The sequence below is a fragment of the Marmota flaviventris genome, chromosome 2, assembly GCF_047511675.1.
Source record: "Marmota flaviventris isolate mMarFla1 chromosome 2, mMarFla1.hap1, whole genome shotgun sequence".
Classification (NCBI taxonomy): Eukaryota; Metazoa; Chordata; class Mammalia; order Rodentia; family Sciuridae; genus Marmota; species Marmota flaviventris.
The window spans coordinates 32,001,475-32,124,696 of NC_092499.1; the positions used below are offsets into that span (position 1 = coordinate 32,001,475).

Sequence of the window (123,222 nt, forward strand, 5' to 3'; positions counted from 1 at the left end):
CCTCTGCTCACTTTCAAAAGCCCCTTTAGGATGAAGAAAACTAGCGCTGCCCAGTGGGGCCCCTATCCACCCATGGTAAACAATGGGAGCGTCTTCCCTTCCAGCCTTTTCGCTCTGAATGAACTCTCAGCGTTACCTTTTAGGACCCACCTTCCCTCCTCTCACACCCAATGAGGCCGGAGCCTCTTCCTGCCGGTGTTGAACTCTCCCAGGATATGGACAGGTGCCGTGGACCAATGGTCGGAGCGGCGGCGGGCCAATGGGAGAGAGCGCTGGGTCAACCTGGGGTTTGAGAATAGGAGAGCCCGCAGAGGGGGGCGGTGCGACAAAGGCGCAGGGGGTGGAGGGACCTGCGAGGCGGCTGGCGAGGCTGCCCCAACCAGGGGGAGAGGAACCTGTGGACTAGCCGCCGCCGCCAATGGGAGAGCGAGCTGGTACGGGGGCGGGCCCGGGGCTGACGGCACCGCCCCCCGGGTCCGCAGGGTTGGGGCGGAGCCAGACCCGCGTCAGGTGGTCCCGGGCGTGCGGGCGGCGCGGGGGGCGGGGCGCGGCGCGGGGCGGAGAGGGGAGCGGCAGCCGGCGGGCGGCGGCGGGCACCGGCAGCGCTAGCAGGTACCGGCGGCTGAGGTGGTGAGGCCGCCCCCGGGGGCGAGCGGGCAGGCGGGGAGTCCGGCCCGCCGCGCCCCTATGCTGCGGTGAGCGTTCGTGCTTGGCGCACTTGTCTCCCCGCAGCACCAGCCCGGGCCAGCCAGCTCTCCCCGCCCCGCCACCTCGGGCCCTACCTGCGGCCGCCGTCGGGGGAGGGGGGTCCCCCCAGCTCTGCGGAGCCGCATGAACAATAGGCGGCGGCGGCTCCTGCGGGCGGCGACAGCCCCGCACCCTATGGATCGGCCGCTCCATGGAGCCCTCCAGAGCGCTTCTCGGCTGCCTGGCGAGCGCCGCCGATGCCGCCCCGCCTGGGGAGAATGGAACTGGGGCCGGGGCCGAGGAGGAGGAGGAAGAAGAGGAGGAGGCGGCGGCGGCGGCGGCCCCCGGGGAGCTGGGCTCCGAAGCACCGTTGCCCTACTGGACGGCCGTGTTCGAGTACGAGGCGGCGGGAGAGGACGAGCTGACCCTGCGGCTGGGCGACGTGGTGGAGGTGCTGTCCAAGGACTCCCAGGTGTCCGGCGACGAGGGCTGGTGGACCGGGCAGCTGAACCAGCGGGTGGGCATCTTCCCCAGCAACTACGTGACTCCGCGCAGCGCCTTCTCCAGCCGCTGCCAGCCTGGAGGCGAGGACCCCAGTTGCTACCCGCCCATTCAGTGTAAGATGAAGGCGGGGCTGGGGATCCGGCGGGGAGGTGGAAGGATGAAGCCCTGGGTGGTGGAGGAGGAAGGGGAACCCTTTAGGAGGTTTTTAGGAGTGGGGAACCTGGATAGATAATGATTGACCGGGGTATGGGTGGATGCGCGCGCTCTGGGGCTTGGGGTCTTTAGTTGATGCGGTGGATAAGCTAAAGAAGCCCCAGGCTTTGCCCGGAACTCAGGGGATTGGACTTCTTAACCTTCATCTGACTACCTTAGCAGCAGCTTCTGTTTTCCACATCCTGAAACCCCAGCATGAAAGTCTCTCCATTTCCCGATCCCTTCCTCTTCCAACTTGCCCTCCAAATCTGCAAAGATTTCAGGCAAGCTGATGGTTACTGTCTTAACCTTAGTTTCCAAGTCAGGGACCTTGCCGACCTCTTCTATGGGCTGTCCCCGCCTCTTAAAGGTATTTGCTTTGAGAGAGATGGAGGTGTCTCCCGAAGGGCTGGGCTGGCTCACAAGACCCGGAAGCGTGTGTGAACTCAGGGCCAAGTGCCTCCGAAATGTCGTGTTGATTTCTGGGATCCTAATCCTGTATCTCAGAAGTTGTACCTTTAGGAGTCTCACTGAGTATTGTGCTAAGAAACAGGGGAGGGCAAGTGATGGGTGGAGAAATGATTAGAAGGAGAAAAGTATGTCGTTCCCCTTGAAAAGTTAAGGAGCACAGGTACAGTGGCTAAGTCCCAGTCACTCTTTAGACAATACATTTTCTGTTTTCTTCTCACCCTAGATCCTTGCCTATATTTGGAATTGGCTAAATCTCAAGGGGTCCATACCCAGGGTTCCCTCCCAGGGCCTTTCTCCCAGTGTCCTGGTTTTCATCAATTTCCCAGGAGCCCCCCTGTTCCACACCCTGTAATGAAATTTCCTTTGTTTTTTTTTTTTTCCAAAGGAGTTAAATTGCTATTAAAATCCCTTAATCAATTATACTTTGTCATTTTAGAAGGAAGGTAAATACCTCCTAGTGCAGTTTACACTGTTTTGTATTTGAGAATTTACATAATTTCCTCCCTGTTACAAAATATTGCTAATATATATTGATTACTGCTTATTCCATATTTTATATACTTAGCATCGTAGTTGACTTAAAAAATCATTACCAAGGGCTAAATTTGAGTAGTCTTAAATTTTCATTCATAAGTTTTATCTTCTTGTCCTGTAACTTATTTTAATCTGAACACTTGTGTTACTTTGTCTTAAGATGTGTTTTAAATACTAGCACTTAATGTCAAAAACATAACCTCTTTCCTTGTTTTTCTGTTTTTCTTTTGGTGGTTTGACTGTTAAAGTAATATTCAAATTTTCACTTCTTGTTCTTTCTTTTTCCCTCTCATTCAATTTAAAACTTCATCTTGATCTTTATAATGGCTGTAAGTGGCAAATTACTTTAATTTTTTTCTGGGTGCTACATCTTCTTGGCTCTGGTATTGGTAAGATGAGGGCCATGCAAAGGTCCTGGCATAGTGTTTTGAAATAGCGTTGAAGATGAATGTGGCCATATGTTGGAAGACATACAAATAGTCTGGCATGTTAGAAAACAGTGTAATGTTAAATGTAAGTCAAATTTTGTGAGTTAAAAATTCTATGATTTTAATTTTAGGGACAGCCAATGTCAGAGTAGAAGAGTTCTGTGAAGGTCATGAGCAGGAACTCAGTTTCTTCAGTGTCTTGTCCTCACGGCTGTCCACACTTAGGAGTGAATGTGTCTTAGAGAGCCAGACATGTCAACAGTGTTCTTACCTACAGGAGCTCTTTTCCTGAAAGGTGGCCTGACCTTATCTTTTTTTGTAGCAAAAGTTACCTTGGATAGAATGGATTCCTAAATATAGAACCCAAATGATGGGAAAGAAGGCATCTTTCTCTTATGCTTATTGAAAGAATTGACTTCAAGAACATGGTGTTTGAAAGTCCCAGTAAGTGCTCTTATTTGGCCTCATTTGGATCTCTTATCTTGACTGAAATTAATTCTTGATAATTCAGAAATCTTAATTCCAGTCAAAAACTGATTATTGAGTATCTAAGGAATGATAGATACTATGTCAAATGCCAGGGAATAAAGAAATGATAAGATATGAGGTGCTTATAATTTACATGAGGGAAATTGGTGGTGTAAATGTAAAATGTCAGTGTGGTACTTTGATAAGGAGATGTACATCTCTTATCTGCATGCCCTGTCCACCAGTTCAGTTGGGGTCACTCAGAAAATAAAGGTGAATGACAAACCTTGTCTCCAAAGACTCAGAATAAAATTGAGCCACTGACAACTCTTCTTCAGAGTTGCCCTTTTAAACTTCCCTGGGGCATGTATTTTAGCATTACATTCTGGTTCATAAATGGAACACAGGAAGTCAAGCAGTAAAGTGTTCATGATTAGCTTCATAGTATTGTTTCTCAAAATGAGAACTTTGTTTCAAACTTTATTCAGAACTAAAGAGAAAATTACTAAATCTTGCATCAAAGAAAAAATATGATAGTGATAATATAAACCATCTTTCATTTACATAGTGCTTTTATCCCCTCCAATGTAGGTCTTAGAGTTTAGCTCTGAATGGATGACAAATGTAAATAACCTGGGAACACATTCTTCTCTATTTTAGTAAGTGATTTAAAAATGTACAGTTCCAAATGTATCATTCTGGGAAATATAATCCTAAGTATTTTTTTTTAAAGTTTCTCTTAGGAGAGTATGTCTGCTTTCAAGTAGGGCATACATTAAGGTCAGCATTGATTTACATTATGAATATACGCTTCTTTTTCCTACATCCTCTAGAAATAGAAGGATATATTTTCAGGTGTTCATACGATTTTTAAATGAACAGGATAGATACCACTCACTTGCCTCAAACCCACCAGAATGTGCCTATACATTGTTTCTAAACATGCAATTGAGAGGGAATAACATCTTGACACCAAAAATGAAATAGGTTTTGTTCCTGGTATTCCTTCTGAGGAAGGATATTCCTGGAAATATCCTTCCTCAGAAACTGAAAAATGTGCTGAATGCAAGTTGACCTGATTCTTGTTTAAAACCAGGTCTTGACTGGAACAGAAGCGGGGAAGAGCCTCACGTACTCACTGCTGCAACTGAAGGTCCAGTTCCTTAACTCCCATCCAGGGGGACTTCTTAGCAGGGAAGCAGGAAAGAAAAAAACAACCCCATTTCCCATCTTCTGTCTTTTATGTTTGAAAGCTGAACTTCTGTTCTATACTTTTCTTGAAGGCTGGTCATAAAGGTTCCTTAACTAAATTAAAAAAAAAAAAAAAAAGCCTGAGATTTTATGTTCTACCCTAAGAGGTTTCCTGCCTTCTGTGAGATGCTGTTGGAGGAGCTGTCCTTTCAGCACCCTTGTCCTGAATCACATCTTGTATAGCCACACGCATTTAAATAAATATTGAACACCTACTTTGTGTTGACAGTATGTTTCAGACCAGAGGAAAGAAGGAAGACTATATAAAAAAAAATACAACAGTTCCTTCAGGAGAATTCAAAGGCTCCGTTGAGGAAATAAGATAATAAATACTAAGTTGAATACTAAGTTGGAGATGCACATAGCTTTATCAGTGTGAATGCTGGTATGGGGGAAAAAAAAGAATGATTCCCTCTTTGACCAGAGACTCTTATATATTTCTCCAAGAGGAGGAAGAGGATGATGATGATGATGATGATGATGATAATGATAATGATGATTGGCACTACCGATTGAACTCAGGGGCATTAAATCACTGAGCCACATCCCCAGCCATATTTTGTATTATATTTAGAGACAGGGTCTCACCAAGTTGCTTAGCACTTCACTGTTACTGAGACTGGTTTTGAACTCACAATCCTACTGCCTCAGCCTCTTGATCTGCTGAGATTATAGGCATGTGCCACAATGCCCAGCTCCAAGAGGATTCTTAATCTCTCATTAACATAGGCATGTTTTTTCATTCATATAAATGACGTCAGGCAAAAATTAGTAATCAGTCAAGATTCATTTTCAGGACTCAGAAATACTCATTTTAAATAAGATAGGGATTTAGCATAAAAAATTAGGTGCTCACGGAATTGTTGGAAGGGCTGGGAGAAGAGGCTTTTGGCTGGACCTCTGGGAAGAACTTCCAGAACATTGCAGAACTGGCCTACCAGGAGACCTGCCACTTCTCTCATTGGGAAGGTTACAGAATCTGGAGCTGCCATGGAAGATGTTGACTTCAAGAACACTGTGCCGTATCTGCAACCAAGAGATTAGGCATCCATTTGGCTATGAAACATTCCTTCCTCCATCCACAGAGCTAGTGATTGAATACTCACACTCGATTGCAGAAAGCCATACTTGCCAGAAGGAGCAGTGAGAAGATGGTCTCCACCTCACTTCTGCCTTGCAAACCCTGTGCATCCAGTTGGTGAATTTAATTTGCACCCAGAACTTTAGCTATAAGGGAGCCTGGGAAATGTAGTTTTTAAAGTTTCTGGCATATGCATGCTAGAAGGATTTTGGAATGGCTGCTAGGGTCTAGATTTAGTGTCTTCCATACCATTTATTTTTCAGGGAAACTTCCAGATGAAGTTGAAACATTTTTGTGTGTGTGGTGCTGGGGACTGTACCCAAGGCCTTGTGCATGCGGGGCCCGTGTTCTACCACTGAGCTCTATCCCAGCACCAAGACAATAACATTTGGCATTTTGGGGGTCAAGATGCTCTCTACCTTCTGTATACCTAAAGGCAGTTACATCTAACATTTCCTAAGCATTTCCTTTGTGCAGACTGTCAATTGTATTGCAAAACACAAATGAATATCAGCTCCAGATAGGATGGAAGTACTATAATTAAGCAAGAACAGATTTTTGAACACCACCAGCATCTGAATGGAGAGCGGGGGTGTCGTGGGGCTGGCCAAGTAAGGAAGGGAACAGCCAGCAGTGGGCAGTTCCTCCATTGGTCTTGCCAAAAGTTCAGAAATATATGTTTGTTTTCTTAGTTTTTTAGTAAAGTGTGATGATTCTCTGTGTTTGTTTCAGATGGCCCAATTTACTTTTACAGATCAGAATTTGGTTTATTTTCTACTGAGATAGATTAAAATATATATATATACACATTAGTTGTTGGTCGACCTTTATTTTATTTATTTACATGCGGTGCTGAGAATCAAACCCAGTGTCTCACTCATGCCAGGTGAATGCGCTACAGCTTAGCCACAGCTGCAGCCCCTGAGGTAGATTTTTGTTGGTGTTATTTTCATTTTATTTCAGTGATCTCTTGGTCACCTACTAAATGTTTGGCACGGTGAATACAGTAGTGAAAAAGGCTAACAGAATATTTGCCCTTTTGAATTTCATGATCTAGCAGGAAAATAGTCATCGGACAAGTATTTAAGTAATTTATGACCTTGATGATTCTTGCAAAGTGGAGATTGTTATCAAAAGTCCAATGGGGGAGGGCTTGACTTCATTGGTCTGGGGGCTAAAAGTTCTTCTATGAAATTGACATTTGAAACTGGAGGAATGAATTTAAATCAGCCAGGTAAAGACAAAAGAGATGGAGGGGACAGAGAACAGGGTTTATGAGAGAAACAGAAAATAACATTTTGCTCATAACAGCACTTAACACCATAACTAGCCCAAGATTTATAATCACTGGTAGCTATTATTATCTACCCATGAAAACCTTTACAAACAGAGCAAAAGGTATAATCAAGTACCTTAGGTTCAGACTCTGGATTTGGGAAGGAGAATGAGTGTTTGGGTGATACTGGAAGCACTGGGGATTGAGCTGGGGGCAGGTGTCTCTGGAGTAAGATGTCTCCTGTGAGGCTCCTTTCCCATACATGTCAATCATCAGGTCCTGGTAGAACCAAATTCTGCCAGTCTCCCAGGTGGACTCAGTCCTCCCATCCTCACTGCTGCTGAGAGTCAGCACGCTTGAGTCCCCCACAGTGGCTTTCTCAGTGGCCCTTTGCCTTTCAAGTTATACTGTACATGGCTGCCCGAGTTGCCATCCTTCCTAAATCACAGGTCAAACAGCCCTACCCTTCTGAAAACGACATGACTCCTGTTGTTTACAGTGTGACATTCAAGCCCTGCAGATTGGCCTGAAAGCATTTCACTACCTGGTTATCCCCCAAAAGTCTTCGAGCCTCGTCTCCTATCCCAGTGCATATGATCCAGGCACACTGGACTCCCTTGGGTTCCTAATATATCATGTACTCTCATGTCCCATGTACTTGCTCATGTTCTTCCCCCTGTCTGATTGTCCTTCACCCTGTTCTCCTTCATCACCTGATGAGATGCCTTCCATGTCAAGTGTTATCTTCCTTGAGACTTCTTCTTCATTCACCTTCTTACTCTCCTGTCCTGTTATGAGAGTCAGTGTGATCAGATTTCTACAAACACTTTTTCTCAAGCTGTGGTAAGGCTGTAGTATGTCTGCCCTGGCCCTGGGTTGTGTGCCTCTCACCACCAAGTACACAGTGAATAGGTCCCAGCTAAGGATCCCTGATGTTCCCTTTAGTTATCGTGGTTGGTCTTAGAGGAGGCTCCCTGGTTTTCCATGTAGAATTTATTCTATGAATATTTATTGAATGTCCACTATGTGCTGCTGGTCACTAAGAATAGTGCAAATGAAAAAAAGAGGTTGATCCCAGTTCTTGCTCTTCTGGAGTTTACTTTATAACGAATGGGGAGACAGAAGAGCCCAGGGAAAGCACAAACTTGTTACTTTCACCCATTGAGGTAAATGAATGGCAAATGTGTTGAGGATGTTCTTGACATCTTTCTTTCTTCCTTTTCAGTGTTAGAGATTGATTTTGCGGAGCTAACCCTGGAAGAGATTATTGGCATTGGGGGCTTTGGGAAGGTCTATCGTGCTTTCTGGATAGGCGATGAGGTAGCCGTGAAAGCAGCTCGCCACGACCCCGATGAGGACATCAGCCAGACCATAGAGAACGTTCGCCAAGAGGCCAAGCTCTTCGCCATGCTGAAGCACCCCAACATCATTGCTCTTAGGGGTGTGTGTCTGAAGGAACCCAACCTCTGCTTAGTCATGGAGTTTGCTCGCGGAGGGCCTTTGAATAGAGTGTTATCTGGGAAAAGGATCCCCCCGGACATCCTGGTGAACTGGGCTGTGCAGATCGCCAGAGGGATGAACTACCTACATGATGAGGCAATCGTCCCCATCATCCACCGCGACCTTAAGTCCAGCAACAGTGAGTAGTAGGAAGAGCTGGGCTGGAGGGTTAATGGCACCTTCACTCTGAGGCCGTGGCCTCAGTAGGAGTGGATTCCCCGTGGAACCTTGCCTGAAATATTCCATTCTTGAGTGGGAGGGGATGCGGGAGTGGAATGAGTGCCAGGGAAAACTGGTGGGATAAGTTTGAACTCCAATTAGCAGGCAAGGTTGGCAATATGTAATTCTGATACGTGCTGCAAGAACACATTTATTTTTCCCACTTGAGGGAAGTTGTGTAGGTAATCAAAGACGGATTTCCCTCTTTGTGGAACAGCAAGTAAAAGCAGACCTGTGCCACCTGCTTGAATTTCTGCCTAAACACCTCAACTTAAGGTACCCACCAGAGAAGAGACCATCAGAAGAAGGGGCAAATTTTTTAAATGGTGAGCTGATTGAGATGACAGTGCCAGTTTGGAGAACATGACCTGGCTGGTAGTGTTACAGACCTCCGGGTAGCCCAGAGATGGCATTAATCCCAAAACTACCTGGTATTTAATAGCAGGGAACTGAGAAGTAACTGTTTATTAAACACCCAGTATCCATAAACTGGATTGTAAAGCAAGTGTTAGGTATAATTAAATAGCAAGTTGGTAGTGATTTCCGTAGTTCACCAGGGCTGAATCAGAGGACCTAGGAATACGCTTTATTTGTGGGGTGGTTTGTGTTGTCTCCTGCCTAACCTGATTGTAGACAGCATACAGTTGCTTAAAGGAATATGCTTAAGATCACTTTGAGCATCCTGTCCCAGAGAGCTGGGCATTTGAGTTGAAGGACTTTGGGGGTGACATGGGCCCCAGGGACTTCACTCTCTCTGTGTTCTTCTGTTTTAAGCCCAGAAATCCTTCAGACCTTGTTTTGTTCCAAGTTGTTCCAGATGTGGTTATTTTTCTGTTAATGTTCTTGCTAATCAGTTTACTTTAAAAATTGCATTGTTGTAGAAAACTTAGAAAGTACACATAAACAAATAGAAGAGAGAGCTAATTCAGTATTTTCCTTTAGCAAGATCAATTCTTACATTTAACATATTCTTCCAGACGTTTTAAAATCATATAGGGTTCATATATATATACATGTGTGTGTATATATATATATATATATATATATATATACACACATATATCTGTATATATATATATATTAAACACATATATGTGTGTGTATATACACACACACACACACACACACAGATATACTTTCCAATTTACTTTAAAATAGCCTTTGTTACTTTTATCTTTTCTACCTGTGTACTCTTCACCCCCTTAATATAGAATCTTCCTTCTTGCAAGAGTATGGAATGTTAGATATTCATTTTAGGTATGATATGTGTAGAAGTTTTTAGTTACATAAAATAAAATCTGTTTTCTCTTTTTCCCTTAACCATTATTTTATCTCTTTATCATGTTCTGAACCTTCTTCCCCAATTCTGTTCTTTAAATGTACTAAATAAATTCAAACTTTTGGTGACCTCTTTCAGAGTTCTTCTACCTAGAGATTGCTTTGGATGATGGGATAAGAAGCAGCAGATGTGTTGGTAGAAAATGTGTTATAGAAGCTGAATTTTCTTTATTATTATCATTTTTTTATATATCCTTATCATGCTAGGAGAATTAGGAAAAGTGCTTTAATGTTGCATAATTGAACCTGTTTAGAAAGCTGGGCTAGGATAACCAAACTGTAAAAGTTTATCAGTTTCTTGATGAAGTTTTAATTGAGCCTAATTTCAAGCTAGCCTTACTTTTATAAGGTTTGTGTTTTGGACTCTAGGCTCTTGGAAAGGAAAGGCTGCCCTGCCAAAGTGCTGCTGTTGGTAGGAGAGGGCAGGAGACTTAAATGTCACTCTCTTTTCCAGAAGACAGTGCTTTGATCCTTTCTTTGTCCTTAAGTGTGTTTCGGGATTGCCATGGGAGGACCCTCCAGGTGGCCTGTTGTGGAGAGAGAGGATTTCTACATAGGGTAGTATTTTGAAGGATCTTGTCAACACATGGCCAGAAGTGAGTCTGGTACAGTGTACCTTATGGTTGGTGCTGATGTTTTACCAGCTGTAAATCTCACATGTGAGTTGGAGTAGCCCCTTGACATTAGTCTGTGGGTGGATATTTGTCTAGGATTCTATATATCCAATGGGTACCTCGTTGACCCTCATTATTATTTCACTGCAATGTGAGCATGATTTGGAAATGATTTTAAAAATGCTATGCCATTCCTTGCCCATCGCCTTCAATTTGGGAATCATAACTTTGTGTTTTGTAGACCTAGGGACACTGTCCTGTTTCCCTTAGTTTTTATTAAGTATTCTGGAGAGTTGGATTTTGGTCACTGCCATGTAAGGGTAGAATACTAAGAATTGTATGTTAGCTGACTTTGAACTGATAGAGAAAAAGAGTATGAATATATGGGGACCATCTTTGTGGGAAAAAGAAGGTAGTCAGTGATAATATACAGCTGTTATAACTCTTAGTAAAAAGTAACGTGTTTAAATGTTTTATTGGGGCTGGGGTTGTGGCTGAGTGGTAGAGCACTTGCCTGGCACGTGTAAGGCACTGGGTTCGATCCTCAGCACCACATAAAAATAAGTAAATAAAATAAAGGAATAAAAAATGTTTTATTATCCTGATCACCTACTTGAAACAGTCATTTTCCATTTACCAGCAGTGAAATGTCTATGGCACACAGTATTCTTTGTGTATATATAATGCACATTAAGTTTAGGTCTGACTGTATATAACCTAAGAAACAAAACAAAATAACAATGACTAAAATGAGGTATAGGTCTGGGGACATAGCCCACGGGTAGAGACCTTGCCTAGCATGTGCAGAGCCCTGAGTTTGAGTCCTAGTGCTGCAATAAATAAACAAAAAAATAAAATAAGGTATACATTTATCTTTGAAAAGAAGCCTGAGGATTTTAGGGTAGCTCCATAGGGTTATCAGGGCCCCAGGTTCCTATTTTTTATTCTATCATCCCAGTATGTGACTTTCATCCTCACTTTAGCCTCCAGGTCCAAGAGGCTACTGGAGGACCAGATATCTGATCCAAGTACAGGCCTGAAGGAGGTGGAAAAGCAGAAGTGCAGACTGAGGTGCTCCTAGTTACTGGGTCAGCTCCCATTAATTTCTCAGAGATCTAGTACAACATGATCACATAAATGTGACTAGCAGCAAAGGAGGCTGGAAATAGAGGCTTTTATGCTGGGTGGCATTGAGTCCCACTAATAATCAAGGTATGATACCAAGGACAAACACATCTGGAGGGGAGGGAGCCAGCGGTGTTGTCATGGAATCTTTTTGTTTATTTTGTGGTACTGGGGATTGAACCAAGGGTGCTCTGTCACTGAGCTATATCTCCAGTCCTTTTTTTTTTAATATTTATTTTTTAGTTATAGTTGGACACAATACCTTTATTTTACCTATCCATTTTTTTATGTGGTGCTGAGGATCGAACCCAGGGCCTCCTGCGTGCAAGGCGAGCGCTCTACCGCTGAGCCACAACCCCAGCTCCCCCATTCTTTTTTAGTTTGAGACAGAGTCTTGCTAAGTTGTCCAGGCTGGCCTTGTACTTATGATCCTCCTGCCGCAGCCTCCCAACCAGCTGGGACTATAGGCTTGTGCCATCAGGCCTGGCTTTGCCATGGAATCTTTTTTTAAAAAATTTTTTAGTTGTAGCTGGACACAATACATTTATTTTACTTATTTATTTTTATGTGGTGCTGAGGATTGAACCCAGGTCTCTCACATGCAAGGCGATCGCTCTACCACTGAGCCACAACCCTAGCCCTGCCTTGGAATCTTAATGCAGGATATGTATTGGGAAAAACAGTTTACTCAGATATTTAGCATCATACAACCAAACAAATTTAGCTGGGCGCTGGGACATATGGCTCAGACTCCTGGTTTAACTAATGCCTTACACTGCTTTACCACATCAGATCATTAACTTAAACATCGCATCTTAAAACTACTTGTAAAAGGCCACTGGCTATAAAAATGGATTTATGGCTCCCTGCTCCATCAAATCTGGGGAAAACCAGTTATTTGGTTGTTAGTAAAGACATTAGTGAAGGATATCTTTTAGTGGGAAGATTGTCTTTTTTGGGATAGGTTTGTGGATTTTAGGATTTTGTATAGCAGGTGATTTGGCATGAAGGCACTTGGCAGAATAGCAGTTTAATAGTTCTCTTAAAAGTTAAATTAGGCTGGGTGTGGTGGTGCACACCTGTAATTCCATCAGCTCTGGAGGCTGAGAAAGGAGGATCCCAAGTTCCAGGTCAGCCTCAGCAACTTAGTGAGGCCCTAAGCAACTTAAGTGAGACCCTGTTTCAAAATAAAAAGCACTGGAGATGTGGCTCAGTAGTTAAGTACCCCTGGGTTCAATTCCTGGTGCAAAAAAAAAAAAAAAAAAAAAGTTAAATTGGTGGGACTGGGGGTGTGGTTCACTGGTAGAGTGCTTGCCTAGCTTGCATAAGACTGTGGGTTTCATCCCCAGTAATGCCAAAGGGAATATAAATAAATAAATAAATAAAATGAAAAAAGAGAAAAAAATCTAAAAACTTCCCAAAGGAAAGGTAGTATTATTAACTTTTATTTTTATTATCAAGTAACTGATAGGTATTCCAGAGAATTGTATTTGGCCCCTGTCATGTAAGGGTGTAACACTAGGAATTATATGTTAGTAGACTTTGAACTGATAAAGAAAAAAATATGAATACGTGGGTACTGTCATGGGGGAAAAGTAATTGGTGATAAACCTCCAGCTGTTATAAAGTCTTAGTAAAAAGCCTCTCCTTCTGGGGCTGGGGTTGTGGCTCAGCCACAGTGCGAGGCCCTGGGTTCAATCCTCAGCACCACATAAAAATAAATAAATAAAATAAAGGTATTGTGTTCATCTACAACTAAAAAAAAAAAAAAAAAGAAAACACAGGAAATCATAAAGTAAATAAATAAAATAAAGGTATTGTGTTCATCTACAACTAAAAAAAAAAAAGAAAACACAGGAAATCATAAAAGTAAAAATGGTGTTTTTCTGTGCATTTACATGTATTTATTTTCACTGCTCACATATCCCAATAAACATATTGCTTGTAGCATGCTCTTCTCCACTGATCGTGTCTTGTCAGCGTATGTTCCTAATCGCTACACCATGGCCTGCACAGGGCTCTTAGACAGCTGCGGTATTTCAGCTGTGTTATTTGTCTGGCCCGGTAGTGCTTTAGTTTCAGATAATTAGGAATAATGTTGTTCTGCTCACAAGGCCACAGCCTCCAAGTTTTGTTAATTTTTGATCTCCTGCCTATACCTTCCTTACCTTTCCAGTAACTCATTCTTAATTTATAGCTGAAAAGAGCACAGGTGGTGGAGACCTGTATTTGATTTGGGACTAGCATCACCTGCCTTCCTCTTCTCAGATGTCAGCCTGAAGTTGTTGTGAGGTCTTTGCTGCCTTCTCTTCCTCCTCCTCTAGGGGTGCTTTCCCCTTAAGCCAAGCCTGTCTCCTCTTTGTCCCCAACACACCTGGTGGGTCCAGGCCCTAAGGCTCACAGCAGCCCTTGCTGTGGGAACAGCCCTGCTTGCAGGAGTGCCCTCACCTCATCTCTCTGCCTACCCAAACCCTATCCAGATTTCTGTGCTTAATCAAACCTGGCTGCACCTCCTCCTGAGAGCCCATTACAGATCTTGCTGTAGCCTCTGCTCAGTAGCTGTTTGCTAAATGCACATTACCTGATGGTATGTGAAAGAATATTTGAGCAACAAGGGACTAGAGCCGCTAGTCAGCAGCTATAAGGCTGCGATATTTGGTGACAACCATGGGGGAGTGCATGTTCTCCCCTGTGGTATTTACAGAATAGCCACATAGTCACCATGCTGCACTCCTTGGCCTCCTCTTTTTCTTGTCCATGATTTTAGGAGCATCCCTTAGGTTTCCAAATAGATTTTGTGTCTTTTGCTCCTAACATGGTTCCAGGTGCCCTCAGTGAATGTATGTGTAGAATACATAGAATAAATGAATGAATAAATGAGTGAATGGGACATCACTTCAACTGGTTTACTATAGGATTTCAAAATGTAAAAACTCACTTTTTCCCATCTAAAGATGCTATTCATACCTTACTTGTGTGGAATTTGCTTTTCATCCTCATTATACTCCCCAGGCCCTTGATCCTTCGTGAATGTCTTGAGTCTGTCAGTCTGTTTTGGATGCCCACGTGTGGCGTTTAACAGTGCATTTCTTACCAACCTTGAAGGCCTCTGCTTCCTTCTGTCTCCACACTGTTCCCAAATGCCAGCCCTGGGAATGGCAGGGAGACATCACCACCAGCCGATATTTTCACAGCAGCCAGATGGCAACTGCCAGGAGTTGTGGGATCAGGCCACCACACTGTGCACCAGACTCTCTGCCAGTCTGCTCTGCCCAACTCAGAGCTTCTTTTGTTCCTAGCTTGGGAATTGCCCCTCATGGTCTTCAGAGTACTTTTCACATTTTTGTTGAGTTGATTGATTGGCTGCGCCTCTTGTAACTGGAGGCCCATGTAGCACCCCTTTGACCCCTAGTTTGTGCCTCCTGGGCTTTGTGCCCATATCCAGCCTTCCCTTGGAGTTCACAAGGTCAGAAAGCTGGAGATACCTTTTCTTGCAACACAAGGGTGAGAGAGCTTCCATCTTCCTCTTGGCCCCACCTGGCTGGTTCTATTGCTTTAAGCCTGGAGCATACCTGGGCTGGACATTGGCCAAAGCTCCCTCCTGGGTTTCTGGGTAGGATTTCTCATGGCTGGGAGTTTGCTGGCTGCCAGGCCCTGGTACTCTATGACCTGCTGGATCCTGCTCTCTAGTGTTTTCTTCCTGCACGTGTGTCAGAGTGCATTCCTGCCTCAGATAAAGCAGCTAAGGCACGGGTGTGCTGGCCAGGGGCAAAGTGGCATCAGACTTGCTAGAAAAAGGTGGAAGAGCAGCCATCAGAACAGTTTTCCCCATAGGTGAAAAAAAATAAGAAACAACAAAACATTCCCAGAGTATATCTGAAAGGCAATGAAGTGTCAGCTAGAGAAACCAGTTTTCCCATCTTGTTGGGAGGTGGATGATGACTTTTTCTGTGCCTCCTGAAAGCATCCTCAAATGATACACTTCCGCTGTACTTGACTCAGCTCCTTCTGACTCTCTTCCCCCATTATTCTCCTCATGGGGTATTGTGTCTCACGACAAACACTCAGGGTCACTCCAGGTGAACGGAGCTGCATGAAAAATCACACAGAGACAGAGAAATACCTTTTTCTTTGGGTGCTGTGATTTCTCCTCTGACCTTAGGGGTCTGTGGATAGAGAGGGGGCTGGGGAGGAAGCCATTCAAATGAGGCAGGGGGTCAGGCTTCAGGGGGCTGAGTCTAGCTTCCTGATGTCTGCTGTCAGCAGGTTGACTAACATCTAGGAAGGCCACACCCAAAGGCAGAACAAGAGAAGTGGACACATAAAGGGAGTTTCTATGGAACATTCTATCCCAAACAGGGCAAAGGGGTAGGATTATAAAGGAATAGGTGAGTGTAGCCCAACCCCAGGGGTATGCCTGCTCCTAGGACCACGCCTTGTTAGCCTTGTTATCTGAGGAGGGAAAAGACCCAGTCACGAGTCTCGAGTCATGGCACTACCGTGCCAGACTCCAGTGATCTTTCAGATCCTCATGGTGCATCAGGACTTAAAGGTACTTGTATTTGGAGTGGCTCCCCACAGTGGGGGTTCTTTGCAAGTTCCTTCTTATAGAGAGTTGGAAGATGATGGATGTGTTTTGAGGATTTTTCTGGGCAAAAGTGATCAAAGAATTGGAATTATTTTTTGGTTGCAGGAGACTGTACCTAAGGTTAGCTGTTAGCCACCAGTCATTGCCCAGAACATTGTGTTCAGTTGATGGGAAACATTTTCTGTGAATAAAGAGCCAATGTAAATACATACGTGAATAAAGCCACAATGAAGCAAGCAGTCAGCCAGGTGAGTGTGACTCTGCAGAAGAAACCAGTGAGGCCACAGGTCCTACTTACAAGCCTGTCACCTTAGCTCTTCAGTGTGGCCTGGGAAACTCAATTTCCTCTTGGGCCCCCCTGGCCTGCTCCTTTCTTTCTGTATTTACACTTCTGTCCCCAATGGCTTCCTTTTGTGTGGAGTCTGACTGAGCACGTGGTGTTAGAAATATAACCCTCAGCAAAACTAGACACAGGACCTGCCCTTAAGGAGCTCCCTGTGAGGTCAGGGAAAAGGATCAAAACACAGTGAAACAAAAATGTCAAGTCAGGACTGATCAGAACCATGAAGGGGAGATGTTGGTGCCACAAGAATGACCGATAAAGGGACGCACCGCAACGGGGACTGCGGAAGGGCTGCCTGAGCACACTTAGTTTCAGATGTGATCTGAAGTGGGGAAGCTGGGTGTCGGTGAGACACAATGGGAAGGGAGAGTGGGGCAAGGAGTTTCTAGGCAGAGATCCTCTAAATGGCATCCTCGGTGTTCCCTCTGGATTCTTCCGCCTCAGCCTTTTCCTGTGGTTGGTGGAGCTGAGGAACCATTGAGGAGGGTTCATGAGGGAAATTGAACTTTTTGTGGGACCTTTGCCTTTATCTCTCCAGGGCTGCTCTAGAGCCCTGCCTACCTTTCCATCCTATTTGGTCCCCTCAGGGGCTTCTCTGAAGTTTACAAAGTGGGGCAGGAAGTGACTTGGGACCCTGGGCATGTTTTAGGCACTGATAGAGCTTGTGATGATGTCAGAGCAGAAGCTTGTGTCATGTGAAGGACACTGGGAAGGATTTCTGGACTATGATTACGCCTCAGAGAGTTGTCCAGTTTAGCACAAGGAGACTTTGAAAGGTACGCAGGCTTCCTGGGGATTGAACCCATGGCCTCATGCATGCCAGGCAAGTGCTCTATCATGGAGCCACATCCCCAGCCCTCCAGACAAATCTTTAGTCTTCCTTTCCTCTGTTTCCTCTGACTGAGCTACTGTTGCTTTGAGAGTTAAACACATTGTTATGTCTTTCCTTGCCAGGTCCCTCTACAAGCAAATGTGGCAGTAGCTAATAGTGATCACCCCTTGCAGGCTGTGGCCCTGTCATAGCTCAAGGTCAAGATTTGTACTTAAGGATTCCTAAGCAGACAAAAAAAGAGCCTGCTTTCTCTCCTTTCCTCCACGTCTCTTGGAAAAATTTCCTTAACCTGGTGCTTCACCTCTTTCTAAGGAGGTAGTTCAGAATTGCTTTTGGTTAGGACACAAAACCATGATATCAGTGGTCTGGCGGAGCCAAGAGAAGAATGTAGCTTCTTCCTAGGGTGCATGGGTCATCACATGGAGTCCCCTTCAGTACTCTGGGAACCTCTTGTACAGCCATACTTTGTTCCTTTTTGAAAGAAAGGATTGTTAACACAGAGCCTGTGCACACCATGACACCATGGAATCCAAGTAAAATGTGGGCTGGTTCATTTTAGAGGGAGAGGGCCAGAACTTTTATTAATCTACATCTCAAAGAAGGTTATGAATCAAGATTGTTTGTTATAAGAGAATTTAAATTGGGTGTCTGTGTAAGAGGTGGACTGGAGTGGTGGGAGGAACGTGGGCCTAAGTGCTGTCTTTGACACCATCTGGCTGGGTGGCCTTGGTTGCATCTTGTAATCTCTCTGAACCTCAGAGTCTTCATCTGTAAAGTGAGAGATTTGGAGGAGCTGGTGTTTATTCCTTCTGGGACTTAAAGTTTGAATGTCAGTGTGTTTGGGATCTGGTAGTGACAAAATAGTTTGTCTGCATCTGTGTGTCAGGCTTCAGTGTGCCCAGGTTCCCCTATTCCAGGCTGCCCCTTTCAGGGGCTGAACCTCTGAAAGGGACTCTTTGCCTAGTGATTTAGTGGAGAAATAGTTGACAAGAACCTGCAGGTGCTTCCCATCCCCCATTGCTGCCCAGGCTGTGACAGATGGCCTTGCTGAGGGAAGATGCTCCGGTCACATGAATCATGACAAAGATTCACAACAGACCAAGGACATCCTTCATCCTGGAAGCAAGGCCCAGTTAGTTGAATGCTACTTCTGTCCTTGGAGCTAAGCAAAGGGCATCCGGGTATCTTAGAGCTTTGTTGCTTCTTTGACTTACACTTGCCTCTTGCCCGCTTTTCTGAATAAACACAGAGCTTTTTCAGATGAGGTTCAAGACCATGCAGGTGGTTTTGATTGTGCTCCTCTATATCCCACTCACTAATAAAATTGTAGGAAGGCCTGGTATCCTGTGCAGGGTACATACAGAGATGTAGAAATTAGCCATATTAAAACCTATGCATTTCATGTTCCTTTCCCTGACCTCCCCAGGGTTTTTGCTCCTCCTAAGAAAGTTGAAGGTTTTGGTTTGAGAAATAAGTAGTTTTCTCCTTAGGCTTGGTTTTGGGAACCATTATGGTCTCATGGAAAGGACACTGGCTCAGGAGTTTGACAGCTTTGGATTTAACCTACTTTCTTCTTGGGCATCTGACACTGGGCATGTGCTCAGCCTCTCAGAGCTTCAGGAATCTTATCTGTAAAATGTGGACAACACAGAAAAGAGCAGTGTTATTTTAAGATGATGTGAAATGGTGTCAGCCAAGCGTTGCTCAGGCACTGTGTTCAGTAGTAGATGGTTGCTGGGCTTTCCCCCCTCTTTTTAAGGAGTACGAGAAACTTTGTCCTATTCTTTGTTAATTTAGGTGTATGTAGGATATGGTTGGATTTCACTTTTTTAAAGTGCGTGGGGGATTTGGGGGAACCTTCTCCTAAGCCAGCCTGGCATATTTTTACCCCCTCCTACTAAAACAGGCATGTTTATTTTAGCTGAAGCCACTGAAAGGGCTCAGTCCCCCACTAGCTTTTTCTAACTGCAGCAAGAGTCTCTTGTGCAAGAGGCCTGTGCCTCTCACTCCCTGGGGACCCCGCCTTCAAGTGCCTGGGCCCATGGAAAATGCTGCCTTGCCCTGTTAGGGCCTTTGGCCTGATTGAATTGGACAGCTGGCCAGTTTATGGCTCTGCTGGACTCTTAGTTGATAATTGAAATGCGTTTGCCCCAGGAGGAAGGCAGGACATTTCTCTCCCTCCCTTCCCTGGTGCAGCAATCTGCTGCTGAGGCCAAAGGGAATGTCTGTCTCTTTCATATTCCTGCCTGGCTTCCCCACAACAGCTCTGCATTCATGTTGCGCAGGCTCTTTTAAGACTCCGGAATATTCAGGGTGGGCTCAAGAGCTCTTATTTTGAGCTTTGTGGTCTTGGTTTGGAAGGTAGTGGAGAGTTAGCCCTATTTGCACTCTCCCAAGTCTCTTGTGCCCAGCACTTAGTAGGTCCTCCTGAAATGTTGGTATGATTTTGATCACTGTGGATTCCAGCACTGTGTCTTTTCCCATGCCATCCCCCTTCTCCCCACAGACATTTTCCAGACACTGCAGAGCCCACATTTAGGCTACGGACCCCTGTTTCCATTGGAGATGACCCACAGAGCCTGGGTATGCGTACTGCCTGGCTGTGATTTGCTAGCTGGGAACCTTGAACAGATAACATGTTCTCTGTGCTTGAGTATTTGCAAATGTAAAATGGGACTAATTAGAATACCACTTATCTCATAGAAATGAGGATTAAATAAAACAATCTAGGTGAAGCTCTTAGCAGTGCTTGACACTTAGTAGGTGCTCAGTATATTGACCATCATGAGTTGACTTCTGGCTGCTACCTTTGCTCTCAGTATTTAGATCTCAATTTGTGCTGTGCTTTTGGTTCCCTTTATCTTTTGTTTGCATGTCCTTAATGTTTTAATCATATTCTCTTCAATTACACTGTAGATTTTAACAATTAAAAATGTAATACACTTACATGGGTAAAAGTAGTACAGAAATGAAAGACAGAGAAAAGTCTCCTTCCCACCCTAAGTTTCTTTCTTAGAAGTAAATGTGGTTGAATTTTTTTCTCCTTCAATAACTTTTTTTTTAATGAAAAATAAGAAACTCAATAGGACTCTTCTAATATTTTGTTATTTTCTTTTTTTAAAAATTTTTATTTGTAGAATTTTTGACATCAAAAGTTTTATTATTTTTCTTCCTTTTATCTTCCCTTACTCCCTGACCTCCCCCGACCCACATCGTACATAATATAGGACTTTGTGTAACATAGTCTGTTTGTCAGCAGTTCCACTGTTACTAAGAAATCTTGCCCTTACTTTGTCCCTAGTTCCTTTCTGGATGGACTCAAAGTCTTCTTTTGAACAAGTTGCATTTATTTGCTTTAAGCCTTTGCTCTTATTTATCCATTTCATAAACTTTTCAGGAGCCTGGGACACTAGAGGAAAGTGTTCCTTAGAACAGCTTATGTGATTGGAAGCCTGTTTGCCTCTGGAATTTCCCAGCTGTGAAAGCTCTGACTGTCCCTCCTCCCTTAGAGCAGATCTGGGGGCACTGGAGCAGCAGGCCCTGCAATGAATGATCTTATAAGTTAGCCTTTTCTCTGCAAATCCTTTAGGACTGTATGCAAGCAAATGTGCATGATAAAGCAGTGTAATAGGAAACTGTCATTGAAAAAAAAAAAGTCCCAGATTCCATTGTGTGAACATAACTGTTTTTCGTCCTTACATTTGGCTCTCCTGTTCTTGTAGACATAAGTTATCTCCTCCTTCTATTCAAGTCACAGTGTATATGATGTCTGGACACTTACAGCATTTGGTTTCTGCATTCCATTAACCTTTAAGAATCTAAGAGGAAGGAGAAAAGGAGCATGGTTAGGAAAGATAGTAGTCGCCTTTAGTCTCCAGCCATTCTTAACTTTGTGTTGTGCTTTGAGAGTTTACGGAACCTTATAGCTGTAATCAGGAGAAGTTGCATGACTTGCCGAAGGCCCTGCTGATGGGAAACTTGTCTCATGAGGATGTTCTTTCTTTCAGCACCTGCATCCCGCTACTCTGCCCAGTGCTCCAACTGAGTCTGAAGTATTGCAAAACATAGTGGGATAAGGATCTGTACCCCACCTGAGGAATCAGGACTATTTGCTCATAAGCCCTGGGGTTAAAGTTTGGGTGTGAAGTCTGCGTGTCTTTCTTGATTACTAACATGAACTTCATCATTTTCTTTTTTGTGCTATGTAGAAGGAAAACATGTTCATTCTCTTCCAGATGGTATCGTTTTTAGGAAGAGGGGAAAAAAAAAACAGTAAAAACAATTTATTTCTCAAGCACTGGACTCCTGGCTACCTGTGCTTAGGGACAGGAATTCTGGAGTGGATCAATAATAATGTGCACACTGTTGTCACAGTTGTGTGATTTGTTTTCTCTCTCCCTGCCATAGGAGACCTACCCTTTCTAATTACTTGGGTTAAGTTAATAACAAAATTGGTTTGCCCCTCCCAAATGCATGGCAGCTGGTGACAAGGAAAGACATTCTGTCAAACCTAATAATTAGTGGTGGAAAATCAATTAAGGATGTAAGTTTTCCCCATGTAAGTTTCTCTCAGATAATTTTGTTAGAATAATGTGACTTTATCTTAATTTTTCCTTAGCTAATTGTTCATAGGGCAGTAATAAATGGGCCTCATCCTTCCACCCATATTCCTAGAGATGGAGATGAAGAATAATCATGTTTTATATTGGATGTTTCAGAATTTTCTTTTAAACAGCAACCGAGGTTCTCAGGCAAAGGTAGTGGCATCCCCATTTTACAGTAGAGGAAACTGAGACTTAGAGATCTTTAATGCTTTGCCTAAGAATAGAGCTAAAGAACGATGGCTCCTAAACTTGCATCCTGGGCCTTTTAGTACTTATGTGGTGCTCTTTGTACTTTGGACACACACCATAGTAGGAAATGCTTCTCTAGCACATTGTTCTGCAGGGCGGACCCTGAACTCACCAAAATCTGGGTGTGATGGGGCTAGACCTGACTTTCAACCTGATTTTGGTGTCTTTGTGGGGTATGTCATTCCCACATCTGGAATCGCAGATGGGGGATCCCTCACTGCTCCACCCAGGGGCTCTGTCACCTAAAATATACAGGACCTGGGAGCTAGTGTCTCATTTCCCCTTTCCCAGGCCCTCTCCAAAAGCACAATTCGAACCTCAGCTTTACTTCTTGTTAGTGTTTGTCCTAAACCAAAATCATCATGCTTATACAGCTGTCCAGAAGTTGGGCTCTAATAAAGGTTTCTACTTCATTGCGCTCTTGATTTTACTTGTGTTTGTGTTGTGGTTTTGTTTTTGTTCAAACAAAGGAAATGCATACAGATTTCACATAAATTCGCAGATGATTATTTATAGAACTTTACATTTTTTAACAAAAGAGTGATGTTAACGTTGAACAAGGGTTTGGACACATTTGCTAATGGCAGAGTCCTCTGTGGTTATTCAGATGCCACAACTTTCAGCTCTGCGTCACCTTGGAGGTGAGCAGGCCCTCCTGGGTAATTGCCTTTGCTGCTGAGTGTATTGCCAGATGGACCATGTCTGCCTAGCGTGACAGTGTCATTTCCATGGAGGGCAGCTAGGCATGCTGTGTGGTGCCCACTTAGATTTTTAGATTAATAGCATGAAAGATGCGTTTGACTTTACCATTAATTCCTGTTTGAATTGATGACTGGTGGAACAGCACCCCAGCTATCAAAGAGAAACCTGTTGGCTATTTCTTTCTGCCCCACAATGAAAATCTTGACCATGCTGCTACTGGAACTTTTGTGGTGGATGGAAAGGGAGGGGGCAATGACTGAATCTTGCAGATTCAGTCCAGGAGAAACACTCTTTTTAAAAGGAATTTTGAGCATGAAGTTTATGAACTCCTTTGTGTAAGGGCAGTGAGTAGGATTTAAAAGGGGAATTTGAAGAAGTGTTGTTGTAGACCCTATGATTCCCCCTGATTGCTGAAGAAAAATAAGAGACTAATTTTAATTTACTTTATGATGTTGTCGTCCCCCTTCCTCCTGATTGGACACAGTTTTGCCCTGGGATTCTGACATGTGAGCCTTTGATTTTATGTGCATGATGTTAGGTTGCAGAGGCCAGGAATCTGGCCAATTTTAGGTTCTTATTAAGCTTCTTGGTGCTTTATTTGATAGTCAGTATATTGGAGGAGACCCTGGGAACAAGAAGAATAAGAATGTCACTGCTCAGGAAGGAGGTATTTAAAGACCTTTCCTCACCTGGGGGTTTGCTGGGAGCTGGGAATAAGGCATTTGAGCATTTTCCCAGCAGTTTCTAGGTATGCCTGTTAGGCCTGCCTTCCCAGGTAGCAGGGAGGGAAAGGAACAGACTGGCTCTCCCCTGGAAACAGAGGTGTACCACCATGAAAACTGTGGTTTTTAAGTTTGCCCAACCATGGTGAGATCCTTAACTCTCATGGGGAAGAGAGTTTGTGGAGTAACCTTTGAAACAGGTTGGGAAGGTACAACCTTGTCCTCCTCCCTAGTGGGCATGGAGGCAGGAGAGAGGAAATGAGGCCTCCATGGCATAGACTGAAAGAGTGAGTCAGAACAGAGCTAGTCTTAGCCTGAGGAGGTGCCCTAGGTTGGTCCCTCCCTGCTTTTAGACGGAGAGGTTCAGGGTGACTCATAGGAAACTTTAATCCGTGTTTCATAGCTTTCCAGTGCCATTAAGGAGTTGTGGTTTGGAATGGCTGCTCCCAGCATTTTGAGCCTTTATGGTCTGGGTTTCCTTGCCTGCAAGGTGCTGGGATAGAGTTGGTACCTGTGGCAGGGGGTGTTGCTTCCTCTTCTGCCCTAAGAGTCTTTCTCTTCTCTGATACCCTGTGTGAGGTGCAGGTCGGAGAGTCTGCAGTGTTCGGGTTGTGTGTGGGTTATGACTCTCAACCAGTTTACACGCCTAGCAGGTCTTCATGACAACAGGATGTAGCCACTGTTGTACAGATGCTGTAGGAAATGTGATACATCAATCATCTATGTAATATAGACGTCGTTTCTACTGCATTCTTTCTGTTATCAGGAGCCATATTATGTAAACACACACCGACCTGGAAAGTATGGCACAATATGGAATAACAGACCAGGGACAGGCAATTTGGGGTTCTGGAGAAGGGAAGGATTACTGGAAGGACTGGATGTAGGAGTCAGGCCTTAAAATATGGGTAGGATTCAGGAGGTCCTGGTAGTTGGGCATTTGGGGCCATAGCTGTGACTTTCTAGGGAAGGGGCCTGCTCCAGTTCAGTCAAGTGTTTGTTGGTGTTATGCCCCATCACCTGGCTTCTTTTGGAAATTCCCAGGCATGGAATATCGAACAGAAGCACCATGCCTCAGGTGGGCAAGTCTTTGATGTAGAAACAGCTCCTCTATCTATGTGGTCAAAGAGCGAACCATGGTATAGTGCTATTGGCTCCGTATCACTGCTTTGGGCAAAATCCTCGACCTCTGAGCCCATTTTCTCTTCTGTGAGATGAAGACTGCTGGGTTTCTGTTCTCGCGACTAAAAGGCTCAGGGGTCACTCTAGTTAAACTGGCCTAACTGGGCTGCACAAAATAACCATGCAAGAGACACAAATACCTTTTTCTTTGGGGTCGCTGTGACGGTTCCTCTGACCTTAAGGATCTGCAGAAAGAGAGAGAGTGAGAGCTCGTGCTGACCCCTTTTATTGAGGAGAAGCTATTCAAATGAGGCAAGGGGTCAGGTTTCAGGGGGCTGAGTATCTTCATGATGTCCGCTGTCAGCAGGTTGACTGACACCTGGGTAGGCCACACCCAAGGGCACAGTAAGAGAAGGGGACACACACAAGGCACTTCCATGGAAGATTCTATCCTAAACAGGGCAAGGGGTTATATTACAAAGGAACAGGTGAGCATAGCTTCACCCATGGGGCTGTAGCAAGATATACCCATGCACGAGACAGCAACCCTTGCACCCAAGAAGGGTGGGGAAAGCTCTGCCACATTTCTGTGACTTAGCACCCAACTGGGGAGTGTGACTCAGTCACGTGTAAGGTTGGTCTCCCACAGAAGACAATCTTCCTGTTAACTCAGAGCATTATAATGAAGATTAAATGAAGTTATGCATATAATAAAGTTTTGCATTAAGCCCTTAGCATGAAGCTGGTGTGAACACTTGGTGAAAGGTGACTTCTCCTTTATTAAAAATTCTATTTCAAAGAGCAGCTGCTTCTCTGGTAGCAGCAGACATGACTAGATTCACAAATTTGTCACCTACTGTTTCCATTACTCTTGCTTCAGAATAAACCAATCCGAATGAGAACCTTTTTTATGATGCTCATGGAGACTGTGGGTCAAAATTTGGAAGGGGCTCAGAAGGGATGGCTTGTCCTGGTTTCTCAACATCTGGGTCTCAGTTGGGAAGAGGTGAAGGCTCAGAGTAATGCCAATAGATGGAGTTAGGAATTATCTGAAGGTCATTTACCCACATGTCCAATGTCTGGACTGGGAGATCTTGAAGGTTAGCACAGTGGCACCACCCACCTGCAGTCCTTCCATGGACTGGCTATCTCAGAGCTTTGGCCTTGTGTGGTGGCTCGAGGCTCCAAGCACTAGTGTTCCAAGGAACAAACAGAAGCTGCACCATCTTTTTAGCTTCCATTGGCTAAAAGCTCATAGCATGGAAGGCGTCTCATATGAATCTGAAAGTATATTCTTCCACTCCCATCAACGGAACTGGAGGCAGAGCTTGGGGATACAAGATCCTAGGGAACTGTGCAAGAGCCACACCCCATGTCCACCACCAGAAGAACTGATTTCTGTGGACAGAACCATCAAGGGTCTAATGTGCCTCCTCTTTTTAGATTATTTTTGTCTGGCACATACTGGGTGTGTTCCTTTTAGTTAATGTGGGCTGGGAAGGTGGGAGAACTCTAGGCAGGGAGAACTCTTTAGTAAGGACAGTAGCTGCACCAAATCTCTGCCTCTGGCTGTTTCCTGCTGGTGACATTTGTGTCTGGCCGGGCTCAGGGCTCAAGTTCCAGCTGTGTTATCTGAGCTTAATTTGCACAAGATGGCAACAACTGTAGGTGTCCAGGTGGACGTCTTTTGAAGTAGTCATATTTTAGGATGTTAGAGCAGGATGTCCTGCAAACACATGCTGGGAGATTCAGTCAGGGAAATGGCACCTATTTTTCTGTTTTAAACACAAGAAGCTTTTACTCAGCAGAGCAGCATGGGAGCTGTGGGAAGGGGGCACAGTATCCAAAAGGAGATGAGAGTGAAGTTCCCATGGGAAGCTGGGGCTGGCTAAAGGAGTCATTCTTCAAGGCAGATGAATAGAGGCCTATAAATATGTTAGTTCCCCATCATGTCTTCTTCCATCCTCCAGCCCGATAAGGCTGCAGACATCCACACCTCACTGCTGCTGAATCATGTGGCACACAGAGGCGTGGGCGCATTGTGAAGACGGTTAGTGCTCTGATTTGTTTCTCGTGTTCTGGTCCACACGTATACATCTGGTTTTACCCTCACTCTCCGAGGCACATATTTATGGCCACCCAGAATTGGGAGTGGCCTGGAACCCTGGACACTCTTGGGTTTGAACGGAGGCCCTAGTGTCCCAGTCCCGTTAAGTACCCAGCATTCCTGGGCACTGTGTCTTGGAAAGCTCTTCTGTCCATGTGTCCTCTCTTGTGTCATTCTTAGCCTGTGCCATTCCCTGAGTTGCCTGCGGGTCCTTGACTGACATTGTCAATACAGTGCGCTGATGATCTGGGGGCTCGCCAGTTGTCTTAGATGACTGCAGGAGGAAAACAGTGTCTGGTCTTAGCCTGCGGAACCATGGAACTGTATCCGGTCCACTCAGTACTGGCAGTAATGTGGGAGTTGGTGGTAGCAACCGAAGGTGAGAGAACTGTGCTCCTAGGTGGTTGTGGAGGCTGGAAGGATGGGAAGTTTTAATGCCTGTTGGAAGAGATATTAGCTCAGAGATAGGGAAGTGGGACCACTAAAAGTCCTTCTGTTCAATAAATGCTAGTACCTTCTATGCATCAGGTACCCAATTATAGTGAATAGGTGAGGTGATGCCAGAGAGATTTCCTAGGACTCAGTGGTCACTCTCTCTCTCTCCCTGTGTGTGAAATTAATTACTGTCAGATTCTCCCATGACCCCCCAACCCCATACCGTAGTGACATGTCTTTCATCGTCTTCTGGACAATTGTGTTAGGTTACTTACAGTGTCCTTGCTGCCAGCATTGTGGTTGTTTTGCTGAAACACAAACAATCACACCACTTTCCTGCTTAAAACTGCTTGGGAAAAGTCCAAGGGTAGATTCCAAGCCCCTTGGTGCCACCTGCAGTCTCTAGTCCTGTCCCAGCCCTTCAGCTCCATCTTCTTTCTTTCCTCTTCATATAGATTCTATTTCAGCTACAACAGACTGTTTCCTAGATTTATCAGTCCCTCCCTCTTTGGCCTGCCATCATGTTGTTTCCTCTACAGAGAGTGGTCTTCTCCTGATTATCCTCCGTGGGTCAAACCCTGTCCTTCCTTGAAGGGCAGGGAGCGGCTGTGTGTTCTGACTGTCTTCTGAGGCACTCCTTTCCTCCGTACATCTGTTACTTCCATAGCAGGTGTTCAGACAAGATGGGCAGATGGGATAGAATAAGGTCATTGTGAGGAGCACAGAAGCCAAAGCCCGGGGTCCCTGCTTGACCACTTGCTGGCTGTGAAACCTTGGGGAATAGCTCAGCCTCAGCCTTTGCACCTGTCAATAAAGGTTAAAGCTACGAGTCCTGTGAGGTTTTTAAATGAGGTAGTGTGCAAAAATGCTTAGCACGGCGCTTGACGTGTAGTAAGTGCCCAGTAAGTGCTCGCAGTGGTGATGGCAGTGGTTGCAGGTATAGTTGAGGGCCAGTGTGAATGGGAAGTCCCATCCTATTTTCCTTTGTGGAATCATCTGTAAGTCTCTCTTTCTCTCCCTGCTGCCTCTGCAGGTGAAAACGCTGACATCTTCCAATAACTAAAGCAGTTGACATCTTTTACTTGCCACAATCTGTAGATTCTCAGGCATGAGTGTTGTCTGGGAGGAGTCTTGATTTCTTGGAGTAGCAACATAGATTCTCTCTTGGTTAAAATTCTGATCTGGGATGTGGGTAGTATTTTAGAGGCTTTATCTAACCCCACATTCTTTTCTACCAGGGTGCTGGGGCCTCTTTCCCCAGAGCTGAGTGGAGGCTACAGTCAGTCAGGGCGGGGCCTCGATGTCCTGATAATATATTTCTGAGGGTAAAGCCCAGTGTCTCAAAGGTTGACCTGCTGGGCATGGGGTTGCCTGGTCAGTGTATGAGCCTTGTGCTTCAGGGGTCCACCCTGACCACTCCAAGAGCATCAGACTAGTCGAATAGGGGAACCCTGGACTTGATGGAGAAAGGAGAGTCTCCTTTTATAAAAGAACTTTTCCTCTGTTTGGGGGTGAGAAGAATGGTTGTCCTTTCCTGGGGAGAACAAGCAGCGAATAATGTTTTCCCCAGGGTTGATGGAAGCCACCTGTGCACAATGGAGCCAAAGACTGGAGGTTTGGGAGTTGACACATGTTGCCTTTCTGGTGTGTGAGTCTCAGCCTTTCTTACCAGCTCTAGAGGCCCTTTCTGTGGATGGATCACTGGGTAAGGCACACGTTTTAGAAAAGAAAAAAGATACATGGGTGCTGATTTGGTATGGGTGGAAGCAGAGAGTCTCAGTGAAGGGAGTTGTGAGATAGGCCCTAGGCCAAGTCACAGGACCCTAGTGATGGGTAGGATGTGAAAGGTGGGTTGGTCCAGGCATTTCACAGTTCTTAGAGCTCAGTGTCTTAAAGGGTTGATGGGAGAGCATTCTGGAAATTAAAAATAGAGATTCTGGACCGAGAATGCTTGTTCTGCCCCCATCAGCTGCTGCTAGAACCAAATACTGTGAATACCTATCTTGAGGGTGGAGCTCCAACGGAGAGGGCAGAGCTTTGGGATCCTAGGGAGTCCTCTACATTATTAGCTCTCATCTTCACACTTTTGAGCACTTAAGTTTCTACCTCTCAGCCCTCCTGCTGACCTTACTGGTGGTTTAGCTGGATATGACAGGTAAAGCATGTGGATCAAAGATCATGGGTGGTATTTGCAAGGTCCAGCCTGTACACAATCTGAAGCAAAACTCAGAATTTCTAAAGAGGATTCAGACCTGGTGTAAAAGGGTTATTTGTCCTGTCCATCAGAACCCTTGCTCCAACCCTCACACTAATGCACTGTCTCAGCCACTTATGCCCATGGAGACCCTGCTGCCAGGAAGCTTTTACCAACACAACTTGCCAGAGCTGTCCTGTTTGATCCTGAATATCTGTGAGTCTCCCAAAGATTTAGTCTTAACTTCCAAAGCTTGTCATTTAACTATAAAAGGTTGGTTCCCTTCCCTAGAAGGATTTATAACAGCACTCTAGTACTAGTTTATATCAGCCAGAGACACCCAGGGTTCCAGGGGAAAGGGCTGCGGAGGTAGATTGGGTTTGACAACTAGCTTTGGTAGCTTCTCTGCCAGTTCTCCTCTGTTACAAACACAGATTTCCTTTCTTGGCCCTGCCAGTGAGAAGAATCTATCGACTAGTCTGTGCTCTATAGAAAACCACTTTGGGCTGGGTGCAGTGAGGCACGCCTGTAATCCCAGCGGATCAGGGAGCCGAGACAGGAGGATTGTGAGTTCAAAGCCAGGCTAAGCAACTTACCGAGGCCCTAAGCAACTTAGTGAGATCCTCTCTCTAGATAAAATATATAAAGAGCCAGGGACGTGGCTCAGTGGTTCTGTGTCCCCTGGGTTCAATCGCTGATACCAAAAACAAAAGAAAACCACTCTGGATAAAAAGAAAGGAAGAAAACCACTCTTAGTGCTGCCTCTGTGTCCAGCCGTGGTGTGGGCACTGGTCTATTCAGGACATAGGATTAGGGGAGGTTCCTGCCCAGCTAATTTACAATCTGAGACTTGCCCAAGACAAACAAAAAGAAGATGTATTTCCTACACTGTGGTGGGGAAGAGACCAGTTTTGTAGAGAAGCAGAGGGGATTGTGGAGATGTAACTACTCGTGGAAGGGCAGCGTGGACTAAGGGAAGGAGAGTGGGCTTAGGAGCCAGAGGAGGGGTCCAGGGTGTCCAGTCCGGGCTTTTCCTCTTCCTGGATGTGGAGGAGTTACTGAACCTTCAAGCCCCAACTTTCTCACCTGTGAAATGGGGATACTGCCTGGCTTGTAGGATTGCCAGGGGGAGTGAGTGAGGCAGCACATGTGTGCAAAGTTTCTAATGTGGTGCCTGGCATGTAGAAGGGATGCGAGAAATAGTAGCCACTGCCATTATTACTAAAGGAGTGAATTCTCGATCTTCACAAACATGCATGTTTCAAATGTAGATGATTTCAACAGTACAGATGAATAAAAACAGAAAAAAACTTGTTACTTATAATCTCATTATCCAGAGATCACCACCTGTTAGCATGTTGGTATATAGCTTTCAGGTGATTTTTTTTCATCTGATAGAATATCCTAAAAACAAACAACAAAGACATGAGATTAAACTATGTATTTTTGAATACTACTGTTTTCTTATAGTTTTGTCACATACATTGTTAAAACTGGCTATTATATATTTTTGATATAATTTTCTTTGAAGTAAGCTACACATAATATAGTTTTAAAAGCCAAATATATTACAAGGTTTATAATAAATGAAGACGGGCCCCTGCTCTGTCCCTTCTTACTCTCCGACTTCCTCCTGCTGGTTAGGCATCTTCCTGAGGGGAGGTACTGGTTTAATTTCTCTTTGAACAGCCAGTGCTTCACGCAGCGCCTGGTACATATGGGCTTCTTGTACACGTGGGCTCTTTTTTTGAACAGTTTAAGTCAATACTTACTTATTATAGAATGTGATTTAATACTTTAAAAATATGCTGCTGAAACATATGTTTCAATTTGGTTCATTTTATAGCAGCTCAGGGAGGCTGTCCAAACCTTTGGCTATATTGACTGAGATCTTATTGCCTGGCTATATTGTACTGAGATCTTATTGCCTGGTTTAGATTTGCAATTTTAGTACATCTATTTCTCTTTTGCCTTAAAGAGGTTTCGTAGTGTTAGAATTGAACCTTGTATTAATTAGATGAGGTTTGCTAGGAGAAACAGACACCTAAAGTAATAATGACTGAAATAAGAAAGAAGTCTGTTTCTCTTGTATGTAAAAATCTGGTGGGAGGTCACCTGTAGTTGACACGACGTGTCCATTCCATGACATACTCCCCCCTGTGCACAACTCTGCCAACTCTTGGGCTTGGTCCTATCCCACGGTCCAAGGTGGTAGCTAAACCTCAGGCCATCACCTTAGTATTTCAGGCAGCACAGTGTACAAAGGGAGGAAGAAGACCAAGAGCCAAAGGGCCTGAGTGGTATCTTTTAAGATGGGTTGCAGAGAGCAGCCACATGCCACTCCTTAGTTGCCTGGCTACATCTTGGAATAAGGAAACTGGGAAGAGTCATTACTGTTTGGCCGAATGCCTATCTTTTTTTTTTTTTTTTTTAACACTTTTAATTGTAGATAGACACAATACCTTTATTTTATTTATTTATTTTTATGTGGTGCTGAGGATGGAACCCAGTGCCTCATGCATGTTAGGCAAGCGCTCTACCACTGAGCTACCACACCAGCCCCCGAATGACCGTCTTGAAGTCGTGGATGCTGTTACTGTGAGAGGAGGGGAGAAAGACCATTGTGACTAGCAGTCTGGGTCACAGATTTCAGGCTCTTTTCCTGTGGATAATCCCTTGTCAGTTCTTCCTCGATGTGCCGCTGGGGCTGCAGGCCATTCTGCTGTGTTTTCAATTTGTTCTTTCTCACAAACACTGATGACTTGGACCTTCTACTTTAACCCTTACTTGGAGATTTCTTCCCTGTTCACTCCTCTGGAATTGGAGGCCTTGGGATACCTTCTTGGATGTGAGAAGACAGGAGACAAGTAGAGCCCTTCCCCAGGAGTAAAAATCTGCTGCCTTCTGCCTAATGTGCTTCTGGTCGCAACATTGAGATCAGAGGTCCCCCTGGAGGGACTACTATGCGAGTGTGTAGTACTTTCGTTTTTCAAATGTGCCCGGGTGTTACTGTGTTGATAAAACTCAAATTCAGTTGCAAGTCTTCTCTTGAGGCTGTGTGATATGGCATGTTGATCTTTGCCCAACTGTGAGTTCATTCAGACCTAGATTCTATCTGGCCTCTGCCTGTTAAACCTGTGGACCAACCAGTCTGAATTTCAGTCTCCACATTTGAAACTGGGTACAGTAATAGTACCTACCTTCCAGAGTTGTTGAGAGCTTTGAATAAGATCATGGATGTAAATCACTTAGCCCAGGACCTGACACTCAAGCCTCCATAAACAATGGTTGTGGGTATTTTTTTTTCCTTTTCTCAGCCAATATATAATGTAAAAGAACAACTAGGGTCATAGTTACTTTTTTGTTGTTGTTGTTTTTTAGCTGAAAGGATATATTTTAAAAGGTTCAAAATCATTCATCTAGCTTCTTATAGAGAGCTCTTTTGATATAAAGCCCTTGAACAGGTGTTTGGGGACCTGTGCCTGAACTGATCTAATCAGACATGCTTTGTGATGGCTTGCATTCATACATTCAAGACAAATGTTTATTGAGCATCTATTATTGCCTCCTCAGGTTACAGATGTAGATAGTCCGTGACAGTTTAACTTTATTCTGGCTCGGGCACAGGAAAAGGTCACCGAATTGAATGCTTTCTGCCTTTGCCAGGAGCGCTAGCTTTGCACACATCCATTTGCTTTGGTTCGTCTTCTATACTAAGAGCAGATGGGTTCTAAATCCGCCCCCAAGGACCCAGTTTTCTTCACCTTTCCAGAATTCTTCTGAGGGACTTTTGCCTGCCTTTGCCTGAAAGCTTGTGGGAAAGCACAGCTTTGCTGGTTGTGCCAGTGAAACACGGTGCAGCTCTGCTGACACCACGGAACCCAGCTGGGGCCTCAGCTGCTGTTGGCATCTCCCAGTCTCCAGGCGACACCACACCTCTGCTGAGGCCCGGAGTCTGAGAGTCTAGGTGGTGAATCATTTGCCTTAGTAAGCAAGTCTGGCCTCTCTTGGCCTTGCCCGGAGGGATGGTGTGGGCAGAGGGCCAGGGCCAGGAGAGGCTGGGGGATGCCTGCCATGCTCTCGTGCCTGGTAGTGGCCCATGAGTCAGGCTGTCTCACGTGGCTCTTGCTGAGTCAGCTCCCAGGGGCCTGCTCTGTGCAGCAGTTGCCCTGTTGGCACTGGGGCTGCGGCTGGGAATGGGGTTGGAGATCATCTTCCTTCCTTCACTGGAGACAGCCTGCTGCTGCCGCCGGAAGCAAACCTCTCAAGTGCTGACTCAGGCGCCTGCAGGCTTCCGTGACTGGGGAATGGGGCTTTTTTCTGGGGTAGAGTCACCTTGCCTAACTCTTCTTTGCCTTTGGGTTTAGTTATTCCTCAGCTCAGAAGAGAGGTGGAGCTGAGCTGGCCCCAGGGAAAGACTGGCAGTGTTTTCAGGGAATTACAGATTGTGAGCTCCTCAGTAGGGAGACCACGTAGATGGGGAAGTGGACCCCAGGCATCCCGGCCCACAACTGTTGGTGTTCTCTTGCTGCCTTGTTACAACTCAGAGGTGGTTCTTGTTAAGACAGGAGAAGAAGCTGTACCTTCCTCTGTTACACTCTCCCAGGACAAATTCTGTCTCTCAGGAAAGATGGAAGAACCACACTCGAGAAGGTGGAAGCCTTTGCAGATTCTTTGGATGCAGATGGTTCCAGTTTCTTTCTTTCTCCTCCAAGAAAGCTCGAAAAACTGAGGCAGGTTCCACATCAGGGTGGCAAATCGAACATGCACAGATGGTGCATCTGCCTTTGCCGTCTCCTGAAATGACAGCAGACTCTCAGATACACCTGAGACGAGGCAACAGCAACTGAGGTTTAGAAGCTGGAAAACAGATGGAAGGTTCTAACAGATGTAGGGCCTTCAAGAAAGGGACTTTTAAGCTGATGGCTGGGAAACAAAAAACCAATCAATTTATACCACAGAAACCTAAGAAGTCTAGGCACCATCTGGAATTGGGGGAAAGAGGGCGCTAAAATCCAAAAGACTGGGTAGAGATCATATGCAGTATAGTTGGGTCCCACAGATCTCTTCCTCCTCTGCTCCATGTGATTGCCTGACTGCCAGTTCCTTCTGGAAGAGGTAAAACAAGATTTCTACACTGCAGACACCAAGCTCAGTAGACAATAAGGCAACTATATTTAAAAAATAGAGAGAAGAAATAACTGTTCATACACTGAAGCCTTTGTGCTGGGGACTACCCCACCCCCCTCATGGCCTGATTTCTACTCATATTTATAATATTTGTAAATATTTCAATCCATGCCTTTAAAATGTTAAGGATTCTTTTTTAAACAGAATAACAGTTATGATACTCCATCATGAACAGACTACCAAGGATGACCATACCTCTAAGCAAAAGTATATTAGAGACCAAAACACAAATTGAAAAAAAAAAAAAAAACAAAACAAAACAGCTGAAACAAACTATACTGGGAGAAAATGAACAAAGAAATAAAAAAGAGCTATTAGTAATACACGTAGGCAAAGGAAAAGACATTATTCCGGTATTGCAAAAACAGATGTTACTTAGCTACATTGGTACTTCCCACTTTAAAAAAAAGTAGAGAATTAAAAAGGAGCTCTCTTGGAAATGATGAAACCATGATAGGGAAATTAAAAAATGCAGTAGAAGAGTTAGGGGACCCCAAGAGTTTGGATCTTTCATGTCCCCTGATGTGTTAGGCAATGCAGGAATGTTTAGAAGTGAAATGATGACATGATGAGGGTTGTGACCTCATCTCTGGATTAATCCATTTGATGGGTTGATAATTTGAATGGGCTACTAGGTGATAACTGCAAGGCAGGCTGGGTGAGGCTGGAGGAAGTAGGTCACTGGGGGCATGCCCTTGGCAGTTGTATTTTGGGCCAAGGCATTCTCTCTCTCCCATTCTTTCTCTCTGCTTCCCAACTGCCAGGAGCTGAGCAGCTTGCCTCTGCCACATCCATCAGCCTCACCTTATGCCCAGAATAAAGGAGTTGGCTGATTATGGACTAAACCTCTGAAACTGTGAGCCCAAAATAAACTTTTCCTCCTGTACCTGGTTCTTGCTGGGTATTTTGGTCACAGCAATGAAAAGCCGACTAACACAGAGTGGTATTTCTCAGAATAAAGAGCAAAAGGAAAAAAAGAGAGAGAGAGGAGAAAAGATAATTTGTCCATGTGGAGACGCTCCTCTGTAATCCCAGCAGTTAAGAGGATCGAGAGTTCAAGGCCGGCCTCTGCAACTTAGCCAGACCCTGTCTCAACAAACAAACAAGCAAAAAACACCCCGAAAGGTGTGGGGAGTGTAGCTCAGTGTTAAAGCACCTCTGGGTTCAATTCCCAGTGTCCAAAAATAAAAAGGTAATTGAAGAACTAGTCTAGAAAACAAGGCACATCCCTTTGACATTTTAAAACACTGGGGACCAAGAGAAGAAACTGAAAAATTCCACAGAGAAAAAGACATGTCACAGAGGATCAGAAGGGAAAATGGCTCTAGGGCATCTTAGCAGTGTTGGAAGCAAGAAAATAATGCAGTTATAAATGAAAATCTCCAGTCATCTTTATTCCAGACATGGAAGATAGACACTTTCTCTCTCTCTCACACACACACACACACACACACACACACACACACGTTCAACTTCTACACATGGAGAATGTACTCTGAGAGAAGAAACCGAGGGGAGGTGCTGGGGAATGGCTGTGCCCCAGGCAGGAGGATGAGCAGTTCAGACCCCAACAGCATGACTCAGGCTGTCCTCACCACCTCACCCCCTGTGGGTGTGCCATCGACTTACTGAGGACTGACTTCCTGGTCAGGTTGCTGTCTGCCCTTGGCTGTCTGGCCCCTGGGCTGAGGACAGGCCTTCCTTGCCGCACTCACTAGATGGACACTCATTTTACCTTTACAGAGTGTTTTCTTTGCCCAACCCTGAGAACTAGAGGTAGACCAGAGTGAATTTAGAAACAAAATACTCGAGGAGCCACTGCCCCAGCCATATTCCTGATGGAGGTCCAGCATCTCTTCCTATGGCCAGGCACCCACACCGTGGCTACCTTGTTTCCCAGAACTCATTCATGATCTTGCCTAGGGACTTTCCCGGGGCTCTTATAAATTCTCTGGAACCATAACTGGACACCTGGTTAGCCTGCTTATTGCCTTCCGTGAGGCTCCGTCTGAGAAACTAATGTGACTCCATTTTTAAAAATAAATAAATAACAGCAGCTTCTACCTCAAGGCCTGTCCTAAGGAAGGGGGCGTGACCCTTGTCCTTGGAAAAACCCCCAGAGCACTCCTAAGCACATACCCACCCTGCTGAGTTGTTTGTAAATAACAGGAGAGGTCTGCAGTGCCAGGTGTCCCTGACTCAGTTAGGCTAGGTGAGGACCCATGGCAACCCCCCTAGCAACCTCCAATCAGCATGAGACAGGGAAAATACCTTGGATGCCAGATGACCCCCAAGTAGTTTATGGTGGTTGATAACATGTTGGGAAACCATGTAGTTTAGCACACACACCCCTCGTGGCCTAAACCAATCAGTTCAAATGAATCCTCCTCTTATATTAACCAATTACCCTTACCCAACTTGTTCCCGTCAGTGAATGTGCTAATCAGTGTTAAGAGTTGTTGTTTGATTTTCCCGCGGTATGGAATGATTTGCTGTGTGATGTTGTGACACATAAAGTATCCCCCAAAAACCTATAAAATCTCACTGAACAAAGGACTGGGACTCACTCCCTGGGACCGCTGCATCGGGAATGGTTGTGAGTCCAGGCTCCAGCTTGCAATAAAGACTTGTGTGATTGCATCGGATTTGGCTCCTGGAGGTCTATTGGGGTCCCACGAATCTGGCATAACACGTCTAGCCAAGGCAGTATTTTCACTCATATGTTGAACTGTGGGTGGAATTGTATCTCCCTGCCACCTTGCAGAAAGTATGCTGAGGTCCTAACCAGTGAAGTTTGGAAATAGTCATCGTGGATGTAGTGAAGATGAAGTCATTTTGGGCCAGGGTGGGCCCTAATCCAGTGACTGTATCCTTATGAGAAGACGCAGACAAACAGAGCATGCTATGAGGACACACAGAGAGACACAGAGGGAAGAGCACATTATGAGTCTGGGGGCAGAGATGAGTTATGCTGCCCTGAACCAAGGAGCACTAAGGACAGATGCTGGAAGAGGCATGGTGGAATTCTCCCCCACAGCCTTTGGAGGGCGCATGGTCCTGCTGACTTCCGGCCTCCAGAACTGTGAGTGAATGAATTTCTTTTTTTGTAAGCCACCCAGTTGGTGTTAATTTGTTATGGTGGCTCTAGGAAACAAGTGCACGCAGTTCCATTTTTGCTTGCCACTCTTTTTGTCAACAGTAAACCTTATCTTACTTAAGGATGTATACTTAGGTGGTAAAATCATAAAGAGAAACAAAGGGATGAATCCCAGAGGTTGGCATCGTGGAGCCAGGGTGTAGCTCTGTGGTAGAGCATGTGCTTAGCATGACCAAGGGCCTGCGTTCCATCCCCAGCACATACAAAAAAAAGAATGAATGAAGAAAGAAAAAAAAATTAACATTGTGGGGCTGCTGGATGGCATTACATGGGCTTTTAATCTTATTTTTAAAAACCATATACACATTTTACGCACTCTTCTCTATGTACAATATTTTAGTACATTTAACAGATTAAGAAAGAAAAGACCCAAACAATACAATTGTCAAAACAGATTAGTTGCTTAGTCTAGGAGAGAGGGGGCCAAACAAATCATGTCAACCTAATGAAAGCCTGGGGACGGGGGCCTTGGTGCCAGGATGAGCATTTAGCAAATCAGGGCCCCCTGTGCTAATGGAGATGAATAATAAATAAGAAATCTCAAATTGATAAATCATCTGCCAAAGCTAAGTTTACCATTAAGACCTAATAGGACCACGTCCTCAGCTATGTCAAGTTTTGAGAGCCAGGCCTTTAGCCCAGTGGTATTAGATCAAGCTCACAAAGCCCTTGTGGACACTTTAACCCTCCACCCTGCATTTCTTCCTCTGTCCTCCTAGCAGGGGATGGCCTTGAGTCCATTTAGGCGGTCTGCATTAAATTATGTTGCTCCCATAGAAAGTCACTCCGCTGCCTGTGTCTGTGGAGGATGGGTGTTGTTTTGGTGCTGGTTTGACTCTTCGAGTCTTCCCTTTCTAACAGAGAAAGCAGGCTCCGATCTTGGACCAGTAAGTAGTAAGGTCTACAGAAACTCAACATTTATTTATTTACATCATGTTAGAAGAATACTTGGCTTTCCCATTATCAATAGTAACCTAAAATTTCTTTTCTAAGTAATTTTTTTAAAAGTCAGTTTCTAAAGAAAAATTTTAAGTAAAAGGCACTAAGGGGTGTTCTGATCTGAAAACAAGAACAATGTTCTTGGATTATTGAACTTTGGAAAAACCATGATGATCTATCGTACTAGTAGTTGAGTATTGGTTCTTACTGGCGCGCTCTTGTCTTGACATGATATTCAGTTTTGTCACACGACTTTCCTCAGAGAAGGTGGAAGGCCCTTGAGGGCAGAATCTCCAGCTCATCCTTCTTTGTGGAACCCCCCCCACCCCACCCCACCTTGCGCCAGTGGGATGTGTTAGTCACTGGTGAACCCCAGCTGGGGGTACTACTCATTCTCTCGTCCCCGAGACCCATGGCTCCCCCTAATGCCTGGCAGCAAAAGGATGAGGAAGTCCATAGTCTCAGAAGATGTGCAGGTATTCCTTCAGTCCAGTCAGTGGCCAGTAAGGGGAGCGGTCTTCCAGAAACCTGGGTCCTGTGCATGGTTCTGGGTGGGGCTGTGGCTTGGGTTCCAGATGAGAGGGAATGAGCTGCTTACTACCTCCAAGTCAGATCCCGTCATATTCTAGAGCCGAGAATGAGACACACTTAGGTGCAGCGGCTGGGAATGGTTAGAGGAGTGTGTATGGTGTTCAGCTGTGTGGTGTTGGTTTCTGCTGAAGGAAGAATCGAGGAAAAGGGAGAGCAGAGAAGACTTATCAGGACCGCGTTAATGTTGGGCAGAAACCGAGGAAGGTGTTTAAAGGACACAGAATGTCTCTGGCCCCTGGATTGCACAGCATAGAGGTGAAGAATGTGGCTCTGAGACCAGAGGGATCTGAATCCAGTTCCCATCCTCATCCCTCACTGACTGGAGACAACTGGATTGACCTTTCTGTGTCTTTTGGCATGGGTCAGGTGGGGAAGGTAATTACACCTGTTTCACAGGTTGACTTAAGGATGAATAAGGACTTTGTAAGTAAACAGCATCATGCGGCTATAGAGTAAGTAACAAGCTAGCATTAATAAAACATTCCATTTATTTATACAGCCAAATTGATTGTATGGTTATTATGTGTCAGGGACTGCCAGGCTTTCCCCATCAAATACTTGATTGCAGAGTCCCATGTATAGTATATTTCTTCGTAATAATACTAGCTAGCATGTTCTAGGTGCCTATTTATGTGGCAGGCACTCTGCTAGCTTCGGTGTTACTGTAATGCATTTAATTTTTATTCCCATTTTCTAGAAGTAGAGTTTATGGATTTGTCCAGAATCACATAGACAGAGTGTCAAGCCTGGGACTTCAGTTATCTACTCTCTTTGCCTGTTTCCTATGACTCTGGCTACTATCAGCCTAGACCTATAGTCCAAAATTGAACTTGGCTTCCTCAAATGGGCTTTTTCCCCTCAACTTCCCAGTTGGACTACTACCATTCTTCTTGCCACCATAAAAGGCTGGAGACTCTTCTCTTCTCCATCAAGCTCCTGTATCTGGTTAATCACCAGGTCTTTAGTTCAAGTGCATCTTTTTCTTTTTCCTTTTTTTAGTTCGCCTGACCCTGGCCAGGCTCCTATTGACTTAGGCCTGGGATCATTCATTGTTCTCAGTATTTTCTCTACTTCCCTGCACATGAGAGGTGAGGGCTGCACAATATACTCTCCTGGATATGGTTTCTAAGACATGAAAGCACAATTATTTGTTATTGTCACAGCTGCTCATCAGTGGTAGAAACTCATAATGGGCTCACTACAGTGTTACTGATGTATAAACTATTGTGACTGTAACCTTTCCCACCTGCCCAGGATAGCATGTTGGAAGAAAACTGTACTCTTTATGTTTTAAAGCTTTCCTCTTCAAATAGTGCTAGGACAGCTGGATAGCCACATGAAGTTGGACCCTTATCTCATATGCTACATAGAAGTTAACAAATAATGGGTCCAGTGTAAAAGCTAAAAGTCTTAGAAGAAAACATAGAGGTAAATCTTAATGACCTTGGGTTTGGCATTGGATTCATAGATATTACACCGAAAAGCATGAGCAACAAAGGAAAATATAGATAAAGTGGACTTCATCTAAATTAAAAACTTTTGTACATCAAAGAAAACTAAAGTAAGTGAAGACAACTTACAGAATGGGGAAAATACTCACAAATAATTTATCAGATAACAGTTTACAATATATAGAGAATTCTTACAAAAAAAAAATCACCTGCTTAAAAAATTGGCTAAAGGATCGAATAGACATTTCTCCAGAGAAGATATGCAAATGCCCAACAAGCACATGAAAAAAGATTCAGCATCATTAGTCCATTAGGAAAATGCAAATCCAGATCACAAAGAGACTCTACTTCATATGCACAAGGATGGTGATGATGATGATGACAGAAATATGTGTTCTGAGCATGGTGAGGGTGTGGAGAAATTGGAACCCTCATATTCTGCTGGTGAAAATGTAAAAATGGTTCAGCTGCTATGGAAAACAGTTTGGTAGTCCCTCAAGAAGTTAGATATAGAATTGCCATGTGACACAGCAATTCTATTTCTAGGTATGAAAATTGAAATAGTCGCATAAACATATCTATACATATTCAACACTGTTCTCAGTAGCCAGAAAGCTGAGATGACTCAAATGTCAACGGATGAATGGATAAACAAATTGTCACATACACACACAAAATGGAACATTATTCAACCATAAAAAGGAGTGTCAAATTCGAGATACAGTGGGGCACACCTGTAATCCCAGCTACTCAGGAAGCTAAGGCAGGAGGATTGTAAGTTTAGTGCCACCTAGAAAGACTCTGTCTCAAAATAAAATAGAGGACTGGGTATGTAGAGTACCCTTGTGTTCAGTCTCTAGGACTGAAAACCAGATGAGAGCTGTACTGATATAAGCTGTAATATGGATAAATCTTGAAAACATTAAGTGAAATAAGCCAGATGTAGCGTATTGTGTCTCACTTACATGAAATATTCAGAAAGGTAAATTGAAGAGACAGCACATTGGTGGTAGCTGGGACTGAGGGGAGGGAAGAACAGGGAATGGGTGTAAGACTTCCTTTTCGGGGTGATAACTTTTTTTTTTAATATACCCTTATTTTATTTATTTTTATATGGTGCTGAGGATTGAACCCAGCGCCTCAAACGTGCTAGGTGAGTACTCTACCCGTGAGCCACAGCCTCAGCTGCATAAAGATGTCTTTTGAAGGTAGATAAGAAGTGATGGATCTACAACATTGTAAAAATACTAAATGCCACTGAATTATTCACTTTAAAATGGCTAATTTTATATTGTTCAAATTTCATCTCAATAAAAAAGTCAACAAAAAACAAAAAGAGGAATGCTTTCACAAATTTATGGGCTTTAATTATTAATAACTGATGCTTTGTAGTTACCGTATTTCAGGACAGTATTGTCTATGACCCTCTGCCAAGATTTCTAGATGGTTTTTGATTACACCCTCTCTATTTTGATAAGGTTAGGACTCCTAAACCATGCATTCCTAAAGCAGATACCTTTAGGGGCCCTGAGCAGTTGAGCAAGTGTTTAAGGTCAGCTGGGTGTCAGGCAGCAGGGGACAGTGGCAATTAGTGGAACCTAGCGTAGCCATCCTGTATAAAGGCATTCTCATTCAGACAGACTGTCCCTGGCTTGTTCTTGGCCCATCATTCTGCCACACTTATTAAGCCAACTCTTAGACTAATATGAAACTTCATCCTCCTCCCGCTGTGCCCTGTCCCAGCCACGTTGGGGGGTGGGGTGGGGGGTGCCAGCCACCAACCCCACTGAGTATGAAAGGGGAAGGGAAGGATTCCCTCTGAATCTTCTGTTTAGGGGTGGCTCAGAGACAGTCAGCAGCTGGTGGCTGCCTCTGGAGAGGGAATGGAGGGTTTCTTTAGTGTCACTTGCCTGCAGTTTGAATGTCTACTTGACCATTATCTCTGCCACAGAAGAGTCTGGAAAGATCTTTTGTTAATAGATGAGATGGAGAAAGATTTTTTTTTTTTTTCCTTTCCTTTTCTTTTTGAAAACCTGCCCAAGCATTTGGAGGCCTGTACTCACTCAAGATGCTGGAAGCCTGGGGTGGGGAGGGGTGCATCCAGGGAGGAGGGGGAGGGTGTGGAGGAAAGAGCCTTTGTCCATTAGGTCTGGGGAGTGGCTGTTTTCTTTTGTGCCTCCAGCTCTATAGCTGCTGGTAATCCCTCTGAGCTGCTGCTTTTCTGAGAAGCACGTAGGACACAGATCTTTGACCCACATTCTTTCAATATATAACAATTAAATGGACCTTGATCTGGGGGACAGGCTGTGACTTGAGGCCCCTGCCTCAAACCCATGCCCTGAACTATCTACCCAAAGGAATCCACATGGATTCCTTCCATATAGATATGGAAGGGTTTGAACTCTCACAGAGTCTGCTAATGCAAATACCTCTTAGGAGGTAAAGGTTCAGCCTTCTGGAGGCTCTGTGGGATAACTGGAGAACCAGCCAAGGGAGTTAGAGCTAGTGGGAAGCCCTTTGGAGTACCCTGGCACACATAGGGCTGAGAACTATTTTGTACTCTCTTTGCTGTTCCTCTAGATAGATCTGGCTGGATGGAGCTAAGTCAGCACTTCTTATTGCTATTCTGTCTGCATCAGGTTCCTTTGCCACCCTTGCCATTTGGGCTTGTGTGGCATGGACGAGGGGGGAGCCTTCCTCTTTTCTCTAAACAGCAGCCTGTTGAGCCCTGAATTCCAGGTGCCCTAGTGTCTGACCCATGAGCAGCAGTGCTTGCATGGAGCCTTTGGAACTTTACCACTTGTGAGGATGGAGGCTTGGCTTCCACATGGCCAAAGAGCTGGCTTGCTGGCTGCCCTCAGCAGAATTCCTTGGTTTACCTTACAGTACTCTAGTCAAGTAGTGTTTTGGGTCTTTTTAGCAAGATTGGCTCCCACAAGGGCACATTTATCACTGGGATTAGCAACAGGAGGGGGAGGCTGCCTCAGCTGCTGCCCTAGGGGAACCAAGATGGAGCTTCCGTGTTCGAGTTTGGCACCTGTTAGGAACCAGAGTATAACTGCTTTGGTGCACTGGTTCCTCCTTCCTGGGGTACGGTCACAAAAGCATCCGGGGTGTGAACTTGTTTGTGCCTGTAACCTTGCCAACTCATCACTCATTCTCTATTGGTGTTTGGGGGAAGTTACTGGATTATGCCAAAATCTCCAGAGCCTAATAGATGTGCTTTCTTAAGAGTAAAGTAATGTGATCACGGATGCTGTCCAGATGCTGTCTGAAACCTTGAAAATCCAATAATGTGCCTCCAACCCCTGTGACCTGTGAGTGGTTATAACCTAGGGGTACCCTGGCAAACAAGTAGCTACTCCTTGGAGGGTCACCTGTGATTCATAGCTCTTCCTTCACAAGATGGGATCAGGCTATAGGTGAAGAGAGCAGTCTCTGGAGTCTGGCTGCCTGGGACTCAGTCCTGGATTATTAATTGGGTGACCTTGGTGATTTGTTTAATAATGCTATAGCACAGTTTCCTCATCTGTGAAATGAAGATGGCAACACTGGTTGAGTATTAAAGGTACTTAGGGGTTGGGGTTCTGGCTCAATGGTAGAGTGCTCGTCTAGCACATTTGTGGCTTATGGGTTTGATCCTCAGCACCACATAAAAATAACGTTATTAAAAAATTATTTTAAAAAAGTACTTGGGTCCAGAAGTGTTTCAGATTTGGGATTTTTCTCAGGTTTGGGAATATTTGTTCCGATTTCACTGGTTGAACACTCCTAAATCATACTTGGCTTAGGGATGCTCAACCTGAAGAAGCTACCTTTTAAGGTAGTTGTGGGACATCACCTCTAATCCTCTACTGCATTTATGTTTGTACCAATAAAACAGGGGGCTCAAAGGTGAATGCAGTGTAGGTGTTTAAGAGATGGTGGCTCCTGCCATCAGGCTCTGGTAGCACCATGAAGAACCTACAGAAGAGGCCAAGAGGACGGCAGGAGGGCTTTGTGTTTAGTGGTTTCCCTGTGATTAATGTAGACTCTGGTTTCTTCTGTCTTCCTTTCCTTGTCTAGTACTGATCCTGCAGAAGGTGGAGAATGGAGACCTGAGCAACAAAATACTGAAGATCACTGATTTTGGCCTGGCTCGGGAATGGCACCGAACCACTAAGATGAGTGCAGCAGGGACTTATGCCTGGATGGCTCCTGAAGTCATTCGTGCCTCTACGTTTTCCAAAGGCAGTGACGTGTGGAGGTAAGGACCTGAGGTGTAGAGGTAGTGTTCCCCAGGACTGTTTTGGCTGTACACATTTCAGGACTTGGAGATCTTAGGTTACCCCAAGTAGGCATCCCAAGTAGGTCTGAGTGACACCCTAAGGGCAATCTGTGTTAATTTCCATGGTGCCAAGAGACAGTTTTGGTAGATGTTTCCATCTAGCAAAAATACCGGGTGCAGTGCTGCATGGCTGTAATCCCAGTGACTTGGGAAGCTAAGGCAGGAGGATCACCAAGTTCAAGGTCAGCTTCAGCAACTCAGTGAGACCCTAAGTAACTTAGTGAGACCCTGTCTCAAAATTAAAAATAAAGGACTAGGGACTCAGTAAAGTGCCCCTGGGTTAAATCCCCAATGCCCCCAAAATAAATGAATGAACAAATAGATAGATCACCTCCTTCTAGGCCCCTTTATGTTGGAAATTGCTTCCTGGAAAGGCCAGTAGGTTGCAGGGGGCACCGTGTTCTCTCATCTCTGACCTGGAGGATGGTAAGGGCACTGTTCACTCTTGGAGATCTTCCCCAGGGTATGCCTAGATTGCTCAACTTCAGTGGCCATTACCGTGGGACTTGGGGAGGGTTTAACCCAATGTCCTCTCTGTAATTTCCCTAGCCAATGAGTATTCTTTGTGCTGTCTCTTTTTTTTTCTTGGTAGCTTAAAATGATCCTTTTTTTTCTGTTATCCAGTTAATCTTTTACTCAAGGCTGTGTCTATTGGACATTGATCTAGAAATTGGAAAAGATGGCCCCTCAGTGTACCCCACAAACTGCAGAGTTACAGACTAGATATGACCAACTATCTCCCAAGTAAGCGTCAGCCCAAGAGGCATAAGGACATGGATCTAAAAGGTCTTGCCCTGATTAAGGAAGGAGGAGCAACTGCAGAGTACATACACATCTCATGGCCAGGGGATAGTAGTATTGCCTTATATTCAAAAGCAAGGACTACGGTTTGTCAGCACCTGTCAGTCTATGAAGTTAGTTCTTCCTGATGTGTTATAAGCATCTGTGTGTGTGTGTATGTGTACGTATTCTTTAAAATGACTGCTTTATTGAGGTATTATTCAATACAATAAAACTCACCCTTTAAAGTATGTAAGTCATTGATTTTTAAAAAAATTTTATTTGTAGTTGTAGATGTACAGAATACCTTTATTTTATTTGTTCACTTATATGTGGTGCTAAGGATTGAACCCAGTGCCCCATGCATGCTAGGCAAGCTTTCTGCCACTTAGCTACAGCCCAAGCCCCTAGTCATTGATTTTTTAAAAAATATATATATATATTTATTGTTTAGTTGTAGTTGGGCACAATATCTTTATTTTATTTATTTATTTTTACGTGGTGCTGAAGATCGAACCCAGGGCCTCAACTCATGCTAGGCAAGTGCTCTACCACTGAGCCACAACCCCAGCCCGTCATTGATTTTTTTTTTTTTTTTTAAAGAGAGAGAGAGAGAGAGAATTTTTTAATATCTATTTTTTAGTTTTCGGCGGACACAACATCCCTGTCTGCATGTGGTGCTGAGGATCGAACCCGGGCCGCACGCTTGCCAGGCGAGCGCGCCACCACTTGAGCCACATCCCCAGCCCCGTCATTGATTTTTAATGTAAAAAAGTTGTGTATTGATCACCACTGTCATTAGTTTCCTAGGGCTATAGAAACAGATTAGTACAAACCAAGTGACTTAAAGCAACAGAAATATATTCTTTTATAGTTCTGGAGGCCAGAGAGGTCTAAAGTCGGTGTCTCAGGATCACACCCTCTAGAGACAGTCCTAATTCCAATGAAGAATCTAGATATTAGAACATCAAGATCTTTTTAGGGTACCGTTCAACTCACTACAACCACTGCCTATTTTCAGAACATGTTTTATCACTCAAGAAAAGAAACCCCATATCTATTATCAGTCATTGCCCAATCTGTCCTCCCCCTGCTTTTCAGCAACCACTAACTTGTCTTCTGTCTATGGCTTTTCCTATTCTGGCTGTTTCACATTCATGGAATCATAGGATATGTGTGCTCTTGTGAGTTACTTCTTACATTTAGCCTAATGTCTTCAAGGTTCATCCATCTCATAGCTTACATCAGAAATGCATTCTTTTTACGGTTTTTATAGTATGTGAACATATAAATAGGCCACATGTGCTTACCCGTTTGTCAGGAGATGGACATTTGTGTTGTGTTCACTTTGGGGCTATTATGAATATGTTGTGGACATTTGTGTACGAGTTTTTTTGGGGAGCATATTCAGGTTTGTGTACATAAATTCAGTTCTCCTGGGCATGTGCAGAGGAATGCAGTTGCCAAGTCATAGGATATTTTTGTTTAACATTTTTTTTGAGCCCAGAAAATTGTTTTCCTCACAGCAGCACCATTTCTCCTTCCCACGACAGTGTGTAAGGGTTCCAGTCTCTCCACATCCTCTCATCTCTTGTTACTGTCTCTTGTTTTGTTTTGGTCTACAGTGGGTCTCTGATTTAGAATTGTCCCAAGGACTTAAGCCTCCTGATCCAATTTGGTTGGTGAATGTGGTGTAAAAACAATTCACCCTTCTTCCTCCCAGCTTGCTCCGCTTCGGTGCTGTAGGATTTCCTTTAAGACACATTTTATTGAACCTATTACATGAACCTTAATCCCTCTCTCCTCAAGCCTACTTATCTAGTGGCTTCAAAAGATTTTCACCTTTATCAGAGGAAAATGTGCGCCCATTGATGTACATATGGCAGTACTTGCTGGGTGCAATGGCCCATATCTGTGATCCCAGTGGCTCAGGACACTGAGGCAGGAGGATCGCAAGTTCAAAGCCAGCCTCAGCAACTAAACGAGGCTCTAGGCAACTTAGTGAGACTCTGTCTCAAAAAAAAAAAAAAAAAAATAGGGCTAGAGATGTGGCTTAGTTGTTAAGTACCCTGGGTTCAATCCTTGGTACATACACATTTATACACACACACACACACAAAACCAAACAAACATATGGCAATACTTATACAGTGTTACTGTGTCACCAGCTATATGTCCTTGTTCCTGTGCTTTGGGCATCCTCTTCCTGTATGTTGTGCTGTGCAGGGAAAGCAGTGTTTAGAGCCAAGGGCCTCATCCTCCCAGGATGTCTTACCTGTCATATGTGGGACAAAGTGGAAGCATTTTCTGAATCATTTTAAGTTTTAAAATTACAATAATAATTTTAAAATTACAATAATAAAACATGCTCCCTGCAGAAACAAATTAGAAAATATAGAAAAACAAAAAAGAAAAGAAAACACCCTAAAACCATTTAGAGAGATAGCCTATATTGGTATTTTGATATGCTCACTATTTTTTAAAAAAAAATTTATTCTTTTTAGTTATACATGACAGTAATGCATTTCGACATATCATATATACATGGAGTATAACTTCCCATTGTTCACGTCTATTTGTGTGCTGAGCCACCCATCCCTTAAAATGGGATCATTCTGTTTTATAAGCTGCTTTTAAAATGCAATATAGCAAGGACATATTACCACATAAATGAATGTTATGATGTCACTAGACATAATAACATATATTTTAGCTTTTTTGCTGCTACGACTAAAAGACCCGACCAGAACAACTATAGAGGAGGAAAGGTTTATTTAGAGGCTCATGGTTTCAGAGGTCTCAATTGATAGAGAGCAGGCTCCAGTCCTCAGGACTTGAGGTGAGGCAGAACATCATGGTGGAAGGGTGTGGCAGAGGGAAGCAGCTCACAGCTGATCAGAAAGCAGAGAATCTACTCGCCAGATACAAATATATTCCCAAAGCCATGCCCCAATTCCCACCTCCTCCAGCCACACCCTACCACTTCAGTTAACACTCAATTAACCCCTATCAGGGGATTAAATCACTAATGGGTTAAGACTCTTACAACCCAATCATTTCTCCTTTGAACCTTATTGCACTGACTCGTGAGCTTTTCGGGGATACCTCACATCCAAACCATAACAGTATACATTGCATACATATGTGTGTTAATAATTTATTGGTTTGAATGAGTTAAAAACCAGAAGAAAAATTATGTGTTACATTATAGATTTGAAATGCTTTCAGATGAATTAGTTCAGTAATCGTTGCCAAAGATTATTAGATAGTCAGTGTGGTTCCTGGACTGTGAGATCAGACAATTACCACGAGCAAGAAATTCCCCAGCCCTCCTCATTCAAGGGAAACGAATGATCTACTTTCACAGCACGGCCCAAGCTGGTAGCCTTAGAGATAACCCAGATTAATAAGAGGAAGTGCTGTCCCTCTGGTTGGGAAGGGTTGTATCCACTCTCATCATTTTCCTCACTTTCAGAAAAATTGAACACCCCTTCTCTGACCGTCTGAAACGGTCCAAGGGATTACTGAACTTCTGGAGGTGGTTAATTATTAATCCAAGAGTGAATTCACAGAGACTTGGGTTCAGCAGTGAGGGGGCTGGTGGCTCTACCTTGAGGAGAGGGACTCAGATTTATCTGAGCTGACCTTTCCAAAGGGTCAGCTTATAAAGGACCTCTTCATTGCTTTCCAGTCCTGGGAGAGCAACAAGGTAGAGTGAGCCTGAGCTCTACTGCACTGACCTCTCCTGCCCACCTACCCTGGTACTCACATCCACCTAACTTGTCTTTCTGCACTTTCTTTCTTGGACTCTATTCCTGCCAAAGAAGTACCAAGTCTTCATTTATTCATTGTAAAAACAAAGAGAACCTTGGCACAAGAAAACTGATGGGTTACATCATCTCCAGAAAGGCTGCCTCTCTGAGTCATGGTGTCCCTCAGCAAGGCTCTCACCAGACTCTGGGGCTCTACCTTATCAGTTCCAGACTCTTCCTCATTTCAGGCCCTTTCCGAGAAGAAATCGCACATATTTACTAGCCATAGATGGTGATTTTGGGGTGGAGAGTGCCTGTTGCTATTACTTATTGCTTGTAACTACTCTGTAAGGTGAATACTGCAGTCTTAAGGAAGACAGATGAGGTGTACAGATGAGGTGACCTTGCTTCCTCAAGGGTATGTGGCTGGTAAGTGGTAGCATGGGCATTTGAGTCAAATGTGTATTATCTTTCTGTGTTAGCGTTGCTCACACTCAAGCAACAGTCCACATGCTTCTCTTAGCTGTAGAGCTCTTTGAGCAGAACAGACAAGCACAGTTAGAGCAGAGCTGCCTTGTCAAAACTGAGAAGGGTAGGATCCCAGGATCCTCCCTCTTCTGGGTGGCCCAAGACATCTCCACAGGACACTCAGGGCTCAGTGTGAAAACTATCACAAAAGAGATACCTGTGAACAGACAGGGAAAGTTGGAGCCTTTGAAGCATTCCCCTGTCTTTCCAGGTATTTAGGGCTCGGAAACTGGTTGTCTTAGACTAGATGGAAGATTGGGTGCTGAGGGGCCTGCCCTGGGGAACTGGAGGGTGCAGAGAAACCCCAATGGAGATGGTTTCAGAGAACAGCATCAGCTTTATTGCACAGCAAAAATAGCTTTTATAGTGGGTGTGTGCCAATTTGCGTATAACAGTCACGACAGACCAGAGGTGATACACAACATATCATCTTATGGGAGTCTAGACACCAGAGTTTTGAAACTGCCACGTAGGCTGACCTTGCACCAACAGGAGAAAAACCTTTTTTCAAAGGAGCAAGAAAATGGTGTTTACCAGTGTTCTGACAGCACTATGTCCCAAAACATAGTGCTCTATGTTAGGACTTCCCTGCTGCACAATGAGCAAGATAAGCATTCCTCCATGAGGGTCCAAGGTCAGGCCCTGTGACAATGGGGGTTCTATGGGACTTCAGTTTTTGTTCTCCAGGATGGAGTGGGCACTGGTGCCAAGAGCAGGCAGCTGAAGGTGGAGTGGCTCTCACCTTGGAAGCTGGACATCAATGCTGAAGTTTCTTCAAGATCACTCTGTAGAAGTTACTGAGTATGACCACTGTCTGATTAAGTCACATTTAAGGTTTGGCAGGAAGTACACTTGTGCAATTCTTGAGGGTGTGCAAGGCTTACTCTAGCACACCCAGTGCAGTCGGCATTCATTCCCATGCCCTTCTACCAATTCACATGTCTGTGAGCACCTGTGTACAGAGCCAGGCTAGTCTGAGAATCCAAAGATTAAAAACTGCCACCCCTGCCCTCTAGGAGCCCTTCGGCTTTAAACAAACAACTACAGTTCAAGGAAGCCCAAACAAGGGGACGTCAGGAAAGGCTTCCCAAAGTGTCCATCAGCCACCAACTGAAATCTACCTCCTTGTCTAGACCTGCAATTGTCTATTTCCTTGTCAAGATACACAAAGAAAATGATGATCTCTGGAGGCCTTACTGGGGTAAAGGCACAGTCCAAGGAGACCTCTAACTCCAGTGCCCTCGCACATTGGTTGTCACATTGTTTTTTGGAGCCAGGCTTGATCACTTGGGAGTCTTCAAGAGGAAAACCGTGGTCTGGATTGCTCGCCTCCACATGCTTACCCTGTCCCTGCTCTGCTGCTCCTTCCCTTAACAGCAGGGCTTAGCTGGAGGGCCACCTCCTGTTCCCATCCTGGCTGGGTTTTAGTGATCCTCCTTCGGGTCGCAGCATCTCTGTTGTGACTCATCACTCTGTATTCTAGCTGTCATCCTCTTTATCCCTCTCACTAGTCTCTTTTCTGATAAGATCTGTGTCTTGTATCCCAGTGCCTGACATTGAGCTTTATGCCTAGAAAACATTTACTAGATGTTTAAAACGAATGGGTGAAGGGTGGGGTATTTGAGTTGGATCCTGAAAGATGATTAGCATTACCAAGCAGAGGATGGTAGAAGGGTGTTCTAGAGAGAGGGAATTGAGAGTTCCCAGGGCCACCGTGATGTCCTCCATGTATGCCACTGAACTTGTCTAGGAATCGCTCTCCTCATTTGCCCGCTAAAGACAGTACTTACTGCACAGGCTTGTTGTAGAGATTCAAGATGATGTTCCTTAAGTATTATAGCATTCTGTGTATACAGAATATCTACTGGGTTTATTATTTTTTTAATTAATATGGTCTTTGTTGCTGGATGCACACTAAAGATGTGCATTACAAGAAATTTGAGGTTGGTGTTGAGTGAAGGACTTTTCACTCTAGCCTTCTGACTGTTCATAGCCTTATAGTTTCTTGTTCTGACTTCTCTCTCTCTCTCTCTTTTTGATTGGTACTAGGGATTGAATCCAAGGGTGCTATATCATTGAGCCCAGCCCCCCCCCCCCCCCCTTAATGTCTTATTTTGAGACAGGGTCTCACTTAGTTGCACAGGCTGACCTCAAACTTGTGATCCTCCTGCCTCAGCTTCCCAGGTTGCTGGGATTATAGGCATTAATTCTTCAAAGGATTGAATGCTATGTGATTTTGCCTGATTTTGATTGTGAATTCATAGAATAATTCTTCCACTAAGCTTTCTACGATTCATTCTCTATTAGGACCTGAGAAATTCTTACGTGAATCTGAAAGGTAGGGAGGGCACACTGCAGTTCTCACAGCCGACACACCACTCTGCCCTGACCCAGGTCTGCCTTGTGAAACAGAGGTCCCTGTGAAGGACCCACTCATACTGATTTGGGGGCAGGAATCTACTTAACCTTATGGATATTTAAAGAAGCCTTTTACAGGACCAAAATCTGTGTTGAATTGTAAGCTGTTTGCTTTTCTAAAGCTAAAAAAACAAATGTGTATCTGTGACAAAAACTGACATTTTCTTGAAACAGAAAAAAATTATGTTTGGGAGATTGCCTGTCCTCTTAGTTTATTTCATTGAGAACAGTAAAATAGCTATGGCCATTGTGCACTTATTTAAAGTTATTTAATTTTGTGACAGCTTTCTGAGACTGATAAATGTTATTGCTCTCGATAGATGAGGAATTAGAGGCTTACAGAGAGACGTAGTAATTTGCCCATGGTGGCATACCTGGGAATGATGGAATAGACTTTGAAATGAAGTGTGCTTGACTCTATAGGTTTTGTTTTTAGCTGGTAGGCTTTGTGGTTTCCCTTTTCTATTTAACTAGTTGGTCTGTTCCATTAGTATTCCTATGGTTAGGGAGAACATGGGGTGCTTGATGCAGGCTTGAGAGCTATTTCATGAGGTTGTAGTTATGATTATTATATCTCTTCTGTCTTCTTCCTGTCCCTAGCTATGGGGTGCTGCTTTGGGAGCTGCTGACTGGCGAGGTGCCCTTCCGAGGTATCGATGGCTTAGCAGTGGCTTATGGAGTGGCCATGAACAAACTTGCCCTTCCTATACCTTCTACCTGCCCAGAACCTTTTGCCAAACTCATGGAAGGTAAGTAGCCCCCGGCCTGAACAAAACTGGAGACAGTTTACCTTTTGATAGCACTTGATTGATATTGGCCAGTTTCACAAGATCAGTTGGAGAAAGAGGAGATAAGGTATTAGTCATCCCATGAGGAGTCCTTTGGGCCATTGAAAGAGCTACTTCCTGCTGAGGCAGGGCCCTTCTGCCCATGTCCAGTATCAGTAGAAGGTAACTTAGTAACTAAAGCCTGCTGTCCAGTACTTCACGAGCTTATTAATATAAAATAAGAAGATATGGGCTGGGGTTGTGGAGCCCTTGCCTAGCATGTGAGGCACTGAGTTTAATCCTCAGCACCACATAAGAATAAATAAAGCTATTGTGTGTACCTACAACTAAAAAATAAATATTTAAAAAAATATAAAATAAGAAGGTATACTAGCTTTTATTTCAGGACCTCTGAGTGTCTTACTTGTAGAAATGAACATTGGGGAAAAAAGGAACTCTAAAGTCCTCTGGGAAAATGCCCTAATTTTGTAAGTGAGAAATACAAAGCTGATCAGGGTTAAGTGGGTAACTGGCCATTCTGCTAATTCGTGGCTTTTCCTGATTCCCATTTTTATATTTTCCTTCTCTTCATTCCATTGAGTTGAGGAAGGGCAACTCATGTATTTATGGGAAATCGAGGCCCAGACTGTAGTTACCTTTGTCAAGACTTGAATTGTATAGTAACATGGTTGATCGTGGTAACTGTACTGTACACAGAAAACTCTTTGGGTTTGCTTTCCTTATGCTTCATTCACATCAGAACTGGACGGGTGCAGAGCAGCTGTGTTTGATTTCCAGTTTTGCTTTCTATGGTTGTGATGCTGGGCAGCCTGCTTAACTCTTGAGTCCCACTTGGGGTTACCTCAATTCCAGTCTCAGTTTCAGGAAGGAGAAAGAAGAGATAGTTTTCTGGTAAATGAAGTCATGTAATGCCCTAAGTCTTCTGTTCGCTTCAGTCCATTCATGCTTTCTGTTTTCTCACGCTTTCCATTCAGACTGCTGGAATCCCGACCCCCATTCACGACCATCTTTCACGAGTATCCTGGACCAGCTAACCACCATAGAGGAGTCCGGTTTCTTTGAAATGCCCAAGGACTCCTTCCACTGCCTGCAGGATGACTGGAAACATGAGATTCAGGAGATGTTTGACCAACTCAGGGCCAAAGAAAAGGTAAGAGAGAAAAAAGGCAGGCACTGGCTCAGTGGACCTTCTCCATCGGGGCCTCTGGACTAAGTCTGTCCGATCACCCTGCTTCTGACCTGACTTGACCACCTTCCTGCTGGGTAGCTATTTAATTGTCCAAGCCAGAGGAAAAGCACCACTGGACAGCTGCCAGTGGGGTATCTCAACCTGCCAGCCACAATTACGAGAGGCTTCTGAGAAGGTCTCTTGGTTCTACGGTGGACTTCCAAAAGGATGTTAGCTTCATATAGGGATAATTCAGTATGAGAATAGCAATCAGAACATCCTGCCCAGTGTCTTGGTATCAGACTCAGAAACAGAATACAGGCCAGGAATGCCATGGGTCTGAAATTGTGGGACATTTTTCATGGAAAGGGTTCCAAGCGCAAGCCTTCTGGGGAGTTCAGAGACTCCTGGCCTGCTGGAGATCTGCCTTTTTGTTTTAGTGGCCATTCCCCAAATGGCCCCTCTTTACCTCTTTGCTGTGTCTCTAGTAGTCAGCATCCACACAGGCAGAGCCAGTCGTAAGCAATTGTGTGGCTCACACTGTAAGGGCACACCTAAATCTAAGGGATATAGCGAGGCCCCTGAGGGTTGTCCACAGAGACTTGGTTAATTTCTTTTTCCCCTTTTCACTCTGCACTGTGGGAAGTTGGGAAGTTACTAGAAATATGAAAGCTAAAATTGCATGTAGCTAAAATTGTACATGCTTTATTGTTCCCAGTTATTTTGCTTGGGAGATCTGATGAGACCTTTTTGTCCTGTTTATCCAGAGCCCTGTCACCAGCGTGTAGGGAAGGTATTATTGTTCCCGTGTCAGAGCTGAGGGTCAGTGGCCTCCTTGTCATTAGAGCTAGTAAGTGGGGCAGCAGGACCTTGAACCTGGGCCTTCTGATTCTGAAATCTGTGTTCTTTGCAATATTAAGGTTGTTCCCTTACACAAATGACTTATAAATAATTTCTGGAGCTGATTTGAAGAGATTAGACTCCTATGGTACATAACAATCTGAACCTAGTACAGTTCAATATTGAGTGTTCTGCAGGGGAGTGGAGTAAGCTTAGGACAGATATTGGGTGGCTCTGAACTGGCCATTGAATGGGATGATCACGAGACACTTCTATCATTACTATTCCAGCTAGAACTCCCAGAATGATCAGCTTCTTTTTAGATGGTTAACCAGTGACTCTTGGTTACCTTTCTTTTGGTCAATAAATCTATAATATATATAAATATACATATACATATATATGATTATAAATTATATGTAATTATAAATTATATATGCCAGTAAGAAAAATGAAGACCATATTTTGTCAGCAGGTAGCTATAGTAATTCCACTGCCCCCTTCCATTTTCCACGGTTTTGCTTTCTGTGGTTTCAGTTACCCATGGTCAGCTATGGTTCAAAAAATACTAAATGGAACATTACAGAAGTGAACAATCCATAAGTTTTAAATTGCTTTTCGTTCTAAGTAGGGGGGTAAAATCTCATGATGTCCCAGTAGGGACGCCAGCCATCCCTCTGACTGTGTACACTACCTGCCTGTTAGTCACTCAGTGGCTGTCTCAGTTATCAGATCCACTCATCCTCTATCAGTGCTCATGTTCAAGTAACACTTATTTTACTTAATAATGGCCCCAAAGCATGAGAGTAGTGATGCTGGTGATTTTATTATATTGCTATAATTCTGTCTTATTATTGGTTATTGTTATACATCTTATACTGTGCCTAATTTATAAATTAAACTTTTTCATAGGTATGTATTACAGGAAGAGACATAGTATATGTAGGGTTTGATACTATTTGTGGTTTTAGGCATGCACTGGGGTCTTGAGATGTAGCCCCAAGGTTCAGGGGCACTGTGTTTCTAAGAAGAGTCAAACCCATAATAGCTAGCTTTTGAAGAGCATGTACTATGTGCCAACTGTTATAATTTATATGATTTGTCTTATGCAATAGGATAATAATTGTTCCCTGTCTAAGTTGTCAGTGCTGGTGACTTATGTTATTTGTCATGTCCTCATTGCTCCTCCTGCCTGGTCTCTAGAGCTTGGCCTTCAGTATTAGCGTCTCTGGTTGTATCTCAGGATGGCTGTTCTGAGCCTTCCTTTCCCCATGTCTGAGGGTGCTCAGATGTTCACTTACCAGCTCACAGATCAGCCCCCTCTATCCATGAGGCATCATGGGAGAGCTCTTCAGGATGCCGTGTGAGCACGAACCCTTTGAGCTCTCAGGCCTTACTCCAGAGCCCCTCTGCATGGAGGACCCTGCCCTTCCCTCTGATGGTTCCTCCCATTCTGCAGGAGCTCCGCACCTGGGAGGAGGAGCTGACACGGGCTGCACTCCAGCAGAAGAACCAGGAGGAGCTGCTCCGGCGCCGGGAGCAGGAGCTGGCCGAGCGGGAGATCGACATCCTGGAAAGGGAGCTCAACATCATCATCCACCAGCTGTGCCAGGAGAAGCCCCGGGTGAAGAAACGCAAGGGCAAGTTCAGGAAGAGCCGGCTGAAGCTCAAGGATGGCAACCGCATCAGCCTTCCCTCTGGTCAGTGGCTGGGGGCCTGAAGTGGGAGGGGAGTGAGGAGCCGGTGCAGCAGGAGTTTGTGGGACCCATGCCCGAGTGTCACCTGTTGTCATGGGCCATTCTGTTCAGTGGAAAGACTGGCTTGCTGAAAATCTGCCCCACTCCAGGGGAACTGCCAGGGGTGTGAGTGAACACAGTGTGAAGACAGACTCGCAAGGTCCGCCTGCTGGAAGTGTGGTGGCCCACCCAGGTGCATCTCACTTCAGACAAACCTGGAGAAGGAGGCTTCTAACAGGGAGAAAATTCCAGGACTGTGTATGTGAAACTAGAGGAGTCTTGGCTCTGTACAGCCCATCACCCCAAGGTTTCTTTACTTAATTAGTTCTCTGAGGATAGTTGAGATTAGGTTTAGTGCATAAGAATTTACATCATAAGGTCTACACATAACCTTTCAAAAATGCACTGGATGAATAAAGGTCCATCATTTGTGTTACTGTAGCCTTGGGGGAAATGCAAGGAAATATGAAATAGAATATTTGTGATGTATAATATATCCATCAAGGGAGGTGAGTGCTTAAGTATGTTTTGTTTTTAATGGACACAATATTTTTATTTATTTATTCATTTTTATATGATACTGAGGATCAAACCCAGGGTCTCTCACACGTGTGAGGCAAGCACTCTATACCACTGAGCTATAACCCCAGCCCTTAAATGTGTTTTTATGTAGATAAAAGTGCTCTGAATCTATAAAGCCCCAGGAAGCAAGCTTATCAGAAGTGTAGGAACCAAGGAAAAATGGCCTGATGAGAGCACCTGTGGAGGATGGTGAGCCTAGGACGGTGGCTTAGGAATAGACAAGGGAATTCTTTCACTGAAATTGAGAGGGTGTGCCCACAGAACATGTTTGCTGTTTTCTTTTGTACATTTTTTTTCTCTTCACACAGCACAGAGTCTTTAAGCACCTTTTGAGCATCTAGCCTGTGCCAGCATATTGCTGTGGGCTGGGGATGCAGGTATAGAAACCACAATCCCACCTGCAAAAGGACCACAGTTTATTGGGGAGATCAGGGTACAGACAAGGAGCTGAGTATCATGCCTCTCTGATGGTGAGGGGCTGAAATTCAGAGAAGTGGGTTTTACATTCTGTGTGATGTACCATAACTGCCTTTGGATGATGTTGGAATCAAGGCAACTTGACCACCTCCCTTGGTCCCTGGATTCCCTGCTGTGCCCACACTTAATGAGAAGCATTAGTCTCCGTGCATTGATCCCTGAGAAGATCATCGGAAACAGAGAATTTTGAGTTCCAATCCCTAGAATAATCAACAAACTCTCATGAGCTCAAAGCTGTTCTCAATGTGTAAACGCTCCATCTGTATACACTAAATAGAGAGCTTTATAAAGACTTGTCTAATGATGTTCACTCAGATAATGAATTTTCCCATCAGTTCATACATTCATCTTGCCATGTCCCTTAGGAAAAAAGAGATGGTTCTGAGAGAGAACATTTCCCAGGTAAACAGATCTTTTCAGGGAACTGAGGCCTGTCTCTCAGGTCTGCCCCAGAAGACGTCACCTCTCTTAAATGAGTTTGATGATGGGATAAGGCTAATGCACATTCCTGTGTTTGTCTTTCCTCAAGCAGATTTCCAGCACAAATTCACGGTGCAGGCCTCCCCAACCATGGATAAAAGGAAGAGTCTTATCAGCAGCCGCTCCAGTCCTCCTGCAAGCCCCACCATCATTCCTCGCCTTCGAGCCATCCAGTGTGAGACTGTTTCTCAAATTAGTTGGGGCCCCAAACATACCAGGGCACCTGTCCCCTGCTCTGTCCAACTGCCAGCTGGTCCAGGCTTGCTCCATGCATAACTTCTGCCCCCGAAACCCCCTCAACAGATGTATATACATGTACATATGTACACAGACCCTCAGCCCTACCCTGTCCCTCTCCATTAACTTTGCTACTACCTTCTTTACTTTTTACTCCTGGTTAAATATCAGCAAAGGGATTTCTGGGTGCTGAAGGATCTTTAGTGAGTTACAAAGCAATTTGGAAACTGGTGTATAATGTAGATATAAGTTGTTGGTACCCTGGCTTGGGGACCTAATGTTTTTTTCTTTTGTCCATATTTCCTAAAGAATGGCTTTTCCAAAGTCATTTTCTTAGCTCCTAAGAAAACTTGCACATACTGTATAGTGGGCCAATCTTAGTCTTATTTTGTTTTTACTATAGTATTTGTTTAAAAAAGTACACACACACACACACGTGTGTGTGTGTTTGTATATGTAAATATGGGTGTATATGAATGGATTGTTTCCCAATTTGAAGATAGATTTCACTTAAAAATCCTGGGTTTCTGACCTTCCTTGAGGATTCAGATCACATCAGTGGGTTACTTTTTTTTTTTTTTTTATGTGACCAGAGTTGGCTGGAATTGATAGCAGTTTCCATATGCTTCCTATTTTGCTTCAGTGGCTTCAGTTCCCTGTTTTTTTTTTGGTAGTTGGCTCACTCCATTCATTTCTCATTTGAGCCGTATCTCTATAGCTTTCCATCAGAAGAAGGTTCTTCCTTCCTTATCTTTTCCTTTCCCTCTCTCCCTCTTCCTGACCACCTTCTCCAGAGCCTGGAAAGCCTCATTTTCTTCTTTCCAGCCTGTCTTCCAATAGTTCCTTTCTTCCACATTTTCCTTACCCACTGTCTCCACCGACCCCACATCAACCTCTTCATTCCCCCACCATGCAATTCCACTCAGCAAAACAAGTTCTTTCAGTTACATCTGTTTGGAACTCTGGTGTCTGGTTGGCCTGAGCCCCAGCTTTATATTGGACTTGTAACACTTTGGGAAATTTCTCCATGTTTTTATTTTGAGAGTTAAATGGTTGGTAGCTGGGGACTCCGTTGCTTTCTTGTAAGGGTCCCTTAGGCACAGAGTTTCTGGTGAGGCCTAACTTCCCTGCAACTCTAAGTTGTTCGAGTCTGTCTGGTGGGGCAGAGGCTAGTTTTGAGGGGGCCCTGTCTGTTCATTTCTCTGGATCTTATCTGACCTTTGTTATGCACAGTGACACCAGGTGAAAGCAGCAAAACCTGGGGCCGGAGCTCAGTCATCCCAAAAGAGGAAGGGGAAGAGGAGGAGAAGAGGGCCACAAAGAAGAAGGGACGAACATGGGGGCCAGGGACACTTGGGCAGAAGGAACTTGCCTCAGGGGATGAAGGGTAAGAGCCAGATGATATGAAATTCTCTCTAATGTAAAGATGAGTGCATCATTTAAAAATATGAAATGAAATACCTTTTGCTAGCCAGGCACCGTGGAACATGCCTGTAATCTCAGCTACTTGGGAGACCAAGGTAGGACGATCATGAGTTCCAAGGCCAGCCTCAGCAATTTAGTGAAAACTTGTCACAAAAAAAAAAAAAAAAAAAAAAAATTAGGGGCTGGAAAAAAAGGGCTAGAGATGTAGCTCAGTGGAAGATTGTCTCTGGGTTCTATCTTCAATGCTACAAAAAATAAAACACCCTTTTTCTATTGTGTATTCAATTGTAAACCTCGTGGTCTTTACAATTTACAGTTTTTTCCAATCTACTGGTTCCCAGGCACTTCCTAGGATAGGAGTTACCAAACTTTCTTCCACAAAGGGCCAGATAATAAATATTTTAGGCATTGTGATCCATAAAGTTCTGTCACAACAGTTCAACTCCTCTTTTGGAGCAAAATAGCCGTGGACCATGGGCAATATATAAATGAATGAGTGTGGGTGTGTTCCAGTCAAACTTTAGGAAAACAAGGGGTGGGCAGGATGTTGCCCACCAGTGCGGTTTGCTGATCCCTTCAGAGCAAGGAAGAAATACAGGAAGTTCTGTCTGAGTCTTCTACTCATACCTGGCTCTTCCTCTTAAAGGATCCATTCATAGTTAAGAGAACAGAGAGCAGGGGTCAACAGAGGCTCATTCTGAAGCAGGGGCAGACAGAGAAACCAGCACTGATAGAGGTAATAGGCCATGAGAATTTCTTTCAGGCTTCACCCCAGAGTCACACTGACTACCCCCCATGGGAAAAGCCCAGGGGGCCTTGGTGCTATGAAAGAACTGTGTCCTCACTTGAGTGCTTGAGGCCAGAGGCCAATTTTCCCCTGAGTCTCAGTGCTTCACAGGCCAGGCACTCATAGTGTAGTAGTGGAGGGCTTGGCTGATGACTCTAGACTGCCTAGCATGAATCCTAGCTCCACCCAGTTTTCTGTGTGAGCTTGTATATTCTGTGGATTGGGGATGATATCAGTACCCATCCCACTGATGGGTAGCTGATGTGAAGGTTTTCTGAGTTCTTCTTTGTGAAGTGCATAAATAGTTTGCTGGCTCATAGGGAGCTTGTATACATACTGGCCAGGGTGAATATTCCTTACCTCTTGTGTAGTTCTGTTCCATACCCGAAGCATGGCTATCACAGTTTTAACTTCTTAGTGTTCAACTCTAAGCCAGTAGTGTTTTATGACTTATTCTAAGTGTGAGAGAGTCCAGCAGTCCTCTTCACCATTACATAATGACTTTCCAAAGAGTTACTAAGGTTGGCTATTAGGTTTGCGGGTGCCCTGGTTTTGCTAATCTTTCAAATACTAAAATTTTCATGTCTAAAATCTGTTTCCCCACATCAGATCTGAATTCAAGGTGAAAATAAAGGATTGATTTTCTGAAGCCAGGCTTCAGAAATCACTGGATGCCTTTGAATAGCAAAGTTAGACATGTAGGGCAAACTACCTATACTGTGTGTAGCTTCAGGATGAATCCACAGAGGACAGCAAATCACTCTACTCTACCAAGTTCTGTAGGAGCTGGAGCTTCCTAGTTGGTTCTTTGAGCACTGAGCTAGACAGGAGTTGAGCTGGGTTTGAGAAACTTGCTGACCCTGAGTCACTTGATATTTCTTCTTTTTTTTTTTCTTAATATTTTTTTTTAGTTGCCTATGGACCTTTATTTTATTTACTTATATGCAGTGCTAAAAATTGAACCCAGTGACTCACACATGCTAGGCAAGCATGCTACCACTGAGCTACAGCCCCAGCCCATCACTTGATAATTTCTGACATTATAATTCCAAATACCGTTAGCCAGGCTGGTTGTAGATTCCAGTAATTTCTTTGTTTCTGCTTCATTTAAAGATACTTTTTGTTGGGCACAGTGACTTACCTATAATCTCAGCTACTCGGGGGAAAAGGATCACAAGTTCAAGGAATGACTCAGAAATTTAGTGAGACCCTGTCTCAAAAAATAAAAAGGGGTAGGGATGTATTTCAGTGGTAGAGTGATTCTGGGTTCAATCCCCACTACCTAAAGAGGGAAAGAGATACCTTTTATCTTGGTATTAAATTAACCATATTTCACATTACAGAATATCAACTTGTACTTTTCTTTTTCCTTACATAGGTTTGTCTTCATACCTTTTTTGGGGGGTGAGGTACCAGGAATTGAACCTAGGGATGCTTAACCACTGAGCCACATCCCCAGCCCTTTTTGTATTTATTTAGAGACAGGGTCTCACTGAGTTTCTTAGGGCCTCGATAAATTACTGAGGCTGGCTTTGAACTCTCCATCCTCCTGCATCAGCCTCCTGAGCCCCTGGCATTACAGGGTATGCGCTACCAATTACCTCAGAGGTGTGAGAGAACTCATAACTGTTGAAGCAATTAAAAATATCATATATCTCATGATTATATATCATGTATCTCATGATTATCAGTTCCTATTAAAGAAATAAAAGTGGATTTCATCTAGTTCTGAGTAAAAAATCTCTTTGGTGTCAGAATTTTTATTCTTTTGGTACCAGGGATTGAACCTAGGAATGCTTAACTGAGCCACATCCCCAGTTCTTTTTATATTTTATTTAGAGACAGGGCCTCGCCAAGTTGTAATTCTCCTGCCTCAGCCTCCCAAGCTGCTGGGATTACAGAAAATTTTGAGAGCCTCTCTCTATATTTCTAATTTTAGAGCCTGTTGATTGAAGAAAATATGTAATGGCAGTAAGTTATCTTGAATTCAGTAACATTAAGTGAGCGTGTATCTTCCTGCTTTTCACAAATGGTACAGCTCTATAGGACACATACACACTTGTCTCAGGACAGCTTGGTTATCTGGATTCACAGACCCACCCTGCAGTCGCCCTGGGACCTTGGTCCTATAGATAGGAGGGCTTGGGCCTGAAACAGCTCAAAAGGCCATCTTGTTAAGTTTCCTTCCTGGTGTGGACTTTGCTGACTGGACATGGGGAGGTGACTGGCAACAGAGCTCAAGCCCAGCCTTGGGATCTCGGCTATGGGAGAAGCTGAGCAGGATGCCCTCACTACTGATTCTCTTTATTCATTGAAGATCCCCTCAGAGGCGTGAGAAAGCTAATGGCTTAAGTACCCCATCAGAATCTCCACATTTCCACTTGGGGTGAGTCTAATCCTCACCCTTTCACCAGCTGTGCTGGCAGCAATCATCCTTCCATTTCCTGTTCTCATACCCCATAGAATCAGGTCTCATCACTGCAAAGGCTGAGCTGAGTTTTTGTTTTGTTTTGTTTTGTTTTTTAAGAGCAATACCATTGTGCACTTTGGGAAATTTCCTGTGTTGATCTGTCACTTTCCTGACCACTCCAGTATTTGGGATACTCCTGGCACCCTTAGCGTTAGGGAGAAGATCCATGGCTATTTATCCTTTAGACTTGAGCACTGGTGTTGACTTGCTAATCTGGATTTCCTTGGCCCCAGAGCTGGAAGTGATAAAATTACTAGTTAGAAGTCCAGGCTGTAGGTTTAGCAGCGGGCTCCTCCCTGGCTCTTTATTTTGGTTGAAACCAGTGGACGTTGAGATGTACTTGAATCCACTGGTATGTCTTTCAGCACTTGAAACATCTTGCTGAGGTCAAGGGAAAAGGTCAGACCTTCTTTTGTGTTCAGAGTGGCCTGGGACTCAGGGGAGAGTGGGCTTTTGTTGAATGGGTCTTCAGCATTAAAAAAAGAGCCACCTTTGATTATTCTGTGGGATCCCCCAAACCACAACAGCATATGGATTCCTCAGTGCTCCTATTTACTGTCCTCTAGGGAAGAAGACCAGTGCTTCCTGCCTCTGACTCCCCCATCATATTAGGGGGTTTGTGGGATACCCTGTCTATCCTTGGTGAGATACTGGCTTGCTGAATGAGCTGATCACAGGGATTTGAGAGCAAGCTGATATCCTCTTTCTCTCCATCCCCACACAAACCGAGGGCCGGAGTACAGCATAATGTACTACCCACATAGGTCTGTCCCAAAGTGCACTGGGTCGGTGATGCTTTGTTGGTTGATTTTTTTTTTTCTTTTTGAAAAATGTATGGCTTTGAAAGTGGCCTAAGCATGCCGGGAGTTTGAAAGGAGGATTGAGCAGTGGCGTGAGTGGGGCGGCCCAGCCCATTTCTGCTGGATCATCTGCCCATGCTTGCTTTGTATTGCAAGTATTGTCTTTGCATTGCAATATTTCTAATGTCACGAGTGTGTTGTGTTTAGTGTTTGTGGATTTTCTCCCTTAAGAAGGGATCAGGCAGGACCCCCATTCACTGGGCAGTCCTTATTCTGTCTGCCCACCCTGTCCCCCAGCTCTCTCCACAGTTCCACAGCATGTGAGGAGGGTGGGTCAAACTGCTGCTTTTCTTTCCCTAGAGCATGTACACTTCTGTTTGTGCAGAAGGTGGGCTCAGTGAGATGCTGCCTGTACCCTAGGTCCTCATTGTGATCAGGCAGACAAGGAAAGGCATTTCCTCAGGCCCTTGGAGGCTAGGTGAAGAAAGTGGCCACTTCTGACAGTCTTCTCATTTCTTCTTCTTCAGCCTCAAATCCCTGGTAGATGGATACAAGCAGTGGTCGTCCAGTGCCCCCAACCTGGGAAAGGGCCCGAGGAATAGCCCGGCACTGCCAGGGTTCACCAGCCTTATGGAGATGGGTAAGCATTGCTCTGGTCTTTGTTCTCTCCCTAGTCCCTCAGGGAATTCTTGGCCATTTCCAGGACTGTTTAAGGACCCCTAATACTACTTAATGGTGTTTGTCTTAGCTTTTACTCAACTCCTTTGTCCTGTACCCGTTTCATTGAATTTCTAAGTCAGTTTTTTCCTGCTGTCATGGAGCCTACCTTTGGCTTCTTATCCCAAGGGGCCAGTTAAGAGTCTCCTTAGGGCAAGAGAAGGGTGAGGCCTTGAATCAGGCATTTCCTGTCCCTGACTCTATGGAGAGGGGAGCCCACAAAGTGGGGGGTGGTGATAGAAGACACTGCAGCTGTCCTCCCAGGAGGCTTACCAGTGCCATCCTCTGATTACTGAATGATGGGTAAGTTCTCCAGGCTCTCTCTCAGGTGATATTCTTATCTCTGTAGATTTCTAAGGTCATTCCATCCATGGAGCCAATTATAGGGGATTCTAATCCTTTGTGGAGACTAGTCTTAAGTTGCGAAGCTGTCATTCTAGAAATCCAAAAGTCCTTCCAATTTTAAGGTACGAAACTATTAGGAATGTTTCTGTTCTATCCAGTGTTCTAGAGACTCGTGCTTTATTTGTACTAAGGGTTTCTGTGGGACTCAGTGGTAGAGTACTTGCCTAGAATATGAGGTCCTGGGCTCAATCCCTAGCATTGCGTGCGCACACACATGCACACACACACACACACACACACACGTGAGGTTCAAAGAAGTAGCAAATTACAGATCTTCTTTCCTAAAAATAGGAAAATGGGCTCCGGAATGTGGATTCATTTCCCCGGGTTGGTTGCAACTGCGTGTCGGGGAATACAGCCCTTTTGGTTCCATGTCCATTCCAGGTCCTGCCCGTCAGGCCTTTTGACTTTGGCATCCCTGACACTGAGTCAGGAGGCCTGGGGTCAGGGGAAAGGACCAGATTCTTCTTCTTGCTGCTTTGTACCCATTTCTTTTTTTCTCCTCCACTCCTCTCATCTGCACAGAGGATGAGGACAGCGAAGGCCCAAGGAGTGGAGAGAGTCGTCTACAGCATTCACCTAACCAGTCCTACCTCTGTATCCCATTTCCTCGAGGAGAGGATGGGGATGGCCCCCACAGTGATGGAGTCCATGAGGAGCCCACCCCAGTCAACTCAGCCACCAGTACCCCTCAGCTGACACCAACCAACAGCCTCAAGCGCAGCAGTACCCATCACCGCCGCTGTGAGGTGGCTCTGCTTGGCTGTGGGGCTGTCCTGGCAGCCACAGGCCTAGGGTTTGACTTGCTGGAAGCTGGCAGGTGCCAGCTGCTTCCCCCAGAGGAGCCCGAGCCACCAGCCCGGGAGGAGAAGAAGAGACGCGAAGGTCTTTTCCAGAGGGCCAGCCGTCCTCGACGGAGCACCAGCCCCCCCTCCCGAAAGCTCTTCAAGAAGGAAGAACCCATGCTGCTGCTGGGGGACCCCTCCGCTTCCCTGACGCTGCTCTCTCTCTCCTCCATTTCTGAGTGCAACTCCACCCGCTCCCTGTTGCGCTCCGACAGCGATGAGATCGTGGTGTATGAGATGCCAGTCAGCCCCGTCGAGGCCCCGCCCCCGACCCCATGCACCCATAACCCCCTGGTCAATGTCCGTGTGGAACGCTTCAAGAAAGACCCTAACCAGTCCCTGACTCCCACCCATGTCACCCTCACGGCCCCCACACAGCCGAGTGGTCACCGGCGGACTCCTTCTGATGGAGCCCTTAAGCCTGTAGCTCTCCAAGCTAGCAGGAGCCCCTCCAGCAATGGGTTGAGCCCCAGTCCTGGATCAGGTGAGTCCCGGGTGCTTCCTCTCTCCTCTGTCTTTTGTGCCTCCCAGGGAGTGAAGGTGTAGGTGCCTCATTTCCTCTTTCTACTTCTGGATCTGAGTAAGCCCCATTCCATCTCTTACTCAGCCAAGCAAGAATTACCAATCTGAGGTCAGGGAGGTGACCAGGGTTGGATGGGGCCACAGGGCAGGGATCTTTCCTGGCAACCAAAAGAAGACAGGTGGGTTCTTGGAAGAATCAGACCTGGTACCGCACTGTCATGTCTAGGCCCTTGGCCAGGGTAGAGCACTGCTGTGCAGGCAGTGTCCAGAAGGGGCAGGAATCTAGCTTCTGGTTATTTCTGGAGGGTACCATGGATACTAGGAAGGAATGCTGCGCTGCAGGTAGGAGGGCGTTTTCTGCCACGTAGCTGGTTACAGGTCTCCCATTACAACATCAGCTCAGACACACTCACAGGAAGGCTTCCATCTGTCAGCTCGCTTGTTAACACTCATTTCTGACTCACCTGCCTCAGCAGACATGGACATGTGTCCAGGTGAGTTACTACCCATGTGCACACACTTACCTGCTGTATCCGACACCTGGGCACACACACACTCAAACCCAGATTTTCCCTGTCACCACCCTTGCTCCCTGGAATATCTCAGACTGACTTAGAGTTGGCTCCAGTCCAGGAGGAGAAGCAGGGAAGGCCATACCTTTAGTGAGATTTAGGTGTCAGTGACAATTATATTTTTACCATTGACTTGACCTTCCTCTTAATACGCTTTTGTATTCTCAGATATAAACCTCTTTGGGAACAGAGACTCTATATTGCTACTTAGACTTCTGTTCCTATCATACATTTATTAAATGATGAAGAACGAATGACAGACATTTCCTTAAGTCAGGGATCAGCAAACTGGGGAAGGGTCAAGATAGTAAATACTTGGGGCTTTGCAGGTCATGCAGTTTCTCCTGTAACCACTCAGCTATGCTGCTCTGGTTGGATAGCAGGCATTGAGTAACTCCAACACATGTTCCATTAAGACTTGATTTACAAACACATGTGGCCCGTTTGTGGCTCTTTTGCCAGCGTCTGCCTTTAGTTAATTCATTGCAGTTAGGACACTCATTACTATTATTGGATACAGGGACCTTGGCCTAGGTACCGTGGTATCCCCAATACCACCCAGCACACTGCATGGCACATAGTAGACATAGTAGGTGTTCGGTAAGTATTTGTTAATTCTTGTTATTCCAAGTGCATAGGGAGATGGCAGGGTGGGGAGAGCAGTGAATATCTGACCCAGAAATACGGTGCCATCATCTGATTCTTCTCCCTTTGTCTTCTTGACCAGGAATGTTGAAAACCCCCAGTCCTAGCCGAGACCCAGGTGAATTCCCCCGGCTCCCTGACCCTAATGTGGTCTTTCCCCCAACCCCAAGGCGCTGGAACACACAGCAGGACTCTACCTTGGAGAGACCCAAGACTCTGGAGTTTCTGCCTCGCCCACGTCCCTCTGCCAATCGGCAAAGGCTAGACCCTTGGTGGTTCGTGTCCCCCAGCCATGCCCGCAGCGCCTCCCCAGCCAACAGCTCCAGCACAGAGACACCCAGCAACCTGGACTCCTGCTTTGCTAGCAGCAGCAGCACTGTGGAGGAGCGGCCTGCACTTCCAGCCCTGCTCCCATTTCAGGCAGGACCGCTGCCCCCCGCCGAGCGGACGCTTCTGGACCTGGACGCAGAGGGGCAGAGTCAGGACAGTACCGTGCCGCTGTGCAGAGCTGAACTGAACACACACAGGCCTACTGCTTATGAGATCCAGCAGGAATTCTGGTCTTAGCGTGAAAAGGGGCATGGGCAGGCAAGGGGGAAGCAGGAGGAGATGGAGGGAGCTGGCTGGCACAGCCCTTTCTCAGAGTCGGACCCCCTGAGATCCAGCCCTACTTCTTGCACTGAAAATGCACTTTGAAGATGGAAGGGATGGAAACAGGGCCACTTCAGAGGGTCTCCTGCCCTGCAGGGCCTTTCTACTCATGTCCACTGGAGGGGCTGCGGCCATCAGCTCTGGCTGTGTAGGGGAGGGAGGGGCGCGTGCATGTCCCCCACCCTCCACAGTCTTCCTCGCCTTTAGGGTGACCCTGCAGAGTCATCCAGCCAAATCTGTCTGCTGCTTCTTCTCCTCAGCCAGTTGGGTATGCCCAGAGTTGGCCTAGGGGGGTCCCTTTGTTAGCCCTGAGTTCAACCTTCCCACACACCAGTATTGGATGTTCTGTGATTGATTTTGCTACTCGTCCACTCCCCCTCAGCACCTGTGAATTGGAATCTTATTTGATGTGAGATGTGAGCTATCCTGTGTCCCAAGCCCTTTTGTGCCAGCTGAGGACTGGGGGCAAGGTAGCCCAGTGTGGAAGCATAAGGGCGGACGGACCTGTCACTACCTACCTGCACTTCCAGGTCCTCCGTCTATGTATCTGAGCACACAGGTGGTAAGAGGAACTGGCTCAGTGAGAATCCAGGAAAGGGGAGGGAGTTAGGGAAAGTATAGTCAGGTTGCAGTGAGGAGGGTGGTGGAGTCTATCCTTGTTTGTTTGTTGGAAACACTCAAGGGCAGAAACCAGCATCTGTTGCAGGGCCCCCATCTGCCTTCCTGGGGTCAGAATATGGTCACACCATGTGCTGAAACAAACATATGCTCATCCAAGGAATAGCTGCTTGGTCTGCTTCCTGGTGCCAGTTCTGAAGTCAGAGAGTTCTGTGTTCATCTCTTTGGTTGTCAGATCTTTATGTGTTACACCCTTCCTTTGGTCTTCCCACTAATCCCTGCAATCAGTGGGCTTCAGGTCATGTGGTTGGTTGGTAGATATCTCCTTGTTGCCCCAGAACTGGGGTAGGCCCTAGACACTGGGAGTTGGAATGGTGGGGATTCCTTCTCACCTGGGCCATTCATTTTTGTGACACCCAAGCCATTCGTAATACCCTTTGTAAATGGATATGGCACAGTGATGCTGTTTATAAGGTGTTCAGTGAGCCGTTGATGTATAATAGCCGTCAAGTCCCAAGGACTGGAAGCTGACCAAGGCCACCTCTGTCTCTGTGCACAATTAGCTCTCATGCTGTGCTCTGCACCACGAGCTGGGTAGAAAGGACAACAGGAACCAACCCTGACTTGTCCGGCATTTGTTTCCTGGATGTGAATGTCGAGCTTTAGCAAAAACTTTCTCATGTATTTCTTCACTGTCCTCCTCTGAGGCTTCCGGTGTTGTATGTGAATCGTGATCTTCCTGTGGCAATAACAGCCTGATTAGAAGTACAGCCCTCAGGTCCTGCTCCTCTTCCCTCAAGACTGTAAATGTTGCTCTACTGCCTTTGTGTGTGTGTGTGTGTGTGTGAAATATTCTGTGGTTGGAGGTCAGTCTGCAGGTTCCTTGTCTGTTGTCTGGATGCCAGGATGGGGAGCTGGTGCAGCTGGCACCAGTGGCAAATCTGGTCATTGCTCTTTGTCTGTAACTATGACAGAAGTCCTGCCCTGCGGAGGACTAAAGAGGGGACCTTGGTTCTCATATTGTTCCTTGCTTTATGAGCCCATTTGCCCTTTGGTTCAAGGGCCCCTCCAAGGCTTGGGGGGCCCCTGGCTCCTGGTGTTGTCACCCAGGATTTTGTTACTGCATCTCATCTCTCTCCTTCTTTTGTTCAGTGAAGTCAATGTGTAACAGATTATTGTTATTATTTCAGTGCTGGGGATTGAAACCAGGGCCTCACGCATGTCAGACAAGTTCTGTACCATTGAGACCCATCCCCAGCCCTGTGTGAGATTACGTTTGCCCCCATGCCCTACTCCTCAGCTAGGAGAGGAAAAAATGTGAATCCTGTGAGCAGTTTGAGCCAACCCATGAGGACAATGAGCTTCCCTTGGTCCCTCGAAAACCTCAGCCCCTAAGCCGTGAACATGACTTGTATACCCTTGGCTCCCTTAGGTAGGCTTCAGTCCATGGGTGATGCAAACCATGCTGGCTCTAAACCTGCTCTGTTGCTCATTGTTTTTTACTTTTTCCATTTTGTTAGTATGCAGTCATCCTTCTTGGAAAGACTAGTGTGATGGATATAGCGTAAACTGTGAGACAGCCACCTGCTCTTGAGTGAGGGTTCAATCCAGTTTTTATTCGTCCATGCAGTGGAAACACAAAGGAAAGCCTGGGTCTTTACTAAGGACATACTTGTACCTGAAAGAAGTGAAAGCAGGGTTATTCTAAAGAGGCTGCTGTGAGCCTGTGCGGGCGGAGATAGAGGAGTTACCATCTCAGTTCCTCCAAGCCTGCTCTTCTGGGCCCCTGCCTGTCACACTCTCTAGGCAGGGCTGAAGGGGACGTAGAGATCTAGATAGTATTAGTTGGAGTGGGTTTTTTGTCCACTCAGGTTTCCTTGCTCTCTGTTCGTGGTCAGGAGCAGGCTTGAAGCTGTGAAGGAAGCCACATGAGCAGCCAGAGCCAGCCTCCCCCTTTCCCTGTCCTCCTCTCTCCTCAGAGGCTTCTGTCCTGCTCTTACCAGGTGTCACTACATGGAAGATGGTGATGGGAATAGGTAGTATGTGCTCTGCACCATCTCCTTGGATCCTTCAACTCCTATTGCTAATTCTAAACTTGATTGTCCTCCAGTGTCCCCTTGGGGGGATCCAAACCGCTGCCAGGAGCTCTACAGATGTCCAAGTTATCCTTTGTTGCCTACCCTCCTGCCCCCCCCCCCCCTCCATAAGGCTTTGGTGGATGCTCTTAACTTAGCATCATTTGGCACCCCCAGAGTCTGGCAGTAACAATGATAACAAGAACATCCTACATTTGAGCAACTCGGAATAGTGCTAGCTGGCTTTGCCTCCTGATCTTTACAGAGTGGCGTCATTTTCCTTCTACATTTGATATGCTGTCTGGAACAGAAGGGGAGACTGCTTAAAGAAGATGATTCGAGTGAAGAGAAATTAAAAGACTGTGGGGACTGATTGCCAAGTCAGGCCACCAGACTGAGAAAGTTAGCTGTTCCCATCCTGCTGTTGCTGAGTGACCTCAGGCTTGTCCCTTAGCCCCTCTGAGTTTCCTTCCTTTAAAAGCTGTTATCATATGCTTCCCTCAAAAGGGCAGTGGGAATCTCTGGATCAGAGAAGGGCAGTGAGGTGTTGGCTCCCTGCTCCTAGAGGAAGCTTCCTCCACCTCTGCAGGATGAATTGGCTGAAGTTGACTGTGGTTCTTGCCACCCTGGCCTTAGGGGATTTTGCTTTTGTTTTATCCTTTGGCTTCTGGAAGAGGAGAGGTTTGGAGCTGGCTTAGTGTGACTAATGGGCCCCATGGCCAGCACATGCTCTGCGACCACTTTATGTAGCACTTGGTGTTGACCAACATCTTTCCCTAACCCCCACTTTACCTGGCAGGCTGGCTGTTCTCACCATTTGTGTCTTAACGAGGAAGAAATGGGAAGTGGCAGGTTGGGCCAGCATCTGAGTGACAGTTTGCTCTCTCTTAATTTGGGGGGATCACTGACACAGTTGGATTTGACAAGAGCCACAGTCTGATATCATAAGGCCAGTTCCTGCTGGAGAATCTTGGGAAAGGGTCCCCTTGCCTGTGGGACATCTGCATCACAGGATGGGGTTCCTCACAAAGCCCCTTTCCCCCAGGCCATTGTTGCTCAGGGACACAAGAAGACACCCCCTTTACATCTAACATTCTTAACTCATAAAGTTCACTTTTTCTTGCTCCGGCTGAACCCCAGGAGGTTTACTACTAACCTACATCCCCAGCCCTTTTTATTTTTTATTTTTTAATCTTGAGACAGGGTCTTACTACATTGCCCAGGCTGGCCTTGAGTTTGTGACCCTATTGCCTCAGCCTTCAGAGTCCTTGGGATTGCCCTGATCACAGAGCAAAGAGCAGCTGGTACTGATGGCTGTGAGGGGTTTAACTCAGGGTTGAAATAGCCATCTGTCTGGTGGCCCCCATGAGTGCAGAGCCTTGCACTTTTCCTGATGTGTTTTTTTGAGCTTGTGCCTGTGATTGAGGTTGTGAGGGGACCAGGTCAGATGGTTGGAGATACTCAACCATTTCTGGAAGGACTTAAGAGAAGAAGCAAGTCTAGCTGCTTGTGTACTGCTAGACATTTCCTGAGGACGTCACCAGATTGTGAACCTGGGGCAGAGGTGAGTGTAACCCCCCGTGCATTGTGAACACAAGGAAACCTTGTGGTAAGAACCTGGTGATATGAGCTGTCTACTTATTAGCTGTAAATTTGCAAATGTCTTTCTCTCTGGACCTCAGAAGCCCAACTGAACTGGAATATGGCTGCCTTCCCGAGCTGAAGCCCTTTAACTTTAAAATGTATGATCCTAGCCAGGCACGGTAGCATGCACTTTCAGTCCCATCTACTGAGGAGGCTGAGGCAGGATGATTGCTTGAGCCCAGTAGTTTGGGGTCAGCCTAAAAACATATTGGGACTCTGTCACTTAAATGTGTGGTCCTGGAGCTCCAAGTCCAACAGTGATAGGCCTTACCTTGCTAGATTGCTTCCCTTGGTGGAGAAAAAAATGTGTGTGACTGTATGTGTGGTCGTGGGTCAAAGGCAGTTGAACATTGGCTACTTCATGTAGTTCACCCATGCTTCATATGGGGTCCCTTGCCTCCTTGACTTGACTGGAGAATGACTTCTTGTCAAGATACAGTTATTATTAGGAGCACGTTTCCAGTTGTCTCTCTTTTTCAGGCAAAATGGTGTTTTTCTAGAGCAAGAATTCACACCTGTAATCCCAGCGACTCAGGAGGCTGAGGGAGGAGGATCATAAGTTTGGGATCAGCCTTGGCAACTTAGTGAGATCCTTTATCAAAATAAAAAAAATAAAGAGGAACTTAGTGGTAAAGATCTCCTGGGTTTAATCCCTAGTATCAAAAGAAAAAAGAAAAAACAATGAATTAATTCCAAATTAACAAAAACCCACATATAAAAGGAAACCCCATTACTCCTTCTGAGGAGACCTCAGGCCTAATCTTTCCCCTGGCATTGCCACCTGGCTGCTCTCCACCTCAGGTGCTGGTGTTGGAAGGTGGGAGGTCAGAGCTGAAACCCTGCTTGATTCATAGGTGCCTAATTAGCCTGACCCAACCCCCAGGCTTTTGATTGTCTCTGCAGGCCAGATGAGTCTCATTGATTTTCTCAGATTGTTTCTAAGTATTCTCTTCATACCCATGAGCTGTCCATTTCTGTTGCTGGATGGACCCTGAACTCCCTAGCTGCCTGGGGAGCCCTGGTCTTGGCTCTTCAGAATGTTGGATTCTTTTGCTGAGCTCAAGCCCGTAGGACTCGTCCTTCCTGATTCTTGCTACCTGTGCTTCCTGCATCCACTCTATTGAACCTGCTTTGGAATTTGAGCTGAAAACTCCAGGCTCAGAGCCCAGCTGGTAACCAGAGCTGGGAGCCTTTCCATACATCTCTTTTCCCTTTGGAAACAGACCCCCCCTTCCCCCTCACCCATCTTCCCTCCTGACTTGTCTGACCTTCTCTTCCTGCAAACACCCACTTCTTAGTTTTACTAGACTGATTAGCAGGCGTGGATGTGACAACTGGATCGGTGTCTCAGGATGGGATACTGGACTATAATTCCAGGGGTTCAAAGACAAGACTTTCCCATTAGGATGTGTGGGGTAGACCCCTGACATTCTGAACTCCTGGTAAGCAAAGGCCCCATGGACGGGGTGTTACTTGTTCTGTCCTAGCTCAAGTTCAGGTTTCAGAAGTAATGTGTTGCCCACATTTCTGAAGTCTTCAGCAGCATTGTGAAGCAGATTTTGTATTTTCATTTTTTTTTCCTGGACAGCCTTTCCCCGAGTCCTGAGTGAGGCAGAAGCTCTCTGGGAATGTTCACGCATTGGCGTAACAACAATGCAGCATCCCATTTTCCATCTGGGACCTGTAGTTGGAGGTGGCTTTTCCTTGGCTGCTCTTCAGGCTCTCTGAGGCTAATATGTATGTGTGTGGGTGGTGGTGGGGGGCGGTGGAGTGATGGCGGCAGAGAGGGTCCTGTAGATTCTCATCTGAAACCTCATTGGGAGATCTTTGGATTCCAGGATTCAGAAGTGAATGGAGGTTTTTCTGCCCTCAAATGTCAAGAGCAGTGATCCCTAGCACTATAACTGATAGGGAGCCTTTAAAGTGTTGCCCCCCCCACAACCTCCCCTGCCCTCTACCAGAATCTTCTTCACCACCATTATTAAACTCTGTCATCTTTATTTCATTCTCACTATTTATTCAACCTCCCATTTCAAAACCGTGTTGTCTGTGGCCCTTTTCTTCATCTCCATCAGAGTGAGGCATGAATTTATCCCGGCCTAGATATGGAGGCCAATAATAAACTATAAGAAACCATTAAGTTTCTGCTACGTAGGAGGCAATATCCTCAGGATTTATGGACATACATTTTTTTGACTCCTTACAGTAATCCTGGGAGCTGGGTGTTACCCCCACCTAAGGCTGGGTCTACTGAAGCTCAGATGGTTACATGACCTGCTGGTGTCACAGCGGGAAGCAAGTTGCTGACCGAGACTGTTCTGATGTCCTCTTTTTCTCCTCTGAGCATAATTTCTAGGCCACTGCTCAGAAGCCCTGAAATGAACTTAGCCTTGCTCAGGCCAACCTAGGCTTTGAGTTGTCCTCTGTCCAAGGAGGAGCTGTGTCCCTTGGCTCATCTGCCATCTGCCTGTGTGGCTGGGCTCGCCGCCTCCCATCACTCAGCTGACTTCTCTGCTCCTGGCGGCTAACTCCGCCACCATTTCCTCTCTACGATACTTCAGGGATTTGTGCAGCACCCCAGAAGGCTGTGGGCCTCTCTCCAGCCCACAGTTGCCCCATTATGGATCTTCATTACAACTTCACTCTGCTTTTCTTTATCTCCACTTGAGCTTGGAAGCCTGACTTTAGTGTGTCTCCTCCTGGGGAACTTGGAATTAGGCCGTTGCCTTTGTGTCACAGTGAGCCACAGGCCTTTGGTACCCAGCTATAGCAAGCAGGTGATAAACTCACTCACATGCCCCTCTGCTTCCCCTCACTACCTATTCTGCACGTTTGTCCACAACCACACTTGTCCACCCACAGACATAGCATGGTCTAAGACTCTTTTTTAGAGGATTTTAAGGAAGGGAGTTGGAGATGGATTTTACTTAGTTCACAGAAATGCTTTCTTTGTGATTTTCTTCTTAGGGCCTTTGAGTCCAGGTAAAGTGAAAGGTCCCATATGTGTTAGCTTTGTTCCTATGTAATTAGCGACTTGTTTTCATCCCAAAATCTTCTTTGCACCAATGTCTTGTCCACGTGTCCTGACCCTGTGTTCTGAATTTCCATTTTTGCTTTGGGATTTAAGTTATTGTATGTCATGACAATATTTAAAAATTGAAAAGTCCTGAAGGAAACTTAGTGGGTTCTTTTCTTTGTCTTTTTCTTCTTCTTTTTTTTTTTTCCTCCTATTTTCGAGGTACTGTAAATTGTCAACTAGGGATGCCAAGCAGGCTTGGTTCAATGGCTAAACCTCTTATTGTATTACAGTGTAATGCTGATCTCAGCCTGGTCTCCACGCCAGAGCACACAGAGACTTGAATAAAACTGTTATAATGATTACTTCTGGTTTGCCATGGTCCTTTGTAAACTTGTCCATTCCCTTTTCTTTTTTAATTAAGCCAGATGTCCAAGTAACTGAGCTGTTCCCAGAGAATTTTTATATGTAGGTTAAAAACTATGAGGAGAGATGGAGATGCAGAGAAGGGGCGGTGAGTGAGCAGACTCTCTGAGGTTTCTCAATCTCCCAATAGGACCATGGGACCCTTGAGAAAGATGCTGCTGTACCTGTCCAGATGACTTGATTTGACCATAGGTCATGGATTTGGGTTTTCTGAGCCCCTTGTGAGTGTGTGTCACCTCCTGCTCCTTACCACTATACCCTGGCCTTCCTGGTGAGGTTGTGGGGCTAGGAGGACAAACAGGAATGGAGCTGTCAACAGGTAGATGAGATATGCTGGCCAAAAGTCAAGGATCCCTATGATCTGATCCTCTTAATGGCTACTGTCAGCTGTGTGACACTGGGTAAACCACTTCCTCTTCTTTTGGAGCAAGCTGGTCACAAAGCAGCCTTTGTGCTCCCACTGTCCATGACTTTGGGTTCAATGGGGATGAGGATAGAGTGGACAGGACGACTCTTGTTTGGGGTGTTTTTCACCATTAAGTCTTCTACTTCATCATTCAGCGACAGGCAGAAAAATAGCTTCTGAACTTAAAAAATAAGACAGCTTTGTACTTTAATGCTGTGACCTTTCATTTCAGTCCTAACCTCTTTGCCTCATTTTCTGACACGTGGGGAAGAATGACTGAGGTGGAGTTTTGTGCTGGATGCTTGGACTGTGTGCTGAATCTCAAGGTAAGTTTGATCAGGGTCCAGACAACCTTTGTAAAGCCAACTGGGCAAAGATGAAATGTTGACCAAACTCTGCTGGCGCCATATGGATAGGTGCATCAGCTGTTAGCATGGACAAGATTGCCACATGCTTCTGGAAAGCCGTTGGTCATGTTGTCCTAAGAACTGTAACATGGGCCCAGTAATTTCTTATAATAACAACTAGCCCAATATGCCAAGAACGGACTGAGACCCAAATTACATGTGTTGGTCAGAGGTTTCAGTCCATGGTCAGCTGACTCCATTGCTGTGGCCTCTGGTGAGACAGAGCATCATGGTGGAGAAAGCAGTGGAGCAGAGCTGCTTACCTCATGGCAGCCGGAAGGGAGATAGAGGGAACAGGGGCCATGGATAAGGTGTATCCTTCCAGTGACCTACTTCTTTTAACTGGGCCCTACCTCCTACAGTTGCCACTGGCTCCCAATAATGCCATCAAATCATGAGTCCATCAATGGGTTAATCCACTGATGAAGATATGGCCCTCATGATCCAATCACCTTCCCAAAGGCCCTACCTCTGAACATTGTTGCATCGGGGACCAAACCTTCAACATATGAGCCTTTTGGGGGATATTCCAGATCCAAACCATAACACTACATTATCTCATTTACAATATCTCAGCATGGATTAGAGCAGGCCCATTATTATCTCCATTTTATCTCTTCTTCAAGACAAGAAGGTGAGAAGGTCAATATGCCCAAGACCACACTACTGGCAAATCTTGGAACTGGGATTTGTCTGATTCTAGCATCTACACTTGTGTCAAAAGAGTCAGATGCAGACAAAGATTTATTTACAAGTCAACCTGACATTATTTACAAGAGCATTCAAATTACTACTAATGACTCAAGGCATTTTTTTTTTTTTAATCTACCTCTACCCTCTTCTTCACTCAAGAATGTGAGAAAGAGAGCACAGCAGAACCAGAACGGCTTAAGAAACAGTCCAAATTCTTGGCCATGGGACTTAACCAGGTGTTGGTTAAGGACCTTCTGTTGTCTGGTGCCAGGTAACATTGGAAATTCATAGCTCATTCAGATGGAGCCCTGCCTCTCAAAGATCTTGTGACCTGATAGAGGAAACTAAAATACAAAGAAATCTGTTTAATGCAATGTGGTCAGTTCTCTCATGTTGTATGCTCAGAGTGCTGTGGGAGCACTGTGGGCTGGGGTGAGCCTAAGCTGGGCTTCCTAGGATACTCCATGGAGGACACACCGCCTAAGTTGAGTCCTAGAGCATGGGGGTGGGGAGGGTGTGGAGGTGTGAGATGGTAAAACAGCTGCCTCCTGTATCAGGTAGCGCACTTCCTTCTTTTAAAAAATGAACTCTCAATACCTCATTCTAGGTTCCTATCTCTGATTTTATTATCAACCAAATGAGCTATTATGTCGTCACTACCTTAGATTATTCAAGGATAATTAAGGGAACAGTGAAGTGGAAGTTAGAAGGCAGGATAACAAAAATCTTCAAAAAACAATTTGATTCCAGTTATATACAGAAAATATATTTCCATCTTTTAAAGAAAATACACTCACACTTGATAGGAAAAAGACAAAGTATTACCTTTGTGGAGCAGTGTCGTGGATGGTTTAAAGATGTCTTCTTGGAATTTTTCAAACTTTGTTTTTAACAATGAATATTGGTCACTTTTTTTTTTTTCTTTTTCTTTTGGTACCAGGGATTGAACTCAGGGCCATTAAACCACTGAGCCACATCCCCAGCCCTTTTTATATTTTATTTAGAGACAGATTCTCTCCAAGTTGCTGAGGGCCTCGCCAAGTTGCTGAAGCTGGCTTTGAATTTGCCAACCTCCTGCCTTAGCCTCCTGAGCTGCTGGGATTACGGGTGTGTACCACTCTGCCTGGCCTAGGTTACTTTCTTTTTATTTTATTTTTTAATATTTTTAGTTATAGATGAACACAAATGCCTTTATTTTATTTATTTATTTATTTATATGTGGTGCTGAGAATTGAACCCAGTGCCTCACACATGGTAGGCAAGCGCTCTACCACTGAGCCACAACCCCAGCCCCACAGGCTATTTTCATATTCAGCAAAACAATGGCAAATGAAGTGGTTTGGGGATACTTTTTTAGAATAGTAGGTTCCTCTACAGATGTGCTATAGGCCCAGGCCACTTGTTTTAAGGCTGTTCCTTGCCCTGAGCAAAAAAGAAGCGACTCTAGAAGCCCTTCTCTTGGAAAGTACAACTGGGGCCACGGTTGGGCCAGCTTCTCAGTCCTGATGGAAACTCCCTCACCCTTTTCTTCATCCCTTCCCCCTCATGGAGAGATGGTGCCAGAATGAGTCACCTGCAGACTACAAGCAGAATCTGGTGAGGACATGTGAGCAGAGAAGGTTCTGAGGGAGGAGGAGCTGTGCAGGTCTCCTAGAGGGCACAGCTGGGTGGGAATGCCAGGTCCCGGATGGGAACATGCACCTCCACAAAAGGAGCTGATCTGGGCCTGTGTTCACCACACCCTGTTTACTTGACTGTGGAATGTGCTTCATTCAAGGCTGGAACTGATGTCCTAATCCTCTGAGCCCTCCAGTCCCCACCTGATCTAGTCCAACTAGCTTAAGTTGGAGAACATGTTTTGGCACAGAGGGTGGGGTGGCAGTGAAGGATGGGTGTCTGCTGTTCTGCCTGGCTCCTCCTCCTGGCATGGTCGCGCGCTGCCACCCCATCAGGAGGACCTGTTGTGCAGACCCAGGGTGAGGCACTGGACACTTTTTATGTTAGGGGCACAGTTGGGACAGAAGATCAGCCTTAGGAAATCTGTATGCTCCTGGAGCACAGGTCTGATCATGTGACACCCCAACGCCCATCAGAGAGGATCTAAGCTCCAACATGTCCGGGAGGGCGCTACATGATCTACGCAAACTCCTGTTATAATTTCCCGGCCTCTAGTCCTTGCCCAGCCCTAATACTGTGACCTTCTCTGCCTTCTGTAAGACTTGCTTTCCCAGGAATGGAGGTCTCCAGCTTGAGAGAGTGTTATCCTCCTAATGAGCACTTTCTGCTACCCACTCAGGTGTCTGAGCAGGCTCTATCCTAATTAAGTGCTCACCTAATTAAGTGGTAGACTTTGGGGGAAAGGGACAAGGGAGAGTTGGGCAAGAGAAAGGGAAAGAGAAAGATGGAACAGAAGTCAGATTCTTCGGGCTGGGGATGTGGCTCAAGCGGTAATGCGCTCGCCTGGCATGTGCCGGGCGCTGGGTTCGATCCTCAGCACCACATAAAAATAAAATAAAGATGTTGTGTCCACCGAAAACTGAAATATAAATATTAAAAAAAAGAAGTCAGATTCTTCCCCGTGAAAGATGACAGTCTCCCTAGGATGAAAGGAAGATGTTTACCAAGCACCATGGAGACACCTGCAAATGGAAAGAAGCCCCGAGTGCCGTGGTTAGTGGGAGCCAATTAAACCAGCATGGACCCCCGTCTTGCTCTAAGTGTTATACAATCTGGAAAGAAAAGACATGGCCCTCTGAGCCTCTCATTAATATTTACTGAGGCCTACTCTCTGGGATGCAGGGTGCTGGCAATTCCAGTTCTGCTTAGGGCCAGACATATTGCAGGTGAGGCCCTCTTAGGGGCAGTAAAGGTGCATGGGGACTAGGGTGGATGGAGAGGCAGGCCCCAGCTACAAGCTTCCACCTAAAACCAATGCTTATAAGCAGGTCACCACTGTGTTTTTAAACCCCTGAGAGTGAAGGAGGCAGAAAATGAGTGTCGCCTTTTTGGTGTTTGCTATCTAGTGGGGAGAGGCACCAGTTAAGGCTCTGAGAATCTGTATGTAAATATCTGTAACTCTCCCTGTCCACATCATTCTATGGAGGGAAGGAGAGAGATCAACAGATGGACAGAGGTGAGAAGTGATGTCTCAGTTGAGACCTGAAAGGTAAGATTTAAATTGCTACTGGGTGCTCATGATAATGAGGATTTGAAGTATTTGGGAACAGCCAATGTAAGTGTTTGTTTGCTTTAAATCTTCTGCCATTCCTCACCTTGCAGGGCACTTTGTTCTGATAGCTTTTTCTTATCATGAGAATTAAGGTTAGGTAATGACTGAGAGAGAAAAAGACATATTTTTACATAGGTGGCACATAGAGCAGGTTCTCCTGGCGAGGTACTACCTGCTCTATTTAATCTGCCCCAGCGGGAGGAAAATCGGTGTCTCTAAGGAGACTTTTCATGGGGAATCAGGAAAGGGAATGGCCAATGGAAAATAACATGTGGAGCAAGGGGTTTAGGAGGTGGCTTTCATGCATGGGGATATTTTCTTTGCACCTGTCTCTGAGCAAAAGATACTGAACTCAAAATATAATCACCCCTCCCTCCTTGCAACCACAACCCATCTTATGGGGGAGCTTAGCTTAGGAGAATAATGGTTTTCAAAGTTTGGTCCATTGATCCCTGAGGATATGTGAGGACAAAACTATTTTCACAGTAACACTGAACTATTGGCCTTTCGCTGTGTTGACATGATAGCGAAATGTCATGGTACCTTAGCACCTAACAGGACAATCACAACAGCCTGGACAGCGGTCCTTGTATTCTTCACCACCAGGCACTGCGAATAATAGAGATGTCAGTCCACTGAAGCCTGTTCCTGATAAAGCAGTAAGTACTTAGCATTTCAATCACCTGACTCTCGAAATCCTGACCCCTGGCTACAGCACATATTTTTAATGTTCACACCAAGCACTGAGGCTGCGTACTGAAGTGCAAGCCCGCCTGTAGGAGGAGCACCTATACTGATGGGCTTGTAGGCTGAATTGGTTGCTTTTTTTTTTTTTCATGGAACATTATTTTTACATGAAAGGATGATTGTCAAGCAAATAATGGTTATTCAGACTCAAGTATTTGGCATATGTTTTCTTGAAAATGAAGAAAAACAACTATATTTGTTGTAAATGGTAAAAATCAGGCTTACAAGTGAAAATTAGGATTTTGGAAAATGTGTATGTCATGAGCTTCACAATCTATTGATACTTAAAAGACTTTTTATATCAGATTGTTAGTGATATCAGTGAATGCCATTTGTGGGTGTCATGTAATGGGTTGCTGTTGGGAAGATCTGCACAACTCAAAGAGTGAATATTTTCCAAATGACAACGAATGAAGTTATAAAAATCGTACATTAAAAAATTCCATTCAGGGCTGGGGATGTGGCTCAAGCGGTAGCGTGCTTGCCTGGCATGCGTGCGGCCCGGGTTCGATCCTCAGCACCACGTAAAACAAAGATGTTGTGTCCGCCGAAAACTAAAAATAAATAAATAAGTATTTAAAAAAAAAAATTCCATTCAGGGCTGGGGTTGTGGCTCAAAGGTAGAGTGCTCCTCTAACCCGTGCAAGGCCCTGGGTTCCATCCTCAACACCACATAGAAATAAATCAATAAAATAAAGGTATTGTATCCAACTACAACTAAAGAAGAAATATTTTTTTAAAAATCCGTTTAAAGACTAAGAGATACCAGCGAATTTTAACGTAGTATAAAAAGCTCACCTAAGCTTGATGAAACTACAACTTGTTGCGTTTTGGTGTCCTATCAAAGAAGGATATCCACAATTATCTGAAAATGTATTAAAACACCCTCCCTTTTCCATGTGAGGATTTTCTTCATATGTTTCTACCAAAACAAGATATTGAAACACTCTGAACATGGAAATCTAGGTATCTTTTATTAAGCCGGATAACAAAACTGTAGAATAATGCCACTCTTCATAATGTTTTTTTTGTTTCAGAAAATATAGTTATATTTTTCATTAAAATGATATTTATTTAAAACATTTAGTGGATTTATTACTGTTATTTAAAAATGAATCAATAGCCAAGTGTGGTGGCACATACCTGTAATCCCAACAACTGGGGAGTCTTAGGGGGGTCGAAAGTTCAAGGCCAGCTGGGCAACTTAGTAAGACCCTGTCTCTAAATAAATAAACAAATAGATAAATAGGTCTGAGGGTGTAGCTCTGTGGTGCTGCCCTCACTTCCTGTGTGCAAGGCTCTGTATTCAATCTTCCAGCACCAAAAATAAATAAATAAAATTAAAATTAAATTACAAAAAAAAAGTGTTTTGAGTTTTATTTTCGAATAGGATAAAGCAATGTGATAGCTATAACATATACACAGATGCTCTTTGGGGTCTTCCATAACTTTTAAGAGTGTTAGAACATTCTGGGCATTGTGATACATGCCTGTAATCCCAGTGATTTGGGAGGCTGAGGCAAGAGAATCACAAGTTCAGAGCCAGCCTTAGCAATTTAGCGAGGCCCTAAGCAATTTAGCAGGACCCTGTCTCAAAAAAAAAAAAAAAAAAAAAATGGGCTGGGGAAAAATCAACAGTATTAGAACATGTGAAGTACCACTAGATGGTGCTAATGAGAATAAAAAGCAAAGTGTGTGTGTGTGTGTGTGTGTGTGTGAGAGAGAGAGAGAGAGAGAGAGAGAGAGAGAGAGAGAGAGAGAGAGAGGAGAGAAAGCATATAAAGTTGGGATTTGTGGTCCTAAGCTGTATAATATAAGATTTCCTAATATTAATGATATTTGTAGAGTCTATAGGGGAAAAAAGGGACAAACCTGGACTTAATCATTAGGTTTCTACAATGTAAATTAAGCAGGCAGATTTATGCCAAATAATATGTTGGGCTTTTTTTTTTTTTTTGGTTACCCCCGCTAACAGAAGCTCAGCACATTCCTTGGAGAAGCTCCCTGCAGCCTTGGAAACTAAGCAGATTAAACTGAAAGGGCTCAGTCTTTCCCATTTTGTGTTGCTAATAAGATAACATTAATCTCTGGGGTTTAAAAGTAAAATTTCGGCAGTTTTCCCTGGCAGAAAACTTGCCGCCTGCAGCTTATTCACATGGGCCCTTGGAAGGCTGGGTGGGGAAGAAGTAGCTGGGGTGAGGGTGGGAGAGTTGACTTTGGAGATGGCTTTGACTTTGTGTGAGGAACTAGAAACGGAGGAAAGTCTGAAGCCACATTTGTTGTCTCTTCAAAAGCAGTCTGAAGTAGCTGACAAAGGACAAAATTATCTTTCAAAGGTGAAGATTTTATTGGGCAAATGTTCTCAGAAGGGTCACCAGTAAAAAGAGCAAGAGCTCAAACTGGGGGTTTGGCTAGACAGATAAATCAGCTTATGGGCTGCCAGAAAAGTGGTGTGATGTGGGACCCACTCCCTCCTCTGTAGGCCAGGGGTGTAAGTGTGTGTTCCTCTGATTTTTACTCATACACATTAATATCTGTGTAGTAGGCACTAAGCAAGGTGCTGGAGTGTCAGCTAAGACTGAAATAGACAGGACTCTTCTCTCAAGTGCACCTGTTAGGAAAGAAAACAATCAATTCTGAAAATGATCTAGACATCCTCATGCCAATCCTCCCACGCCCACCCCCAGGCTTTGAAGGCTTTCCAGGTCCACTCAGTTTATTCTCTAATGAAGCATGGTCAGTGCCATTGGCCAAGTTGAATGGCACATTTTCCATATGCAGATAAAGAGGCACATGAGGCCAGGAGAGGCTCACAGTGGATGTGGATTCTGTTTAACCATGACTTCCCTTTTCTTTTCCCCTTCCTCCTTCCTTCCTGCCCTTCTTCTTTGCATAACACTCACTGAGTATCTACTAAGTGATAGATGCTGAGGCTACAGAGTTGAACAGATGTAGCCTGGAAAGTGGAGCTTATAACCAACCACCATGCAAACAACAACAAAAAACTACAGATTGCAGTTAGCAGGATTCAGGAGCAACTTTAGATAAAGAAGTTCAGATACAGGCCCTCTGAAAAATGAATTTAAGCCAGGAGTCCTCAATATTGGCACTACTAGTGTTTGGACCAGACAATTCTTTGTTGTTGGGAACTGTCCTGTATATTGTAGACTGTCTAGCAGCATCCTTGGCCCGCTAGATGCAGGAGCACCCCCTCTTCTCATTTGTGACAGCCTAAAATGTCTCTGGACATTGCCGAATGTCCTTTGTGGGGACAAATGAGTCCCAAGCACCACTGATTGAAGCCGAGGTCTTAAAGATGAAGAGTCCATCAGGAAAGGAGTACCCTGAGAGTCTTGTAGGCCATGGGAAAGAATTTGAGCTTTATTCCAAGTAGAAAGTGATCAACATTTTCAACCAGGGGTGACAGTATCTATCGCCCTGTATCCTAGCTGGTGACCTATGCTGGGTTCACAAATCTGACTACTCCAATAACTTAGGAAAATGGCCAATAAAGCACGCAAACACACAGAAGTACCTTTTCAATAATCCGGGACAACTCTCTGACCTAAGGGGTCCATGGAAAGAGAGAGCCATTGGAATTCTTTATTCTTATATAGGGGACACATAAAGGGAGGTTCCATGGAACATTCTATCTCAAAAAGGGCAAAGGGGTAGAATTACAAAGGAACAGGTGAGTGTAGCTCAACCCCACAGGGTGCCACCTACTCCTGGAGCCATGCCTCATTATCTGAGCAGAGGTAAAGCCCAAGTTATTGCGGGGTGCAAGAATTATTCAATATCTCTTGCTCAGGACTTAAGGGCGTGTATTTCCAGAGTGGCTCCCAACAGTATCTGTTTTGAATTTTGCAAAGATTATTCAGGCTGAAGAGTGGAGAATGGGTTGGCTGGAATGACAGTCATTGCAACCATGGCCACTGCAGTTGTCCATCTGACGTTCAAGAAATAATGATGGCTTGGGTTGGGGTCTTAGCACCAGACATGAAAATAAGGAGGAAGGTGTCCATCCATTTTGGAATAGAGCACCCAGGTTGTGCTGATGGATGTTTTTTCCACATTTTTTATTGGTGCATTATAGTTGTATTAATGATGGGGTTTGTTGTTACATATTTGTACATGCACACAATATAACTGATAAATTTGATGTGGAGATTCCATCCTTAAACATACACAGTTCCTCCTTTATTCCCCAGTGATGTGGAAACATTTGCTCAGGGGTTAAACTTCAAGCCTGACCATATTTCTGCTTGCTAGGGGCTCTCATAAAATGTGTAGTTGGGCTAAATGCTGTGGTGCACATGCCTATAATCCCAGTGATTTAGGAGGCTAAGGCAGGAGGATTGCAAGTTGGAGGCCAGCCTCAGGAACTTAGTGAGACCCTGTCTCAAAACAAAAAATTTAAAAAGGGCTGAGAATGTAGCTCAGAGGTAGAGTGCTCTTGGGTTCAAACTAAAAAAAAAAATTGTAGTTGGGACTGGACTAATGTTTGACTTGAAAAGATGTGTGGAAGTGATTTCAGAGCCCTCAGTCTCCTGTGAATCTGGCTAATAGTGACGCAGGATTGTTAAGTCCCAATTTCTGCTCATAAACCTGGAAAAGCTGATTATGAATGAAAGCTCATCTTGGTTCAATGCTGACATCTCATTTTCAATCTTGGTCCCCTTGGGACCCAGCTCCTCCAACCACACCCTACCTACCTTCAGTTACCACTCTTGATACAAAATCTACTCACCAGCACCCACTCAGTCCTGGATTCTTATGTTTCTCCATTGAGGAAAAATGATAGTATGGTGACTTAGAGGTTCAAGCTGAGAGTAAGCAAAGCCATTGGTCTGGATGGTACCTGACCCTTGGCCTGTTGCCTGAAGTTGGAAAGTGATTGGCAGGCGTTTGAGAAGCAGGCACAAGCTGTTTAGTGATAGCAGTGTCATGGAGAAGTGGCGGTAAGAAAAACTTTAGCAAAGTATTAGGGGCACAACGAAGGCTTTTGAGTTACTTATTTTTAATTGCAGAGAACACCGTTGCCAGGATTTTAAATCGTGGAACTGTAAGCACGCAATTAAGCAAGAGGGCTTAGTTGGCACCATTTGGGATCCCAAGTTGTTGAGGCAGCTTAAGATAATGATCTTCTGATATTAAAATTCAGGGGTTGTGTGTGGAGGTGTCCCCAGCCCTATTTGTGTATTTTCCCTCTGGGGCCCCCAAGTTTCAGGCAAAAATAATCAGCCCAGTTAAGTGTGTGTGTGTGTGTGTGCGCACACATGTGGTTTGTGTGAAAATCACTGTCTAGGTCTAAATCTGGCTGTGACAGTGATGTTCAGTTGAAGGAGGTTCTGGATCCAAAACAGATCGAGCATCTCAGCCCAATTATGAGCCATCCCCATTATTACAAATGCTTCATGCAATTCCTTCTGCTTAAAATCATAGGATTTTAAAGCTGAATATGAACATAGTAACTATGTTTCAACTTTCTTTGTGAGAAATCTGAGGGCAAGTTGCATGAACTGACTTGTTCAAGGCCACTCAGCGGATTGGTGGTTCTTGAAAATGACCAGAACTGGATCCCAGGCACAAGGGCCCTTTCTGGAACATCCCTAAGCTCCCTCGTTTGGCTCTAGGGCAACCTCTTCTCCACTCTCCCCACCCGCCTTCCTTTCACCTGAATTCCCATGCTCTTTGACATCTGTGCTTGTTTTTCCAGTCTTTCTGTCAGAAGTGAGGTGATGCTGCTAGAGAGGGTTCGTGGACAGAGAAGAGAACATCATAGCCCAGGTAACCAGCGTGCCTTGTGAAAGGGTAGCTGGCAGCTCACGTTTTAAGTCATTCCACCTTGGTGAAGGCCACTTACTTAGTGGATCCTAATGGCCTGGGAGAGTTCCTGCCCCTCCCCAAAGTGAGCAATTTCCTCTGTTCAGCTCTGCCTGCACAGGCCTGTTACACCAGGAAGACCCTGTACGTTCACCTAACAACTATGTGGAGTGGAAGCCAACCCTTTCAAGTGGTTTAATCCATCCTACATCATCATCAGAGGTGGGTGGGCAGTTGGATGTCCTCCTAGGACAGGAAAACCAATGCACACAGAGTATTTTAGTTTTCTTTTTTGCTGCTATAACTAAAAGACCTGACCACGACAATTGTAGAGGAGGAAAAGTTTATTTGGGGGCTCATGGTTTCAGAGGTCTCAGTCCATAGACAGCCGGCTCCATTCCTTGGGGCTTGAGATAAAGCAGAACATCATGGTGGAAGAGTGTGGCAGAGGGAAGCAGCTCACAAGATGATCAGAAAGCAGAGAAAAAGATTCCGCTGGTTAGTTACAAAATATATACCCAAAGTCATGCCCCTAGGGACCCAGCTCCTCCAACCACACCCTACCTGCCTTCAGTTACCACTCAGCTAATGCCATCGGGGGATTAATTGGGTGAAGATTTCCATAACCCAATCATTTCTTCTATAAACCTTCTTGCATTGTCTCACACGTGAGCTTTTGGGGACACCTCACATCCAAACCATAACACAGAAGGTTGGTTCTAAGATTGTCCAGGAATAAGGACTATGACCACCTGCCCTGCTTTCTGCACCTAGACTTTAGACCTTGCTGTTTCCCTGGCAGGTAAAGGATTTTCAAGAATCTCAGTTTCCCCTTTTCAGGCCAATGGAGGTGCCTTATTAGAGGTGGCTAAAGATAAAATATCTGAAGATCTTTGGGATCAAAAAAGCATTTTTACTTGTTTAAGGGGCATCTTTATATGTCACGTCCTTCTTCAAATTTACATTCTGAAGACAGAGAGAGTTATACTTATTTGCAAATGGAATCTGCCTTCCATCCTTCCTGGTAACTGATTTTTAGCCCCACAAAATCTTCCCTAGCAAGGGTTTGAGAATCAAGTCTGAGTTTAAACCACAGCTCCCAGCACCATATTTTACAGCATTTGCTAATTTACCTCCCCATGCCCCCTCCATGTGCTCCTTTATTTTAGAACTCTAGCCTCCAGTCTTTCTTTATAATATAGACATCCTTCAGTGTCTGTGGAGAATTGGTTCCAGGACGCCCCTCACCACACACACACGGATACCAAAATCCACCAATGCCCAAGACCCTTACATTAAATGGTGTAATATTTGCACATAATCTATGCACATCCTCCTATCACTTTAGATCCTCTTTGGATTACTTCAGTACCTACTACAATATAAATGCTATGCCAGTATAGCATACTTATACTGTATTGTTTAGGGATTAACAAGAAAAAAGTTTGTACCTGTTCAATATAGATCCAAAAAATATTTTTTGTTGTAGCTGGACACAGTACCTTTATTTGATTTATTTTTATGTAGTGCTGAGGATTGACCCCAGTGCCTCACATGTGTTAGGCAAGCTCTCTACCCCTGAGCCACAACCCCAGTCCTAGATGCATTTTTTTCTAAGTATTTTAAATTTTTTTAATATTTATTTTTTAGTTGTAGTTGAACACAATACCTTTATTTTATTTATTCATTTATTTTTACGTGGTGCTGGTGATCAAACCCAGGGCCTTACGCATGCTAGGCAAGCACTCTACCTCTGAGCCACATCCCCAGCCCACTCTAAGTATTTTTTGATATGTGTGTGTTTGAATTTGTGGTTGAGGATGTGAAACCCATGAATCTGTAGGGCCAGCTGCACTTGGTGCATACCTCAGGGCCTTTGCACTTATATTTCTTTTTCTCTGGAATGTTCTTTCCTCAGGGATCTATGGTCCTGTACCTTTGCCTTCTTCAGGCTTTTCCATGTCCTCATGTAGAACCATAACAATTATCTCTCTGAACTTGCAACTGTCTGCCCCCACCCAACCCATTCCCTTCCTTGCTTTATTTTTCTCCATAGGAATTACTCTCTGGTATTTTATATAATTGACTTATATTTTCTGTTTGTTAGCTCCACGAGGGGAGGGATTTTTGTTACCCGCATTTACTGCCTTTTGTTACCCGTATTTACTGCCGTATCCCCACAGTCTAGAATAGTGTCCAACCCATGGCAGAAGCTTTACACACATGAATACATAAATTTGAACAAGTAACTTACCTGAATTCATGTCCTAACTCTCTTAAAAGGAGAGTGTGAGTCATTCAATGAGACAATTACTACAAATATAAGTAACAGCATATATCAAATTCTTATTCAGTTTTAAATTGTGTAAAGTGCTTTACAAGGATCACTTTATTTAATTCCACAAAAATCCTATGAGGTGAGTATTCTTTTTACCTTCACTTTACAGATGAGGAAACCAAGGCTTGGAGAAATGGACTTACTTTTCAGGGTCACATACAATTCAGGTCCGTATTCAGTGAGCTCAGAGTCAGCATTCTCGACCCAGACAACGTATTGCCACAGGTGCAGCCACAGCCCAACCAGTACTGTTTCCAAGTTTTGCACATTGGAGCCAACCTGTGTGCTCTGTCTGCCCCTCTTCTTTTGTGGGCCTGACCCCCATTGAAACCTGACATCTTGGAAGCATCTTCTGTCCTCAGGAGCCAGCATGGTGTGGCAAATGAGGTGGTAAGTTTGCTTGTCGGGAGACCTAGGATAGGACACCTCTTTGCCCCTAACTTACTGTGCTATCTTGGACAATTGTGTTCCTTCCTGGCCCCAGATTCTGCTGGTTTAGTGAGCACTGAGGTTTTTCCAGCCCCAACTCCCTAGGAATGTCAGAGGACACCACGGGCTGTGTGGTGAGTCCTTGCAGAGACTCCCGCCCCCCCCCCCCCACTCCGAGGCTATGGCCTTGCCTGCACTTTGAGAGAGATGAACTGCAGTGGAGAAGGCCCAGAGCATGAAGAATTCTTTTGCCAGACTAAGGAATTTGGAATTTTGTACTAGGCCAATGGTAAGTCCTTAAAAAGTTTTAATCAGGAGAGAGATGTGATTGCACTTATGTTTTAGAATATCAGTTGGATTGAAGAGGAAAGTGGATTAAAGGCAAGTGATTTAGAAAGAAGGTTGTTTTTTTCATCTAAATGACAGACGACAGTGGCCCAAAGTCAACTGGTCAGGGATATAAAGAGGGCTAGGATGGAGCTCAGTGGCAAAGCGTCTGCCTTGCATTCACAAAGCCCTGGGTTTAACCCCCCTAAAAAGAGACAAAAAAAAAAAGATTTAAAAAAGATTAAAAAAAAAAAGAAGTATCAAGAAGGAGAAACCAATGGGATTTGGGGGTTGGATATAGGAGTGAGGGAAAGCTTAGTCCCAAGGACGTGATGATGTGGTTCTCTGAGATGAGAAGCTCAGAGAAGGGTGTGTGTGTGTACGTGTGTGTGTGTGTGTGTGTGTGTGTGTGCTGGGAGTATGGAGTATCCTGTGGAGAAAACCGAGGAGGGTGCTGATAAGTGCTGCAATTGGGGGCATATTGAGGTGACGGTGCTAGCGTCATGCCCAGATAGCCCTGGTAGTGATTCAAAGGAGCCATTCAGAAGAGGTCGGGGTGGAAGTGAGGGATCTGAGAACCACCAGGTCATAATGATCAGGGCAGCTGTGGAGTAGTGAGACCAACGCAGAGAGATGGAAGAGCGAGGAGAAAAGATCTGGAGAACACTCAGTTTTTAAAACAATGGCCAAAGGTAGAGGAACTCACAAAGGAACTGAGAAGGAACAGCCTGAGAAGAAGGAGAAGCAAGAGTGGGAGCAGAGTCTGAGAATCCAAAGAGGAGGCCAGAGGAGGAGTAACCAGGGCAAAAAGAAGCAAGGATCCTGGCGCAGAGGTCAGCCATGGGGTGCAGCAGTCAGCCAGGGGGCTCAGCCTTTCCCTTTCAATCAGATTGTAGTGGCACCCCCTCCCCCACAGGGAATCTTAATTAAGCTTTTCCACACCATAATTGATCTTACTACCATCAACAAAAGAATCTCCACAAAAGAGTTCAATGTAGTTAAACTTCCTATTTCCTGCTGCTCTATCTTACTTGGCTGGACGCCCCTTTACTAGTGTTTCACAACATTTATGGACTATCTAGTATTGTAATGATATATAATAGTTTGTAAAAGTTTTCAAGCAGGAAGTGTTTGCAATTGCAAAATGGGATTCACAGAGATGTTTCCATTTCAATAAGAAGAGAAAATGTTATTAATTGGGCTCCATGGTGACAGCTGGCAGAGGAGAAGAAGCCCTCCATGTCTCAGGCGCTGACCTTGAAGGGTTAACTTGCCCAGAACAGTGAAAGAAAAAGCGGCTTTTGTGTGAGCTTCTGCAGACTGTGAACTTCTAAGCTCCTCCTACACACTGGGTATAAAGTTCTGAAACTGCCTGAACTAGAGGTTCAGGGGGATTAGTTGTTTACAGCAAGAGCTTTTCCCTCTGAACCTGGTTGCAACCATAAATAAACAATAAATCTGCTTCCTGCTGTCTTCAGTGTCTTGCCTTGTCTGTCCCTACAACAAGAAATATTTCCTGGGCATCTACGGTATGCTTGTTATGGGCTTAAAAATTGTGCCTATCGCGATCCCAATTCATACTTTGAAGCCTGCTATGGTTGGAACATCCCCTCCAAACTCATGTTGAACTTGAACTGCACTGTGATGGTTTTGAGAGGTGGGACAGTTAAGAGGTGGTCAGGCCACAAACAAGGGTTTCACCCTCTTGAAGGGGTTAATGCAGAAGTGGGTTCCTGATAAAAAAGGATGAGTTTGGCCCAATTTCCTCTCTGCTTCACTTGAGAAACTTCTGACTAGTTTAATCCACTGTTATTTTATATGTTCTAACTAATACATCCAGGATAGGGCTCAATGGTTGTGGAATCTCTGATTTGTACTTTAGATGATGATAACCACCAGAGCCTTTTGTATGAAAGAATGGAGACTAAGAACAAATCATTAGGTGTGTTAGAACAGTTTTATTTAATTTTTACCATAGCTTCATCAAGTAGGTATGATTAGCCCTGAATTCAAGGGAACACAGTGAATAGGTGACAGAGTCGAGATTTGAATCTGGGACAGTGGTTCTTTTTTTATTTTTAATATTTTTTTATTAGTTTTTGATGGACCTTTATTTTATTTATTTACTTCCATGTGGTGCTGAGAATCGAACCCAGTGCCTCATACATGCGAGGCAAGAGTCCTACCACTGAGCCACAACCCCAGGCCTGGGTCAGTGGTTCTTAACTAGAGGCAATGTTGTCCCCCCGGAGACATTGTTGATGTATGAGAAGTTTTTAGTTGTCACAAGTGGGAGTGTTGAGGGAGGGATAGGTATGTTGCTAAACATCCAAATATGCACAGGACAGCCCCTGTGATACCAAATTATCCTTCCCAAAATGTCAACAGTGCTGAGGTTGAGAACCCAAAGTTCCAGTCTGTGAAACACTCATCTCTTTTTGTTTGTTTATTTATTTAAATTGGAAAAAAAATATTCTCTAGTTTTAGGTGGACACAATATCTTTATTTTTATTTATATGTGGTGCCGAGGATTGAACCCAGTGCCTCACGCATGCCAGGCAAGTGCTCTGCCACTGAGCCACAACCCCAACCCCATTTTTTGTTTATTTATTTAAAAATTTTTTCAGTTCTGCAGACTGCATCCAGGGGCACTCTACCACTGAGTTACACCCCAGCCCTTTTTATTTTTTATTTTGTAACAACATCTTGCTAAGCCTCCTGGGCTGGCCTTGAACTTGCAGTCTTCCTGCTTAGCCTCTTCGGTAGCTGGGATTATAGATGAGCACCACCCTGCGGGCCGCTCATATCTTTTTATTACACCAAATTGGGGAATTAAGAGGGGAAGTTATAAAACAAATGATCATAGGATAAGAATAATGGCATGCAAAAATTATTTTAGGAAGCTTTCCAAGAGTGGTGAGAAAGAGGAGCTGCAGATGAGAGAAACTGAAGGTAAGAAGACAATTGGAATCGCGGACACGTCCAGGGGAGAGACAGGAAGGACCTGGAGGGGTGGTGGTGGGGGTTCATGGCGTATAGAATAAGTGCCAGTAAGGAACTTGCTTACTGGAGCACACAGAGAATCAGGAGGCAGGAGAAGTGAAGACACGTCAAGGGTGAGTCCACTTGGCCCTGTTCTTCCCCTCCTCCTCCGGCCTCCTCCTCTCCTCCTTTCCCTGCCCTCCCTTTTCCTTTTCTTTCCCCACATCTCCCCTATCTGTCTCTGCTCCCCTGTCTTCCTTCCGACTCCCCCTTCTCTAACTGGTGTGCTCCGTTTTCCCCCGACCCCGGGCTGTGAGTGCAAGCTCCCACGGCCTCAAACACAACGTGGAAAGATCTGTTTCCTGAACCTTGCCCACAGTGACAAGAACCAGCGGGCTCCCTGAGCAGTGGACTCTGACACATCTTTTTAATCTTGCCTTTTGTTCCATTTCCTGTTTATAAGGTGGTTTAAAACTTTGACCAGCGTCTAGGATTGTTACAAAGACAGACTCATGGCTCCCGAGAGGACCTCCAGGGAATTCCTAACGTGAGGGAAGAGGAAGGAAATCCTTTGTCTCACTCTTGCCGTTCCTGCTGGAGCATTTTCCAAAGGACATTGGCCTGTTGACAAGGCATCCCAGTGGCTGTGGGGGTGGCTCTCCTCCCTGTCCTTGCCCCTGGTCTGTGCCTGTCCCAGCAGTCTGCTGCCTGCTTCGGGGCCAGGGAATCAACATGCCAGGCCCTGTGGGCAGGAGCATTCATACTTGATCTCTAGCTCTGTTGCCCCACTCCTCTCTTCCCCAGGACTTGCGTAGGTCTATTGAGAGGCTCTTGGCATCTCGTGCCTTTAGAAAACTTTGGTCCAGCTAGGTACAGTGGCATACATGAAGTCCCAGCAACTCAGGAGGTTGAGGCAGGAGGATCCCAGGTTCAAGGCTAGTCTTGTTCAACTTAGCAAGACCCTGTCTCAATAAATAGGGCTGAGGATGCAGCTCAGTGGTAGAGCACCCCTGGGTCCAAGCCCCAGTAAGACAAAAAATAAACAAACAAATTAATCAATTACCTTTAATTTAAAATTTTTGATATGCTAGGGCTCAATAAGGAGTCCTACTGGTAGGAGATGCCCCCTTTCATGCCATGACACTCTGAATCAATGGGTATGGCAGGGTGTCTAGGCTAGGGAGGAGGCCAGATCAGTGTCTGCTGCCATCAGAATGGCCAGGCCAATGTTAGCGATGATCAGGAAATGTGGAGCCAATGCCCAAGTCAGCACAGTAGGCTTGAGACTTGAAGACCACCGTGGAGAAAAGAAGCATATGTGAGATAGGAATAGAAGGCAGGGTCTGAACAAGCAGGGCGGGTGTGATTTCAACAACCACCGGACCACAGGGCAACCATCAGGCCCAGCATCTAGGAGAACAGAGAGCACAGGCTATTACAAGAAGAGGGCTTGAATGGCCCCAGGAATCTGTGTGACGATGAGCAGGCAGGACCTGCTGCACAAGCAGGCTGATTGCTAATAAAGACCATCTAGGTGTGTCACCTCCCTCCTCTGTTTCTTGTGTCCTTGATTAGATCCTCACTACAACCCAGGGGCCCTTGTTTCCACTTCTGGGAGAAGCTCCTTGAAAAAGTCTCTGGGCCCCAGGCCCGGGTGCATGAGATCAAGGCACTCTGTGTCTTCTCCGCTTTTGCTACAAGGGAGAGATGGAAAATTCTGACTTTCATTAAAGAAACAATCTCTTTATCCAGCAGGAGGGCAGATGTTGGAGGTCTAGGACCTCCTTTGTGGTGTCCCTGCAGTGGCGGGGCTTTTGTCCCAAGGAAGGAGCAGCAGATGGCACACAGGGCTTGTACTCAAGGATTCAGGGGCACCATTCACCCTGGAGCCTCGCCCACACCTGTGATCCCAGGAGTTGCCCAGGGTGCAGACTTGCCTGTGGGCCCTGCCTCACCAGGGATCTGCCTCGGGATCCTCTCCTCCCTGTTAGGGCTCTTTTGTGAAGGGGTGAGGGTCAGAGGAGGTGATTGTGGGCAGTGGGAGCAATCGAATTGAATTGCAGGGATGAGAGAGGCCATTGCTGTGGGTAGGAGAAGTTGTAGCGGAGGAAAGAGCAGATCCCAGCTTCCTTCCCCTTCCCAGGTCTCACCTCAGGCATCCAAAGGATCTGAGGAGCAGCAGAACCAATCCACCATTGGTTCATTAGGAAGAGAAATGCCTCAGCCACAACTTCCAAGAACCAACTCTAGGATTCTTTTTCTGGCACCTTCTAAAGCATTGCCAAACTAATGGCAAGATCCAGGATATCTGATGCTGAAGGTTGCAGGAAAACCAGGAGCTCCCAAGAACACTTAGGTGTGCACCTAGCGTGGTGGCAGCATCCGTGTCCTGAAATAGACCATGTGGTCTCTCCGGCTCAGGAAGGAACAAGACTCCCACATAACACTCAGTCACAGTCACGTGGCTGGGCAGGGCTGGGCCCCAGCCCCAGTGACTCAGCAGAGAGACAGTTCCTGGCAAGGATCTAACCTGAGGAATATCTGAGGCCAGTGTATAGTGTCTGGGTCTGTTTTCTCCTACACGTTGTATCAGCAATGCCCTGCCTGCTTCCCCATTCATTGATAGGGTTGTTGTGCTTGTCAATCTCAAGGAAAATGCTTTGCAAAAGTATACTCAAGCCAAGTTCCCCAGCCCCTGGGGCTAGTTTCATAATAGTGCCAGACATTAAATAATTTTATGGCAGGAAATCAAGGAGGTCCTCACGTCCCGGGGAAGGGGCCTCAGGTGGCTCAAGGAAGTGCTATTTACCAGCCTGGAAGAAAAACCCTTGAATATATATATTTTTGAATCTATATTTATACATACATGTCGGCTGAATGTTAGCCCTGCTTGTGTAGGAACTCTGGGAGTTGCTTACTTGAACATTAAAGAGATCCCATTCCTTATCTCCCAATCCTCTATGGTTCTTTCCCCAAGATGAGTTCCAGGAGACTGGACTATGAGAAATCTCTCTGCTTTGGCCAGTGTTTTGGTCAAGGCCTCACTTATCAATGCCACTGTGGCTCCTTTCCAATGAGCTCAATCTCAACTAGTGCCTTTCATACACCACATACCAGCCAAACGGAACTTCTTGCTGTTTCTTTTCAAACACACCCGCACATTCCCATCCACATGCCTTTGCTCCTGAGGTTTTCTCTGTGTGGGACGTCTTTTTCTCTTTCATCATTGGGTCCCACTCACACCCATTCTGTTCAAATGCCACCTTCCCCAGCTATGTCAGTCACCAACTATTCCTCTGCTCTGAAATAATCTCCCTCTGTCCTCTGACACTTAGAATCTTATTATCATCGTCAGCATCAGCAGCATCAGCAGGTAGGGTTTGTCGAGAACCTACTATGTGCCATGAAAATGTTTTGTGCTTCACAGCCTCGTTTGCTTTTCTATTTTGTAAAATAGTTATTTACGCATGTCTTCTTTCTTTCCAGGTTGCACTAATAAACCAAATGGAATTTGGAATCAAACCGATTTGGACTTGGACTCTAGTCTTATCATTGGCTGTGGGACTTTGGGCAAATTAACCTCTTCAAGCTTCAGCTTTCTTGTTGGTAAAACACAGATAATAATACTTGCCTCATAAAGGGTAATCATCTTACATGAAATAATAATCACCATTGTTGAATGCATATTATGTGCTGGGCAGTGCTCCAAGTACCTTTTCTGTATCATCTTATTTAATAATTTAAATCCTCTCAACAATAAAGTAAGTAGTAGTATCCCAACTTTACAGAGGGTGGTCCAAGACCAAGAAGCCAGTAAGTGGGAGAGCCAGAGTAGGAACTTTGACTTTAGAATCCCAACTAACATCTTAACTTTAGAAACATTACCAGCAGCTGCCCCTTTGGTGTAGACAGTGTCTAGCACAGAATGGAGAAAGTCCGTACCATATTTAGCCCAGTAAGCATTTCATAAGTGGTCTCTGTTATTCTTAGTCTGAGTCTTATTGTTGAGGGCTGGAGTCTGTCCTGTGCTTCTCTGCTTCCCCTGCACATCTCATAACAGTAATAGCGTGCTGTTGCTAAGCATGGTTCATGGGCCCGCCATTATGCTACCGACTCTAGACCTAAAAAAGGAATAAATGAGTAAGTGAACAAAACTTCTCTAACAATGGGCCAAGGTTATCTGAAAAGAGGGTTGTTTAGCGAGGCAGGAAGATGCTGGGGTGGAGGAGAGGCCCCGGGGAACTGACTTACCCAGTATTCATCAGTGTTTTCATTAATGACTTGAAAGATGGAGTGCAGAGTGTGCTAATCAAATTGGTGAAGCCTGCGAGGCGAAAGAGAAGCTGAGCGCTTGGGAGGCAGGCTGCAGCTTGCAGACAGTACTTGACAAATTAGAGAAATAAACAGAGTCAATAAACAGAGCTTCAGGAGCTTCAGAATTCAAGTGGCTCCAAGGGAGCAGCTGTTGCTAATAGCTCTGCCCAGGGAAGCCTTTGACCCACTTTGCTTGGGGCTTCACCTGGCTGGAAGGCATCTTTGGACTGAGACTGAATGAGAGGCACAAGGTAAGGGAATGATTCGGGCCTAGAAGCCTCGTGGATGAAATCCCCCCATTCCAAAGGCTAAGCTGTCTGGACACTCCTTCCTGGCCACTCCTCTCTTCATCCCACCCATCTGTCTAGCTGTGTCTCTGTGGAGACAAAGAGCTGGCTTCTAATTTCTCCCTCAAAGACCCCACACTCAGTAAAACCTGAAGTTACCCCATGAATCCCACCCCTACCCAAATGGTGCTGTCCTTTTCTATCTCTTCCACTTTCTGCTCATTGACTTCTTTTTCCATTAGAGGCTGCCCTGCAGGGTATTCCAACCTCAGTTTTCCTTAGGAAGATGTACTGGGTGTGGAAAGAGGTAAAATGAGGCCATAGGATCTGGTGGGGAAGCCCCACAGTGTTCCTGCCAGCCCGGAGGATGCATTAATGCAGAACAAATCTGCATTAATTGGTGTTTACAGAAATGAATGGGCCTTGGAGTCCCTGCTCATTCTTGGGGTGTGGGGTAAGGACCTGATTTCTCTGAGACAAGCTTCTTTGATTACAAATTATTAAAAGTCACTTGATTCATCTTAATCAAAATGGAGTGTTTAATTGGAAGAATAAGAGAGGGTCTCACAACACCTGTGCGCTGGAGACTCAGGTGGGCCTTGAAGGACAAGGTCTGGTGTGAGCCTCTATGGATCAAGGCCTTGTTTGCCTTTTTCTGGAGTCATACAGTTATCTGTGATGGTTAGCACACTTGAAGTCTTTTCTTTCATGACCGGCCTAAGGTGTTCTGGTCCTACTTTGTGAAGGACATGTGTCTCTGAATCCGAATTCTACATTTCTGGGAAAAAGAAATGGACCATCCCTGCTGGGGTCTGGTTTCTACCTTGACCCCATCTGCCAGGGCTGGCCCAAGGGGTGGAAGGTGGAATATACTGGATACCAACATGCCAGCCACAGCCCACCTTTGTGCATAGGTGGGAGTTTCTCAAAGAAGAGAAAATCACTCAATTCATTGTTGGATGCCATCTCTAAGCTTCAATTTACCACGTCAAAATGGGGATGATATTGCCTATCTCATAAGGGACGAAATAAGAACTCTATGAAATGCTAAGCATCGTGACCGATACATGGCAAGTGCTACCATTTGTTGAATAATCACTATTATTCAAGGTGAATTTCACTGAGTTTGTAAGAAGATCCCTGAGGTGGGTTGGGTTTGGGCAGGGAAGGAATTCAGAATGAACAGGCCAAAGGGGTGTGAGTCCTGGGAATGTGGCTCCATTCTTTGATCTATCGAGGGACACAGGGCTGTCAACAATTGGCATCGTGGATGCTCAGATGTTATTGCTCTCAGGAGGCTTGACTTCTAATTCTCAGCTGGAGAGAAAGTCACTGTTACCATGAACCTAAACTATCCTTTCATTCATTCTCAGTTGAGTACATATTGTGTGCCATGTACTGCTCTAATGCTGGAGATTCAGCAATATTTGCATTCAAGTGGGAAAGACAAGCAATAAATGAGACAAATAAAACAAATAATGAAGAGTGCTAAGGCTGGTGCAGTGGCGCATGCCTGTAATCCCAGCAGCTTGGGAGGCTGAGACAGGAGGACCACAAGTTCAAAGCCAGCCTCAGCAAAAGTGAGGTGCTAAAAAACTCAGTGAGACCCTGTCTCTAAATAAAATACAAAATAGAGCTGGTGATGTGGCTCAGTGGGCGAGTGCCCCTGAGTTCAATCCCTGGTAATCCCCACCACAAAGTGCTAAATGCTAAGAAGAAATAAAGTGGGGAACTAGATATATGAAATGTCAAACAGGTGGGAGAAGTTGGGTAGCCAAGAGGGCCTAAGAAGGTATCTTTTTTTTTGGCCATAAAATGCACCATTTTAATTGTACAATTCACTGGTTTACATATATTCTCAAGGTGGTGCAGCCGTCACACTAATTCCAGAATATATTCATCACCATCTCCAAGTAAGTCCTGTGCCATTAGCAGCCATTCCAGATTCCTCCCTCCCTCCCTCCCTCAGGCCCTGGCAGCCACTAGGATTTGTCCACAAAGGTGTTTTGCATAGATGAGGTTATGCAGGGGGTGGTCCTCTGTGACTGGCCTCTTCCACTCAGCATGTTTTCAAGTTCATTTTTTTAATATTTATTTTTTAGGTGTAGATGGACACAACACAATGACTTTATTTATTTATTTTTTTATGTGGTGCTGAGGATCGAACCCGGGTCCTGCCCATGCTAGCCAAGTGCTCTCCTACTGAGCCACAATCTCAGCCCTCTCCATTCTTAGTTGATGAACTCTTGGGTTGTTTCCAGCTTTTAGTTATTGAACGGTGCTGCTGGAAACCCCAGCATCCCTTTCTCTCTGAATTTTATTTGTAGTTAATTATTAAGGTAATGCAAACTGGCGTAAACATTTAATTTTTTAAAAGTGTTTTTAGTAAAAAAAATAATCTTTGTGTCTGTTCTCCATGGGTGAAGACACACACATACACACACACACACACACACACACACACATTCTCTATACATTTCACAAAACAAGGATTATGTAGCTTATATTGTCCACAAACTTTCTCCTCTCTGTACAGAATATCTTGGGCTATCTCAGTGTCATACATAACATGGACATAACATAATTGTTTAACCATACCCTCTACTGATGTATACTTACAACTATTTCTATATTTTACTGTTACAGAATGCTCTCCAGTGAATATTCTTGTTTAGTTTTCTATGTCTGTGTAGAATAAATTCCTGAAAGTTAAATGGCTATGTCAAAGGGGATGAGCATATGATTTTTTTAATAAAATTTTTTTAGTTGTAGATAGGCACATGTCTTTTTAAAATTTATTCTGATTTGTATGCATGATGGCAGAATGCAGTTCATTTCATATTACACATATAGAACACAATTTTTCAAGACACTGGTTGTACACAAAGTATTTTCACACCATTCATGTACTTAGAGTAATGATATCTAACTCATTTCACTATCATTCCTACTCCTTTGTCCCCTCCTTTCCCCTCTCTCCCCTTTGCCCTATCTAAAGTTCCTCCATTTCTCCGCCATCACTATTATAGGTCAGCATCCTCATGTCAAAGAAAACTTCAGCCTTTGGTTTTTAAGGATAGGCTTGTTTCATTTAGCATTTTATTTTCCAACTTCATCCATTTACCTGCAAATGCCATGATTTTATTCTCTTTTAATGCTGAGTAATGTTCCATTGTGTATACATAATAAAGTTTCCCTATCCATTCATCTACTGAAGGGCATCTAGGTTGGTTCCACAGTTTAGCTATTGTGAATTGTGCTGCTACAAACATTGATGTGGCTGTGTCCCTGTACTATGCTGTTTTTAAGTCCTTTGGGTATAGACTGAGGAGAGGGATAGCTAGGTCAAATGGTGGTTCCATTCCCAGTTTTCCAAGGAATCTCCATACTGCTTTCCAGATTGGCTGCACCAATTTGCTGTCCCACAAGCAGTGTGTGAGTGTGCCTTTTCCCTCACATCCTTATTGTGTTCTTGATAGCTGCCATTCTGACTGGAGTGAGATAAAATCTAAGAGTAGTTTTGATTTGTATTTCTCTAATTGCTAGAGATGTTGAACGTTTTTTTGTTGATTGATTGTATATCATCTTCCAAGAAGTGTCTGTTCAGTTCCTTGGCCCATTTATTGATTGATTGATTATTTGGTTCTTTTGGTGTTAAGGGTTTTGAGTGCTTCATATATCCTAGAGATTAGTGCTCTATCTGATGTCCTTGTGGTAAAGATTTGCTCCCAATCTGTAGGCTCTCTATTCACCTCACTGATTATTTCTTTTTCCTGAGAAGAAGGTATTTTTTTGTTTGTTTTGGTGGGTGCTGAGGATTGAATACAGGGATGCTCTACCACTGAGCAACATCCTCAGCCTTTTTTTAAAAAAATAATTTTAGTTGTTAATGGACCTTCATTTTATCTATTTATTTATATGTGGTGCTGAGAATCAAACCCAGCACCCCACATATGCTAGGCAAGTACTCCACCACTGAGCCACAACCCCAGCCCCATCCTCAGCCCTTTTTATTTTTTAATTTTGAGACAGTCTTTGCTAAGTTGCGCAGGCCGACCTTGAACTTGCAACCCTCCTGCCTTAGCCTCCCAAGTTGCTGGGATAACAGGCGTGTGCCACCATGCCTGGCAGAAAGTATCTTTTGATTAAAGACCTTAGGAAAAAAAGTTATAAAACTAGCCATGTTATCTGGGGTGGGTGGGGCAGAAAATTCTGAATAAGGGGAACAGCCAGTGTCGAGGCCCTGAGGCGGGAGGCAGCCTGGCATCATCAAGGAATCTCAGGGAGGCCAGTGTTGCTGGACCAGATGGACAGTGGCAGGTAATGAAATCAGAGTATCATAAGCACCAAATTATGTTGGACTCTGTAGTTCATACTAAGGAATTTAGCTTTCACTCTGGGTGTGAGGGAAGTGATCAGAGGGTTTTAAGCAGAGGAGATATGATCTGAATCGAGTTTTACTAGGGTCACATTGGAATAGACTGCAGGAGTCAAAGACAGAGTAGTGAGTCTAGTTGGAGGGTATTGCTAGGGAGCTAGAATTCAAGTCATGACTTTGATCTGAGTGGTGATAGTAGGAGTGGAGAGAAGGGGTCAGATTCTAGATGTATTTTTAAAGTAGAACTGACAGAATTTGCTCAACTACGGCTTTGCCCTGCTAGCAGTGATATAAGTTCCAACTGCAGGCCCTCAGAATACAGCTTGGCACAGGTCCTTCTTCATGCCAACCAATCAGTCCAAAACATGTCTCTGTCAAGTATGCTCAGGGGTTGCTCCCTTTTCATGAAGACCCAAGGGTTAGAAGATTGCTTGAGGTCACAACCATGATTACTGGGGTCAGGAAGCTCTGTATCCTGTTGTTTTTTTTTTGTTGTTGTTGTTGTTTGTTTTTTTAAAGAAGCATTTTTGTGTGATTTTTATTGTGGCTCTTACAACGTAGTTGCCTGGCAATGAAGTTCAAAAATCACTTCTTCCCCTTGTTAGTTTTAAAGTACAAACTTAAGGGTCTCAGGATTGAGTTGCCAACTCAGAAATGTGTAGAAGGATTGGGGCCATTGAAAAACACTAACTCTAGAGTCCCAGCCCTGTCCCCATGGGCCTTACACTGCTTTCAAGGGGAATAATTAGATCAGCTTCTTTCCAACTCCAAAGTCTTTTATTTGACCTATAAAAATGCTTTTTTTTTTTTTTTTGGTCTGAGATATTTCTTTCTCTGTGCTTTGGCTTGTTTGGAGTCCTCATCCTTGTTGAGCATCCTATAAATCAAGAGAGAGAGATGAATTGCATTTTTCCAAGATGGCGTGATGATAGAGGATGCCTTTGAGCTAGACTTCCAGGCCGGGGCTTGGGAACTCATCACTGTCCGACAGATGGGCCTCACCTTTGAGTCTGAGGAGAGTTCTTGTCTCTGAGGCAAGCAGGAGTGAGTCAGCAGAAGTGCTGGGCCAGGGAAGGTGACACCTGGAGAATTTGACTTCCTTGTTCCCAATTGTCTTTATTCTCGTTTTTTCTTGGGAGTTGTCTTTTCAGAAAATAAACGAAACTTCTCTATCAGCTCCATGGCTCTTAGGTGTGACAAAGGCAAAGGTGACTTTTAGGTGGGAAGAAGTGGGCTGTCAACTTTTGGGGTGTTTCCTGATCACCCTTCCCTCCCTAGCTCCATTTGGGCCATCAGCCTGGTGGGAGGGGCTGTGGAGATCTGAGCTCTCCTGGCTGTGGATGGGGGATTTCTCTTCTGTGGTAACACGGGTCCTGGCAGCCATCTTGAAACCAGCTCAGGAGCAGCTCCTTCAAGCCGAAGATATGAATGTCCAAATTCTCACTCCAGTCCTCCTGAACTGGACACCAAGGCCCCATATGGATGCCAAGACCATATTTTCTGAAGGCCCCTGTACAACAGACACTGGTTTCCTGGATACTCTGTATGGGGTTATTGGAGGAGGAGACACACCACACAGTTGTTTTTCCCAACCGAGACTTAAGGTGGTCAGAATTAGAGCCTGGAATTAGAGATCACTCAGGGATTTTTGCTTTTGGGTGCAAAACCTGTGTGTTAGACTGTTAGAGTCTGTAAACAAGTCAGGATGGCGCCCAGCAAGTGTTAGAGTCTGTAAACAAGTCTGGATGGCGCCTGGCATTTTGCCAGAGGGAGTAGTTTATGAAGTAACACCAGCGAGCCATTAAGTGTGGAGATTCCTTATTGGTTGACTGCTGTATCGAGTTTATGTTAATTAAGATAAGCTGTGTGGAATGTATATATACCGCTCCGGTTCTACAATAAACGGCTCCTACTCCTGCTGCATCAATCTACACAAGTTGTTTGTCACCCCCGGTTATTTTGCTGCAGCCGGACTGTGGCATTAGATGATAAGGAGATATGTGAGACAAAGTCAGCAGTGGAGACCCAGGAAAACTGGGCTTTCACTAGGGCTACTTGGGAGCAGTCTGCCCTCACCTTAGGTTTGTGCAGAAGTGGGTGACGGGGAGGTAAGCAGCTGCCTTTTCCCATGATCTTTATTAATGTGACCTTCCCCCTGTCTATTAAATGTTGAGAGGTCCCTGGGTTATGGACACTGTTATTCACCGATCATCAAGGATGCAAGAGCGAAAAGACATATGATCTCTGTCCTTGAGGGACTCCCATAAGGGGACACAAACATGTGAACTCGTAACTACATGCTCAATAATACTTTGCTGAATGCTAGAAACTACTTAAAACAAAATTCAGGCTGGCTATTCTTAGAATAAGCTAGGGGTTTTTTTTCCCATATTTTTATTTGTTTTTTTAGACGTACATGAGTGTATTCTTACATATTATGCCTATATGGGGTATAACTTATCTAATTAAGATCCCATTCTTGTGGTTGTAAATGATGTGGAATTTCACTAGTCATGAATTCATATATGAACAAAGGAGAGTTATGTCCAGTTCATTCTGCTGTCTTTCCTATTCCCATCCTCCCTTCCTTTCCCTTCATTCCCCTTTGTCTAATCCAATGAACCTCTATTCCTGCCAACCTTGTTATGCATTAGCATCTGCATATCAGACAGAACATTTGGCCTTTGGATTTTTTGGGGATTTATTTCCTTAGCATGGTAGGCTCCAATTCCATCCATTTACCAGCAAATGCCACAATTTCTTCTTTATGGCTAAGTACTATATACATATATGCCAGAATATTCATTCATCTGTTAAAGGACATGTTGGTTGGTTTCATAGCTTAGCTATTGTGAATTGAGCTCTACAAATTGATGTGGCTGCTGATTTTGAGTCCTTTGGGTGTATACAGAGGAGTGGGATAAGTGGGTCAAATGGTTCCATTCAAAACTTTCTGAGGAATCTCCATACTGCTTTGTAGAGTGGTTGCTCTAATTTGCAGTCCCACTATCAATGTATGAATATACCTTCCTCCAACCCCCACCTCCTCATCAACATTTATTGTTACTTATGTCTTGATAATTGCCATTCTGACTGGAGTGAAATGGAATCTCGATAGTTGTTGTTGTTGTTATTATTATTATTATTGTAGTGGGGATTGAACCCAGGGATACTTAACCACTGAGTCACATCCCCAGCCCATTTTAAAGTTTTATTTAGAGACAGGGTCTTGCTGAGTTGTTTAGAGTCTCATTAAGTCACTGAAGCTGGCTTTGGACTCCTAATCCTCCTGCCTCAGCCTCCTGAGCCACTGGGATTACAGGCGCGTGTCACCACACCTGGCTCTTATGTAGTTTTAATTTGTATTTTTCTAATTGCTAGTGATGTTGAACATCTTTTATATATTTGTTGACCATTAATATTTATTCTTCTGTGAAGTGCTTGTTCAATTCCTTTGCCATTTACTTATTGGGTTATTAGGGTTTTTTGTTTGTTTTTTTAGTGTTAAGTTTTTTGGAGTTCTTTATAGAGATTAATGCTGTATCTGAGCTACAGGTAACACAGATTTTTCTCCCATTCTGTAGACTCTCTCTTCACATTCTGGATTGTTTCCTTTGCTGTGAAGAAGCTTTTTAGTTTGATTCCATCCCATTTATAGATTCTTGACTTTACTTCTTGCGAATAAGCTAGGTCTTATCCAGGTCACTGACCAAGTGTTTTGTGGATGAGAACCTCCTTTTTGTTCTTCTAGCAAGATGGTATACGGGCTAAAAGACTTGGCTTCAACACTTGACCCATGTTCTTATCCCACACTTACTTGCCCATGTAAAAGCTCACAATTTTCTTGCTGAATGTCCATGCTATCACCCTTATCCTGCTATCATTCTCCCGTCAGTGGGCCTCACCTCTGAGCCTGAGCAGAAGTGCTCTTTGTTCTTAGGTTCTTATCAGACACTTCGCCATTCAAGTGGCTCTGGTGCCGGCCCTAAGAGGTAATGGGATGTTTCAGTGGATGATAAGGAACTCTAGATGGGGCCCTTATTCCTTGGCCCATACTCATGATCACCACTTCCTAGGGTTTCGCCAACGAACCGCACTGACGAGATGAGCTGGGTTCAAAGGAGCTGGCTACAACATTAAGCTAAGAAAACAGCAAAGAAACCACGCAACGCACAGACATGAGTTTCTCAGATCAAGGGTGGGACTTGCTCTGCGACCTCAAGGGTCCTCCTCTTCCATGCTGGAAGGCAAGAGAGCCTGCACCCCGAATCTCTTTATTTTTATAGGGGGAACATAGAAAGGAGTTTTGATGGAATGTTCTTCACCAAATAAGGCAGGGGATAAGGTTTCCAAGGGGGTTGTCCAATCCTATTGGAAAACACCCAAGTCCAGTGCTAGAGCAAACTTCTTTGCTGAGCGAAGGTGCCACTTTCTTTCACAGTGCATGGTGTGTGGTGCCAGACCAAACACCCCCCTTACTCAAGGCAGAGGGAGACAGGATGCTCATCTCATGGGCAGGGCAGCCTCCCACACCCGTTTCCCATTTCTCACTCTTCTACATTCCATTTTATTCTATTCTATTCTATTACTTCTCTTCAATGGTGCAAAAGCATCAGCCAATTCTAGGCCTTGTCAGCTGTGTGAACTGCACCCCAAGCTGATCCTGCTGCTGCCTTCTTGCTTGCTCACTCTCAGAAGAGCAGCCACAACTCCCCATAGCTTAGAGTAGTGAAGGGGTTGGAGACTAGACAAGAAAGGGTGGAGCTTCCGTGTCACACACCAGACATGTAGCCCTCCCATCAAAAGCTCTGGGTTTGGGTTCCCATTCCAGACAGTGCTCCAGAAGTTAAAGGCCAGATCCCAGTGGCTAAGCAGCAGTTCCAGAAGGAGAAACTATGTACAGGTCTGAAAAGACCAATGAGCCCATGGGTGGGTAAAGGAGGCAACTCCAACGCGTTCCCTTGTAACAAGAGGTTTTTGGTTGGGAAGTCACAGATTTCCTCTTTAAGTGGCACCTGGTAGAGTTATTATTTTTACTTTTAAAATACCTAATTAAAGGCAAAAATGAACTCATATGGCTAGGAGAGGAGATAGAAGAGAAGATACTCTAAGTATATATTTAAAAAATAAAAACTACTAACTCTGTTTTTTTTTTTTTTTTTTTTTTAGAGTTGAATTAAAGGCAGAAAGAGAGGCCAGAGCTTCTGCAGGGAATTCTCTCTTTAGGTTCCCAGTGAATTTAAATAAAAGTACCCCTTTCCTCTTCATTGTTTCACCAGCATTTATTGAGTCACTACCACATATAAGAATAAATCCTGCTGCCTTGAATATCCATCTCCCCCCAACCCCTTTTATTTTGTGGTGCCATGGACTGAACCCAGGGCCTCACACATGCTACACAAGAGTTTATCACTGAGCTACATCTCCAGCCCTTTTTAAAATTATATTTTTGAAACAGGCTGGCCTTGACTTTGTGATCCTCCTGCTACAGCCTTCAGATTAGCTGGGAATATAGGCATGCACCACCACTGTGCCTGGCTCCTCTTCCCCTTTATAACTATTTATCCTCCAGGCCACAGCTCCCTGAGATTTTTCTCCTTTGGTTAATGATAAGACTTTAAATGCAAACTCCCTAAAAATCCTCACACATATGGAGACACTAATAATTGTTCGATTTTCCTTGGAGGCCCCTTTTGATATAGAAGGGAAGCCCAGGTGGAGAACAAAGGAAGTTGGAGGCTCCTGCAGTGAGTGGAATGGGGACTGTAAAGTGATCTCAGGGGATGATGGCCCTGAGGTTCAAGAAGGGGAGGCTAGGAATCTCAGAGATCAATTCAGCTAACTTCTCAAGTGCTGAAGATGCACAAAGTTAAAGTCAGGCTTTCATCCTGCACATTCAGTACCCAAAGCAGTTGTATTCCAGGCTAAGGAGAGGTCAAAAGTAGCCAGAGTAGTTTGGACTAGGTACAGTGAGAGCCCTTGACATTCCAGGACACAACTTTGCATGTCACACTGGGCTTTGGAATAGGACAACTAGGGTTCATACCTTGTTATTCTACTTAGTTGAGTGACTTTGGATAATTTACTTAACTCCGCTGGGTCTCCAGTTCCTCATCAGTAACATGGAGGTTATAATAACTACCTCATAAGGTGACATTTACAAACCAAATAAAGAGAGTAAAACACAGCTCTGGTACATGGCCATTGCAGATGTTTCCGATTATGGGCCTGGATTATTCTAGAGGCAGAAAAATAAGAAGTAAATGGCAGGGTTGAGGGCATGGATTATAAGGGATGGTTTGGGGTTGTGTAAAGAAGACTTAGAGGTTAGGAGGTGTGGAGGTGGAGTTAGTATGTGAAAGTCCCTACTCTGGTTCCCAAGATGTTTGAAATGCTGAAATGCCCCAAAGTCTCAGTGAAACTTAAGAATATTGTAGTTTATTTATAAACAACATGTGGCTAGATAAAGATATGGTCAGAGCCAATGTCTGGATAGAGGGCTGGAAATGAGCTGACTCTGCAGTCTGTCTGCCTCTGCTCTGGACTCAGCCCACTTGGTACTGACCTATTCAGAGTGTGATCCACAGACCAGCTGCATAGTATCACCTGGGATCTTGTTAGGCAGAATCCTGGACCCTGCTCCAGACATACTGAATCAAAATCTACATTTTAACAAGATCCCCAGGTGATTCATGGGTACATTAAAGTTGCTAGAGGGGTGTGTGTGAAAACTGCTGAGAGTTTTAGACTCTTTATAGCAGGACAGAATACTGTCCGGTGAAGGAAGGAACCTGATTACATTCCAATTTTAATGAACTTTATATGTTAGTGGGCTTATTTTGAATAAAATCTTTTATATAGACCAATAGCAGAAGGAAACCACATCATCAGTATGCCTTTGATGTATCAAATATGTCTGGCCTTGGCACATGCATGAGCATACACACACACACACACACACACACACACACAGTAACACCAGCAATATTCATCATAAGCTTTGATCACCAGACAGTTCCTAAATCAGTAGATTCAGTAGACATTCCCTAATGCAAAACTTCTATTAATAGTCTTATTTAAAATTTCCTATTGCCATCTACAAGGAGATGCAGGAAATCAATTCAAGCAAACTCTAGTTGTCCTGAAAGGTCTCTGTGCAGTGAGCACCACAAGGACTGGGAATCAGGTTAAGAAGGCTTTTGCTCTGTCCAGCATGTTCATCATGCTTGTTGGACCTTTCATTGGTCTGTGCCTCAGTCTCACGTTTGCAAAGTGAGTAATTGACAGAGAGGGTTCTGACAAAGTAATTGACAAAGAGGGTTTCTGGCTTTCAGAACACATTCTCGGTTCTCTTTTCTCTTTTGCTTCAACCTTTTTCTAAAGAGACTTTGTATTCTTTTAATTAGAAACTTATGCAAATCTGGCAGGTTTAGTGCTAAACATAGGCTACAACAGTGGGGCATAATGGCTCAAAAGGCAACTGTAGTTGCAAGGAGTAAAGGGGAATGGAGAAAGCTGAAGAATTTTACCCTTATACATGTTCAATGCCAGCTCTGATGGCACCTTAAATTACCTCATGAGCCCCTGTGGATGAAGTATCAGTACCTTGCTTACTGCCATTGTGCCCGAGGGACTACTGACATGCTTTTACCCTCTCTTCATTTCCTACAATTTTAGATGTTTCCATTAAGTACCAGTCTACAATGAACTTGTAACCATGCTTGATGGACAAATACAATTGTTTTTAATCTCCATACCTTTATCCTCATGCATATTAATTCATGCAAATAGATATCTGAACCAGGAAGGACCAATTCTGCTTGGGGTTAAGTAGTATCTTCTAAGAAACATTTTTAGAATATTGAAACTAAGCTAAGGACTGTGGCACAAGCCTGTAGTCCCAGCTCTTTGGGAGGCTGAAATAAGAGGATTGCTTGAGCCCAGGAGTTCAAGACCAGCCTGGGCCACTTGGTGAGGACCCCTCTCAAAACAAACAAACAGGGCCTGGGATTGGGGCTCAACATGGCTCAGCAGTAGAGCGCTTGCCTAGCATGAGTGGGGCCCGGGTTCCATCCTCAGCACCACATAAAAATAAAGGTATTATGTTGTGTCCATCTACACCTAAAAATAAATAAATAAATATTTTAAAAAATGAAATAAAACTACAAGAGATCTTAAAGTAATTCAGCGATTCCCAAGTATCAGTTTATGAACAAGGATCAGAATTTCAGTTTCTAAAAAAACAAAAACACAAAACGCTGTTTCCTGGATCTATAGTCTTTCAAATGCTTCCTGGGTGACTCTGATACCCTGACAGATTTATGGCTCATCTTCACCCTTTCTAGGTGAAATAAAGGAAGGTGAATGAAGTTTGTCACAAGCTCAGGGTCCCACAGTTTAAGAAGACAGATCCAGGTTGAAGTTTGCTGTCAGAGGAAGCCTGTATTGCTAAGCCCATGTTTGCATCAAAGAAACATTATAGGTAATGCTAGATCAAAAATAATCAAAATAAGCCAGGCATGGTGGTTCATGCTTGTAATCCCAGCAATTTGGGAGGCTGAAGTTGGAGGATCACAAGTTTGAGGCCAGACACAGCAATTTAGCAAGACCCTAAGAAATTTAGTGAGATCCTGTCTCAAAAATAAGAAGGGCTGGGGATGTGGCTCAGTAGCAAAGCACCCCTGGGTTTAATCCCTAGTACCAAGAAAAAAAAAAAGGAATGTAAAACAAAAATTTAAGGAACATTTCAATAAAGTGGCTTTTACTTTATTTGAGTTCTTCCCTGAAATATTGAAAGAACCAACATCTTCCAAACACCCTTCTCACTCTCACCTCCATGTCCGAACTCACCCTGTACCCACAGCCTGGTTGCTTTGAGGTCAGGGTGAGGGAAAGGACTAAGTGCTCTCTGTGATTTCACAATTTCAGTAGCTTCTAAATCTAGGAAAATAGTTTTCCTTATGAGCTGCCAGACCCCAATTAGGACTTAGCAAAACAACAAAACAAAACATAAAACCAGACCAAACAATAGCTTTAGCTCAAGATTCCGCAGATGACCTTAGAAGCTTTCCAGGCCCTCTCCTGTTGGAGACTGACCAGGCCTCAGTTCTTCCCTTGGGGTGTTTTCCTCCTTCCACATGAGTGGTCACTTTTATGGTGTGACTCTTAGACTTGAGACTCTCTGAGACCTGCTTTCTCCCCAGCATATACTCTCCTAGGGTCCCCACCTCCCTCTTTTAATATTCTGGTGCACAGGACACAATACCCCAAAATATAACAGCAGACCAGACCATGCCACCCCACAATGGACCTCTTTGCCATATTGTTTATTAGCTGGTTATTTTAAGAAACTGCAAATACAAGGTAGCTCTGAACAGCTGCCTTCTGTAAAAGGATTTCACATCTATAAAGGACATTTTCATTAGTTGAAGGTACCTACACCAGAAAGAGGCTGCTCCTAGACATTTCTCTCTCTTACTTGCATAATGAAGTGACATTTACTCACTCCTGCTCCTTAAATTTCCTCCACTGCCCTGCAGAAGCCCCAAGCCCCTATTCCTTTCTGTCACTCAGGATGTTATATAAGTTCCAATGATCTAGCTCTTGGAGTCTCCTATTTTTTTTTTGTGGGACTCTAGTGCATATGTAGATAATTAAAATGATTTTTCTCATGTTAATTTGCCTTATGTCAATTTAATTCATAGCTCTGCCAAAGAAGCTAGAAGGGTGGAGGGAAGCCATTTCCCATCCCCTGTAAAGTAACCCCGAACAGAACTCGGTTCCCTCCATCAATGTAAATCATATTCCTGTGCCTCCTTTTGGTCAGTGCTTCCATAATGGCTCTCATCTGCTAAACTTGAAAATGGAAAGGAGGTTTCTAGTTAAGTAACCTGGAACTCCATTTCTGTTCTTGTCTTACGTCAGATTAAGGACACAAAGGATTATTGCTAAATCTGTAGATGGTGTGAAGCTGAGGAAATAAGCACATATGAGTGGCGGAATCAGAACCAAAATGCCCACCTCGGATCATAAGGAAAGACTGAAATCAATGGGTAAATTTAATATTAATTTAATAGAAATAAAATTTTGCATTAAGGTATAGAAGTTATAATTCTATATTATTTCATTTATATGAATTTTGAAAAAAATTGTTTTTGCAAAACTAATCTCTGGGGCTAAAAAGTCAGAATTGAGTTGTTTTTAGAGGCTTGGGTAGGAGATCAGTTGGGATGACAGCATAAGAGAATTTTCTAACTTATAATTGGTATGTTGGTGCAAATATATTCATTTAACACCTGAGATATATGCATTTATAGTACAGTTGTTCCCCTTTATTCAGGAAATATGTTCCAGGACTCACAGCAGATGCCGGAAACTACAGATAGTACTGAACCCTACATAACTGTTTTTTTCCTATGATCTAGCTCTTGGAGTCTCCTATTTTTTTGTGGGACTCTCGTGCATATGTATATATATGATAAAGTTTAATTTATAAATTAGTCACAGTGAGACATTAACAACAATAACCAATAATAAAATATAAGAATTATTATAATATGCTATAATAAAATTATGTGAATATGGCCTTTCTCAAAATATCCTATGTACTTCGACTTTTTTGCTTAAAAGAAGCACTTTACCGTTTCTCTTTGGCAAATCTAAATTGCCAGCATCACTGCTATTGTGCTTTGGGATCATTATTAAGTAAAATAAAGGCTTCTTGCATAAAAGCACTGTGATACCATGATAGTTGATCTGATAACTGAGATGGGTGGGAAATGTATACAGTATGGATACACTAGACAAAGAGGATGATTTACATCCTGGGTAGATGGGAACAGGACTGTGAGATTTTGTCACACTACTCAGAACAATGCACAATTTAAAACTTGTGAATTGTTTATTTTTGGAATTTTACATTTAATATTTTCAGACCACAGTTGATCACAGATAACTGAAATAGCAGAGATTGAAATTGTGGATGGTTTTGTACAACCACAAAAATTGGATGTTATATTCCATGTATGTATGATATGTCAAAATATATTCTTCTGTCATGTATTAACTAAAAATAAAAAATTGTAAAAAAAGAAATTGTGAATGGTGATATTGTTGGTGGGGAACTAATGTACATGATTATCATTCAATAATACCATATAAAAATTTTAAGTCAATGGTATTACTATAAGACAGAGTCATATATATGCCCACTGTGAAATGATTGGGTAAAAAAAATTTAAAAGCTAGGCACCTGTGCAGTCCAAAAGGAGGAAGAAAATGAAGGCCTTTTTATGGTTTCAATGTGCCACATTGTTAGAGGGACAGTAATAGACTGAAAAAGAAGGCTCAGAGCTGGCAAACCTATTAGGAGCAGAAAAGTGGAAGACACAAATAATATACAGGCTGGGAAAACAGATCATAAAGAGAGCTCAGATGGCTTTCTTTAAATATTTGCCACAATGTCATACGGAAGAGAAGATGATCTTGCCCTAGACAAGGTCAAAGGCAGGTTGTGAATGGAAGCTACTGAAAGACAGATTCCAGCCCAGTGTAAGAGAGTCCTTTCCAATAAGTGGAACTACCTAAAAACCAGAATGGACTGTCTTAGACATAGGAGTCCCTGGAAGTAGTCAGGGGGCAGCTAGAGAACCAACTGCTATGGATATCTTAAGGTTCCTGGGTGGAGTGCTGTGGTTCCTGACCATCTACTATGTGCACTCTGCTAAAACTGGGAGACAGGGCTGGGGTTGTGGCTCAGTGGTAGAGCGCTTGCCTAGCATGTGTGAGGCACTGGGTTCAATCCTCAGCACCACATAAAAATAAATGAATAAAATAAAGATTCATCAACATCTAAAAAAATATTAAAAAAAACAACAACTGGGAGACAAAATGAATGATATCATCATTACTATTATTGTTCAATAATTAACTTATACTAAAAAATGCTTACTGTCCCAGACACCAGCCAAAGCATTTACATACATGATCACATTTCATTTTTGTGGTAATACTCGGAGAATGCTACTGTTATAATCCCCATTTCCATAAACAAGACAAACAACTCATAGTGTTGAACTTTGATAAAGGACGTGTGGGCTAGCTTGCGGCCATCAGAGGAGGCCCACAGAGCAGGGTTCTCCTCCCTGCTGTGGTCTTCTTCACCCTGCCTTGACTCAGCAACAGCTGCCTCAGGAGGGTTTGGGGGTGGGGCAGGTGAAACTTCCAGAAGGAGCAGGATTTAAAGAACCAGGAAGGCTCTACCAATTTGGTGACTGTTCAGTCCTCATAGGATCTTCCTTGAAGGGCAACAACTTTGCTCTCCAGGTTGGCATTCACTAGCCAAATGTAACAGCTGAGCAATTCCTATGTGGCTGATCCAAAGGGAGATGTGCTGTTAAGTACGAATTACACACTGCGTTATGAAAAGAAGAAGGTAGGTCATAGAGTTAATAGTTTTTATGTGGATTATATGCTAAAGTGGTATGGGTTTAGATATACTGGGTGAAATAAAATATTTTAATAGTTTTAATGTGATACAGTGTACACATTTATAACGTACATTTCATTGACTTAAGACATTCACAGTTGTGCATTGATCATCACAGTCATTTTTTCAGTACCTCAACAAGAAACTTTTGCTTCCCTTGGCTATCACTTCCCATTCCTTTCATCTCTTTGAACCCTTCCTCCAGGCAACCACTAATCTACCTTCTGTCTCTATAATTTACCTACTCTGGAAATTTTATGTAAGTGGAATCATGCCACAGGTGATACTTTGTGACTCACTTCTTTCACTTAGCATAGTGTTTTCAAGGTTAGTTTTTAGCATGCACTGGTAACTCATTTCTTTTTTTTTTAATTAATTTTTAATTTATATATGACAGTGGAATGCATTACAATTCTTATTATAGAAAGAGCACAATTTTTCATATCTCTGGTTGTATACAAAATATATTCACACCAATTAGTGTCTTTATACATGTATTTTGGATAATAATGTCCATCACATTCCACCATCATTACTAACCCCATGCCCCCTCCCTTCCCCTCCAACCTCTCTGCCCTATCTAGAGTTCATCTATTCCTCCCGTGCTCCCCCTCCCTACCCCACCATGAATCAGCCGCCTCCTTATATCAGAGAAAACATTCAGCATTTTTTTGGGGGGGATTGGCTAACTTCACTTAGCATTATCTTCTCCAGCTGCATCCATTTACCTGCAAATGCAATGATTCTATTCTCTTTTTTTGCTGAGTAATATTCCATTGTGTATATGTACCACATTTCTTTTATTGAGAATAATGTGTGGATATACTACATTTTATTTATCCATTCATCATTTGATGGGCATTCGGGTTGTTTCCATTTGTCACCTTCTCCTTCTCCTCCTCCTCCTTTTTTTTCTTCTTCTCCTCCCCCCCCCCACCCCCCCGTATTGGGGATTGAACCCTGGGCCTTGTGAGTGCTAGGCAAATGCTCTACCACTGAGCTACATCCCGCACTCTATTTATTCTTTGAGTTAGGGTCTTGCTAAATTGCCCAGGTTGCCCTCAAATTTATAATCTTCCTGCCTCAACCTCCTGAGCAGCTGGGATTGCAGGCATGCACCACCACACCCAGCTTAGTGTGTAAGTTTTTGTGTGGACATATGGATTCAGGTTTCTTGGGCATATACTTAGAGTAGAATTGCTGGGTCATAAAGTTTCTATGATTAACTGTTTGAGGAACTGCCAAACTGTTTTCTCCAGCAGCTGCTGGGCCATATCATGTTACCAACATCAGTGTATGAGGGCTTCATGTTCTCTACATCTTCAACAACCCTTGTTATCTGTCTATCTGATGATAGCCATCCTAATGGCTGTGAAGTGGTGTTTCATCATAGCTTTGATTTGCATTTCTCTAATGGCTAATGATGTTGATTATCTGTTAATGTTGTTTTTTGGCATTTGCATATCTTCTTTGGAGAAATGTGTGTTCAGATTCTTTGCCTGTTTTTAAATTAGATTGTCTTCTTGTTATTGCGTCATAATAGATAGTCTTTTATCAGTTACATAATTGCAATTTTTTTTCATTTTTTGGGTTATCATTTCTTGAAAGTGTCTTTTGAAGCACATTTTTAATTTTAATGGATATAAAGTCAAATTTGTCATTTTTTCTTTTGTTGCTAGTGTTTTGGTGTCATATATAAGAAACCGTCACCTAATCCAGTGTCATGAAGAATTTTACAATTTCAGTTCTTACATTTAGGGCCTTTGATATATTTTAAGTAGATTTTTGTATAGAGTGTGAAGCAGGGGATCCAACTTCTTCGTCTTCTTTTTACTACTGAGCTATATTCCCAGATTTTCAAAATAATTTTATTTTGAGACAGAGTCTTGCTAGGTTGCTGAGGGTCTCACTGAGTTGCTGAAAATGGACTTGAACTTGCAATCCACTTCAGCCTCCAAAGTTGCTGGGATTGCAGGTGTGCACCACTGCACCAGGTTCTAACTTCATTTTTTTGGCACACGACTATCCAGTTGTCCCAGCATCATTTGTTGAAAAGATTCTTTTTTCCTCATTGAATTGTCTTAATACTCTTGTAGAAAATCAATTTACTGTAAATGCAAGAATTTATTTTTGTACTCTCATTTCTATTCTGTTGATCTATTGCTATACTTTATGCTAGTATCACTGTCTTGATTACTGTAGCTTTGTAGTAAGTTTTGAAGTTTTGAAATCAGGAAATGTGGGTCCTCTATTCTTTTTCTGGATTTGTGTGTGTGTGTGTGTGTGTGTGTGTGTGTGTGTGTAGTGTAGGTATTCCAGAATACCTTTAATTAATTCCTTTAATTTTTATATGAAGTTTAGGATCAGTATGTCAATTTCTGCAAAGAAAAAAAAATCAGTTTGAGTTTTGACAGAAACTATGTTGAATCTGTAGATCAATTTAGGAAGTATTTACATCTTGATAATAGTAAGTCTTGCAGTTATCACAAGTTATATTTCCATTTATTTAGACTTCTTTTAATCTCCTTCAACAATGTTTTGTACCTTCAAGATCATTAGTTTTCTTCTTTTTCTCTTCCTCCTCCTCCTCCTCCTCCTCCTCCTCCTCCTCCTCTTCCTCCTCCTCCTCCTCTTCCTCCTCCTCCTCTCCCTCCCCCTCCCCCTCCCCCTCCTCCTTCTTCTTCTTTTTTTGGTGCTGGGGATTGAACCCAGGGGTGCTCTACCACTGAACTTCATCCCCAGCCCTTTTAGTTTTCATTTTGAGATAAAGTCTTACTAAGTTGCTTTGAGCCCCAAACTTGTGATCCTCCTGCCTCAAAACTCCCAACTTGCTGGGATTATAGGTATGTGCTACCACGCTCAGCAGTTTGCTATTTCTTTTGCTAAATTGTGCCTCTGGATCGACATTTGTGAAACCTGGTGTAGGATTTTCCCTGTATGAAAATCAAACATCTTAAAGCCCTTTTGATTGCACTCGAGAAAACATGCATAGGCACTTGTCCCTATATGGTAGCCAGGAGGGGGTTTAGTCAGGTAGAATGTGCAGGGTCTTAGGTGATTTCTCAGTCCTTGGGTCTATGAAGGTGGCATTGCTTAAGCCCAGGCATAGAAAAACCAGGAAAAATACCAGAAAGACAATTTATGATGAGGCACACCTTTGTATCTTATATCCAGGAAAGGGAGTAACAGAATATTGTCATTGGTCCTCTTCTGAAGCTTACCCATCTCTAGCTACTCTTGCTCTACTCACCTGGCTCTGTCTCTGGGAAATCTTCCCTGATCCTCCAGGATTGGTACAGATGCTCCCTTTCATCTGTGCCCATGATGTTTTTGTAACATTTCTTATATAGAATTGGTCCTTCCTATTTACTTTTCTTTCTCCTCTGCAGATTGTAAGCCCCTCCAGCAGAGAAAATACTGTTAATCATTGAACCCCCTAGGAAAGCGATAGCAAAGATAACTTGAATGAAGGAATAAATGAGTATGATGCTTCTTCTTTCTTTAGAAGAGAATATTTTTACAGTATTTATATATATATACATGTGTATATATGCACACATGCATATATGAATAATTTTTTTTTAAGTTAGGTGCTTTGTAAGTACGTTTGGGTCACTGGAAAGAGGATTAAATTTAATGTCAGGAAACCGACTTGAGTTCAAGTTCTGACTCTTGTACTTACTTATAGGCTGTATGACCTTGAATAAATCATTAGCCTTCTCTGGATCTGATCCATCATCTATAACAGAGGAGGATGGAACTATTGAACTTCAAGCTTCTCTCCAGCCTTGATATTTTCTGTGAGACTCTGAAACAGGGCAAGTCCACATTTCAGATGTAGGCTCCCTTCCAGACAAGTAATTCAACAGAAGCTGAGATCCTCAGCCTTTTTCAGGGGCCTCCGCCTCCTCTCCCTCCTCCATGTCTTAGCAAATATTAATAGCCAAGAGCCTCGCTGAGTGTGGTTTTTAATAGAATCCAATTTCAGTCCATTTAGAGTGGGACTTTTCATGCTGACTCCATAATTTGAACTATGCCACGACTGATGGACTGAAGGCATTTCCCCCGCCTCTGCTGCTGCCCTGGGCTGGTGCAGTCATGGGAGTGGGGAATGGGGCATCTTAATCAAAGCAGCTGCTATCAGATATTTGACCTCACAACCAGTCTTGTCTTTCCTGCCCTGAGGCATGTGATGAGGATACCAAGGGCGCTGGAAGGAGAGTGGGAAATGACCACTCTGTTTCCAGACAATTGCCTTCTTGTAGCTCAGAGACTGCTGGCTTCAGGGTGAACTGTCTGGAAGAAACCCTTGTTGCTCTTTGGATGTGACGGGAGGACAGTAGGTTCTGAAAACCATCAGAATGATTCCCATTGATTGCTGCAAAGTGTCTGCTATGCCTGGGGAGGTCCTGGGGTGGAGTGCAGGACTTCCTCTGTCCCTTACACAACTCCCAAGCATTTGTCCTGTTTGTTTGACAAGAGAGCAATCCAAGGGCTTGTTGGGAAGTCCCTTCCTCCTAGAGTGGAGAGCGTGGGGATATGAAAGACAAGCATGTAGGAATTAGTAGCCCCTCTGTAAGTGAGGAAACTGAGGCTGAGGCACTGGGGGAAGGAAATGCAGATCTATTCTGTGCTTGCTCTGTAGCAAGTACTGAGTCGGGAGACAGTTACTTCTTGTTTTTAATTTTTTTTTTTTTTGGTTGCAGATGGACACAATAGTTTCATTTTCTTTATTTTTATATGGTGCTGAGGATCGAACCCAGTGCCTCACACACGCTAGGCAAGTGCTCTACCACTGAGCCACAACCCCAGATCAGACAGTTACTTCTTTTTTTAAAATTTTTTTTAGTTGTAGATGGATATAAAATATTTTATTTATTTATTTTATGTGGTGTTAAGAATCTAACCCAGTGCTTCACACGTGCTAGGCAAGCACTCTACCTCTGGGCCACAACCCCAGTCCCCCACCACCACCCCCAAGTTAATTCTTAACCCTTTCCATATCCTTTTTAGGGATATAACATTGTTTCCATGTGCAGGTTAGGAAAATGAGGGTCAGAACAATTAAGCCACTTTCCCAGGGTCACAATCACTCCTAGATGATACATCTCGGATTCAAACAAAAGTCCTTCCAAAAGGTCATATGGTTTGAAATTTAGAGCTGAGTGCTCTAAAATGAGTCTTCTGGTCTACCTCCGTGGTGGCTCCTCAGCATCCGGGTCATCAGAAACACTTCAAAACGTTTTAAAAAGCTTTAGTATCTTGAGCATTATCCCCGTGAGTCTGATTTATTGGGATTGGAGCAGAGCCTGAGACAATATATTTTTAAAAAGCTCTTGCAAGTGATTGTGATGATTTGGAGGCACAGGGCTGGAGCACATGGCTTCTCTGCTGAACCAGGCCTCCTAGGACTTCTTCATTTCTCAGAAGTACAGATCTAGTCCAGCCCTGCATTTACCACAAGTGACATTTGCTGTTGAATCCATTATTCATCTGTGGCAGGCTCAATGTTCAATAGCTTTTGAGTACCTATAATGTGCCAGGCACTGGACTGGACATTGTTTTTGTTTAAATTTTTGTTTAGTGATAGATGGACACAATACCTTGGTTTTATTTATTTATTTTTATGTGGTGCTAAGGATTGAACCCACTGTCTCACATGTGCTAGGCAGGTGCTCTACCACTGAGCTACATACAACCCCAGCCCCTGTGCTGGACATTCTGACTGCAAAGATCAATCGACCATAGTTCCTGCCTTGGGGGGCATCCGTATGGTGGGAGAGATGAATCCAACTAGGAAATTCCAATCATTTGAAGCACATGCTGGGCAGAGGTAGGCTGGTGTTGCTTTGGGAGCAGTGAACCCAGATCAAGACTTACAGGAATTAGCAAGGCAAAGAGAAGATGGACGGAGTGAGAAATGACAAGGATGCAGAGGGAACAGCATAAAAAGTCCCAAAAGCTCAATGGTTCAGGACTATGTGACAGTAAAATGTAGGATACCTTGAAAAGAGGGCCAGGAGGTGAGCCTGGGAAAGTCAGAGGGAGCAAATACATGAAAGAAATGTTAAGGAGTTAGTTATATGTTAAGGAATTTGCCGTTTCCTAAAGGTGATGAGAAGCCATGAAAAATCTTTAAGCTCTGGAACGACACGATCAGATTACATCTGAGAAGGGTCACTCTGGTAGAAATGAGAGAAAAAACTGGAGGCAGGAGAAGCCAGCAACAGAGGAACAAATTAATTGCAGAATTAAGAATTTATGTATGTCAAAAAGCACCATAAACAAAATTTGAAAGCAAAGCACTTGGAAAGCAATATTTGCAGCATTTCTTGACAAAATAATATTCTTCAAATTACAAATCGATAATAAACATACCAATATCAAATAAATAGAAAATTCACAAAGAAAGAAGTACAAATGGTCAATAAGCATATGAAAATGTTATTCACTAATAATGAAAGCTAAAATAAGATTGACATACTATTATTTTGCCTGTCAAATTGGTAGAGATTTGATTAGTGATAATACCCAGTGTTAGGTTGCAGGAAACAGGACACTCTAGAGATTGCAAATAGGACAGTGTTTTGGTACACACTTCCTGGGGGGCAATTGGCAATATGTATCAAAATTCTTAAAAATAGCCAAGCAATTTCCTTCTTGGATATAACCTAAGGAAATAGTCATAGGGGTGTGCAAATTTTAGCTACAGGGTTGTCTGTTGCACCATTATTTACAAGAAAGCCTGGGAACAAATGAAATTTGGGTGTTGATTACAAAATGAGGGTTCATCCATACAATGAAGATGCTATTTCCAAAGTCTGGAAGACATACATAAAAAATGTTCAGAATATATTCAGTGAAATAATAAAAGGAGCAAAAAAAAAAGTGTGTCCAATAAGCTACCACTGTGTGTGATAAAAGTATATATGTAAGTTCAAAAATGTGTATCTCTGAAAGGATATTCAAGAAATTAGAGGCAAACTAGATGTTGGCAGACAGGGAAGGAAGAGTTACTCCCGACTATAGAGCTTTTTGTACTTTTTGAATTTTGTTTCTCTATATGTATTACCTATTCTAAAATATAAATATGCATTTTGAAAAGTAAGTTATTAAAGAGTATATACAGTGTGATCCAGTATTTTTTCATAAAAAACAAAACAAACAAAAAAACCTGTGCCTGTGTGTGTGCATATATTTATACCAAAAAGAACAAAAGATATAGTTCTTGGGTGGTAGAATTATGAGTTGAATTTTGTCATTTTTTTTCTTTTTCTTTTTCCCCCTAAATTTTCTACAATACATGTGTGAGACTTTCATAATTAAACAAAAAGTATAATTTTTTTTTTCCCCACAAAAAGTCTATCACAAAAGTCCAGGCAGAAGATGATGATGCAGGTCAGACCCATGATTAGTGCTCTGTCTATAGAGTTCAACAGTGACATCCGAAAAGTGTATAATTAAACCACAGTCCCTGTTTTTAAGTGGGGTGGAGAGAAGAAAGCTGAAGAGTTAATAAGGTTAAATGAACCTGATTTTGATTAACAGCTCTCTGTTGGACAAATGCATTGAAAATTCAGTCCTACCACCCTAAACATCAACCAATCACCCAGGCAGCTTTTTTCGGGGGGTGGAGGATTGTTCAAGTTCGGGTCACAGTGAATGGAGTTCCACTAAGCATATGTAATCTAAGTCAACAGACATGCCAATGGCTTATACACTTGTGT

General features: G+C 44.2%; 1 protein-coding gene across 2 annotated transcripts; it reads left to right on the forward strand.

Annotated features, from left to right (window-relative positions):
- Positions 1-603: 603 nt before the first annotated feature.
- Map3k9 (mitogen-activated protein kinase kinase kinase 9) lies at positions 604-76,584 on the forward strand. 2 transcript variants are annotated; one of them, XM_027931633.2, is made up of 12 exons: positions 604-1,304; positions 8,118-8,531; positions 44,980-45,160; positions 53,320-53,468; positions 54,482-54,657; positions 56,975-57,215; positions 58,843-58,965; positions 60,261-60,414; positions 63,557-63,625; positions 65,037-65,149; positions 66,157-66,960; positions 68,298-76,584. In XM_027931633.2, the coding sequence occupies exons 1-12, from the start codon at positions 899-901 to the stop codon at positions 68,780-68,782; spliced, it is 3,315 nt and encodes a 1,104-aa protein (XP_027787434.2). In that variant the 5' UTR covers positions 604-898; the 3' UTR covers positions 68,783-76,584. The 2 variants fall into 2 exon arrangements, with proteins under 2 accessions (XP_027787434.2, XP_027787435.2); XM_027931634.2 differs by lacking the exon at positions 63,557-63,625.
- Positions 76,585-123,222: the final 46,638 nt, after the last annotated feature.

Bases quoted from the DNA above. Each gene is read 5' to 3' on its own strand.
- Map3k9 (XM_027931633.2), top strand. From the start codon at position 899: ATGGAGCCCTCCAGAGCGCTTCTCGGCTGCCTGGCGAGCGCCGCCGAT. The intron at 8,532-44,979 runs GTGAGTAGTAGG...TTCCTTGTCTAG, and splicing joins CGACCTTAAGTCCAGCAACA to TACTGATCCTGCAGAAGGTG. The intron at 58,966-60,260 runs GTGAGACTGTTT...TGTTATGCACAG, and splicing joins TCGCCTTCGAGCCATCCAGT to TGACACCAGGTGAAAGCAGC.